The sequence below is a fragment of the Pleurodeles waltl genome, chromosome 4_2 (genome assembly GCF_031143425.1).
Source record: "Pleurodeles waltl isolate 20211129_DDA chromosome 4_2, aPleWal1.hap1.20221129, whole genome shotgun sequence".
NCBI classification, from domain to species: Eukaryota; Metazoa; Chordata; class Amphibia; order Caudata; family Salamandridae; genus Pleurodeles; species Pleurodeles waltl.
Window position 1 is genome coordinate 984597817 of NC_090443.1, and position 144179 is coordinate 984741995.

Genomic DNA, 144179 nt, shown 5'->3' on the forward strand with positions numbered 1-144179 from the left:
GAGTGGGTGTTACCTCCCTCTCCAAAAGGAAATCCCTTGTTCTGCCTTCCTGGGCTTGATCAGATCAAGCAGCAGGAGGGCAGAAACTGGGGGACTGCCTATAAGTAATCTAGTGATGTGTTACTATAATAAAGTACCTTTATTTTTGTAACACTGTGTGGTTCCTTTCATGTGTGATAAGTTACTGTGTGACTATTGTGGTATTGCATAAGCTTTGCATGTCTCCCAGATAAGTCTTGGCTGCTCACCCACAGCTACCTCTAGAAAGCCCTGGCTTCCTAGACACTGTCTTCATTCCGTAATAGGGGTTGCCTGGACCTGGTATAAGGTACCAACACCATAGGTGTCCACCACACACGAGGCCAGCTTCCTACACACCTATGATAGTGGTTGCATACATGCAATTGGTACATGTCATTGCATTCAACATTCAATTGCACACACATCAGTTGCACAACACATTACACATACAGGCCCATATTTATACTTTTTTAGTGCCGCATTTGTGTCATTTTTTTACCCAAAGCCGGTGCAAGCTTACAAAATACAATTGTATTTTGTAAGTTTGCGCCACTTTTGCGTTAAAAAGCGGCACAAATGCGACGCTAAAAAAGTAGAAATATGGGCCACAGATTGTTATTCACCAGTTGCCTCAGGATCCTTGATGCTTTCCACCTCTCCAGTTGTAAATGGTTAAGGTCCACAAAAGATGAAAGATGGCACTGTGAATGTTGCTCTATGAACACTACGTACAAGTATGGCATATCACACATCAGTTGCCATTGCCATTAGTATACCTATGTTGATAAGTACTCAAGAATGGCATCATGCATGTATCAGTGACATACAGTGGATAGGCCAGGCTGACATTTACACATATGTGGTTATTTCTAACATAAGTGTCACTACTACATTGTTAAGTCAGAGTTGATGATTTCAGGATGCCACCTTTTTAAAAAATTGATCATTGTGATGTCAGTCTGCACTTACGTGGCTCACAGAACACACTCAGCAATAACTGCCTTAATTCATGTCTGAATTGTGACATCAAATGTGCAGGACTATGCAACATACAACAGTAGTTAGGCACTAAGGGGCAGATTTATAAGCCCCTAGCAGCACACTGAGCCACCGGAGCATCATTTGTCTTGATACTCCGGTGGCACACTGTGCCAATCCATATTTACAAGGCCACTCAAAATCACCTTGTATAGCTTATCATGGCCTTGTAATTATGGGCCCTTTCACGACTATAACAGCGTGAAAGGGGCATTCCATGTTTGTTGCTGTGGGTGTTGCCCATGGAACACTACGGTATCTCACGCATTCCTAGATTTACAAATCAAGAATGCGTCAGATTTCTATGCTACCTCAGAGGTGGCGTAGAGGTGTTGCAATGGAAACAAATGTGTCTATTTCTCCTATTTTCTTCTTCTTTCCATGTGTATTGCATTCTGAAGCACACATATTAAGAGGCAAATGCCTCTGGTGATTGTTTTTGTGAAGGAAGGTTTCCCTTCCTCCACAACAACAATCATCCCCACAATGCAGCCATACTTGCACCATGAGGCAAGGGTTCTTGCGTGGGTGCTATTCAGCAAATTGACCACCAGCGCAGGAAGAGAGAACAGGTATGCTTCCTTTCTTATAGGAACAGCAAATTCCTGCCCTTCCCCTTTGGCCCAGTGCGGTGCAGCAAGGTACTTTTTGTACCGCACTGCGCCACTTGGGCTTGTAAATGTGGCACTAAGCCTTTTGGCTTTCTAATGGTGCAGTTTTCTCATTGTCACAGTAGCACTTTTTCCACAAACACAATGCTTAAAACCCTGCCCTTTGCCTTCATTTGCTAAAGGAGGATCTATGGCCAAATGACAAGTTTCAGCAATTGTTAAGCAAAAGTCAATCACAAACTTCATTTACTCACCAACTGTTCCTCCGATCTCAAGGTCTAAAACGTCCTGCTCCCTGTTGACATCTGCCCAGTGATGTTTCAACTGACAGTCAGTCAGCTGCACCTCATAGGTATGGGTCATGTGGGAGAGAACCTTCTCCCACTGCAGCTTTCTTGCCTCGGTCCTCTAACCTTGTATGACTCGCCCACCCTTGGCCACCATGTTGGGCAGATAATGGAACACCAGCCATAAAAATCCTCCTAACTCCTCAGCGCTGAGGTGACATGCTGTTTTGTTTCCCGACATATTTCAACACACCATCCGTACACACAACCCAAAACAAAATGTTACCCCAATAAACCCCAAATATCCTAAATAACTATCCTATCCCAGAGACAGACACCCAACAATACAATGACACCACAATATTAAAGTCAAAACGACAGGACAATTACAGAGGTGAAGGACAAAATGAGACACAGCACAAAATTACACCTCAGACAGCACTCTCTCACACAGATCTCCAAAACACCTCCTCTCACAAAGACAGACAAAAAGCATGTGACTGTAAGAGAAATTGGAAGTAATTTTGCATTTGTGACTAGAAGAGAAGGTAAAAGTAGTTGTTAGAAATGGGGTCTCTAGTTGGCAGGGGTATACACCTTTGTCCAAATAGGGATCACAATCCAAATTATCCTGTGCCCACCCTCTGGTAGCTTGGCACTAAGCAGTCAGGCTTAACTTAGAAGGCAATGTTTAAAGTATTTGTGCAATAAGTCATGCCATAACACAGTTGACACCACAAAAATACACCACACAGGTTTAGAAAAATATAAGATATTTATCTGATTAAATTAGGGTCAAAACAATCAAGATCTGATCTACAACAGCTTCCTCACGGAAAATCATGGAACCAGAACCTGTGACCGAACCCCCCCCCCAGAAATCACCCAGACCATCCACAGCTGGTCGACCCTCACCACAGAGGAAACAGTCAACATATTGAACAGCACCCACTCTGGAGCCCCCTCGGATACCTGCCCGCACTGCACATATATCAGAACCAGCGTATCCATCGCCCCCGAGCTCCGGAAAACAATCAACTGCTCCATCAACATGAGCACCTTCCCTTAGGACTGGAAACACGCCGAAATATGGCCGTCTCCTGAAGAAAACTTTGGCCGACCCACCAGAGCTAAAGAACTTCCGGCCCATCTCGCTGCTACCTTACCCCACCAAAATACTTGAGAAAGTAATCAACACAGAACTACGGAATTTAATCGAGGCCAACAACTCCCTAGACAGCTTCCAGTCTGGCTTCCGCAGCAACCACAGAACAGAGGCAGCTCTCCTGGCAGCCACCGACGACATCAGATTACTCCTAGACTGCGGCCACACTGCAGCACACAAACTCCTAGACCTCTCAGTAGCATTCAACACGGTCTCCCACAGCACTTTGCACACCAGACTCCACGACATAGGAATCAGCAGAAGAGCCCTGGAATGGATCCCCTCCTTCCTCTCTGGGAGGATGCAGAGGCTCAGACACCCACCCTACACTTCCATACCCACAGGAGTCAACTGCATAGTCCCCCAAGGATCCTCACTGAGTCCCATACTGTTCAACGTATAAATTATCCCTCTCGCTGCCATTTGCAGAAGCCACAGTATAAACATTGGGTCATATGGCAATAACACACAACTCATAATTTCCCTCACCAAAGACCCGGACACGGCCAAAAGGAACTTGCACTCAGGAATGGATTCCGACGCCACCTGGATGAGAGAAAGCTGCCTCAAGCTCAACTCCGACAAGACAGCATATCATCTTCGGAAATGCCATCTCAGCTTGAGACAACTCCTGGTGGTCTCCATCCCTCAGCCACCCCCCTACACCGACTGAGCACGCCCGCAACTTAGGAATCATCATCGTCTCCTCCCTATCCATGACCCACCAGGTAAACTCTGTTGCCTCCTCCTGCTCAGCAAACTTCAGAAGATCTTCAGATGAATCCCAGGAGACTGTCGCAGGACAGTCACTCATGCCTTAGTCACAAGCAAGCTCGACTACGGCAATGCCCTCTACGCAGGCACCTCAACCAGGAACATAAAAAAACGATAACTCATCCAGAACACTGCTGCCAGACTCATTCCGGCCCTCCCTTGCCAAGAACACATCTCCCAACACCTGAGGACCCTCCACTGGCTGCAGGTCGAAAAGTGAATCACCTTAAAGCTTCTCACCAACACGTACAAGGTAATACACAACGCAGGACCAGCCTACCTGAACCACTGCATCTCCTTCCACAGCCCCGCCAGATCTCTCCGCTCTGCCCAGATGGCCGTGGCCACAGTCCTTCACATCTGCAAAACCACCGCAGGAGGACGATCCTTCACCTACACTGCAGTGAAGAGCTGGAAAGACCTCCTCCTGCACCTCAGACATAGCCCATCGCTCACCATCTTCAGGAAGAACCTCAAAACGTCGCTCTTTGGATAAGGCTTCTCCCTCCCCCCCAGCGCCTTGAGACCCTCATGGGTGAGTAGCTGCGCTTTACAAATACTGATTGATTGATTAATAAGCACAAGTTGAAATATCACTTTTGCAAAGGTAATAAGAGTCTAAAGTTCTTAAAAATCAACAATTGTCTCATGTTTGCACAAAGTTCCTGAAGACGCTGATGATCAGATGCGTGGAAAAAGGAAGGTGTGCGTTGGATTCCGGACCTGACGCAGACAATGCGTTGTTTCTTCCCACACTGCAAGGGGTTTGTGTCGATTTCCAACACGCAGTCTTGGATCCTCACTGCGATGTGGGGTGTTTTGATGCCCAGGGATGATGGGCCATATTTATACTCTGTTTGCGCCTGATTTGCGTAGTTTTTTTTACGCAAATTCGACGCAAAACGAACTCCATATTTATACTCTGGCATTAGACGCGTCTAGCGCCAAAGTTCATGGAGTTTGCATCCTTTTTTAGCGTGGACACCTACCTTGCGTTAATGATATGCAAGGTAGGCGTTCCCGTCTAAAAAATGACTCCCAGGCCTGTACGTCTTATTTACACTCTCGTGCAAAAATGACGCACGGGAGTGGGCGGGTCAAAAAAAATGACGTCTACCCGTGTTAGGGCAGGCGTTAAGGGACCTGTGGGCTCGGAAGGAGCCCACAGGTGCCCTCCCATGCCCCCAGGGACACCCCCTGCCACCCTTGCCCACCCCAGGAGGACGCCCAAGGATGGAGGGGCCCACCCCTGGGACATTAAGGTAAGTGCTGGTAAGTATTTTTTTTTATTTTTTGTGGCATGGGGGGCCTGATTTGGGCCCCCCTACATGCCACTATGCCCAATGACCATGCCCAGGGGACAAAAGTCCCCTGGGCATGGCCATTGGGCAAGGGGGCATGACTCCTGTCTTTGCTAAGACAGGAGTCATGTTAATGGCGTCTGGGCGTAAAAAATAAATGGCGCAAATCGGGTTGAGGCGATAATTTTGCCTCAGCCTGACTTGCCCCGTTTTTTGACGCCCAAGCTCCATTTTCCCCTACGCCGGCGCTGCCTGGTGTGTGTCATTTTTTTTGACGCACACCACTCCGCAGCGCCGGCTAACGCCAGCTAACGCCGGCTAAAGCCAGCTAACGTCATTGAATAAATACGGCGCCCGCATGGCGCTTCAGAATGGCGTTAGCCGGCGTTAAATTTTTTGACGCACAACTGCGTCGAAAAGTATAAATATGGCCCGATGTGTGGAAATCCTGGGCTTGCAGGATGAAGTCACAGGTGCTGCATTGATCCGGTATGGTGATTCGCCTGAGTTTCTGTCGCACAGCAGGCGATGCGTCGATTCTTCGCTCAAGAAGTCGTGCTACGTTGTTCAGGCTCGGCTGTGCGTCGATCCGGTATGGCTGTGAGTCGAAGTTCTGGTCACAACAGAAGCGCTGTGTTGATCTCCACTCAGGGGGCTGGGCTGCATCGTTCCAGTACAGCAATGTGGAGATTCTTTGACCGCTGGGCAGGCTGTGCATCGTTTCCGGCAGGCTGTGCGTCAATGTTTGCTGCACAAGGAGTTTCTTTAAAGAGGAGAAGTATTTTTGGCCCCAAAACTTTAGGACAGGAGGCAAGCTCAATCCAAGCCCTTGGAGAGCACTTCTCAGCAGAGTCAGAGGCCAGCAAGGCAGCAGGGCAACAGCAAAGCAGAAGTCCTTCACAGCAAAGAAGTCCAGGTGAGTCCTTTGGGCAGCCAGGCAGCTCGTCTTGACAGGCTCCAGGATCTGGTTCAGCATGTCTGTCCCAGGAAGTCTAATTTGGAAAGGTCAGGGAGCCAGTCTATATACCCAAAATGCCTTTGAAGTGGGGTAGACTTCAAAGAGTGGTTTTGAACTACGCAAGGTCCCCTTTTCGTACAGGTCTGTCTGCCAGGGTCCCAAAAGGAGGTTTGGCAGTCCATTGTGTGAGGGCAGGCCACTAGTCTTTGAAATGTCAGGCCCTCCACCATTCCAGCCCAGGAAGACCCATTCAGTATGCAGATGAGTGCAGGTGTGACTGAGTATCCTGTGTTTGTGGTTGTCTGGGTGAAATGCACAAGGGAGCTGTCAACCAGCCCAACCCAGACATGGATTGGAGACAGGCTGTAAGGTACATATGGATTTTAAGTGCAGAGATATGCTCACTTTCTAAAAGTGGCATTTCTAAAATAGTAATAGAAAATCCAACCTCACCAATAAGCAGGATTTTCTATTACTATTCTGGCCATACTAAACATGACCTATTTACCCCTTGCTGATCAGAATCTACCACTCAAACAGTATACGAGGGTAGCCCTAATATTAGCCTATGAAAGGAGCAGACCTCACAATAGTGGAAAATACATTTAGGAGTTTTCCACTACCAGGACATATAAAACACACAGGTATATGTCCTGCCTTTTATCTACACAGCACCCTGCCCATGGGTTTCCTAGGGGAAACCTTAGGGGTGACTTATATGTAGAAAAAGAGGGGTTTAAGGCTTGGCAAGTACTTTTAAATGCCAAGTCGAAGTGGCAGTGAAAATACACACACAGGACTTTCAATGGTAGGCCTGAGACATGGCTAAGGGGCTACTTAAGTGGGTGGCACAACCAGTGCTGCAGGCCCACTTGTAGCATTCAATCTACAGGCCCTGGGCACACGTAGTGCACTTTACTAGAGACGTACCAGTATATCAAATATGCCAATTGGCTATGAGCCAATGTTACCATGTTTTAAGGGAGAGAGCATATGCACTTTATTACTGATTAGCAGTGGTAAAGTGTGTAGAGTCCTAAAACCAGCAAAAACAGTGCCAGAAAAGTGGAGGGAGGCAGGCAAAAAGTTGGAGGAGGACGACCCTAAGGCTGTCAGGTCTAACAGCAGTTTTGCAGTTCTTGGTGTGCCTGGTAGAACCATTATCTCACTTTCTGTGATGATGTGTCACGTTTTTGAGAATGCGTTGTTTTTTAAGCAAATCACATCTGCGTGAATCTTGTTTGATGCATGTCAATATGACGTTAGATAGTCTCAACGCATCGCATGGTTTGCGTCTTTTTTGGTAGATCCTATGCAAAAATAATTGACGCATAGTGGATATGTGTGGATTTTTTTGACGGAGCACGTGTAAAATTTGCTAAAATGTAAGGTGTAATAGGAACATAGGCCCTCATTATGACATTGGCGGTAACCACCAAATACACCTGTGGTGACTGCTGCCAAAATACTGCCACGGAGGCGAACATCCATCCACCAGATTATGACACACATACAAAACCGACAGAAAACAGCCACAACCCCAAATCCGCCAGACCCACTGAATGTGATAAACTGTTGCTACTACCACCCGTACCGTTAAGACAACAAAACAATGCCCTCCAAATTATGACCCACGAATCACCACAGCAGACATTCAATGGCGGTAAACCATTGGTAGTGCACATCACCAAGGCGGATATGGCCACCCAAATACAATACAAGACAACATTGGCCAGAACAAAAAACTCATACCTGACACAAATACACACACCCCAGTAACCCACAAGCAGAACTATAAAACACCCCCCACATCACCCACAATCCTTTGCAAACACGAGAAGACCGCTACACTTTGCCGCACCAATCCCAGAGAGAACTGCACACATATTTCACAACTACCCATCCATCACGCACCACACAACACACACCCCACCACTTCACACATCACACTCTGCACAAGACACTCCACACTCCACACAACACCCATGGCCCCACAAAGGCATCCCTGGTTCACCTATGAGGAGTTGCAGGTCATGGTTGAGGAGACATCAGAGTAGAGCCACAGCTGTTTGGAGCACAGGTCCAGCAGCTATCCATTGCCAGGAAGATGGAGCTATGATGGAGGATCGTGGACAGGGTGAATGCTGTGGGACTACATTCACGCACATTGACAACATAAGGAAGAGGTGGAACGACCTATGGGCAAAGGTGTGGTCCATAGCAGCAAGGCACCAGGTCACCATCCAGAGGACTGCCAGTGGACCCCCACCTCCTCCCCCACAGCTGACAGCATGGGAGGAACAAGTCTTGCCAATACTGTATCCTGAGGGACTTACTGGAGTAGCCGGAGGACTGGATACTGGTGAGTCATCATTCACTACCTATCACCCCCCATGCCTGCATGCCATGTCACACCATCACCCTGACCTCCTTCACCCCACTCCATCCCACACAGTGCACCACCCCAATTACCACACCTAAATGTCTATCCCTGCATGCCATACCCACTGCAAGCACATCCCTCCCAGCTCTGCATGCACACCTACCACCAATGCATGGACAGCATGTAGAACTACCATTCCCACAATCCATCACCATACACTACCAAAGGTGGGGGGAAACACCAATATCATTTGGAAAGCTAGAAATGCAGAATATGTGACAGACAATTACCCTAACAAATCACTTATATCCCCACAGGGTCACCAGCCAATGTCAGCGGCAAGGAGGTGCCACTGCAACCCTGTCCCCCGCCAGAAGATGCCCTCAGTGATGACAGCAACTCTGGAAGTCTTGATCTGGATGAAGTTCCTGGCCCATCTGGGACCACTGGTCAGTCGGCTACCACATCCCACAGCCAGTTCACTACAGAGCCTCCACCCTCAGAATCCAACCCTGCAGCAGCCACCCAATGTCCCCAGGCCTCTGTCCCCAGGACACGTCAATCAGTAGTGTGCCCACCTGTACAGGGACCCGAGTCCACACCTCATAGGCAAGAAAATTAGGGTCCTGGGGTCAGTGGGAGTGGGCACACCATTCAGGGGACACAGGCACAGGGGGCCAAGAGCGGTCGGAGGACAGCTGTGCACCAGGGGGAGGACAGGCCCAGGGAACCGACTGCCCAGGAGGCACTCACTAATGTCCTGGGGGCTTACCAACAATCCCAGGACAAGATGGGTCAGGTATTAAACATAATGCAGGAGAACCAGTGCTGCAGGGGGAACACCACCAGGAGATGAAGCAAGAACTGCAGACCTTGACTTCCACAATGGTCTCCATTTCAGGGGTACTGGGTGACATGGCGAACATCATGACGGAGTACACAGCACATCAGCGGGCCCCTTCCACTAGCCAGTCTACTGAGCAGCCCTCCACATCTGCTGCAGCTAGTGGACAGGAGGCCCTGCCACAGGACTCACAGGCCACCAGCACCCCTCCCCCTGCAGATGGTGACCCACCCTGCAAACACGTCCTGCAACCCAAACAGACACCAGAGACAGTTGCCAAGGCCAAAACCACTGCCAGGAAATGAGCCCCTCCTGAATACCCCCCTTGTGTTCCAGTGAGTCGCCTTGTTCACTTTGGACTGTTGTTGCTCCTCTTCCTATGGCCACATGGACACTGGATCTGTGCTACAAACAGACTGGGCCACTACACTGAAGTTTTCCTCAACCATTACCCCACTCGATTGCACTATCCCTTCATTTTTGTCACCCTTGAACACAGCTTGAGTAGTAGTGCTTTATCAGACAGAAATGTGCAATGTATTGAACTGTATTGAACTGCATTATCCTGTGCAAATGTCCTGGAATGTGTGAATCCATCCAACAAATGTGTCTCAGCAGTCTGTAGTCATCACAACAGTACACTGTTGTAACCACACCAACATCTGCAATAAGGGAAGGCATAGGCGACAGTCAAATGGGATGCGAAGGTAGTGACTGGCACAACACAACAACCACACAGCACTTCACTAAAATTGAGACATGTGATGCTCAACAGTCTTACCTGAGTGTCATTGGAAGTACTGCTGTCTCACATGTGTCCTGTTGTCCACATCCTCCTCCTCTTCCTCCTCCTCACTGTCCTCAGTGTCCACTACTGCCACAGCTGCATTGTCACCGCCCTCATCCTGCAGATAGGGCACATGCCGTCTGAGGGCCAAGCTGTGCACCATTCAGCACACAACAATCCTGCAGACCTTCCCAGAGGAGTAGCATAGGTATCCACCTGTCAGATGGAGGCACCTGAACCTGGCCTTCAGGACACCGAAGGTCCTTTCAACAATCCTCCTGGTACGCCCATGAGCATCATTATACCTATTCTCAGCTCCTGTACTCGGATTCCTAACAGGGGTCAGGAGCCAAGATAGGTTTGGCTAGCCTGAATCACCTGCAGGAAGTGAAGGACACACATTACCCTTGCCCAACGGCAGGGGGTATGACTCCTGAAGGAATACACTGACAGACATTGGGTGGGGCTCAGGCTCACCTATAAGTCACACTCTGTGCCTCTGTAGTTGTGCAATTAGCTGTGGGACCGTGCTATTCCTCAGGACAAAGGCATCATGTACTGACCGTGGATACTTGGCAGTGACGTGGGAGATGGACTGGTCAGCAAGGCACACCATCTGGACATTGAGCCCAATCACATGTGGTATGAGTCACATTGCATAGAATCCAGCCTTCACAGTGGGCAATTCATCTACCTGGGGGAATGCTATGTAGCTGCACATGTGTTTGAGCAAGGCTGCCGATACCCTTGCAAGCACAATCGAGAACATTGGCTGTGACATTCCTGCAGCCAAGCCCACTGTCACCTGGAAGTACCTGCACAAGAGGGGGTATAACTGTTGTGCAACGGATAGCAGGTATCAGATCAGGCTCCAATTGTGCACACAGCTCTGTGATTGTGGCCCTGTCTAGACAATAGTTGAGTTTGATGTGCCGGTCCTCCAGTGTAGCCAGGTCCACAAGGGGTCTGTACACAGGTGCTTGCCTCCTCCTCCTATTCCTCCACAGTGCTTGGTACCTAAGGGACCCAAAAGTAAGAAGAGAGTGACAACAAGAACCATTAACACACTACAGCAGTTTACACAGCGCATGTTTGTTTGTGGGACACTGGAATTGTTTAGGTGTGTACTTTCGACTACAATGGCACAATTCTAAATCAGTACATGTGTATTAGCAGTAGAAAATGGCAACCGCCTTTCCTGTATGCAGGGAAAGGTGGAAGTGACTTCACTACACCAGTGTTAGTCATCATGGCGGAAGGCGGTCTGCACCGCCGTGCAACTCCTCATTGGCTAAAATGGGGCTCCATGGAGTACGGGAACCAATGATGATCAACGCAGACAGTGACGGTATTCACTGCCGTGGTTGTGACTGCCATTTTCTTCCTACTACTTCATTAGATTCCTGACTTTCCACGGTGACACATCTCCATCACTCTGTGTGCTGCTCTGACCTTTGTCCTGAACCTGCCTTGGCCTGTGCTACAGGGAAAAGGGGAAAGGGCCCAGTTTTCACGTAAAAGGGGCTTGAAAAGCTGGTGAATTGGGTCCTACCCCTGTATGGGCTGCTGTATGGGCCTCCAGACCAACAGGTGAGTACATCATGGGTACATTGCATGTGAAATGGCTGCATGTAGATGTACCTGTGTGCTGGCAGTGTGTCATGGGGGGGGTATGACTGCAGGCAATCTGAATGCATAGCTACAGGTCATGTGTGTGCCTGATGAGGGGCAAATGCAGTATGTAGGTCATATGCGTGACAGGCAGGATTGTCCGATTCATGGTGTCCCTCTTTCTGTGTTTCCTCTGCAGGTCAATGCCCATCAGAAGGATTTGTGGCGTGCCATCGCCAAGGACGTGCAGAACCCCAGGGTCCATATCTGGCGGAGCACCCACTGCAGGAAACAGTGGGAGGACCTGAGACTCTGGGCCCAGAAGACCACGGAGGCCCAGCTGGGGGCGGCCTCTCAACGAGGGAGGGGTGCCCATCGGAGCCTGACCCCCCTAATGGCCCGCATACTGGTGGTGTCCAATCCTGAGTTGGATGGGCGCTTGAGGGCATCACAGCAATATCATTTGTTGCCTGGCATGGGATTTGGGTGCAGGGTTCCAGTCAGTGGATGTCCCAGTATGCTAGTCTACACATTGCTGCGTGGTCCATCTTATATATCTTGGGTGCAATGCATAACTTTTGATAGCTAGGTAGCTGGCTTAACACGTCAAACAGCGCTTAGTTGGTCCTAGTTGGTGTGCAGATGGCAGTGTTTGGCGCCTGCTATAGTATCTAGCCAATGATATGCCAGTGTGTTGTCCATGGTGCCCATTCTTAGTCTCAGTGAGTGATAGTGATGTGTATGCCATCTGTGCTGTTGGTGCTGTGATTTGCATTGTGCTCCCTTTTTTTCTCCCCCTCTCCTTTTGTCATCCTGTCCATGCGCGCATTAGCATCATCTGGCAAAGGAACAGGGGCACCAGCGAGTGGGGGAGCTGCAGCCCATGGGATCCAGGAGGCAGAGAGCACAGACGCAGAGGGGACCAGTGGGACAGAGGGTGAGGGGAGCACCACTGGGGAGACTGGAGCAACCACTACTGACTCTGATTCCTCCTCCAATGGAAGCTCCATGGTGGTGGTGGAGGACACCTCTGGGACTACCCCAGTAACTACATCGTCCACCACCCCCCTACCAGCACTGCCCTCCCAGTAGCCTCCCACCCAGTTGCCTGTGCCCGCTCACCCTGGAGGGTGGGCATCTCCTTTGTCCCAGGCACCTCAGGCCCTGTCCCAGTTGGCCTTTCTGTCCTCAGTGAGGAGGCTATTGACCTCCTGAGATCCATCTCTGTAGTGCAGTCAACCATAGTGAATGCCATCCAGGGGCTGGCCTCCCAGATGCAGCAATGCAATGCCTTCCTTGAGGGCATTCACGATGGCTTGGCGCCCCTACAGTGATCTTTTCAGATTCTGGCTTTCTCTCTGATGGCAGCCAGTGTCCCTGTTTCTTCCGTCCCCCCTCCAACTACCTGTTCTCAGTCCCAGTCTCCTCTCCCCCACCCCACCCAAGCACACAATCAGACGAGCATGCACCCAAGTCAACACACAAGACACAAGCCCAAGCACCACACATCACACCACAAGCACACACACAGTCAACATACAGATGCACATACAACAGCCACTGCCTCCCCTGTATCCCCCTCCTCCTCCTCTTCCTCCCTCACAGTCACATCACCACTCACATCTGCATGCACTGCATCAACAGTCCCAGATCCTGCCACCTGTACAGCCTTGCCCCCACTCACCACAACAGCAGACCCGCAGACATGCACCCCACACACCAAATGCACAGTCGCCACCACCAGCATCACCACCTCATGCAGCACACCCTCCTCACTTGCAGACACCACCACAACATCCATCCACACGTCCTGTTTGTCCTACCCCAACCTGTCTGCCCCCCTCCAGAGACACACAAACACTCGCACTCAGACCCCCAACAGCCATCCACCTCATACACGCACACTGTCCATGCACCTGCACCCAAGTCCAGCACACCTCCTCCTCCTACAACCTCTACCTCCACTCGCATTCCTCTTCCCACACCCCGCCCCACTGGTCCTAAGAAGCTTTTCCTTTTCATCCTTGACCTCTTTTCTACTCCCCCCCCCATTCTGCCAGTAAAAGAAAGTTCCCTCCCCCTAGCCCAGTACCTCCAGCTCCCAGTCGACCCCAGTTCCTCCCCTTAAGAGTGATACTCCGGTCCCTTGCCCCAAGCCCACTCCTCTGCCCCCTACCCAGAAGGGTACTGACCATCCCCCTCCCAAACCCAAGCCCAAGGACCTCCCTCCCAAGAAGAAGCACCCCAACACCCCACCCCCCTCCCCTCTGAGGTGCCTGCAGATTTCCACCATGATGCCCCTACCCATTGGAGTTACTGGGCCGTCAGGAGACAAGTTGGGGCCTGGACGTTGCCCTGTGGCTTTTGCCTAACATTGAATTGGCCAATGGCCATTTGTATATAGTTGCCTCTTCAGTTGTGGGTGCAGGTCCACCGAATTACAGAGGCTGGACAAAAGGTTTGTGTCCTGGCCTTCTTTACTTCTGGCTTATGTTGGTGTAGGATTTCTCCTCAGATAGTTCTCAATGTGTGGTATGTGTGTATGGTGTGTGTTGTGCGTGTGTCACTCTCCCCTCCCTCCCTTGTGTGCTATGCCGCTGTACTGACCGTTGTCGTCTTCGTAGGCGTTGGTGTTTCAGGACGGCCATGGCATGGTACAGCATCGGGAAGATTTGCAGTTCAGGTTCCATGCCGGCCGCGGACTCCTCTGTGACCCTAGCAGTGAGTGTCTCCTTTTATGTGAATTGTTTCCGCCAGGCTTTTGGTGGTGTTGCTCCCGCCCCGGAAAATCCTGGCAGTGTGCTAAGTCATAATATGGTAGGCGGATTCTTGTCTGCCGCCTGCATGGAGAGTCCTACCGCCATGTTTAGTGTTCGTACCGCACTGCCAGTTGGAGTGGTACATTGGCTGGTCTATGGGAGGGATCACCGCCATGGTAATAATTTGGCGGTCATTACCGCCAGCCTGACAACGGTACTACTGCCACCTTTGCCATGGCGGTCAGGATACCGCCAATGTCATAATGAGGGCCAGAATGTTTATGTCTAAACAGTCATGTGTGGTATTGTGTTACCAGTGGATATGTCAGATCAACACCCTGCTCTCTTTCCATGTGTACAAGGTATGTCTTGTGAGTGTACATGTGTGATGGTACATGCCTTACAAGGAACAGACATTACCTAGTTCTGATTTCACAAGAATCTTGTCAATGTTGGTTGCATGGGGTGGCCTTATGTGGGTCATATTTGAAATATTTGAAAATCTTTGTGCACATTTGTGCCTATGATTTTCATACAATTTAACATACAACTGCCACTAAACAGGACCTCAGCATGCGTCACATATGTTTAAAGTGTCTCTAGGCTCACAGAGTCCCACTTTGTAATACCATTGTGACACATCATACCTGTGCACGGTATGATTTGTACAAGATGGGCATACCTCCACAGGGATGCTAAATAGACATAGCGTTGTTAAACTAGCTGTCTTTGCAACTTCCTTATCCACATTTTGTAGCGAATGGCACAGCAGGCATAAGAATTATGCTACTGCCATTGACTATGGTTTGTCCTCATCTTTCATAGGCTAGTGAAAAGTTTTGGGTGTTAGTACAGCAAAGCGCCACAACTGTGTTTATTGTATTTGTCACATCTGTGCTGAAGAATTCCATGGAGTACTGTATTTGGAATACAATGCTACCATGGCGTGGGGTGTGGTTCGCTGGGCAATCCTGTGACAGTTAGACATCGTAAACAATCCATTCAGTTTACTGACAGTATGGCCCTATGTGTGTTGACCTTAGAACATTGATTACTTCACACCTGGGGTTTGCATGTACTTACCATTAAATGTAGCCCATACAACAATATGTAGGACTGGACACATGTCAGACAAAATGTGCTTGTTCACAATTTACAGACAGCAAGCTGTAATGCAAGGGGTGGTGTTGTATGAATTGCACGTTTGGTGATCAAAATGTCTAGAACTTCAATGACTGGAGCAATACTATTTCACACCTACCTGTCTTCCCATGTCTGCAACATCTTTGATATGACTACACAGATAGGACATTTACACTGATAATGTAGCCACACAGTTTAGGATAGATATCCCATGTCTTCAAAATGCTCAATCACATGATACCCTTCATACATTTTTATCCTGGAATGCAGATGAATTTACCAAGATCGTGGCCACCTAACCCTCCACTAAGAAAGTGCATTGGTGTGTTAATCTAATATGTGTCCAAAGGAGAAGACATCAGCCTGTCGTGCAAAATGGATAACGTACAGTTCACCTTACAGGCAAGTGTGGTGATGCATAGGAGTAACGTGCTATGGATGTCTTAGTCATGGCATGCATGTGCCTGGTTTGTGTCCTTCATGTATGATGTCTTCCGCCTACTACAGTGGTATGTCTGGGATAATAGTGCTACAATCTACCTGATGCATACATGACTCATCAGGCCAAATTTACAAGGCCCTAGTGCCTCCTTGTGTAACATTAGCATCTTTTTTTATGCTAATGTGGCCCAAGGAGACAATTTTCACCGCACCATATTCAGAAAGTGGCACAATGCATGCATTGCACCACTTTGTGACTCCTTACGTCACATTATGTCTGCGTCAGGCATATTGAATGCAAGGGGGCATTCCGGAGTTAGGAGGCCTGCAAAAATAGCATAGTGAAACCTTCCAGATTTCACTGCGCCATTTTTGGTGTCATTTTTAACGGCTGCTCAGGGCAGGAGTTAAAGTGACGCACCTATTGAAATCAGTGTGCCTCCTTGCAGTTTGATACACTAGTGTCAGACATTTTGACTCTGTTGTTCTAATGTCCACCATGGTGCACTGCATTGTGAATACAGCTCACACATGGTGTTGTTAGATGGGGTAAGGGCAATGCAAGAAAAGTGGTGCATCCATACTAATGCACCAATTTCTTGTATGTCTGGCCCATAGTGCTCCTTCTGAACAAAATCTCTGCTCATATGAGTGACTAACTTGTAACACTCTGTAGATACATTGCAATTGTTTGTAAGTGTTTCCCCGCACACCATGAGCTATGATGCGTCGTAGACTTTGCCCATGCTCACAATTGTGGGCCACACAGATTCATGGGCACCTAAGGGGGATAGTTAGGTCACAATTTGTGACAATCTTTTTTCCAGATTCACCTTGAGAGCACATATCCTCACCACATACTTTAACTCAGAATTGCCTTCTAGCAGACACTATTCATGGCAGAGTTGCAGTCAGAGAGGGATAGGTGGCTATACATAAGTGCACAGAAAAATGCAGTTTTCCAATAGTCCATCTACACTCTCCTTCCCTATTATCTACAAGGGTCTTAAAGGATGTAGAGGTCAGGCTTGACAAATTATCTACTAGATTCTTACAGGGTTTTCTGTCATCCATTGCCCTATTATCTACTAGGGAGTCACAGGCGATATCTGTCAGCATTGGAGTCTTCACTACTTGGTATGCCAATTGTCGGTGATTACTGTAGGAAAGTAGCCTCTTTCTAGCATGGTTACCCCCACTTTTGGCCTGTTTGTGAGTGTATGTCAGTGTATTTTTACTGTGTCACTGGGATCCTGCTAGCCAGGACCCCAGTGCTCATAGTTTGTGGCCTAATGTAATGTGTATGCCTGTGTAGTACCTAACTGTGTCACTGGGGCTCTGCTAACCAGAACCTCAGTGCTTATGATCTCTCTGCTTTAAATTAGTCACTGTAGGCTAGTGACTTCATTTACCAATTTCAATTGGTGCACTGGACCCTCCTTATAAGTCCCTAGTATATGGTACCTAGGTACCCAGGGCATTGGGGTTCCAGGAGATCCATATGGGCTGCACCATTTCTTTTGCCACCCATAGGGAGCTCAGACAAAACCTTACACAAGACTGCCATTGCAGCCTGCGTGAAATAGTGCACACACTATTTCACAGCCATTTTTACTGCACTTAAATAATTTATAAGTCACCTATATGTCTAATCTTCACTTGCTGAAGGTTAGGTGCAAAGTTACTAAGTGTGAGGGCACCCTTGCACTAGCAAAGGTGCCCCCACATAGTTCAGGGCCATTTCCATAGACTTTGTGAGTGCGGGGATGCAATTACACGCGTGCACTACATATAGGTCAACACCTATATGTAGCTTCACAATGGTAACTCTGGATATGGCCATGTGACATGTCTAAGATCATGGAATTGTCCCCTCATTCCAAATCTGGTATTGGGGAGCCAATTCCATGCATCCTGGGGGCTCCACCATGGACCCCCAGTACTGCCAAAGTAGCACTCTGAGGCTTACACTGCAGCTAAAGCTGCTGCCAACTCACAGACAGGGTTCTGCCCTCCTGAGGTCTGGGCAGCCCAGTCCCAGGAAGGCAGAACAAAGCATTTCCTCTGAGAGCAGGGTGATACACCCTCTCCCTTTGGAAATAGGTGTTACAGGCTGGGGAGGGTAGTGTTGTATCGCAGTTTTAATTAAATAAGCTATATATATATTGTTCTATATAAATAAGTTTATCCTAATAGGAGTTTAATATTTACACCGATAGAAGTAGTATGTTCCACCTCCCCTTCCCCTTAGAATGGTAGAGTCTGACAGTTATTGGGCTGGAGTTGACAGTAGAACGTTGAGGAGCTAGAAGAGCAGCTGTGTGGAGAACTGTTGCTGAGGCAGTAGAGATGAAAGAATAAAGACTGAAGTAAAAGGAATTTGATTGAAGTGTCTTTATATCACTGGCGACGAGTTACGTGCGGAAGGGGGCACTCTCATCTCTACCCCTTTTGGATAACCCTTCAGCAACTTTAATTATCTTAAGGTACTGTTATTACTTTAAAGAATACTCTACGCTGAACATAAGCGTGCCATTTCTATACTTAGCGCTTCCTGTGCTTTACTTTAACTTTCGGAACCAGGACACTATTACTCCAATTCAATCCATTTTTTTCAAATTTCTCACGTCAGCACACAGACTGCTGTTCTATTTATATCTTCGATCGGTACACTTAGGGCCATATTTATACTCCGTTTGCGCCGAAATTGCGTCGTTTTTTTTGACGCAATTTCGACGCAAAACTAACGCCAACTAACGCCATATTTATACTATGGCGTTAGAGGCGAATAGCGCCAAAGTTCCCGGAATGTGCGTCATTTTTTAGCGTGAACCCCTTCCTTGCGTTAATGATATGCAAGGGAGGCGTTCCCGTCTAAAAAATGACTCCCAGGCCTTTACGTGGTATTTATACTCCCGGGCAAAAGAGACGCCGGGAGTTGGCGTGGCTAAAAACGGCGCATTTGCGCCACTTTTTAACGCCTGCTCAGGGCAGGCGTTAAGGGGCCTGTGGGCTCAAAATGAGCCCACAGGTGCCCTCCCATGCCCCCAGGGACCCCCCCTGCCACCCTTTCCCACCCCAGGAGGACCCCCAAGGATGGAGGGACCCACCCCAGGGACATTCAGGTAAGTTCAGGTAAGTATAATTTTTTATTTTTTATATTTTTTTTTGGTGGCATAGGGGGGCCTTATTTGTGCCCCCCTACATGCCACTATGCCCAATGACCATGCCCAGGGGACAGAAGTCCCCTGGGCATGGCCATTGGGCAAGGGGGCATGACTCCTATCTTTACAATGATAGGAGTCATGTTGATGGGGGATGGGCGTCGAAAATAAATGGCGCAAGTCGGGTTAAGACGATTTTTTCGACGTAACCTGACTTGCCCCATTTTAAGACGCCCATGCGCCATTTTCCCCCTACGCCGGCGCTGTCTGGTCTACGTGGTTTTTTCCCACGCAAACCAGGCAGCGCCGGTCTGATTGCGCCGTCTAACGCCATTCCATAAATACGGCGCCCGCATGGCGCTTCAGAATGGCGTTAGACGGCGCAAAACTTTTTGACGCTAAACTGCGTTAGCGCAGTTTAGCGTCAAAAAGTATAAATATGGGCCTTAACCTTTCTAACAGATACTGGAATTTCACTTTGCGCTGACAGAGAACACTGAAATAACAAAGTGAAAACGTTTTTAGGAAAGAAAACGGAAGCATTGAAATTCAATCCAGCTTTTAACCAGTATTTCATCTAAGCATTGACACAAAACAAGAAAAGTATTCCAGGCTGTAATTTTTTCAAGTGGCATTTCACAGAGGAAAGAAAATATAAAAATAATAAGCACATGCAGTGCGGTAAAGTGCAATGATCGTGTGTCTTCATGTCGGCAGCATTCTGTTCCTGGCAGCACAACAATATAATTAAATTAAAGGCTGTTTTCCTGTTGCCTTAAATATTTTAGAACTGGCATTTAAGACGGAATTAATTACATTACAAGCTGCATTTCGGACCAGAAAGGAAACTGAATACAGACCAATATGGTAATGTGGAAGGCGCGGTAAACTGCGGAACGAGTATCCTCACATTTATGTTGCTGGCGGTGCACCAAAACATTTTAAATAAATCTCGGTTACCTGAAACCCAGAAATCTGAAGTGCATTCAAAGAAAATCTGACTGGAACTTCGTTTTCAAGCGCTCACAATCACTTTCTGGGTACATTCTGGAAACCTGTAATGAAACGCTGACAGGCACAGCTCTCTTCATTTTTGAGGTGCATGGTGGGAAGTGTGTTGCTTGAGCTCTTTACTCTAATTTTGCTACAAAACCTACTCTTTACATTTTGGTTGTTCTCTACTGTTATTTCAATAATTTCTATGTGTATTTAATTATTGATAAGGGGATTTACCTTGGAATTACCCTATTTATCTGTGAATCTGTACTGATGATAACTGCATAACTGTTACTTCAATAATATTTTATAGTGTATTTAGTTAATGTTAAGGTGAATTGCATTTGACTTACCCTATTTACCTGGGAATCTGTACTCATGATGGCTGCTGCAGGTATGTCCCAACCTGTTCCGTTTTTAACTGAGGTTGGAGAACCTAGTTCTCCATGGAAAGAATGGTTCAAAATATTTGAATCATATTTAATTGCCATTGGGGGTGACAGATTTAATCCAGTTAGAAAACAGCATATTTTATTACACAATTTAGGAACACATGGTAGGAAAATTTACGAATCCTTGCCTGAACCTAATATTCCAGAAGATCAGGTGCGGGATGAATATGTCACCACATACATGAAATTAGAAAAACAATTTGGAGACAGAATAAATGTTGTTTTAGAACGTCATAATTTTTTTTCTCGCAATCAAAGTAAGCAAGAAAGTATAACCAACTATATTGCTGCTTTGAGAGGATTAAGGCCCATATTTATACTTTTTGACGCAAAACTGCGCCAACGCAGTTTTGCGTCAAAAAAATTAGCGCCGGCTAACGCCATTCTGAAGCGCCATGCGGGCGCCGTATTTATTCAATGACGTTAGCCGGCGTTAGCCGCCGGTGCTGTCTGGTGTGCGTTAAAAAAAACGACGTACACCAGGCAGCGCCGGCGTAGGGGGAAAATGGCGCATGGGCGTCCAGAAATGGTGCAAGTCAGGCTGAGGCAAAAAAATCGCCACAACCCGATTTGCGCCATTTTTTTACGACGCCCATCCCCCATTGAAATGACTCCTGCCTTAGCAAAGACAGGAGTCATGCCCCCTTGCCCAATGGCCATGCCCAGGGGACTTCTGTCCCCTGGGCATGGTCATTGGGCATAGTGGCATGTAGGGGGGCACAAATCAGGCCCCCCTATGCCACAAAAAAAAAAAATACTTACCTGGACTTACCTTAATGTCCCTGGGGTGGGTCCCTCCATCCTTGGGTGTCCTCCTGGGGTGGGCAAGGGTGGCAGGGGGTGTCCCTGGGGGCAGGGGAGGGCACCTCTGGGCTCATTCTGAGCCCACAGGTCCCTTAACGCCTGCCCTGACCCAGGCGCTAAAATCCGGCGCAAATGCGGGTTTTTTAGTCCCGCCCACTCTCGGGCGTCATTTTTGCCCGGGAGTATAAATACGACGCATATGCATCGCAGTCATTTTTTACGACGGGAACGCCTACCTTGCATATCATTAACGCAAGGAAGGTGTTCACGCAAAAAAATGACGCTAACTCCATGAACTTTGGCGCTAGACGCGTCTAACGCCAAAGTATAAATATGGAGTTAGTTTTGCGTCGAATTTGCGTCGAAAAAAACGACGCAAATTCAGCGCAAACGGAGTATAAATATGCCCCTAAGTACTTTATGCAATTTTGGGGAGCTTAATGATTCACTCATTCGAGATCAATTAGTTCGTTGCACCAGTAATATAAAAATTCAAGAGAAGCTATTACAAAAGCAACCTGACTTACATGAAGCAATTGAAATTGCTAAATCCATTGAGCATACTGCTATATGCTTACAGGAAATTAGATGTCCATCTGCTCCAGATCAGGTCACAGAAATCAAAGGTAACATAGAAGAAGACAACATTCTCAAAATTAGAGGCGTAGATAAAATACCTCAAAAAAACAAGATTGTAAATCCTAATCTAAAATGTTTTCGTTGCGGAAGCAGCAACCATTTAGCGAATTCAACTGGTTGCCAAGCAAGAACAGCCATTTGTAGGAAATGTAACAAAAAAGGGCATTTTGCTAGAGTGTGTAGGGATATGTCAAGACCAGAAAGACTATATGATGGCAAGAATGTAGAAGGAAATCATCAAGAAGTTAAAAAAATTATATTACAGGTGAATGATAAAGAAGTAATTCCTTTTCAGTATCCAGAATGTGAAATTTTCATTGATGGCAACCCGGTTAAGGTCTTTGCTGACTCATGTTCCCCTTTTACGATTATTAATGCTGTGAACCTTGACAAAATTGATGATGGAATTGTGACCAGCTTAACGGAACCAGATATTAACCCCAAAGGTTACAACCAGGACCCTATTCCTCTTAAAGGAATGTTCAGAGCACTTATTTCATTCAAGGGTCGATCCACTGTGGGGAAGGTTTATGTTGTAAAGGAGGGATCGAGTCTTTTGGGCTGGCAGCATCAGAAGGAGTTGGGGATTAAGTTGGATCCAAACAATCCAGAACAAGTTTTGATCATTGACAAACCCAACTCAAAAGAACAAATTTTTCAGGAATTCCCAGAAGTTTTTAGTGGAAAATTGGGTTTACTAGCAGGATTTCAGCACAAAATCAAGTTGAAACCCCAATCAAAGCCTACCGTACACAAAACCAGACCGATACCCCATTTACTGAAACAGGCGCTCAAGGAGGAACTTGACAGAATGCAATCTCAAGGCATAATTCAACCTATTGACAGCTCTGAATGGTTATCCCCCATTGTGATTGCTAGGAAAAGTAATTCAAAAGACATCAGGGTATGTATTGATTTAAGAGACCTGAATAGGAATATTTGGGTAGAAAGACACCCTCTTCCTGTAATCCATGAGATTTTAAGTACCATGGGAGATGCAGTATGTTTCTCGGTGCTGGATCTTTCCAGTGCATATCATCAAGTAGAACTTCACCCAGATTCTAAGTGGCTTACGGTATTTACCACCCCTATGGGTTCCTTTATGTTCAATAGGATGCCGTTCGGGCTGGCGTCGGCTGCTGCAGTGTTTCGGAAAATCATGCAGCATATTTTAGGAGACACTCCTAAAACTTTGTGTTTCCAGGACGACATTTTAATTTATGGGGCGACAGTTGAGGAACACAACACAAACCTAAGGAGGGTTCTGAATATACTGAAAACAGCAGGCTTAACGTTAAAGAAGGAAAAATGCCAGATTGGTGTGAGTTCTGTAGATTATCTAGGGTATACAATATCGAGAGATGGTTTTAAACCTAAAACTTCCCTGGTAGAGGCAGTTAAAAAAGCAAAGGCACCCAAAAATAAGGATGAACTTAAGTCATTTCTGGGTCTCACTGAATATATGGCCAAATATGTCAAAAACTTCTCAGAGACATCATATGATCTCAGAGAGTTACTTAAGAGTCACATACCTTATAAATGGAGGGAATGTCATGATTATGCATTTGAAAAGATTAAACAGGCCATTTTAACAGCACCATAACTTTGTAATTTTAATCATGAAAGGAAAACTATTCTCACCACAGATGCCAGTAAATTGGGTTTGGGGGCTACACTATCACAAGTCATTGATGGCAAAGAGAGGATTGTGGCTTTTGCATCAAGGGCTCTAAGCAAAGCTGAATCCAATTACTCAGTCATTGAAAGAGAGGCTCTGGCATGTTTCTGGGCTGTTAAACATTTTAAATTTTTTCTTTGGGGTACACAATTTACCATACGCACAGACCACAAAGCTTTAGTTTATGTATTCTCCACTAAGGGATTTTACAACAGCACTCCAAGGATTGCGAGGTGGACCTTGGGCCTTGAAAGCTTCTGTTTCAAGGTTGAGTACCTCCCTGGCAATAGAAATTTGGCTGCGGATTTTCTGTCTAGAGTTCCGTTGGATGTAGTAGAAGACTTTGATACTCCAGAATATCTTATATTGGTAGTTTCTACATCTTCTATCAATGAAGATGAATGGAATTCAGCATGTCAAAAAGATGAATCTCTATCCTTGCTAACACTGAGAGCCAAGGAAGGATGGCCTGAATCCAGGAAGGATCTGGATGAAGTTATTAAAAGCTACTGGGAGGTGAGATACGAAATAAATGAAATAGGAAATTGTGTATTTAGGAATGATAACATAATACCTCCTGCAAGTTTAAGACACAAAATCATTAGGCTGGCTCATGAGGGCCATCTGGGCAGAAGCCTAACAAAATCACGTATTAGGGAACGGTACTGGTTCCCTAATATGGACTCCATGACTGAAACAGAAGTCAAAGATTGCACCATATGTGCACGCAGTGATAAAACAAAATTGATTTGCAAAACCCCAATTTCTCCTGTGTCCATACCTGACAAGCCTTGGTCCAAACTGGCATTAGATATCATTAGGCCAATCAACATGACAGGAGTAGTCAAACGCTTTGCCTTAGTATTAATTGACTACCACTCGCATTGGATAAATGCAAAATTAGTTAACCAAATCACAACTGAATCGGTGATAAATTTCCTCAAGGATGTGTTTGCTGTTGAGGGCATACCAGCTACCCTTATTACTGATAATGGGGTTCAGTTGACTTCTTTAGCAATGAAAGACTTCCTTGCATCTCTCAGTATAAATCACCTCACTACAGCTTTGTATTGCCCAAGGGCAAATGGTCTGATTGAGAGAACCAATCGTATGATCAAGGAATGCATACAGTTAGCTAGTGTTAATCATTTGAGTGTGGAAAATGCTATCAGAGACATGTTATGGGCATACCATACAACTCCAAATTTAATCACTAAAGTTTCCCCGTTTTCTGCGCTAAAAGGCAGAAAACCAAGCACAAAATTATTTCCCTCATGGTTAGGTGGAGGAGAGAAGAGTGAACCTGCAACCCCTCATATCAAACTTAAATTATCTCTGCACCAAGATAAATACAGAAGAATGTATGATAAGAAACATGGGGTCATATTTATACTTTTTGACGCAAAACTGCGCTAACGCAGTTTTGCGTCAAAAAATTTAGCGCCGTCTAACGCCATTCTGAAGCGCCATGCGGGCGCCGTATTTATTGAATGGCGTAAACCGGCGCTAGCAGACAGGCGCTGCCTGGTGTGCGTGGAAAAAACCACGTACACCAGGCAGCGCCGGCGTTGGGGGAAAATGGCGTTAGGGCGTCTTAAAATGGGGCAAGTCAGGTTGAGGCAAAAAAATCGTCTTAACCCGATTTGCGCCATTTTTAACGACGCCCAGACGCCATTTACATGACTCCTGTCTTAGTAAAGACAGGAGTCATGCCCCCTTGCCCAATGGCCATGCCCAGGGGACTTATGTCCCCTGGGCATGGTCATTGGGCATTGTGGCATGTAGGGGGGCACAAATCAGGCCCCCCTATGCCAAAAAATATATAAAAATAAATAAATTATACTTACCTGAACTTACCTGAATGTCCCTGGGATGGGTCCCTCCATCCTTGGGTGTCCTCCTGGGGTGGGCAAGGGTGGCAGGGGGGGTCCCTGGGGGCATGGGAGGGCAGCTGTGGGCTCATTTTGAGCCCAGAGGTCCCTTAACGCCTGCCCTGACCCAGGTGTTAAAAAGAGGCGCAAATGCGGGGTTTTTTGCCCCGCCCACTCCCGGGCGTGACTTTTGCCCGGGAGTATAAATACGACGCATTTGCGTCGCAGTCATTTTTCTAGACGGGAACGCCTACCTTGCATCTCATTAACGCAAGGAAGGCGTTCACGCAAAAAAATGACGCTCATTCCTCATACTTTGGCGCTAGACGCGTCTAACGCCAAAGTATAAATATGGCGTTAGTTTTGCGCCGAATTTGCGTCGAAAAAAACGACGCAAATTCGGCGCAAACGGAGTATAAATATGCCCCATGGTACGAAACAACAACAGTGGGTGGTAGGGGACAGAGTGTATGTTAAAAATCCATTGAAGGGAATGAGGTCAAATGTGAGAGACACCAAGTTTATGGGCCCATTCAATATTGCCAAAGTAAAAAGAAATGTAGTTGTATTGGAGAATGGACAGTGTTGGAGCATGGATAGGATCGTCAAACAGCCACCGGGTGTAGAAAAAACTGGAAGCAATCCTGAGGAAGCGGGAGGAAGTCAGGAAGTTCCACAGAATCGCAATGAAGGAGGTTATGAGAAAAGAACATATAGCCGACGAATTAAACCTCCTGTTTGGCATAAAGATTACGAGATTACTACTTGAGTATAATGAACTGTAATTAATGATAGCAGATGACTGTACTATTTCTAGTTTTGTTAGAAGGGAAGATGTGTTGTATCGCAGTTTTAATTAAATAAGCTATATATATATTGTTCTATATAAATAAGTTTATCCTAATAGGAGTTTATTATTTACACCGATAGAAGTAGTATGTTCCACCTCCCCTTCCCCTTAGAATGGTAGAGTCTGACAGTTATTGGGCTGGAGTTGACAGTAGAACGTTGAGGAGCTAGAAGAGCAGCTGTGTGGAGAACTGATGCTGAGGCAGTAGAGATGAAAGAATAAAGACTGAAGTAAAAGGAATTTGATTGAAGTGTCTTTATATCAGGTAGCCTCCCCCAGCCTCTGGGAATGCTTTGAAGGACCCTCCTTGCATAAAACAGTCTACACCGGTTACGGGACCCCTTGCCCCCTGCTCTGGCGGGAAACTGGACAAAGGAAAGGGGAGTGACCACTCCCCTGTCCATCACCACCCCAGGGGTGGTGCCCAGAGCTCCTCCAGTGTGTCCCAGACTTCAGCCATCTTGCTTTGCAAGGTGTGGGGGCACTCTGGAGGGCTCTGAGTGGCCAGTGCCAGCAGGTGACGTCAGAGACCCCTCCTGATAGGTCCATACCTGATAAGGTAGCCAATCAATCAATCAATCAGAAATTTGTAGAGTGCGCTACTCTCCCACTAGGGTCTCAAGGCGCTGAGGCGGGGGAGCTACTGCTCAAATAGCCAGGTCTTGAGGCATTTCCTGGCTGTCAGCAGGTCCTGGGTCTGTCCCAGGTGGACGGGGAGGGAGTTCCAGGTCTTTGCGGCGAGGTGAGAGAACGATCTGCCGCCAGCTGTAGTTCTACGGATGTGAGGAACGGTGGCGAGGGCAAGGTTGGCAGAGTGGAGTTGGCGGTTGGGAGCGTAGAAGGTGAGACGCTCGTTGAGGTAAGCAGGGCTGGCATTGTGGAGCGCTTTGTGAGCATGTGTGAGGAGCTTGAAGGTGATCCTCTTGTTGATGGGGAGCCAGTGTAGATCTCTCAGGTGGGCTGAGATGTGGTTACAGCGTGGGATGTGGAGGATGAGGCGTGCGGAGGCGTTCTGTATACGTTGTAGTTTTTTCAGTAGCTTGGCTGTTGTTCCCACATAGAGAGCGTTGCCGTAGTCCAGTCTGCTGCTAACGAGGTCCCTGGTGACCGTCCTTCTGGTTTAGGTGGGGATCCACCTAAAGATCTTGCTGAGTATGTGGAGGGTGTTCAAGCAGGAAGATGAGACAGTGTTGACTTGCTGGGTCATGGTGAGCGATGAGTCCAGGATGAAACCTAGGTTGTGTGCATGGTTGGTGGGTGCTGGTGCGGTTCTTGGGGTGGCCGGCCACCAGGAGTCATCCCAAGAGGATGGGTTGGAGCCGAGGATGAGGATCTCCGTCTTATCTGAGTCCAGTCTCAGGCGGCTGTTCTCCATCCAGTTGGCGATGGCCTTTATTCCGTCTTGGAGGCTGATTTTGGCGGTGGCGGGGTCCTTGGTGAGTGAGAGGATTAGCTGGGTGTCGTCAGCATAGGAGATGATGTTGCGGTTGTGTGACCGGACGATGGTGGCGAGTGGTGCCATGTAGATGTTAAAGAGGGTCGGGCTGAGAGAGAATCCTTGGGGAATGCCGCAGATGGTATCGGTGGCTCCAGAGAGGAAAGGAGGGAGGCGGACTTTCTGGGTTCTGCCGGAGGGGAAGGAGGTGATCCAGTCCAGGGCTTTGTGGCAGATTCCTGCCTCATGGAGGCGTGTGCGAAGGGTATGGTGGCACACGTTGTCGAAGGCAGCCGAGAGGTCTAGGAGGATGAGGGTCGCGGTTTTGCCTTTGTCGAGCATGGTCCTGATGTCGTCGGTAGCAGCGATCAGGGTGGTCTCGGTGCTGTGTTTGGTACGGAAGCCGGATTGAGAAGTGTCCAGCATGTTGTTGTCTTCAAGGAAGCAGGTCAGTTGGCCATTGACAATCTTCTCGATGACCTTCGCCGGCAAGGGGAGGAGGGAGATGGGCCGGTAGTTCTTGAGATCTCTTGGGTCTGCTTTGGGTTTCTATAGCAGGGCGTTGACTTCAGCGTGCTTCCAGCTTTCTGGGAAGGTGGCGATCTTGAGGGAGCTGTTGATGTTTATTCGGAGTTGGGGGCAATGATGGAGCTTGCTCTGTTGAAGACATGGTGGTGGCAGGGGTCGGAGGGTGAACCGGAGTGGATGGTGCTCATGGTTTTGATGGTATCCTCGTCATTGATATGGGTCCAGGAGAGCAGTAGGTTGGTGTGCCTGGGGCCCGGTGAGTCGGAGTTTGAGGTGACAGCGGTTGTTGTGGGGGTCGATGTGTTGAAGTTGTCATAGATGTCCTTGATCTTGCGGTGAAAGAAGGAGGAGAGGGAATCACAGAGGTCTTGCGAAGGAGGGGTGTCGTTGAAGCAGGACCTGGGGTTGGCGAGTTTCTTAACGATGTTGAAGAGCTCTTTGTTGTTGTGAGCGTTGTTGTCGATGGGTTCCTTGTAGAATGATCTCTTGGTGGTCCAGATGGGCTGGTGGTGCTTTTGGATGGCGTTCTTGAGGGCGGTGTGGTAGCTCTCTGTTTGTTTGTGGCGCCACTTCTTCTCGAGCCTTCGGCACTCCCGCTTGGAGGCCTGGAGGTCTGTGGTGAACCAGATGGCCATAGTGCTGGAGTGGTTGTTGGAGGGTTTCTTGATCAGGGCGAGGGTGTTGGCACAGTCAATCCCCCTCTCAGGGCTATTTAGGGTCTCTCCTGTGGGTTCTCTTCAGATTTTGCTTGCAAGTTTCCTTCAGGAATCCTCTGCAACAACTTCAGACTCTTCTGACCTCAGATCAACCGCAGCCTGCTCCAAGAAACGCTGTAACTGCAACAAAGTGTCTACAAGAGACATTTTTCTTCAGCAACCTCAGCTCTAAGTCAGCAACTGCCACAGTTTCCATGATATGCACGCTCTGGGGACTCCCTGTCTTCATCCTGCACCAGAAGGGCCGAAGAAATCGCCAGTGGAGTGACGGAGTCACTCCCCTGCTCCAAGCAGGCACCTTCCAAGATAACGACTGGTACCCTGGGACTCCTCTCACAGTGGCGAGCGTGCTCCTAAGGACACACAGGGTGGACATCATTGACCTAGACTGTCCTGAGGTCCTGCTTACGCAATTTGGTGGAGGTAAGACCTTGCCTTCCCTGAGAACGATGGTACCCCTGTGTACTGTGTCTTCTTCACCTCCTAAGGACTCTGTGCACTCTTTTCAAAATTCCTTCATGCACAGCCTGGCCCAGGTCCCCAGCACTCTGTCCTGCGATGCTCAACTCGCTGAGTTGTTCTCCGGCGGCGTGGGACCTTCTTTTGTTGTGCTGCATCAACTGCATTTTGCACCTCCTTTGAACTTGGATCCTGCAGCTTCTAGGGAAATGGATGGCATCCTGAGGTCTCTCTGAAGTGCTGAGAGCCCCCTCTTCCTCCTCGCACAGAGTTGAGGCCCCAAGGTCCCTACTGGGTCCATCCAGCTCCATTTTGATGAAAAACTCACTTTTGTCGTAGCCAAGGCTTGTTGAGGCCTTCCAACACGAAATCTCATCTGCAACGATCTTCACGCCGTGGGACATCTTTTGCATCATGTAGGAACTCTCAGGCATCTTCCTAATTCTGCAGTCTTCGACTAACCGTGGACTCTTCTTTTGCACCCTCTTTTGGGTTGGCAGGGGCTCCTGTCCTTCCTGGAACTTCCTTTGAATGCTGGCCCGGTCCCCTTCCTTTGCAGGTCCTCAGGTCCAATAATCCAGCAGTTGTTGTTTGCAGACTTGGTTGGCTGCTACAAAATCCCCAAAACGAGGTGTAGTGTGTCCTAAGGAAACTTGCAGTATTTTACTCCTGCTTTTCTGGGCTTTGGGGTTGGGTAATTTACTTACCTTTACAGTATTGTTACTCTCGCAGCGATTCTGCACACACTACACTTGTATGGGGGGGAATTCATGATTCACATTCCACTTTCTTAATGTATGGTTTGTGTTGCCCCTAGACCTATTTTCTCCCATTGGATTCTACAGGATTTCCTACTGTTTGCATTGTTCTATGACTATTTACTTGTCTAATTTTGGTGTCTAGTGTATATACTGTGTATAATACTTACCTCCAGAAGGAGTATTGTCTCTAAGATATTATTGGTACTGTGTCACCCAAATAAATACCTTTATCTTTGGTAACACTGAGTATTGTCTTTACTTGTGTATAAGTATTGCGTAACTATAAGTGGTATTGCAGGAGCTTTGCATGTCTCTTAGTTCAGCCTAAGCTGCTCTTCTGTAGCTACCTCTATCAGCCTAAGCTGCTAGAACATTACTATATCCACTAACAAGGGATAACTGGACCTGGTATAAGGTGTAAGTACCCAAGGTACCCACTACAAATCAGGCCAGCCTCCTACAATTACCTAATCTATGTTATCCTGCTTTATTTTGGCAGTCCAGTGGTATATATTTGAAATGGGACATGTGAGTACACACAGTGTACATATCTTTTTAGTTTCAACATGTGTCACTCACACTTGTTTCTGCTGTGCAAACACACAGGTGGACTTGCAGACAGTGTGACTGGAATATCAAGTAACCTACACAATATGGGTAGTTATGTTTATGATCTCATATATGTATTACGTTGTAGTGTTCAATGATACATTGGTATTGTGTAGCCCCTCCCACCGTTGTAGCCTGATAGCGTCTTTTAGGCCTCAATTGCCAAATAGCAGGCAGTGTTTTGACAAGGCACTCATCTTCCTCAATCTCACTGCCCAGTCCTTAATGTATGTCACTGTATGTTTTCCATCTGATATTTGGCAGTGACACTAGAGTTTGCTACATTAGAAGTAAGGTTACCTATTGATGATCCAATGTATGCAGTATGGCAGACTGACTTCCACACATCTCTGGACTCCAGCCACAGTACTATGGGACATATTTATACTCTTTTTTGCGCTGAATTTGCGCCATTTTTTTTTTACACAAATTTGTTGCAAACTTTTTTAAAGTTTTGTAAGTTTGCACCACTTTTGCATAAAAAAATTATGCGAATGCGGTGCTAAAAAAGTATAAATATGGGCTCAAGGGCTATATTTTTGGTACATTGTGCATTTCTATCTGTTTTAATGCGGACCCCTTGCCCCTCCAAACAACACCAGGGTTGTGCAGTGTTAACTAACTGGCACTACATGAATGTAATTGCCAAACACAGAGTCAATTTCTTTGACACAGTTATGGTGCTTCAGTTAGACTTGTGGTAAATTTTATTTCTATGCTAGTGCAGGTAAGGTCAGAGGGACCCAAAGATTTTAGTTGGGACTTTACTTTTACACCTGCACTGTGCAGGCATTTGTACCAAGGGTAAACAATACCATAGTGAGATTAAGTGAGTTTTCCTCTGTCAATTTATTCCGTCATCCCTGCATGGGAAAGCCACCCTTGCATTTATTATGCCGGACACATGCAAGATATGGCACAATAATTTGCTAAGTGGCACAATGCATGCATATTGCATCTTTGTTATAAGACACAGGTGTATGGTCACCTTACCAGCACCTTGGCATCATAGGCATGATACTAAGGTGGTAGTAAGACAGCACCAGGGTATAACAACATGCACCTCAGTATTGTGTGTGAAGGTGTGGAATTTACAGGAGAGTGTTAAGCCAAAACAATATGGCTGAAGCCGCTTCCTGCTGGAGTTGTTGGGTATTGGGAAAGAGGATGTTGTTGGGAGTTAGGCAGATGATGATATCCAGTACAGTTGGCAGGAAGTGTGAAAAGGAGAACTGGCATATGCCACCCACTCGTGCTTCAGTTGTTTGGAAGGACCGAGAGGCCAGCATGTGTAGCACAGCCAGGAGCTTTGTGAGGGCTGGAATGCTGGTTTGCCTTCCTGTTGTTGACATAATGGCGGGTGCAGTTTCTTGGAGCAGCTGGATGATTGACTCTCGCTTCAACTGGTAATAACTTAGGTTTTTTTTCTCTGACCCCAATAATTGTTGCCCTTTGTTGATATATGTGCTTTCTCCACCCGCGCTGGTTTTCTGATTCCTGTGGTGGTGATGATAAGTGACGCAGTGGTATTGGTGGTACCTGGCATCGTCGCTGGTGTCGTCTGTTGGTTCCAAGTTGGAGTAGCAGCAATGGTGTCCTGTGGGGTGACGGAGTGTTTCCTGAGTGTTCTCCTCATATACCTGTGACTGTGTCTCATTTTAACGCCTGGTCTGACCACGGGTTAAAATTTTGATGCCAATGGGAGTTAGCGTCATTTTTCCTTAGTGCGCGTCTTTTTTTGTGAGGCTTAGAGGGAACGCCTACCTTGCATATCATTATCGGTAAATGACGCAAGGTGAGGCAGCTCTCTTACAAAATGATGCAAGCCTTGTAAATGTGGAGCTAAACATGTCTTGCGCCACTTCCCTGCATTTGCGTCAAAACTGTTGTGATGCATTGGCACAAATGGCAATACATTTAACTGCCACTATAAGCACCTAGTAAATGGTACTTAGATACCCAGCGCATGAGGTACTAATGGTAGGCCCCCGAGGCCAGGCACTCAGATGCACGCAGTCATAACATTGTAGGCTGAGTACTCTGGTACAAGCCAAAAACATGGCACACTGTCTAAGTGCCCTGTCCACAGTACACTGCATGCTCTATGGGTAGGACAACCCTCTGGCAGGCCTTCAGCCCTAAGGCAGAGTGCACTATACTGTATGTGAGGGCATAGTTGCATGAGCAATATACCCCCAGTGTGTTCTTGCCAGACCTGGGGCATATTGAGTGAACAGAGCAGCCATTTTAATACATGTGCTGGACACTGGTCAACACAAGCTTCACAGCTATGTGATGTCCACTCTGAACCCTGGGTTGTTTAGTATCAACCAAGTCAGACTGATAAATCAAAACTGGTACCAGTGTTTGGTTTATTATAAAAAGTACCCAGGGGTCACCTTACAGGTGCCCCCGCAAAAGCTAACCACCATGGCATAGTTACTGACTGGTCCTAATCAGCCTGCCACTTCCAGACACAAGTCTGTACCCCTGGGGTGAGGGATTCAGCCCTCTGGGATACAAAACAAAGCCCTTTCTGGGTGGAGGTGCTAACACCCCCTCCCTTAAGAATGTGCACTGTCCTGGTGGCGAGCTTCCAAGAGCTTACCGTCTTTGAAATAGAAGCAGAGGGCCGCCCTGTTTCAAACCCCTAATTTTGACAGGACCAACAGCTGGAAATTCAAACCTGGGACAGGGGGAGTGGCCCTACCTAGCATGCACCACCCCTGAGGTGTTGCATGTAAGATGGACACACCATTTCATTTTCCTCCATCTTGAATGGAAGGAAAATAGCCATTCAGATGTAGGGATGTGACCTCTGCCCACCGGAAGTGGTCACATACTGGATGTAGCCACCCTAAGGTAGATGACCCATTGGTCACTACCAGGTTCCCCCTAAAATGTCCACTAAATACAGTATTTAGTGGGCGGCCCTAGAACAGAGATTCAGATTCATCCAACAAAAAGAAGACCGGCAACAAGAACATCCAAAGGCATGAGAACTGTGGATCTGCTGCACAAAGAAAAGGCGCCAAACCCTGCCTGTTGCACCCAAGACCTGACAATAGCCACTGAGGAGCTGCTGGACAACTAGACAACTCTAAAGAAAGTCTCGGGGACCTCCAGGCTTCGCAAATTGCCAGAGAATTCCCTTCAGAGTAGAGGTACCACTCTAACACCACAAGAAACCATCAAGCCAGTGAGGGTCACTTCACTGACTAGCCACTCACTCCCGAACCAGGTGCCACAGCTGGACCAAAATACAAGCCAACGACAGCGAGGACGAGCCCTGCCAGTGTGCAAAGTTTGGTGACACTATCACCTCCAGCGGACAAACTGTGCCGATACCATGGGTATTGGTCAGCCCACATCAGGCATCAAGAAGGACAGCCCGCCCGGGGCTGAAAAGGGACAGGAGGAAGCCTTAGTCGGGGACTTTAGAAACAACCTGGACCTCCCACCAGAGTGCCCCCGTTGTCCTGCAAACGACCCTAGACCCAGCCTACCTCCTGCTTCTGAGGCCACTTTTGAGCACAGCTCTTGGCTCACCAATTCGCTCTGCACCCATCCGCCCTGTGCCCTGCGACACTACAAGGGGACCCCCACGAATCACCTTTAAACTTACCCTTACTGTGCTTTTCCAAGTGGTCCCTCGCAGTGGTCCTGCACCAGCTCCAGAGACCTTTTCCCGCTGCTCCCGCCGGAACCAGGAGCTGCCCGAACTTTGGCTGCTGGCACAGCATGCCCACCGACAACTTCAACCAACCTGTAAAAGAAGAACTTGCTATACCAACTGTGTGATTTTCTATGTGTTTTTAAACATTATCTTCGATTGATTCCTATGGTACTTAGGGCCAGATGTAGGTACAAAAAAATTAGCGACTCGCAATTTGTAAGCATGTGCGACTCGCAAATTGCGTGTCGCTAATAGGAATGCAGGTACAATTTCTGGGGACAAATTGCGACTCGCACCCGGAGTCGCAACGCAGATTGCGAGTCCGCTGTCTGCGAGGTCGCTGTTTGCGACCATGCAAAAAACGGACTTGCAATTTGCGAGTGGGTGTCGCAAATTGCGAGTACCATGTAAATTGATTGCAGGTGCTGCAGAACACTCCAGAAGCCACTCCAAGGAACACTCTGGAAACACTTCCTGGCACATGATGATGACATCACAGCCAGGAAGTTTACTAATACACCTGGGAGGAGGGAGGACCACACCCATTTTAAACTGCTGAACAGCCAACAGGAGGAACAGCAGCTACAATGGCAGAAACACCCAGAAAGAGGAAATTAAAATTCTCTGAGAAGGAGCTGAAGGTGCTGACAGAAGAATGCTGTCAGCACTATGATGATCTTTTTGGGAAGGCAGCCCTCAATGTGCCTGACTCAACAAAAAAACAACTCTGGCTGGAAATCGAGGAAAAAGTGAACTCCCTGGGGGTCAGCCACAGGAGTGTGGATGAGATCAAGAAGAGGTGGTATGACCTCCGCTCCCGGACCAAGGAGAGGGTGTCAGAAAGGCTCCGGGAGATGAGAGGCACAGGAGGGGGGCCATCATCCGTACCACCACCCACACCCCTGGAGGAAAGGGTGGAGGAGACCCTGGAGCAGGAGGCAGTTACAGGATTTGGAGATCTGGACACCTGAGCCCACAACATCAACCGGTGAGTACCATGTGATATGCCTGTACCCCTATCAATGCCATACCCCCACCCACCATGTACACAGGGGCATGCACAACCAAGATAGCTCCATTTCAGAGTAGCAAACACCAGAATGATGCATTATGGGCAATGTAGTCAAGTAGGCAGTCAATAGGCAAATGTTTATTAGGAAGTGTGCAACAGATAGTAGACACTGACAGTCTGTTCCCCATGTCCCACAGGTCTCCCACAAGACACCACCACAAGCCACAGCAGCCAGGTGCCAACAGTCAGCCAGCCCCATGAGGAAAGCACAGGAGCTGCCACCACTCCCACCTGCACCACCAACACCATCCCCTTGATGATTACACCTGCTGCAACAGTGGTTCCGGAGGCTACGCCAGCAACAGCCAGGAGTGCCACGGTACAGCTCACAGGGCATCCACCGCTGCGCAGGCGACGCAGGTTGAGGAGAGCATGGCTGCAGGCTGAGTCCGGGCGTCCATCGACCACCATGACCGAGGCACAACTGCTCCGTGGTCAGCGCCTGCAGAACCAAATGATAGGGAGAATTAGTGGGGTTCTGCACCGCTTTGTAAGGAGCAATGAGACCAGCATGCAGCAGCTCCATGCACAATTGGACATCATAGGCACAAACACTGGGGACCTAGCCCTGTCCATGCGGGAACTGGTGGCTGGACTACTGTCACAGAGCGAGGGTGGGCGGCGCAGGGACCGCCAGCTGCTCCAGAGGCTGGACAGGATGGCCTCATCAATTGGCAGACTGGCAGTCAACACCACTGGCCTGTCAAGAAGGACAGTCGGCCTCCAAGTGGAAATAGGCCACTTTGCAGGGGATGTGGCAAGAGGCCTGGGCCGGATCACCCATGTGATCGATCTCATGGAGGCACAGCATTTGTCCAGGGGTACAGGGGACACCCCCCAGGACAGCGAAGAGGGCTCCACTGTGAGCAGTGTCTCTGCTGGTGACACTAAGGTGCTCCGGAGTGGGAGTACCAGGCAGAGCACTGCAGAACAACCTGGGAGCAGCCAGGCTGGCAGAGACCGCCATAGGTCATAGACAAAACCCTGTCCCTGATGATTGGGCACATGACGGCAATGTGCCCCATGCATGGTTGGCTTTTTGAAGTCCCTGCACAGTTTGTCATTGTAAATAGTTCAATTTCTGCACATATTACATTTTTTTTTTTGTTCCACTTAACAAATGGAGTTTTTGGTCAATAGGTGAGTATGGTTGAAGTTGACACGTACCTTCCAAAGTATTGGGTTGCGATGTGTTGCCGTCTCAGTCTGCCTTGATTTGCGATGCTCCGATCCCCATGATGCGATGTGGTTGCTCCTGCTCTTCATCCTCAGAATCTGGGTCTGCAGGGGTGAGAGGTAGCCCACGTCGGGTGGCAATATTGTGCAGGATGGCGCATGCGACAACAATTTTGAATGCTGTAATGGGGGTATACTGGAGGGCACCTCCACTGCGGTGGAGGCATCTGAACCTTGCTTTCAGCAATCCGAAGGTGCGTTCAATCAGGTTCCTGGTCCTCTTATGTGCACTGTTGTATCGCCTCTCGCATTCATTGCTGGTTGTTAAGAACGGAGTCATTATCCATGGCCGTAGTGCATATGCACTGTCACCTGTTGGGCACAAACAGTACACTGTTAGAAAGTCCTGGTTGGTGTGCACATTGATCTGTGTGTATGTCTACGAGGTGAATGCAGCTCTACCTAGGAGGTATCCGTCTCCAAACTCCCCACGTTCCAGGTGTTGGTGTATCCCACTGTGCCTAAAAATTTAGGAGTCATGAGTACTGCCTGGAAGTTTTGCAACAATGTCAGTGATGACATAATGGGCATCACAAACAACCTGAATATTGAGTGAGTGGGTACACTTTCTGTTGTGGAAAAGATATTCCAGGTTTGCAGGGGGGCATATTTGAATATGTGTCCCATCTACAAACCCTATGACATGGGAAATGTTTGCAATCCGGTAAAAGTCCAGCTTGGTGCTGTTAATTTCTGCCTCATTCCTGGGTAGGTATATGAAGTGAGACATGTGTGTGAGTATGGCATCTAGGAATGCCCTGAGGAATCTTGATAGTGGGCCTTGAGATACCCCACCTGCCACAGCAATGACCCCCTGATAGCTCCCCGAGGCCAAGAGGTGCAGTGAACATAGCACTTGCATATGTGTAGGGATGGCGCAGCCGCGCAGAGTCTGGCGTTCTAGCTGTGGTTTGAGTAATTCAATTAATTCTAGTATAGCTGCGCTGCTAAGTCGGTATTTGTCATATATCTCTTCCTCAGTTTGCTGAAAAAGAGTCTGCCTTGTTCTGTAAATTTTCTCCTGTCTCTGGCTCCTCCTCCTCCTCTGCTGGGCTGCGTGGACTCTCCTCCTCACTGCTATCAGGTATATCTCCGCCATCTTGAGTAACCCAGATGCCTTCTGGGTCTCCTTTTATACTTTGGTAATGATTACCACCTGCTCTGAGTTAGTGGTAAATGGGACATGCAAACTGGGCTTTTTGCGACTAGTCGCAATTTGCAATTGCAATTGCATATGGTTTGCGACTCGCAAATTGCGACTTGCTATTTGCGGGTCGCAAAATGGGGTCGCACATTTTGCGAGTCGGTAACGGCTCGCATCACTTTTTGCGAGTCAGAAATGGGATTTTTGCATCCCATTTCCGATTTTGCGCAGTCGCAAATAGCGATTCGGGCCATTTGCGACTCGCAAACCTTTGCTACATCTGGCCCTTAGTTACGCGCATAAAGACTAATAAGGCCAATATTTATAGAAAATGATGCACAACTGTGCTAACGCAGGTGTGTGTCATTTTTTTAGTGGGCGCTAACGCCATTCCATAGCGCCATCCATGCGCCATATTTAACAAATGATGCAGGATGGGGCTAAGGATTGGCTAGCGTAAAAAAAATGACACTAGCCGGGCTGGAATGGCGTTAGGGGAAATGGTGCTAGTGGGTCAGAAATTACATTAGGCTGGTTAGCTGCATAATTCAGCCTAGCGTCATTTTTTACGCATAAGCAGCCAAAAAATGACTCCTGTGTAAGTATAGACAGGAGTCTTCCCCACCAACCCAATGTCCACCACAGTGGATCAGTGTCCCCTGGGCAAGCCCAATATACCCAGTGCCAGGCAGGGAGGGCCATGTAAGGGCCCCCAGGTGCACACCATAGACATTTAAAAATACTTACCTTTAACATACCTGGGATGAGCTCCTCCTCCTGTAGTGTCCCTGTGGTGTGGGTGCTAACCACAATATTTTGATGCTAGACGGGTCTAGCGTCAAAATATAAATATGAAGTTAAGTTTGCGCTGTTTTAGCGTTTAAAAAAATTACGCTAACGCAGCACAAACCAACCATAAATATTGGCCTAACTTTATTAAACTTCAAAAATTCATATCTCAAAAAGTAGTTAACCAATTCTGATGATCTTGGTTTTAAAATGTATATAAAAACTTGAAGTTTTTTTATAAGTTGGGCTCGAGTTATTCCTTTGAGCGTGTGAGTTGTAAGATTGATGCTATGAGTATTGCAAATGCTTTGCACTTCCCCAGGATTGGCCTAACTGCTCGGCCAAGCTACCATAAAAATTAGAGCATTAGGTGGTCTAGTTTTACCCCTGTAAACCAACGCGTGATTGCCTAGACTCCCTGCACAGCGTTCCTAACTTTGTACACTACATAGAGAGCCAGCCTCCTACACAGGAAGGGACACCTTCCTGCACAAAAACAACCTTCTATGGCAATATGCTCTTTAGAGCAAAAAACGAGGAGAAATGAAAACATTTCTCTCATTGCGCCACTCTAACTCCACTACTGGGGTGGCGTTAAATTGCACGCTTGCAGATACCTTTGACTGCGAGCAAACTTCTTTTTCCTTTTGTGTTTCTCTTTCATGCTCATGTCAGCAGTGGCACTTTGAATCGGCTTGCTTATGTCCACTGTTTTACTTTTAATTTTCAAATTATGTGGCATGAAAAGTACAGTTAGGAATTTAAAATGCTACTTTCTCTGACTCAAGCAAACGCAAGACCCATTACATTGCAAATTCTTGTTACTTTTTTTGTTGTTTTTGTATTGTTTCTCGGTCTTTGGACACATGCAAGACCAGTGATTGTAGTGTCCACTCCAACCGGAATATAAACCATTGACTATGCCACACACGGAACTTAGGGCCAGATTTACGAGATCCTATTGCCAGGTGACTCTCCGAAGGCACAATGCCCTGCCTCATATTTACAAGGTGGCGTTAATCCCCTTTTTGTGGCTTTACGTAACCTTGTAAATATGGCCCCTTCCTACATAGCACTTTGCGTGGAAGGGGCATGCAGTGAGTGTTGCCACCGGACACCCATTGCATATTGACACTGCACCAGATTTTGAGGCAGCGCCAAAATTATCCATGTAACAGGGTTAATGGCCAAGGGGTAGCAAAACCGCCCCAAGGAGGGACAAATGGAAAGCATTTACCAACGATAACAAATGATTTTTGAATGACAAGTCCATGAACGAATGATAGTGGGTGGGCGTGGTTAGAAGCCCACAGAGAGATTACAGCAGATTTGCGCGTCGACCTGAAAAACAGACACAGAACATCTGATTTATGTATAATGTAGATTTTCCTATTATGTTATGACGGAAAGTCTTAATTTTATTAAAGACACGGAGGCGAGTATTATGCTTCTCTAACTTGCTTTAATTTGATTAGCAGCAGTCAAGAACTACAACTCCCAGCAAGCTTGAAACACAAGAAGCCAATGGGAGAAAATAACGTAATCAATAAAACACCAATCGAAATAGCAGAAGGTATGTAATCACAAAGCTTGACTGAGACCAGCCCTCTTTCTTGATGCGAGAAGGCTAGTGAGTACGAGAAAATAACGGAAGAATAGTTACAATTATCGCAACTGCTAAAGTCAATGAACAAATGTCCTGAATCAGGTCCAGACAGAAACGAGACATCCGGGGGGAAGCAGAGAAACTGCTGCGGGAAGAATACGGTATTCCAGTGGAGACATATGTGTCCGACAGAACCATCCTTCGATTAGGTAGAAGATTGAGTTGGAGTGGAGGTTGCTGCAAGGGAGGGAAAAAAACAAGACAAAATCAGCAATATTACCTTGTTGAGGTGGGATGATACTCGCCTCTGTGTCTTTAATAAAATTAAGACTTTCCGTCATAACATACTAGTTTGGCTCTTGTTTGTTTGTCCAGGGGTAGCCTTAACCTGGAAGCAATATACTGACCCATGTGCGTTGCAGGGGTCCATTCCGTGGAATTAGGGTGGTGGAGGAACGAAGGATCAAACATGGCGTTACCCTCTGAGTCCAAAACCACCTTTGCTGAAAAGGGATCAGTAACCTCCAACTTAGGCTTTTTCGGGGGGGGGAGCTTGAGACAGCGAACCCCAGAAGTCAGAATCATCATCCAAATCATCTATGTCTCCGACATCATAATCAGTATCTGATATGTGCGATATCACAACTTGTGTTGGCGCTGAAATAATATTTTTAGTCTTAGACTTACGTTTCCCATAATTGCTCTTAGAGTTCCCCTCCTGGGAATTTCATCCTCAGTCATGGGTGAAGAAACTTCACTAGCCAGAAAAGCGCCATCTGATGGTTTTTGAATAGACAAATCCTTGTGTTTTCTTTTTCTGCTATCCCCTGAAGATTGGGCCATAAAGGATTTGTACACCATATTTTTCACAGAATTCTCAATGTTTTTAGACATCTTACTCATTGTGGCTGAAACAGCCTTGGTCACAGCCTCATTACTAAAGGCTCCAATTTCTTTTTTTTCTGAGTAATTCACAAAAGAATCTTGCCTCTCCATGTTAATAACCTGCAGGATTCCAATAAAAACAAGCATGAAAAAATATAGAGAGACAAACCCCAGCTGAAAGGGTTAATTCCAAAGGCAGGGATTGCCCGACCTACAAACACGCTCCCAGAGGCGTGGACGAGTGTCTGAGCAATCTTAGACACTAAGGATATGAAATACCCATAACCTGAAGCGGTTTAAGTTGAAGTGCGATGACAGAGGAGCACACGGAGGTAAGAAACGCTAATCCAAAGCGTTGACCAACTCCGAATGACAGGGCAGTAAAAACCTAAGCAGCTCGAGCCGAGCGCGACCGTAAGAATCTCTCTGAGGCGCGCGAGCGCGGCGCACAGACGGGGCATGAAATAAGCCCAGAATAAAAGGCACAGAAACGCTGGGTGTCTTGAAAGAACCAAATAGGAATGACAAATAATGGTTGAATAAGCAAGCGCCACACTAGTATCGCACAACAAAGCAAATACACAATTCAATAACATATTAAGGAGGAATGAAATAAGGACTCACTTATCTTGACTGCGAGCAAGAAAGAGGGCTGGTCGCAGTCAAGTTAGTGATTGCATACCTCCTGCTATTTTGATTGGTGTTTTATTGATTACGTTCTTTTCTCCCATTGACTTCTTGTGTTTCAAGCCTGCTGGGAGTTGTAGTTCTTGACTGCTGCTATTCAAATTAAAGCAAGTTAGAGAAGCATAATAGGAGCCTCCGAGCTTGACATAAAATTGGCTTTACTACCTGATCGGTGTTCTACTAGCACTAGCGGTATTTTGATTTCATGGCTGGTACAAAGGTATGCACATTCACCCAAAGCTGGTATTTTTAGCGCTTATCAGTTGATACTTCACACAATATTTTTAAAACGTAATCTAGAGCAGCAGACGTGATTCATAACTAACAACTAAACAACGACCGAAAAGCCAATTTACAGATTTTGTTAAAACTCTTATTTAGTATGACGACCAGTGCTTTAAATGGGCAGGTACTCACCGGTACGGAGTCCCAGCACTTTTTTATTTTCTCCCCTTGAGAACCAGAACTTTTCCTCTGAGAAGGAGAGTACCGGTACTCACGGGGGTCCTGGAATTTACCCAAGTGGTGCTGCTCATGAATTCCTGCCTCGGCAGCAGTTTCAGTTTCAAATGCCTCTCGGAGAGTGGAAGCCGGGGCTGAGCTGCTGTAAGAGCGCCGGAGCAGCGTCTCTTGTTTGTAGGCCTCGGTGAGCTATCTGAGCTGCTGTGGAAGTAACGGGGGGGGGGGGGCTGCAGGGCGCCATCTTCAGCTTAAAAGGTGATTGTGAAACCTAATGGGCAGGGGTGTGGTAAGCATTGTTCAGGGCAGTGCATCTTGATTAGTAAGCCCGTTGTTTAAAATGCCTGCACATTTTCACCCATCAACGTTTTTAAAGTGAAGGAGTTTGCGTGAAAGAAAATCCCTGCCCTCTCCACCATCTTTCCTGATTAACCTCAAAGAAAAACTACATTAGAGGCAAAATAAATGATTTTTTTTAGCGTTCTGCAAGTGGCAACCTCTTGCTTTAGGTGGAAAACCAGATCCAAACCAATTGTTACATGGAAGATGTTCCATGGAAGATGTGACATTTTCATACATTTTTGAATTTTAGAGTCCAAACCTGTGCATTCTGGGAATTGTAGTTCTTTTTTTCACTCTACGCAAGAGATTAAAAAAATCTCAGCAATAAAGCATGTATTGTAAAAATCAGGGATGGATTTAAAATTTTACATAGGAGGCCACTTGGGACTACCAGCCCCTGCTCACATATTTTGTGGGAGTCCACACACATGCATAGAACAAAGATCAACAATGACCATTTTTTGGTATTTTTTTATGGTGAATACTGAATCCTTCAGGGCACTGCTTCTGGTGCAGGATATACAACATTTTTGAGAGCTGCCACTGTCCGGCAGTGTATGTGTAAAAAGACAACATGTGAGCAGTGCTTAATTTGAGCCGCTGGTTTCATCTCCGGTGCGGGGCACCAGCATTTATTTTTGGGGGCCGCGACTTATTTTTCTGCCTCAAGAATTTACTGCGAGGAAAAGAGACATATGGGAAAGGCAGAGGAAGAAAAAAACGAAAATGCTTCACAATGGGAGAAAGCAGAAAGCATGTGAGAGATGGAAATTAAAAGCCAAAATGTGCAAGTTTGCAAGCACAGTTATGCCTGTGAGAATGACATGTGGAACTTGTGTTTGTGTGAAACTGAAGGTGATTCAGAGTATGAAATGGATGTGTAAGTCAGGGACATCTTGAGATTTTGTGGCCCTTAACCAAACGTATTTAGGGTGCCCCTGTTTGGAACAGCTTTGAATTTATGATCCAGTTTCAGCTCTTTTGCGCCCTCTTTGGCCAGGACACTGTCGGTGCACAGACACACTCGGCGAAATTCTAAATGTGTTTACATCTAATATTCTGGGAAAGTGACCTGATTTTAAGTTTGTAACACATCTTCAGCTCACTATTACTATAAATAATCTCTCTGACACCCTCCCTTTCCTCATGTGTGAGGTACTGTTTTGAAATACAATAAACTTTTTTTATGGAGGTTGCATTAAACATAAACACAACATTTACCTGTAAAATGCAAACACCACCTACATTGAAAATATATTAAAGGAAAACACTATTTAAAACAGTCTGTTTAAGATTTAGTCAAGGTCATCAGGGCGAGACTCTCTCCAGAACAGAGCTGTCTCTATCAGAGGCTCCCCTGGAAGGCTGGATCAACGTGTCTGCCATAATGCTGTCTGCCATAATGCGCAGAATGAAACATGCAAATCACAGATTTGTTAATGTAGGTAGCTCAGTTGGTTATTGTTTTTGCTGCAGAGATCCTTGTGTTACCTGTTGTTAAAATCCTTGGGATATAGCTTAATGATTCATGAACCTGCATCAAGGAAATACATGAAAACAGCAAGGCATACATTGAGAATGTTGCTGTTTTTAACTCAATACATTGTTATTCTAAGATTGCTAAAGAAGGATTACTTTGGTTAATAATCACCACTTCTTATATAAGTACTATATAAATGGCCATTAGTGTAATAACTCATGGACAGATACATCTTTCATTCTTATAGTGCATGCAGATTTCTGGCATACAAAGCTTAGAATGCCCCAAAACCTAGCCCCGCCCTTATGCCCATCCCAAAATCCACCCCAGTCCACCACTCTTTTTGGTGAGTACCTGCACTTATTTTTTTACCATTTAAAGCACTGATGACGACCAGGCCTTTTCAGATGCTTAGAGCAGAAACAAAAAGCGGGTACTTTCCTCCTGGAAATTGGGGGCATTTTTATACTCCGTTTGCACCGAATTTGCGTCGTTTTTTTAGACGCAAATTCGACGCAAAACTAACTCCATATTTATACTTTGGCGTTAGACGCGTCTAGCGCCAAAGTTCATGGAGTTAGCGTCATTTTTTTGCGTGAACACCTTCCTTGCGTTAATGATATGCAAGGTAGGCGTTCCCGTCTTAAAAAATGACTCCGATGCATATGCGTCGTATTTATACTCCCGGGCAAAAATGACGCCCGGGAGTGGGCGGGTCTAAAAAACCCGCATTAGCGCCGGATTTTAGCGCCTGGGTCAGGGCAGGCGTTAAGGGACCTGTGGGCTCAGAATGAGCCTAGAGGTGCCCTCCCCTGCCCCCAGGGACACCCCTGCCACCCTTGCCCACCCCAGGAGGACACCCAAGGATGGAGGGACCCACCCCAGGGACATTAAGGTAAGTTCAGGTAAGTATTTTTTTTTTAAAAAAATTGTGGCATAGGGGGGCCTGATTTGTGCCCCCCTACATGCCACTATGCCCAATGACCATGCCCAGGGGACATAAGTCCATTGGGCAAGGGGGCATGACTCCTGTCTTTGCTAAGACAGGAGTCATTTCAATGGGGGTTGGGAGTCGTAAAAAAATGGCGCAAATCGGGTTGAGGCGATTTTTTTGCCTCAGCCTGACTTGCACCATTTGTGGACGCCCATACTCCATTTTCCCCCTACGCCGGCGCTGCCTGGTGTACGTCGTTTTTTTTAACGCACCCCATACAGCGCCGGCGGCTAACGCCGGCTAACGTCATTCAATAAATACGGCGCCCGCATGGTGCTTTAGAATGGCGTTAGCCGTCGCTAATTTTTTTGGCGCAAAACTGCCTTGGCGCAGTTTTGCGTCAAAAAGTATAAATATGGCCCTTGAAACCTCAGTAAAACGGAGAACGGTACCTCAGTTTTGCATGTTAAAGCGTCTGCTTAGTTTAAATAAAAAAGAAAAAAATATTCGGCGAGTAGGTCACAGTAGATTGTTGTAAATGCCAAACACGGGACCGAGACCTGAAACTGAAGCAGCAGTGTTGGGTGCGCACAGGATTGTGACCTCAAAGCTCTCCTCCTTCAAAGACACTTCCAAAGTTAATTCAAGCCCTCTGTTTTCAGAAGGAAGTCCTTCCATTATAGGATATTCTGTTCTCCATGCCTATAGAAGTGCCTTCCCAGGGTGTTTTTGTGTTTTGAGTGTCTGCCATTTAGTGCAGTATTTTACCTCTACCTGTATCTTGTACTCCTTTGTAACCGTATCATTTGCTACCTCTTATATCTTGTTTGCTTTTGATACATGCACAACGGCCACCACTGCCTCATGTAACGTAACTATTGTTTTAGTGTTTTGAGTGTCTACCATTGATTGCAACTTTTTTTTACCTCTATTCGTACTTTGGCCCATATTTATACTTTTTGACGCTAAACTGCGCTAACGCAGTTTAGCGTCAAAAAGTTTTGCGCCGTCTAACGCCATTCTGAAGCGCCAAGCGGGCGCCGTATTTATGGAATGGCGTTAGACGGCGCAATCAGACCGGCGCTGCCTGGTTTGCGTGGGAAAAAACCACGTAGACCAGACAGCGCCGGCGTAGGGGGAAAATGGCGCATGGGCGTCTTAAAATGGGGCAAGTCAGGTTACGTCGAAAAAATCGTCTTAACCCGACTTGCGCCATTTTTTAACGACGCCCATCCCCCATCAACATGACTCCTATCATTGTAAAGATAGGAGTCATGCCCCCTTGCCCAATGGCCATGCCCAGGGGACTTCTGTCCCCTGGGCATGGTCATTGGGCATAGTGGCATGTAGGGGGGCACAAATAAGGCCCCCCTATGCCACCAAAAAAAAATATAAAAAATAAAAAATTATACTTACCTGAACTTACCTGAATGTCCCTGGGGTGGGTCCCTCCATCCTTGGGGGTCCTCCTGGGGTGGGCAAGGGTGGCAGGGGGGGTCCCTGGGGGCATGGGAGGGCACCTGTGGACTCATTTTGAGCCCACAGGCCCCTTAACGCCTGCCCTGAGCAGGCGTTAAAAAGTGGCGCAAATGCGCCGTTTTTAGCCACGCCAACTCCCGGGCGTCTCTTTTGCCCGGGAGTATAAATACCACGTAAAGGCCTGGGAGTCATTTTTTAGACGGGAACGCCTCCCTTACATATCATTAACGCAAGGAAGGGGTTCACGCTAAAAAATGACGCACATTCCGGGAACTTTGGCGCTATTCGCCTCTAACGCCATAGTATAAATATGGCGTTAGTTGGCGTTAGTTTTGCGTCGAAATTGCGTCAAAAAAAACGACGCAATTTCGGCGCAAACGGAGTATAAATATGGCCCTTTATTTGCTCTTGTAACCTGCACACGTCACTTTTTCCTCTCATAACGTATTGTTTGCTACCTCGTTTATTTTTTGCTCTTGATACGTGCACAATTATCACGATTGCCTCTTGTAATGTAACGCTTGTCGCGCTATATAAAAACGCATTAAATAAAATAAAAAATATGCAGATTGTCGGTGACGCACTATTTGTTTGCCCTGGAGATGCCTGACCTCTAGCGACAGGAAGGAGCCCTGCACTTCCCACTCCGGCCTCGTCATTACTTAACCATAGCGCCTCGCACTGCTTTGCAACTGCGTCACCTGATCAACAGCATTTGTGTTATGGGATAATCACATAGCTTTTTAATGAGAATAAGCTTAAAACGCATTTTACCCTGAATGCATACTCTACAATCCTTTTTTCATACCATCGTTTTAATGAATTAATAATTAAGTACAATATACTCTTCTTTTACGTTATTTAGTAGGGTCATATAAGAATACTAACCCACCAAAAATTTATGAGGATCCCGTATATCACTGCCACACACAGTGCGAGTGAACAACTGGAAGCCCCTATGAAATAGTCTTTGGATAAACAATGTTACCGTCTGCCTCATGATACCACGATTAAATAACTTACGAATATTAGGGCAGCTGTAAACTGTCAACTTTTAAATCAATAGTGTGAATACAAATGTATACATAAACACAGTTACTCCTCAAAGCGCTAGATATATGTCTGTTTTAGAAGTGACAAAGAAACATGCGTGTTTATTGCAGTGGTTTCTGGGTATGAAGATATTTTCGGCAGCCACACTGCCCTCTAGTAACCAGAAAGCGCACTGCGCTGTAGTATGAGGTGCTGAGGCAGCCGGAAAATGAAAAATATATATTGGGTTCAGCCCTGAAAGGATGCGTATGTCACCAAAGGTAATAAATCTGAGCAGCAGCTGAAACAAGCATTTGCAATGCAATAAGTCTCTCATTGGCAAGAGTGCAAGCTATTGGTGTTGTAAATGACAGTGTCTTTTATTTATGTGTTTTGATTTGGAGTGTAGGGGATGTATGTGGTGTGGAGTCAAAATTTGTGGTTTGTATTTGAATTGTTACTTGTGGAATTGTGCAGTGTGAAATTCTGTGGTACGGAGTGTATTTGTGTAGTGCAATTATGTGGCACGGTTAAAATATATGGGTGAGAGCTGCATAGAATACATAGAAAATAAGATAGAGAGGGATAGGAAGTTTATATCTTAACTGAGAAGGTACAATGCAAGCTTCCCTCATATAGAAGGTACTATGCAAGCTTCCCTCACAGAATTTACCATGCATGCTTCTCTCACACACAGCAGATATTGCACAGGCAGCAGTCTAAGCTTCCTTCATACAAAGCAGATACAGTACAGGCAGCAACAGTGCATGGTTCCCTCACACACAGCAGATACAGCACAGCAGGAGTGCAAGCTTCCCTCACACACTGCACCAGATTTTGAGGCAGCGCCAAAATTATCCATGTAACAGAGTTAATGGCCAAGGGGTAGCAAAACCGCCCTAAGGAGGGACAAATGGAAATCATTTACCAACAATAACAAATGATTTTTGAATGACAAGTCCATGAATGAATGATAGTGATGGGCGTGCGATCGGCATGGTTAGAAGCCCACAGAGAGATCACAGCAGGTTTGCGCGTCGACCTGTAAAACAGACACAGAACATCTGATTTATGTATAATGTAGATTTTCCAAGTAATTTATGATGGAAGGTCTTAATTTCATTAAAGACACAGAGGCGAGTATTATGCTTTCTTTTCCTGCTTTATTTTAACAGCAGCCAAGAAAAACACCAATCCCAAAAATTTTGCATAACAAGCAACCAATGGGAGAACAAAGAATAATCTGATCAATCACAACACTATACACATTAAGATATACCAATCCTGACTGCAAGCAGCCCTCTTTTCAACTGCGAGATAGTCAAGGGAAAGATTTAAATAAAGGTAAAATACAACAAATTAAACATATGGCTAGAATAAATGCAAGCAAGTCTTGAATTCTGTCCAGAGTAGGCGAGGAGTAACACTTGATAGGATGGTTAACAGAGGAATCCAGTTTCGGTGCTGATTGGAATGAATGAAGACTTTGAGTAGAAACGGCATCTGATGATTTAGCCCGAGTAGACGCTGGAACGTTGGTAGCAACTAAGAGGGTGGGAAAAAATAGAACAACATTAGTACAGTAAGCGGTGGGATAATACTCGCCTCCATGTCTTTAATAAAATTAAGACTTTCCATCCAAAATTTGCTTGGAAAATCTACATTTTATGACAAGACCGGAGGCTCCTATTATGCTTGTTTAAAGTATGTTAATTTCTAAAGAAGTTGCCGCATTAACGGGTTTACAATAAAATGTACGAAAAATAAAATCATTGGACCAATTTGCCGATCTTAGGATATCTTCCAAACGGGATCCAGCCCACAAAGCTTTTGATGCCATAGTTCCTCTAGCAGAATGGGATCCAAATTTTGAGGTGTCGATGCCACCTAGTGACATTACCCATTTAACCCAACGAGCCAAAGTAGAAGAAGAGACCGGTTTATAGGGTTTCCTGAAGGAAATTAAAAGTTGGGAGGCTGAAGATGTTCTAAGATTGGCGGTCTTTTGTTCATAAACCTTTAAACAGTTTCCTACACATAGTTTCGGATAATTAGGTAAGAACGGATAGAAAACAGAAGTAATATTGTGTTTAGTACGACGAGACACATTGAACAGTACACCTGTAGGAGTAAAGTGACGAGCCGAGATATCCAAGGCTTTGACATCGGACAAACGTTTGATGGATACTAAACAAAGTAACATTGTTAGTTTAGCGGAAAGCATTTTCAAAGACAATAAGTTATTATCCTGCCAGGATAAAAACATTTGTAAAACTAGATTGACATCCTATGGAGCGGTATATTTGGGAAGAGGAGGGTTGGAGAATGTTTCTCCTTTCAAAAGGCGACAGATGATAGGATGTTCCCCTACGGGTTTCCCATTCATAAAAGAATGATGGAGGGAGATGGCTGACCTATATAAGTTGATGGTCCTGTAAGATTTGCCTGCACTATCCTCAGAGGCAAGGAAATTTGCTATCAGACTAAGACCTGCTGAAAAGGGATCACACGCTTTTCCCCAGACACCAACTAGACCAGATGGACCAAGCTGATTTGTCAGCCTTGGATGTGCCTGGAGCCCAGGAATTGTTGATGTAGGTTGAAGTCTTGAGTGAAATTCTTGTATAAGATGAGGAAGACCTGAAACTTTCCAAGCATATAGGAGAAGGGATTTGTTGAGTATAGGATCGTGAGGGAGACCATGTGGATTGAGAAGGAGAGAAGGGAAGGAGGGCAGAAGTATCGGGAAGTCGATTGATAATTCGAGAAGGGGGGATACCACACTTGAGATTGCCAGAACGGAACTACTAGAACTAGTATGGCTTTTTGACATCGAAGATGAGCGAGTACTCTGTTTATCATGATGAAAGGAGGAAAGGCATAGCTTATTGAATGGGGCCACTGTTGAAGAAATGGATTGGTCGCTAAAGCTTGAGGATCTGGTCTCCAGCTGAAGAATTGAGGAAGTTGAGTGTTTAGATGGGATGCGAAGAGGTCTATATGAAAAGGACCCCATTTGCGATGAAGAGAGTTGAAGACTGAAGAGTGAAGTTTCCAGTCGCTGGAGTCGGATAGATGATGCGAGTACCAATCTGCCACTGAATTGAGCGAACCTGGCAAGTATTCTGCTCAAACTGAAATTTTTTGATGGAGGCAGAATTCCCAGAAATTTTTGCCTAGTTCGGCTAGAGGTTTGGATTTGGTACCGCCGAGATGATTGATGTATTTGACTGCTGTGAGGTTGTCCATACGTAGCAGTACTGAACAGTGGACTCTGTTTTTGGTGAAGCTTCTGATCGCAAAGGAGCCTGCAAGCATCTCTAAACAGTCGATGTGCAATGAAGACTCCCGAAGAGGCCATGTGCCTCCAGTCGATATTTGACTACACCTTGCGCCCCAACCTGTTAGGCTTGCATCGGATTCTAAGACAAGATCTGGGGCTGATGTAAAGATAGCTCTGCCATTCCAGGCTTCTAGATGGTCTAGCCACCATTGAAGTTCTGTACGGGATTCGAGATCGAGGGGGATGGAGTCTGAATAAGCAAGACCTTTGCGCAGATGACAAATCTTTAATCACTGAAGAGCCCGATAGTGGAGAGGACCTGGAAAGATTACTTGAATCGAGGAAGAAAGAAGACCTACAATCCTTGCAAGAGACCTTAGGGAGAGAAAAGTCTCTGTAAAGATAGGGTTATCTCTGCTTTGATGCATTTTATTTTTGAATCCGGGAGTTGTAGGAGGCCTTGAGAGGAGTTGACTAGAAAACCTAGGAACTCCATGGTCTGTGACGGAACAAATATCGATTTCTCGTTGTTGATTCTGAAACATAGATCTGAAAGGAGGGATATAGTGTAGGACAGTTGAGACCGAAGAATAGCGATGTCTTGATGCATGAGTAGGATAGCGTCTAGATAGATTATCATTCTGAAACCTTGAGATCAGAGAGGAGCTACAATAGGTTTCATTAACTTGGTGAAACACCAAGGGGCCGATGAAAGTCCGAAGGGCAGGCAAGTGAATTGATAGGTTTGATGTTGCCATTGAAACTGCAGAAACATTCTGTGAGAGTAATGAACGGGCACTGTTAAGTAGGCATCCTGAAGGTCCAGACGGACCATCCAGTCATTCAGAAGAAGCGAGTCCCTGAGATGAAGAATTGTTTCCATCTTGAAATGTCGATAAACGACGAATTGATTGAATTGTCTGAGATTGATGACTGGTCTGATTTTTTTGTTTTTCCTGATTACTAAAAACAGGGGGCTTATAAAACTGGATGGAAGAGGACGAGCTAGTTGAATAGCTCGTTTTCGAAGGAGATCTTGAATCTCGGCAGAGATGAGATTTGACATCTCTTCTGAAAAGATGAAAGGTGGAAGGGGAGATGTTTGGTAGGGTGTATCGTAAAACTCTATTAAGTAGCCTTTGACGGTGTTGAGAACCGAAGGATCTGAGGTAATCTCTTTCCATTTGTGAAGAAAAAACTTTAGACAACCCCCTACAGAAAGATGGCCAGAAAATTGGCTTACCTGAGTTGTTGTAAGACTTGCATTGGTTTCTGCCTCTGAACCCTCTGGAACGCTGGGGGTAGAATTGCGGCCGCAATTCTTGTTGTTGGTAGTTGTAAGAGCCTCTGAAGCCTTGATTTTTGAAGGACCGGCCGGTAGAGCGGCCTCTTCCTCTACCGGCCCTGGCAAAAACCTGTGCGTTGAAAACCTTTTTAAGGGACTGCTGCGCTTTGTCCAGTGAGGCAAGGGTGATAACATATTTACTTAACTCTTTGATAAAAGAGTCCCCAAAGAGTAAGCTGTCAGCTGTTGATCCTGGATCCATAGCTGCCAGATTCGCTAGCTTAGGATCTAATTTAAGTAAAAGGCCTCTGCGACGTTTATGCTTCATAGCCGAGTTTGCATTGCCAAGCAAACAGAAAGCTCTCTGAATCCAGAGAGACAATTCCTCAGGATCTATAGTATCATCATTGATTCTCAGGGATTCCGCTAAATCAAAAATGCGGGCTAAGGGACCAACCATATCAAGAACCTTATCCTGGCAGAGGGCCCAGGCTCTGTCTACCCCTTTGCGGGGATCTTTCCCGAATTTAGAGAAAAAAGTTATTAATTACGGGTTTATAGAGGGAGTGGCAGTAATGTGTAGGGGAAGGGAGGGCCTGGGACACTCAGAACGTAATTTGGCACGTACTTGCTTATCTAGGGGAAGACGTAATTTGGCTAAAATATAATTAGAAACGTGCTCAGAAGGTAGCATTCAGTAGAATTGGGGTGATGAATCAAACCAGAATCAAACATGGGATTGCCATCGGAGACCAGCAGTGGGGAATGTGCTTGATCAGCTGATGCTGATTTTGTCTTTCTGGGAGGAGGCCCAATCCAAAAATCAGAGGTGTTAGTATCCTCATTGTCCGTATTGGAATCAATGTCATCCCCATCGTCATCTCTGTTTTTAATGTCCTCAATCACAATCTTATGGGTCTTGGATATGTTTTTTGTCTTAGATTAACTTTTTGTACCCATAGACTTATTCCCCTCCGTAATAGGAGGCCTGTGAGGTGCTTCGCCCTCTATCCTGAGTGAGTTTGACTCACTGTCCGTCAGCGCAGAAGAATCATTTGCATGATTAGATATAGAAGCGGCTTTGCGCTTTCTGCTTTCCCCCTCAGAATGGGCCAAATGTGATAGGGAGAGACAGGAAGACACAGTGTTCTGAATTTGCTTAGAAGTTTTAACCATAGAAGCAGAAACTGCTTTTTTGACTGAAGACTGGATACAATTATTTAAGTTGGTAGAAAAAGCCTCTTCAGAGTCATCATTTGTGGAGAAAAAAACGGACAAATCCATTTTACTGTAGGGAAGAGAGCAAAAACTGGTGAATAAAGGGTTAAAAGTCTGAGGGGAAGGGCTTTGTAGAAAAGGAACTGTGACTCACCGAAAATCTGCCAACCGAGAGGCAGAAACGCTAAAGCCACGCCTAAGAAGGAAATGGCTGAGACAGCAGGTGAAGTCTGTCGGAGCAGAAGGCGTCCGAAGTGAGGCTTCCGATTACAGTCGGACACGGAAGGGAGACGTGAGATTAACCGGGCCGGAGAGCGCTTGAAAAGAGCATGCGTTCTGAAGCGGAGCGACGTAAAGAGACTTCGGGAATAAAAGCAACTCGCGTCAGCCGGCGTTCACAATAGAACGTTAATGCGGCTACGCGAGCAAAAGAAATGTTTGACAGAACGCTTAGCACTCCGCGCGTGAATAAAAGAGTGTAAAGAACACTTAGGGCCATATTTATACTTTTTGAAGCAAAACTGCACCGCGCAGTTTTGCGTCAAAAATATTACCGCCGGCTAACACCATTTTGGTGCGCCGTACGGGCCTCAAATTTATACTTTGACGCACGGCGGTGCAAACCACAGGTGGGAGTCATTTTTTTGACGCACACCGCAGCGTCAAGTCGTAAAGCAAAACAACGCTAACGCGGCGGAAATGACTGTGGGTCGATTTATGACCCCGCAAACTGGATATGCGCAGTTTTTTGACACAATAGCGTAAAAAAAAAAACGCGAACACTGACATTTCACCAGAGGAGAGCCAAAATGGATCCCAGATGCCACTACAGACCCCAAGAAGATGACAACAGACCAGGAACCAGACAGGAGGACCCACACAAGAACCAGGACACTTATAAGAAGAAAAGAAAGTGTTGCGTCAGTGCAGAGGAGCAGGAAATTCTGGTTAAAGAGGTGACGGAACACCAGCACCAACTGTTTGTCACCTCCAAGTTGCCAATCAGTAGGAGAGAGGCTATATGGCAACAAATTGTTGACAAGATTAACAGTGTGGCTGAAGTACTCAGAACAGTCATCAAGTGCAAGAAACGCTAGCATGACTACAAGCGCAGGACCAAGGAAAAGATTGCCAGGAACAGGAAGGCAGCACTGCAGACAGGAGGTGGGAGTCCAGCACACCAGGAGGCCCTGGACCACATGGAGGAGATGGTCGCAGCCATCATCCCTGAGGAGATCGTCACAGGGATTCAAGGACAGGACAGCGCAGACTACCAGGAGACAACGCACATGCAGGGTAAGTCGCATGGGGAATTAAAATGCACTAATGTTAACCGTAAGCAGGGGGGGGATACCGACCACAAAATGCATGGAAGTCATCATATACATGGAGTGGCATGGGTAAAGGGGCATGGCATGGGGGCATGGCCTGCACAGACAGAAGCTGGGGCACACCATAACACAACACCAACAACAGTTCCATGTGGGTATGCTGCCATGCCAACGATGGAGCAAAGGGAAATCCACCCCAGGAGGGAAGGCCACAACGTCAAACTGACATCCCGGCACACGTCAACCACCATACCCCCCACATTAACTAGGGCCCTCTTAACAACCTTTAGCCATACCGACAACTGGAATGTAACTGCGACAACAGTTGCCACTACCACTTCCGCTCTGTGTGCAGCTCAAGTAGCCAATGGCACTAACCTCCCCATGGATCATACACACCTAAATTAGGGGGTTGAAGATGACAACTTCAACAATCGCCGGAAAAAGGCAAAGGCCCCAGTACTGTCAAATGTCAATGCCCATAGTTGTTGCAAACATCAGCCAATTTCAACAACAATAGGAGCTACACAGCACTAAGCAGGCATGTCACATCACTAATGCCACAACACAGACACACTAATTGTACCCCGTTTCATTGCAGAGGAAGATGGATCTCCTGCAGATATGCCTGTCCCAGATTACCCTGATGACATGGATGACGAGCTGATAAACATTCCCCAGGAGACCATCCAAAAGGTCCTTGAAACCCTCCAGACCCCACCTTCAGTCACAAGGAGGAGCACAGAATAAGCAGCCATCGCAGAGGATCCACCCACCACCCCAATTGTAAGACCTGCCAGCTCCAATACAGCTGAGGACTCAGACGACACAGGCACCAGCTTTGAGAGAACTGTAGTTCGGGTACAGCGGGAGCTGGCCAAGGAGGTGCGGGTGGGGATGAAAACTATGGCAGCCAGCCTAGAGGGGGTGCGTTCGCGCATGAAGTCATCTGCAGATCAGGCAGCAGCTATGCAAGGCCTAACATCTATCTTGCACGAACAGCAAAAAACCCAGAAGGAAATCAGCACAGCTGTAATACAGGTGACCCAACACCTACAACAGCAATCCTGTCAACACGTGCACAAATGCAACATTGAACCCCCCAGGGCCGTCCTGGCTGCCTACCATCGTGATGTGGCTGCTCTTCTTAAGAATCAGCAGATCCTCCTTGCTGCAGTACTGCCCTTAAGACCTTCACATGTAGCAGCGACCGGGATGTCTGACTCCACGTCTTCTCAACACTGAGGTGTGTGTTGCCCCTTCACAACCACCACCAACAAGAACAGAGGAGGCAACACATACATCAGAAGGAGAAGACATGGAACAGATCACCTTCACACGGAAAAGTACCCGGAAGCACTAGTCCCTGCCACATGGCCAACAATTACCAAGGTCCTGCGCCTTGTAACATGCCAGTCTTACAACAATTCTACTTAATGACTGTTCTGCTTACCACTGTATATCTTGTCAGCCTGCCCAGTGATTGTCTCTCTTACTCATTGGCAAATCCTGTCCCTCTGCACTGTCTGAAACATCCCCCCAGCATGCCAAAAGCATTTCCGTAACCCCTGGTGTAGGATCACAATGTAAGATGTCACTCTAATGGACTCACAATTATGGACAATGTACAGATAGCACTACAGCACTTTTCAATAAATAGCACTTACACAACAAATCTGTCTCTGGGTAATATGACATATCAACTGTGCAGTAGATAACTGAAATGTACCTACTGTCAAATTACGTAGCTTGTCAGTACAACTGTCCTGATATTATGTAGTCAGATAAATCTGCACAGTGCCCATGATTGCATCATACTCTGCCCATCCTGAGGGGCATATCTGATGAAGTGAGAAACCATCCACCATCATGCTGCGTTGGACCTTGATTTCAACATGTATGTGTGAAATAGGTGTGGTCCTCTGCTATTGGCCTTCAAAGGAGAAATGTACATGATATATGTCATTTACAGTGTGTGTGTATGTGACCGTTGTATGTTACGCATCACATTAGCTCTGGGATTTTCATTGTCCTAATCGGTATATCAGCAATGCTCCATGAGGCAACACTCTTATTCTGTTAGTTAGAGATGAAGGTGTGCAAAAATGAATAGCCAAACGATGATATGTTGATTATTATAGGTGTTTATTTAAATTAGTTCATAAAGTGGTGATGGTGATTATATTTCCCCCTCATGTTGCAGGCTACCATCCTCCTCTTCCTCCTCTTCAGGCATTTGTGGGTCGGGTTCTAGGAGGGGAATGTTCCTTTTGATGCAAATGTTGTGCAAAATAGCACATGTTAGGATGATCTTACAGACCATCTCCGGAGAATATAGAAGGCTACCACAAGTGATGTTGAGGCACCAGAACCTTGACTTGAGGATGCTGAAGGTCCTCTCGACTATGGTGCGTGTCCTCCTATGTGCGTCATTGTAGGCACGCTCTGCTGCAGTACTCGGGTTGCCAATAGGTGTCATTATCCATGGCTGGATGCCATATCCCTAATCAGCTGCACGAGAAAATGAAGGGGATCATGTTGATGTAGCTAGCCCCATTTAAATCACCTTTCATGGCAGTAGTTGTCTTGTGTTGTCTGTGACTCTTTTGTGTTATTATGTTGCATCCTAGGCTTGTAGGATGTACCATCTGCATCGTGTTGTTTCCTTGGCTGAACGAGTGTTTGGCTGCTGATCGTTTGTCAGCAGTATGTTTTGGGATTTGCAGTACAGTGTGCCCTCCCTAGCATTGTCACTTGTGATACAGGTGTCCGTGTGTCTTCACTGGGGCTGAGATGATGGTTCCATACACAGATTCATTTTGACAGTGTTGTTAACACGTTCATATCAATGTACCCTGGACTTACCATACCTTTAGACTTATGCAATGGATTAATGTAAACATCATTGGGACACTTACAATTTGCAAGGTGACATTTAGGCAAACCACTCCACACGTTGTCATCTTTCACGTCTTAACATTAGACTGTACACTAATTTCCGATGTGTGACAGGTTCAATGGTGACCTAAGAAACATGCCTAGCAGTGTCACGACCTCAGTGTGTTCCTGTCGACATGTTGCTGTTGTGGAGAATGTGGTGTGTGTCCTAGAGGGTTGCTGTGCAGTGTGTATATAATTAGTTTTGTGTACTTACCAACAAGTAGTCCATTGCCATACCGTCCATCCTGGAAGTATTGATTGATGGTGCAGTGACGGAAGATGAATGAGTCATGGACACTCTCAGGATATTTAGCCACGATGTTGGTGATCAATCCTTGGTGATCGACAATGGCCTGCACATTGATAGAGTGTGTGTGCTTCCTGTTGCGGTAGAGGTGTTCAGTTGCAGCAGGTGGCACAAGGCGTACATGTGTGCAGTCGATTGCACCAAGGACATGTGGGAAGGCACTAATGAGGTAGAACCCCTGTTTTATTTCCTGTGCTTCTGCAGTGTGTTAGGGAAGCAGATGTGGCGGGTGTAAGTCCAATGATGGCATCCAGTACTTTGGGCAAAAAGGCAGAGAATGATGGTTGTGATATTCCGGCAACCAGGGCACCAGTTGTTTGAAAAGAGCCACTTGCCAGCATGTGAAGTACGGCAAACAGCTTGGTTTCTGTTGGGATGGTGCGGGGTGTCAGCAAAGTGGATGCCAACTGCGGTTCAATGTTTCGCAGCAGCTGCTGAATGGCCTGCCAGTTCAACCTGTACCTCTGGATGATGTTGTGTTCCCTGAGGCCATGAAAGGTTGTTCTGGGGCGGAATAGCCTCTCCTGCCTTCTGCGCTGCCTTTGGGGTCCCTGCTGGTGTTGTTCTAGCTGCTGTTGCAGCTGCTGGGCTCTGCGTGCACGCTGGATAAGAATCACCTCCATGTCTCCCTTTTGCTGCTCTGCTGTTGCTTCTGCGTGTTCTGATTAAATACAGGTGTGTTTGCCCCATTTTAACGCCTGCCCTGACCCAGGCGTTAAATTTTGATGCAAATCGAGCTGTGCGTCATTTTATGGCTCCGCCTCCCGGCCGTGCGCCATTTTTGCCCGAAAGCATAAATACTGCCGTTTAAGTCATTTTTTGGACAGGAACGCCTACCTTGCATATCATTAACGCAAGGCGGGTTGCCGCATCCAAAAAATTACGCACACGGTGGAATTTTGTCATCCGCGGTCTCGGGCGTCAAAGTTTAAATACGGGGCAACGTTTGCGCTGAATGTGCGTCAATTTTTTTCCGACGCAGACGGAGTATAAATATGCCCCTTAATCTTGAGAGAATGAAAGCGCAAACACGCGCTTTAAGATGCACACAAGCTAAACATTTAAACCTAAAGTTAAAACACACAGTATATAATAAACAAATACTATGAATTATAAACAGCACCAAAAGATATACTTATCTTGACTGCGAGCAGCAAGAAAACAGAGCTGCTTTCAGTCAGGATTGGTATATCTTAATGTGTATAGTGTTGTGATTGGTTAGATTATTCTTTGTTCTCCCATTGGTTGCTTGTTATGCAAACCTTTTGGGATTGGTGTTTTTCTTGGCTGCTGCTAAAATAAAGCAGGAACAGAAATCATAATAGGAGCCTCCGGTCTTGTCATAAAATTGCCTTTACTACCTGATCAGTGCAGTGTTGCCAGATTGGGCTATTTCCCGCACAAATGGGCGACATTTTTCCCATTTGTGCGAGAAAATAGTCATCTGGCGGGTGGCTATGTTTTTGGGCTTGTGTTTCGATGTTGTGCGGATTTTTTTTACCGCAGGCGGCGCCTCCTCCTCACATCGCAGGTTATACCGCTACCACAGTCAGTTTTCTTTACACTATCACAAAGATTACAGATTTGTCTTTGATTCTTATGCATTAGTCAGGTGAGCTCAGCCCGTTCATGATACAGTCGTGTCCAAGGCATTTTTGTGCATATCACAGTATCCGGGAGTTTGATGACCACTGTTAAGCAAACTTATAACAGTAAATCATGTCATCCAGCCTTCATTTTTTGATTGCACTATGTGCTCACTTTCCCCTTACGATGCTACTTAAGTTTTCTTCGTGTTTGGTGTGTCTCATTATTCAAATATGTATTCGGAGTCTGTGACTATCCTGATGCACCATTTACATCAGGGGAACTGGGTCTCAGCATCCTTTGTCCTCCCACTGAGTGTCTAGTAGGTGTGCCCAATCCTCTGCTTGCTTGTACTTGCACAATCCCCTGGTCGCCCTCCACTTCCTGTGTGGGGTCCCTCGTGTGATTTTCAGTTCCCCATTGTTACACTGTTGGCTATGACGAGCCCAGGTCTATGAAACTAGTATCAGCTTTTAGGTTCCTGGGCTTACGGCCCAAGCCCAACATGCACCAGGGTAATTCTCCTATGTGTGTGAGTCCTGTTATGCATTTTAAGTTTGTGTGGGGGAAGGTATGCAGTGTGGAGGTAGTTAAGTTGTGGGTATTTGAGTCAGATGTACTGTAATGCATTGCTCCATTCTTTGTCTATCAGGTGTTTCTCTAAGGCATGGGTACTTGCAAATATTTTCCCAGGGGCCGAAAGGTTTGGCCTTTGTTGTGACCAAGGGCCGCATTGATGCCAGCACAGAACAGCTAGTGACTGAACTCCATAGTGTGAAACCAGAAAACCTGGATCAAACCTGCCTTCCCCCCTTCTCCAAATTGTGTGATGCTAGGCAGTTGTTTTATTTCGCTCTCTCTCCTTTTTAGGTTGAGTTGTTGTAAGTATCGTGGGCTTTTAACCACACCCACCTCACTCCCATCACTTTCATTCGTTCGTGGGCTTGCCTTTCAAAAATCACTTGACATCTTTGGTAAATGCTCTACATTTGTCCCCGCTTGGGGCGGTTTTGTTACTGCCTTGCAGACTGACCCTGTTAAATGGATTATTGCACGATTGCCGATACAGTTGTCTGCGCTCCATGGCTGCCATGGCACTAACAGCACTCAGAGCGCAAACTTGATCAGCAGTGTTGGAGCGCTGGTCACAATGCTTACACTATTACCTAATAAGAATCAATTCATTTTTGCTTTTGGCTTTTATTTGTGTGATCTGCAGATTACCAGATTACCTTCTTAGATAATACATGGTAAATGTTTATGTATTTGTTTTTTATTAGCGCTAGCGCTTCCAGGCACATCAGAAAGCATTTTCTTTCCAGGTCCTGAGGTGTGTTGAGAGCACCATCGCCCGTCATGCCCGGACAAGCTGTAGGTGGATGTCACTGTGTCCAGTGTGGGAAATCAGGTGGAGTCAGAAGCTGAAGGTGGGGAGCATGGACAAAACAAAGGGTCACCAGGACACAAAGCAGATACCTCGAGTCACTTCATAGTCGAGATTTGACCCGAAGACGGAAATACAAAACTGTTCTCTCTCCAGAAAGAACATTAATCGCCAGAATTATTTTGACATTTTTACGTTATATGCACTTTGTGATCTGCCTAGTACGCTTTCTTTGCAGAAGGCACATTAACCCTCTGCAGTATCTTAAAATGACTCCAAGCTTCCTCTAGACAAAAGTACATTCTCTCTCCAGAAGGAACATTGATCACCAGAATTGTTTTGACATTTTTACATTACATGCACGTTTAACCTGCCTAGTACACGTTCTTTGCCGCAGGCACATTAACCCTGTATGCTACCTTATCATGAGTCCAAGCTTCCACTAGACAAAAGTCTGACTCGTCACTCACTGTCAGTGCAAGTTCATGCCATCATGGTCCATGATGCATGAACTTGCACTTTAGTGAGGACGACTCCTTCACTACTCTGAGTCTGTGACAACACAGACTCAGTGCGCCTGCGCAGCGCGCTGCCGCCTGCCGCCACGCTGATGATGACTGACACTGAGCCTGCCTGTGTGGCAGCGCGGCACAGACAGTGGCGGCCTGTCAGCCAGGTAGCGCAGTGAAGTTGTTGGGGTGGGTTGTGTCACAACGACTCACGTCACGAGCGTCACTCTCCGATGAGAGTTGAGTCGGTGATGGTGAGTCGTCGTGTGGTGGAAATTGTTGTTGGGGCAGAGGGCCGTCAATCTTCGAGCGCGAAAGCGCAACCAATTGACGGCCCTGCCAAAAATTATTGGCCTGCCCCCGCAGCATTATTTAAAATGCTGGCTGCGTGGGCTCGTGCAAGTGTGCACTGTCACTGACTGGCTGCGCACGTGGTGGTGTCTGGTGTGTGTGGGTGGGCCCTCCTCACTCACTCTTCTCTTGGGCCCCGCCGAGAACCTCAGCCTGCACACATGTGGTGGTGGGCGCCCCCTGGAAAAGTCTCTTCTGTTGTGCGCTTGGACCCTGAATTAACGCCAGCCCCAGAGTGAGAGATTGGGGCCCGGGAGAGGAGAGACACCCCCCTGGCCCTCTCCTGTTGTGTAGGTGCTACCTACGGCCCCTCCCTACACTGATGTGCGGCCGGTTGGTGCGCCGCTGCGGAAGAAAAGGTAAGTGTGCTTCAATTTGTGCCTTTGTGAGTAGATGTATACTTATTTTTAATATTCAGTGGCTAATTGTGGATTGAGAGTGCATTGGATCTAAAGCATGGTAGGACTGAGTGAGTGGCATCCAGGGTGGCATAGCCAGTGCTTAATTTGTAAATAAAAACGTGCCGGTGTCCAAAGCTCTCCTCTTAAACATGCGGCTGCTGCAATTAAATGTGCAAACACAGAATACTAGAGCAGCGTAATCCTGAAGCCATTTTGGGCCTCTTTAGTCCATTTTAAGCCAGTCCCTGCCATTTCACCTCATTCCTGAAGCTTTCTGCTTCTCCCTTTCTGACACTTTTTTTTCATTTTTGCCTTCCTCCATCTTTCCCATATGTGTCTTTTGCTCGCAGTAAATGCTTGAGGCAGAAAAAAAGAGTGCCGTCCCTCGAAAATAAGTGCCGGTGCTCTGCACCGGAAACAACAAGCACAAATTAAGCACTGGATGGAATCACATGAAGGTGATAAAAAAAAGTTATTGTTTTCGACTCGTAATGCAAGGGGGTTACCAGCTGAGTTGTGCAGTGCGTGCTTTGCACGGCAGTTAAATAAAAATAAATCATTCAGTTTGGGTATTACTCAAACCATTTTATCTGAAACCTTTTTGCACGTTTGGTAGCAGTCTATCTTATACTGCCTGTAATGCAAGTTTAACCTAATGACTTACATTTGCACAACACACAATTCTCCATTGCACCAACGAAGATTTCATTCTGTGGCTTTTTGGTTACACGTAGACCTTTCAGTGAATTAACTAATAGAGGTTTCATTATGTACAGTGATTAACTTAACTTTTTTATTTTTTCGTTTAAGGCATGAGTTATTATGTATGTAGCTACCTGAAAGAGAATATTTTGTTTTTTTTAGCCACACGTTTAACCCTGCCCTATTGCATGCAGCATCACTGTTCCCATACTTATTTTGAATGCACTTTGAGCTGTGTGCTCAGCTGATTTATTCATTTATTTCACTCCAGTTGCAGGCAGTGTAAGCACAAATGTGGTCTCATTGGCTGAGCTAAGCGAAATGAGGGTATATGGTCAGTGCTCAGCCTCACTGCATGGGTCTGTTCGTGATCTTAGTGCCTAAATTATTTACATCACTTGTTGTCATGGGCTGCTCAGCGTAGCCATTGCCACAAAACACTATCCTTTACCAATAATTTAAGTTCACGGAGTTTGGGTCACTGTATTCTGGCCTCTGGTAGGAATTTGCAGAAGGGTGTCTATCGCCTCACACAAACAGCCTTTTTCACCTCACACAGGGATGTATTTTTCTGCAGGGCCCTGTTGACGTCCAGCGTAGAGGTAGCCCGCTATTACAAGTGTAGGGGTAGTGCCTGAGTACGTCTGAAGGAGGCAGGAAATGAGTGGAATGCATTTAATGAAAAGTCCAGAAAGTAGAACAGACTACTGATACACACTGGGAATGCTAGATGGCCACTGGTATTTCACCTTTATCTACTGTGTGCATCTGAAAGGCAGTGAAAAAAACACAGGTTGTGCTTTGAATCCATTTGGTGGGGCTGTTGATTATCATAGGTTAATGATGGCGCTAATGTAGCAATGTTATCTTTGCAAGTTGGGACTGACATTATATTGGGATTAACAGGACTTGAACTATAAAAAGAGTCAACCCTCTACCCTGAAACAAATTACTTGCCCCAGCGCAGAGTCACCACCACTTTGTATGTCCATTGAAGTCACTGATGTTGTACCCCAAAATAAGTACAACACCCTTAGACACTTAAAGTAGAGGTCTCCTAAAATAACCACTGGCAATTCTAGATAGTATTTTGTTATTGCTTTGCACATGATTATCAGTGAACTAGGAACAATGATTGCAATTTATTTTGCAGCTTCACATATTTGCTTACAATAGAAATTTGATTTATGCTTTCAAATGTTTGCTTCAGCCTACGATTGCATTATTTCAGTATTAAAAGTTTGGGCTACTTTTTGGGCTGGGACTGGTTCATTTGGGTTTACTTTGGGCTGGTCGTTGGTCGTTCAACAGCTTTGGGCTTTAGAAGGCTTTCAAAATCTGGCAACACTGGATGGGTGTTCTGGGCAGACATGAGTCATAACTAACACTAACAACAACAAAAAAGCCAATTTACAAATTTTGTTAAAACTCTTAATTAGTATGAAGACCAGGCTGGTACTTTCATCCTGGAAATTGAAAACTCAGTGGAACAATGAACGAGTTATTTAGTGGGATCACATATATGAATACTGTCCAACCAAAGACACGGGAGGTATGCCTCCTGATACTACGACAAATAACTTACTAATGTTAGGGCAGCATTAAACTGTCGACTTTTAAATCAATAGTGTCAATACAAATGTATACATAAACACAGTTACTCCTTTCAGTGCTAGATATAGGTCTGTTTTACCAGTGACAAAGAAACATGCGTGTTTATTTTGCAGTGGTTTCTGGGTATGAAGATATTTTCGGCAGCCACACTGCCCTCTAGTAACCAGAAAGCGCACTGCGCTGTAGTAAGAGGTCCGGAGGCAGCCGGAAAATGAAAAATATATATTGGGTTCAGCCATGAAAGGATGCATACATCACCAAAGCTAATAAATCTGAGCACCAGCTGAAACAAGCATTTGCAATGCAATAAGTCTCTCATTGGCAAGAGTGCAAGCTATTGGTGTTGTAAATGACAGTGTCTTTTATTTATGTGTTTTGATTTGGAGTGTAGGGGATGTATGTGGTGTGGAGTCGAAATTTGTGGTTTGTACTTGAATTGTTACTTGTGGAATTGTGCAGTGTGAAATTGTGTGGTACGGAGTGTATTTGTGTAGTGCAATTATGTGGCACGGTTAAAATATATGGGTGAGAGCTGCATAGAATACATAGAAAATAAGATAGAGAGGGATAGGAAGTTTATATCTTAATTGAGAAGCTACAATGCAAGCTTCCCTCATATAGAAGGTACTATGCAAGCTTCCCTCACAGAATTTACCATGCAAGCTTCTCTCACACACAGCAGATATTGCACAGGCAGCAGTCTAAGCTTCCTTCATACAAAGCAGATACAGTACAGGCAGCAACGGTGCATGGTTCCCTCACACACAGCAGATACAGCACAGCAGCAGTGCAAGCTTCCCTCACACACTGCACCAGATTTTGAGGCAGCGCCAAAATTATCCATGTAACAGGGTTAATGGCCAAGGGGTAGCAAAACCGCCCTAAGGAGGGACAAATGGAAATCATTTACCAACAATAACAAATGATTTTTGAATGACAAGTCCATGAACGAATGATAGTGATGGGCGTGCGGTGGGTGTGGTTAGAAGCCCACAGAGAGATCGCAGCAGGTTTGCGCGTCGACCTGTAAAACAGACACAGAACATCTGATTTATGTATAATTGGCTTTACTACCTGATCGCTGTTCTACTGGCACTAGCGGCATTTTGATTTCATGGCAGGTACCCAGGTATGCACATTCACCACGTGATTCATAACTAACAACTACAGAAAAGCCAATTTACAGATTTTGTTAAAACTCTTATTTAGTATGACGACCAGGCCTTTTCAGATACTTAAAGCAACAACAAAAAGCGGGTACTTTCCTGCTGGAAATTGAAACCTCAGTGGAACGGAGAACGGTACCTCAGTTTTGCATGTTAAAGCGTCTGCTTAGTTTAAAGAAACAAGAAAAACTTATTCGGCGAGTAGGTCACAGTAGATTGTTGTAAATGCCAAACACGGGACCGAGACCTGAAACTGAAGCAGCAGTGTTGGGTGCGCACAGGATTGTGGGTATGCAGATTGTCGTGACGCGCTATTTGTTTGTCCTGGAGGAGCCTGACCTCTAGCGACAGGAAGGGGCCCTGCACTTCCCACTCCGGCTCGTCATTACTTAACCATAGCGCCTCGCTCTGCTTTGCGACTGCGTTACGTCATCAGCAGTATCTGTACAATGGGAGAACCACATATCGTTTTAGGATTTTACCCCGAACACCACACTCCACTATCCTTCTATAATAACACAATTTTATTAAATAATATCGAACTTAAATACACATTTCTTTTACGCTATTTAATGGGGTCACATATTAATACTGACCCTCCAAAAATTTAGTCAAATTCTATATATCACTGCCACACAGAGTGCGAGTGAACTACAGAAAGATTACCCATTGTAAGAAAGCATATTACCGTCTGCCCCGTAATACTACGACAAATATCTTACCAATATTATGGCAGCTTAATACTGTCAACTTTTAAATCAATAATGTCAATACAAATGTATACATAAAAACAGTTACTCCTTTCAGTGCTGGTCTGTTTTACCAGTGACGAAGAAACATGCGTGTTTATTGCAGTGGTTTCTGGGTATGCAGATATTTTCGGCAGCCACACTGCCCTCTAGTAACCAGAAAGCGCACTGCGCTATAGTAAGAGGTCCGAGGCACCCGGAAAATGAACAAGCTTCTGCAATGCAGTAGGTCCCCCATTTACTTGAGTTGGAGCTATTTGCATTGTAAATGCATAACTGGACTGTTTTTGCCACATTAATTGGTCAACCCTGCCACATATGTTGGTCCTTTCTGCCACATCATTCCAATGGCCCGGCATATAACTAAAGGGCTAGTAGGCCTACTGTAATATTTATTTTTAAGTAAGGCCCTTAAAAGACAAACTATTACCAGGTGCAAAACATATTTTCATGGCAGTTGGTACAGGCAACATTGCCTGCGGGACAATGAATAAATAATTACACTCTAAGAATGCGTGCTTACTGAATCACTGTCCATTTACTGCAGTCTGGGAAGTCGCACAAAACGCCCATGATTTTTCACACGCTTGAGGAGAGCCATCTCACATGATATTAATTATCCTCGGATGGTCTTGAACTGAAATATTAGTTATAAAATATTGATCACTGTACAGCATAATCAACTGTAAGCTCTCCTTGAGGTTAGTTTTATAAATACACATACACACAAAACAAACGTGTGTAGTTCATTTAGTCAGGTTTCTGCTTTGTATTTGCAGCTTGTATTACGTTATAAAAATAAAACTACAAGTCCCAGAATGCAAAGCAGAAACATAAACTAAAAGTGTGAATCACAAATTGAACTAGGGACCTGGACAATTCTACGAATACTACTCCAAGTGCTGGTTTCCAGCTTCTATCACATTATAAAAATAAAACTACGAGCCCCAGAATGCAAAGCAGAAATATAAACTAAATGAGAGAATCACACATCGAACAAGGGAGCTGGACAACTCTACGAATACCACTCCAAGGGCTGGTTTCCATCTTGTTAAAGCACTAAGGGGCATATTTATACTCTGCTTGCTCCGAATGTGAGTCAAAAATTTTGACGCACATTCGGCATAAACCCTGCCTCATATTTATACTTTGCCGCCCGACCCCGCGGACGTCAAAATCCCACCATGTGCGTCATTTTTTGGAAGGGGGAACCTGCCTTGCGTCAATTATATGCAAAGTAGGCGTTCCCTTCCAAAAAATGACTTTTAGGCCTGTGTGCCTTATTTCTACTCTGGCGTCATTTTGACGCACAGGAGGGGGCGGGCCTTAAAAAACGGCGCCCAGCCTGATGGCCGCCGTTTTTTAACGCCTCGGTCATGGCAGGCGTTAAGGGACCTGTGGGCTCAGAAGGAGCCCAGAGGTGCCCTCCTATGCCCCCAGGGACACCCCCTGCCACCCTTGCCCACCCCAGGAGGACACCCAAGGATGGAGGGACCCATCCCAGGGAAGGAAAGGTAAGTTCTGGTAAGTATATATATATATTTTTTTAAAGTGGCATAGGGGGACCTGATTTGGGCCCCCCTTCATGCCACTATGCCCAATGACCATGCCCAGGGGACAGAAGTCCCCTGGGCATGACCATTGGGCAAGGGGGCATGACTCCTGTCTTTGCCATGACAGGAGTCATGTCAATGGAGGTCGGGCATCAAAAAAAATGTCACAAGTCCGGTGAGAGGCTTGATTTTTGCCTCAGACCTGACTTGCACCATTTTTTGACACACAACCCTCATTTTATGTCAAGAACGGAGGCTCCTATTATGCTTCTCTTACTTGCTTTAATTTAAACAGCAGCAGTCAAGAAACTACAACTCCCAGAAGGCTCATAACACAGAGGCCAATGGGAGAACAAAACGTAATGATTCCTACACCAATCAGAGATCCTAACTGGTATGAGTAACCAAGCTTGACTGCGACCAGCCCTCTTTCTTGCTGCTCGCAGTCAAGATAAGTCACGGTCTTCCTTTCCTTACATTGCTATTTCTATTGGGGTGCCTGTTTATTATAACTGTTTAATATTTCGTTTCAGTTTATGCTCTTGTTATCGCCTTTTCGTGTGCCCGGCGACGCACTGCTCTTTTTTCCGAGTTTTCGTTCCCGGTTACAGTTTTTTGCTTTAGCGCGCGCTTGCACAGTTTGTCTTGTGAACGTTCTAACGGACGCGTTCCTCTCAAGACGCGTCCGTTGAACGAGTAGTGCTTCGCAGTCTTACCGGCTCACTTTGGATGTTGTTTTCTGCTCTTTCGGCCGTCGGCTTTAATCCTTCGTTGGCCTCGCATTACGAGGCAGAAACTCTTCGGTCTCCCGACATCGCTTTCCGAGGCAGAAACGCTCCGGTCTGCAGACGTCGATAGGACACGACTTTCCTGGGCGTGTTCTTTCCTTTCCTCAGCCTTCTTCATATTTTAACCCCTTCCTGTCAGGTTTTTTTCTCGAGTTCATTGTTTCTCTGTTATCTGGACATGGAGGAGCAGGTTCCTTTTTCAGACTTACCTAATTCTAAGGAAATTGGAGCCTTTATTAATGAGGCTGTATCTAAGGCTATGTCAGTCACTATGAGCAAAATGTCTAAGAACATTGAAAATTCAGTTCAAGATATGGTTTTTAAATCCTTTTTGGCCCATTCTGCGGGGGATAGCAGAAAAAGAAAAAACAAGGATTTAATAATGCAAAAAGAAGGTGCTTTGACTGGTGAATGTTCTTCACCCTTGATTGAGGATGTTTTTCCTCCCAGGCCTCCTGTTCAGGAGGGGAATAAGAATAAGAATAATAATAACAATGATAATGATAATGGTAACGTTTCTGGTAAAAGAAAGTCCAAATTGAAGAATTCTCTTTCAGCACCTAAACAAATTATAATTACACATGTTTCTGATACTGATGATGATTTTGGTGATTTGGACGAGGACGATGATGAGTCCGATACAGGGGGTTCGTTCTCTCAAGCCTCTCCTTTCCAAAAGCCGAAATTGGAGAAACCTACCCCTTTTTCCGCTAAGCTCATTCTAGATGCGGAAGGTAATCCTATGTTCGACCCTTCTTATCTACATCATCCCAACTCTACAGAGTGGACGCCTGCGGATCATGTGGGACAATATATTGCGGCCAGGTTACGGCTGCCCTTAGACAAACAAACAAGAGCCAAGCTACGTTCTGAGTGTCCCAGACCCTCTTTACCTGCCAGCATCACTTCTACACCTATAATTGACGAATCTCTATTGACTTTCTTTTCTAAATTTGGCAAGGACCCCCGGAAAGGGGTTGATAAGGCCTGGTCTAATTGCCAGGACAAGCTTCTCGATCTGGTGGGTCCTCTAGCTCGTATTTTCGATCTGGCGGAATCAGCTAAATCAGATAACACGGACATTGATCCTTCAGAACTATCCCTTTGGATTCAGAGAGCATTCTGTTTACTAGGCAATGCTAATGCTGCCATTATCCATGAAAGAAGGAAGGGACTATTGCTCAAATTAGACCCCAAATTATCTAATCTAGCATCCAGGGATCCTGGTATGAAAGCTGAAGGTCAGCTATTTGGAAATTCATTTATTAAAGATTTGGGAAAGTTTGTGGCAACTTTCTCTTCGATCGACAAAGCTCAACAAAATATTAAAAAAGTCTTTGATCAACGGGTTTTTGGCAGGGCCGGTGCAGGCAGGAGCCGCTCCACCGGCCGCTTCTCTCATCCCCAAGGATTCCGAGGCTCCTCATATTCGTATTCCAACTACGGGTATCAGTCCTACAGACCCCAGTTCTACCCTCAAAGAGGCAGGGGATACAGGGGTCGTGGACAACGTGGATTCAGACACATCAAAACCCAAGGTAAGCCTTACCTCTGGCCCTCTTCCTATAGGGGGCAGATTGAGATTTTTTATTCAAAAATGGCACTCTCTAACTACCGATCCATGGGTTCTGAATACGGTTCAGGGGTATCAAATAGAATTCTATTCTCAACCCCTCCAAGTCCGTTTACCCCCTCCACCCGCTTTCTCAGCGGATATGTGTCTCCTCATTTCAGAAGAAGTAAAGTCCCTTCTGTCCAAGGACGCTATTCAAATTTCTCCTCCAGATCCCTCCGGTTTCCTCAGTTCATTATTTCTTGTCCAAAAGAAAAACAAAAAATTCAGACCAGTCATAAATCTCAAATACTTCAACCAGTTTGTCGTTTACCGACATTTCAAAATGGAAACTATTCTCCATTTAGGAGACATTCTCCTCCCACTAGATTTTATGGTACGTCTAGATCTTCAGGATGCATACCTTTCCGTTCCCATTCACCAGGATCATCGCAAGTTCCTTCAATTTCAGTGGCGTGGTCTGACGTACCAGTTTTCTTCCCTTCCATTCGGTCTCTCGTCCGCGCCATGGTGCTTCACAAAATTAATGAAACCCATTGTGGCACATCTCCGGTCTGTAGGCATCAGACTTTTGATCTATCTAGACGATATCCTTCTTTTACACCAGAATCGCGACATTCTACTTTCCCATCTACAACTGACTTGTTCTCTCCTCTCCCAATTGGGGTTCCAAGTCAACGAAGAAAAATCATGTATGGTTCCTTCTCAAAGAATCCAGTTCCTGGGGTTCGAAATAGATTCCTCGTCTGCCTCCCTTTATCTTCCCCTTCAAAAAGTGAACTCCATCAAATCGGAGATTCGGAGAACACTTCAAAAATCTCAGATCTCTCTAAGATCTCTAGCCAGGATTGTAGGCCTCTTATCCTCTTCGATTCAGGCCATATTCCCCGGTCCTTTACATTATCGGGCTCTTCAGAGATTAAAAATACGCCACCTCAAAAATGGGCTAGCCTACTCAGATGTGATCTTTCTAGATCAGGAATCCCGTTTAGAGCTTCAATGATGGATAGACCATTTAGATGCCTGGAATGGCAGAACTATCTTTCCGTCAGCCCCAGATCTTGTGTTAGAGTCCGATGCAAGTCTGACGGGTTGGGGCGCCCGGTGTGGACCAATCTCGACTGGCGGTACATGGTCGTTAAGGGAGTCCAGATTGCACATCAATTATTTAGAGATGCTTGCAGGCTCCTTTGCAATAAGGAGTCTAGCAAAAGGCAGAGTTCAGTGTTCCATCCTCCTCCGTATGGACAATGTTTCGGCTGTCCGATACATAAACCATCTCGGAGGCACCAGGTCAAAACCATTAGCAGACCTCGCAAAAAGTTTATGGGAATATTGTCTGAACAACGAAATATCGCTCACAGCAGAATATCTTCCCGGTTCCTTAAACCAGACGGCGGATTGGCACTCTCGTTTTCTCAGGGACTTCAGCGATTGGAGACTTCATCCATTAATGTTCCAATCTATCCTTCACAAATGGGGCCCTTTCAGTATAGACCTCTTTGCCTCACGCCTCAACACCCAACTTCCTCGTTTCTTCAGCTGGCGCCCAGACCCCTCTGCGATAGATTCCGATGCATTCCTTCAGGATTGGTCCCTAGCAGTCAATTACGCTTTTCCTCCTTTTCTCATGATCACCAGAGTGTTGGCCCAAGTCAGACGCCAGAGAGCGACCCTTGTTCTAGTGGTACCTTTTTGGCAATCTCAAATTTGGTTTCCTCCTCTTCTAGAACTGGCAATCGACTTTCCCATCCTCCTCCCCTCTTTTCCTTCCCTTTTGTTGGATCCCTTTGGGAATCCTCACCCGTTGGTTCTCAACAACACTCTCACCCTTTCCGGGTGGAAGGTCTCAGGGATTCCCCACCTTCCATCCCAATTTCGGATGAAGCTTCCGACTTCATCAATAAGGCCTGGGCTCCCGGCACCAGGAAAGCATACTCTTCCGCCTGGTCTCTTTGGGCTAGCTGGTGTATGGGAAGGGACCTCAATCCCATTTCAGCAGATTTAAATTATGTAATAAACTTTCTTGCGGCGCAAGCCAGTACAGGTAAGTCTTACAGGACAATTAATCTATATAGATCTGCTATCTCCATGTATCACGCCCAGGTCAACGGAAAACCGATTGGTGAACACCCTTTACTTTGTCGACTGTTGAAGGGAGTACGTTTTTCATCTCCTCCTCTACCTAAATACTCTAAATTATGGGATGTTAACTTGGTGCTGAATTTATTGTTGTCTTGGCAAGACAATGTCGACTTGTCCTTGAAAATGCTTTCTGCAAAACTTACCATGTTACTCTGTTTAGTCTCTATTAAACGTCTGTCTGATGTTAGAGCACTTGAGGTTACTTCCCGTCAGTTTGCCCCCACCGGGGTCTTGTTTTCTATTAATAAGCGTACCAAAACCAATTTACGTACAGTTTTTTATCCATATTTTCCAGATCAACCTAAGCTTTGTGTTGGTCAATGTCTTAAATGTTATGAGGAACGAACAGCTGATCTCAGAAGGTCCTCGGTTTCCCAACTTTTGATTTCTTTTCAGAAACCTCATAATCCCGTGTCTGCAGCAACACTCGCCAGATGGGTTCGTTGGGTTATGTCCCTCGCAGGCATTGATACCTCTACTTTTGGAGCTCACTCAGTTAGAGGTGCAATGGCCTCCAAGGCCTTTTGGGTTGGTTCCAGGTTAGAGGACATTCTGAGATCTGCTGATTGGTCCAATGATAATGTGTTCAGAACATTCTATTGTAAACCAGTTCATACGGCTACATCAATTGTGATTAATATGCTTTAAAATAGCATAATAGGAGCCTCCGTTCTTGACATAAAATGTAGATTTTCCTAGTAATTTATGACGGAAAGTCTTAATTTTATTAAAGACACGGAGGCGAGTATTATCCCGCCTCAACAAGGGGATATCTCTGATTTTTTCTTGTTTTCCCTCCCTTGCAGTTACCTCCACTCCAGCTCAACCTTCGACATGATCGGAAGATGTTTGGGTCAAACTCCAACTTCGTTGCTGGTCGAGCGGACTCCCCTAGAAGTTTTTCCTTGATTTCCACCAGGACGCCTACTTCGCTACAGTTTTGTCTCTCTTTGATTCAGGACTTCTGTTCTCTGACTTTGGCAATTGCTATAATCTTTGCAATTTTCCTCTGTTTTCTCGTAACTCCTAGCCTTCTCGCATCAAGAAAGAGGGCTGGTCGCAGTCAAGCTTGGTTACTCATACCAGTTAGGATCTCTGATTGGTGTAGGAATCATTACGTTTTGTTCTCCCATTGGCCTCTGTGTTATGAGCCTTCTGGCAGTTGTAGTTTCTTGACTGCTGCTGTTTAAATTAAAGCAAGTAAGAGAAGCATAATACTCGCCTCCGTGTCTTTAATAAAATTAAGACTTTCCGTCATAAATTACTAGGAAAATCTACATTTTCCCATATGACAGCGCTGCCTGGTGTGAGTCATTTTTTTTTACGCTTACCAGTCCGCAGCGCCAGCTAACGTCATTCTATAAATAAGGCGCCCGCATGGCGTGTTGGAATGGCGTTAGCCGGCGGTAAAATTTTTGACGCACAACTGCATTGGCGCAGTTGTGCGTCAAAAAGTATAAATATGGCCCTAAGGGACATATTTATACTCTACTTGCGCAGAATGTGCGTCAAAAATTCTGACGCACATTCGTCGCAAACCCTGCCCCATATTTATACTTTGACGCCCGACCCCCCGGATGTCAAAATCCCACTATGTGAGTCATTTTTTGGAAGGGGGAACCTGCCTTGCGTTAATTATATGCAAGGTAGGCGTTCCCTTCCAAAAAATGACTTTGAGGCCTGTGCGCCTTATTTATACTCTGGCGTCATTTTGACACACAGGAGGGGGCGAGCCTTAAAAAACGGCACCCAGCCTGATGGGCGCCGTTTTTATAACGCCTGGGTCAGGGCAGGCGTTAAGGGACCTGTGGGCTCAGAAGGAGCCCAGAGGTACCCTCCCATGCCCCCAGGGACACCCCCTGCTACCCTTGCCCACCCCAGGAGGACACCCAAGGAGCCATCCCAGGGAAGGAAAGGTTAGTTCTGGTAAGTATATATTTTAATTTTTTTTAAGTGGTATGGGGGGGCTGATTTGGGCCCCCCTACATGCCACTATGCCCAATGACCATGCCCAGGGGACAGAAGTCCCCTGGGCATGGCCATTGGGCAAGGGGGCATGACTCCTGTCTTTGCTATGACAGGAGTCATGTCAATGGAAGTTGGGCGTCAAAAACAATGTCGCAAGTCTGGTGTGAGGCCTGATTTTTGCCTCAGACCTCAGTTGCACCATTTTTGGACGCACAACCCCCATTTTCCCATACGCCAGCGCTGCCTGGTGTGAGTAATTGTTTGTACGCGTATCAGTCCGCAGCGCCGCCTAACGTCATTCCATAAATAAGCCGCCCGCATGGCGCATTGGAATGGCGTTAACCGGCGGTAACATTTTTGACGCGCAACTGCGTTGGTGCAGTTGTGCATCAAAAAGTATAAATATGGCCCTAAATTCTGAGGAGAAGTAATGTTAAAGCAATATTGGGCCAATATATTCCATGTCCAGCCACTCCCGGCCCCTTCAGCTCACTGTTACAGCTGTTCTTTTCCCCATTTGTGACATTTTTGTTTAGAGTGCATCGAAAGTAAAAATTTCAAAATAACTCTGGCGATTAATGTTCTTTCTGGAGAGAGAACGTACCTTTGTCTAGTGAAAGCTTGGATTTATTATAAGGTTGCACAGAGGGTTAATGTATCTGCTGCAAAGAACGTGTAATAGACAAATTACAAAGTGCATATAATCTAAAAATGTCAAAATAACTCTGCCAATTAATGTTCTTTCTGGACAGAGAACATACTTTTGTCTAGAGGAAGGTTGAGCTCATAATAAGGTAGTGCTGCGAAGAATGTGTACTAGGCAGATCACAGAGTGCATATAATGTAAAAATGTTAAAATAAATATTTTGATTAATGTTGTTTCTGGAGAAAGAACGTAGCTTTAACATAGTTTTATCTAGTGGAAGCTCAGACTCATTATAAGGTAGCGCGGAGGGTTAATATGCCTGCTGCACAAAACATCAAGGAGTGCATGTAATGTAAAAATATCAAAATACCTCTGGAGATTAATGTTCTTTCTGGAGAGAGAACGTACTTTTGTCTAGTGGAAGCTTGGACTCATATTAAGGCAGCGCAGAGGGTTAATATGCCAGCTCGTGCGCTGCTACGCCTGACCTAAAACGTAACTCTAAAACTGATGTGGCATCGGAACAAGAGGGGAACTTCAGTGCCTGATCCAGTGTTTAGTGTATGTGTCAGTCCTCTAGGAATGACTTACACTGCTGGTGAAAGCAGCTCTGCCCTAGGAGAATCTATTTCTGTTCTCCTTACCGCTGCTCCATATTTGTCATAAATAAACTGCAGTAATAGTTACCAGTTTAGCCAACAAGGGCACATTTGTCGAAAAGCCTTCAGGGCCGTATTTATACTCTGGTTGCGCCGAATTTGCGTCGTTTTTTTCGACGCAAATTCGACGCTAAACTAACGCCAACTAACGCCATATTTATACTATGGCGTTAGACGCTTCGGGCGCCAAAGTGCCCGGAGTGTGCGTCATTTTTTAGCGTGAACCCCTTCCTTGCGTTAATGATATGCAAGGGAGGCGTTCCCGTCTTAAAAAATGACTCCCAGGCCTTTACGTGGTATTTATACTCCCGGGCAAAAATGACGCCCGGGAGTGGGCGTGGCCAAAAACGGCGCATTTGCGCCGCTTTTTAACGCCTGGGTCAGGCATGGCGTTAAGGGACAAGTGGGCTCAAAATGAGCCCAGAGTGCCCTCCCCTGCCCCCAGGGACCCCCCCTGCCACCCTTGCCCACCCCAGGAGGACACCCAAGGACGGAGGGACCCATCCCATGGACATTAAGGTAAGTTCAGGTAAGTATTTTTTTTTTTTTTTTTGTGGCATAGGGGGGCCTGATTTGTGCCCCCCTACATGCCACTATGCCCAATGACCATGCCCAGGGGACAGAAGTCCCCTGGGCATGGCCATTGGGCAAGGGGGCATGACTCCTATCTTTACAATGATAGGAGTCATGTTGATGGGGGATGGGCGTCGTTAAAAAATGGTGCAAGTCGGGTTAAGACGATTTTTTCGACGCAACCTGACTTGCCCCATTTTAAGACGCCCATACGCCATTTTCCCCCTATGCCGGCGCTGTCTGGTGTACTTGGTTTTTTTCCACGCACACCAGGCAGCGCCGGTCTGGTAGCGCCGGCTAACGCCATTCAATAAATACGGCGCCCGCATGGCGCTTCAGAATGGCGTTAGACGGCGCTAAATTTTTTGACGCTAAACTGCGTTAGCGCAGTTTTGCGTCAAAAAGTATAAATATGGCCCTCAATGTTTTAATCTTTTCGCCACCTTCCCCCATTTACCCCTAATTGGTATGTTCCTCTATGTTCTCAACTTCTTGTAATGTTTTTGTTTTAGAGTAACAATGCCTTGAAAATGTTTTTTTTTGTGCCTGCCCTGCTTGGTTAGGTCTGAGTCTTGACAGGTACTTTCTCCAAAAGGAAATGACCCACTGTGTCTTTATTGGGGAAACCTGTCCCAAACTCGTTCCTTCTGAGCTGTTCACGTGAAGACACGGCCCATCGGTCCCTGGCTGCGTGGTGAGGGTGCTAAAGACCCGTGGCGGATGGCAAACTTCATTTCGGGGTCATCAGTGCCAGCAGCTGCAGTGCCTACATCTTCCTTCGCGCACCCCAGGCGCCCGAGTGGCTCAGCCTTTAGATGAGCTGGCATGAGGAGCTTTGATGTAAGCTCTGGGAGAGGAGTGCCCAGTTGTTAGGCAGAGCATCTGCACCACCAGAACTTTACAAAAGAATATGTAAGCATTTAAATTCTAATGCAAGTTAGGTGTTTATTGTTATTTTAACTCTGGCCGGATCTAGTGGCGGTGAGGTCTCCGTGGGCAGCCCTCGGTTGGCACGTTCAGAGCTTCTTACAGAAGGTGATGATAGCCAGTTTCTGTGTCTACCAATAAAATTAAATGAATTATTAAATATTTAGCCAGGAGAGACGAAACCCTTATTAATCATGGATATGAGCTTGATGACGCAGAAATGAAGGTTTTACATTTATTAGCGCATAAACGTAGTGCTGCAATAATCAAGTGTGACTTTAACCGAACTAATAAAGATTGTACGGGGACAAATGTACCCTCAGAGTAGTTCGCCAACATTTATAAGCGTGCTTTATATAACGTGATGTATTAGAATTGTACTAATCTGACATAACCGTAAACGTGTGCCATGATTTGCTTGTTTGAAATGTTTTAACTTAGCATAACTTTAGTGGAGGCTTCGGCCTAGTTGCCTTGTCTCACGGTTTAGATGCTCGTGTTTTTCCAATGTGCTAATAAAACGTGTATTCTTGCTTGAAGCTGTACTTTTCCAGTGAGATCGGTTCACATGCTTATCTTTAAGGTTTCGTGCCAGCCTGGCATCTTCTTCTTTGCTCCAAGGTCAATCTGCAGGTGCAGACAATGGAAGCTCTGAAAGTGAGTTAATTGGTAAAATATGTTGCAACTTACGTTCCCGACTCCAAGGATAATGTATGCTTAGGTAGAAGCTTGTGAATTGTTGTTTTTGATTGGACAATTTGAAGCCAACCTATGAACCCTCCAATGGAAGACCCTACTGGATTTGAACAGTTGTTTATTTAAACCTGGTGCACAAGAAGAAAGCAGCCATTACTCAAAGCGGCCATTACCCGGACATTACCCATCGGCCATTAGCCATTACTAGCCATTACCCGCCATTGGCCATTACCCATTGAGGACATCGAACATTATTGCCCATTAGACATTATGGCCCATCTTGCCGACCTCGTCATTTTGCCATCTTCTACGATGCCAATTGATGTTCGACGCCATTTTGAATGAGACTTTGATGCTTTCTCTAATCGAGAGAAAGAGACTTTAAGAAATTCTCGCCCTAGAGATTTTAACTTTGATTTGCCCCTTTGCATGAAGTAGTAGTTTTGTCCTTTTATCTTGCCGCTGTGAGGCAATTGCCCCGTCCACCCTGCCCCCTTTGCCCCCGTCCCATGCTGATCGAAACCGGTACCTGTGAGACGAAGACTTCCTTGAATGCTCATTGAATTTGGTAAATATGAAAGGAAAATGTACAATTGCATTGTGTTTCTTTTTAGGTAACCAACTGCTGAATTTTGATAAGAGCCCTAGTTAGGAGTTTTCCAAATTAATGTTGCTAAATTGTTTTTGCATGAAATCCCACATGCAGATGCTAATTTGAGGTTAGATGAGGATTCATTTGTTGCACGATGCAATTTGAGACCTTGTTATGCTGACTAATGTATGCAATTAGCCCATTACAGATTATAGTTTTAGTGGTTTGTGTTGCTATTATCGAATGCATTGTTATTCAAATGCTGCATAGATTGCATCTTTTTCGCCGTTATGGACAGCTATTAATGTTCATTTACATATACCATTTGGTGTTGAGACACATTTATATCGTGATAGCTTTGTTAATATAGGGAAATAAATTCATTAACTTTGAATGAACTGGTGTGGTTATTCATGGCCGAAAGGTCATGGTTCGCCAAAATGTTTTCTGGATTAATTGTGAAGTGTTATGTTGATCAGGGCATTGCTTATGTTCGTTATTGATTATTGATTTGATTAAATTGATTACTCTCGGGTGAAGAGAGCCCCACTTGGTCAAAAGATTCATCGACCCAAGAGCGTCCGGATACAAGTAATTTATTAGGAAGGAACGCTCTATCAGTAGATGGTAGCAGAGGATGGTTTCGCCCTTTGGGACCCCACTCGAGAGGTAACGGTTTCGCCCTCTGGGACCCCACTCGAGAAGTATATGGTGTTGAATTAGATTTTTCTTGGGTAAAACAGATTGAGAGAATGAGGATGCCCTAAGTCCCCCGCGACTTTCCCGGGATCTCGGAGCTTGCGAATGGAGAGAATGGAGGTGTGAAATCGGCGTTGGCGGTACTAGTGACGGTATGAGTGAAGTTAGGATTTTGCGCTTGCACAGCTTATTGCCGCAGATTGTTTGAAAAGGTTGCGAGGATTTTAGAGAATAGCGGAGGTGCGACTCCGAGTGTGAGAGTAGGGAAGTCGTCGAACTTCATGTGCATGTGGCGCTTTGTGCAGAAAAAGGTCCACGTGGTTGTTGTTGTTGAGACGGGCCCTGCGAGGTCAAGAGACTCCGGAGTATGTTGAAAAGTGTATGAGACACTTGTTTTATGTTGTGGTCTGGTCGGTTTAATAGGTTGACCGGGCGTGGTCAACGAGTCGGTACGTGTGTTAAGGGAGTGAAAGAAAACTTCGACTTCGGGCTTTGACAAATTCTAAGTGCACTAGAATAGATCACTGACAAGTTGAGAGCAGAGTCTGCGGGTCAGAATTTGCTTGCGAAAGTGGGGACCGAGAAAGATGGAATAACTGCCGAGGCTAGTGAAAAATCCCTAAGGTCCTGAAGCGATTGTGTTACCCTTCCTGTAGTAAACCGACAGATCTGTTTTATTATTATTTGGTTGCTCGCAATACATGCTAGAAGTTGTTACGAGAGGAGCTGAGTGAAGGAGGACAAGCCGCGAGGCTTTGTCAGCCGCAGTGTGTGTGAGTGTGACGTCACTAGGAGCCGCGCTGGGATAGGTTGGTTGCAGAGAAGGGTCGCGCACGGATTGGACGCAGTCCGTGGGGCTCGATTGGAAGGGGAAAGGCAAGCGAAGAGTATTCCAGGAATTAAAGTCACTTATTGATTACAAACTTTGTGAAATAAAAGACGAGAAAATGAAATTTTTTAAAGCATTAAAGAGTGCGATGAAGGGGGAGTCTTACATTAAAGCGAGCGTAGGAGAGGAGATGCCACCCGAAGGTATACCAGCTTACATTGTAATGGAGGAAAGGGGGGTAGCTCCGTGCCTTTGGCTAAAGCAATGGCACAAGCTGACAGAGAGACATGGGAGCATAGCGTTCCCGATCCATGGGACATTCAATATAAGGATCCTAGAGAATTTGAGATTGGCGATGTACGACATGAAGGTACCTCCAAGGCCAGCACAGTTTGAGGCTCTAGCGATTTGGGAACTAATGGCTAGACAGCAACAGCAAAAGAAGTTCGAGGCCAGGATAAGAAAGGTAGAAAAGACACTAGCGGACGCTAGGTGGGATAATGCACAGAAGGTGTGGAGGTCAGATATATTGCAGGGGATAAAATTGTTTCCCGCAATTGCTAAGGAAGAAGAGGCGACAGGCAAGAAAGCTACCTGTAAGACAAACAGGAGGTGTTCCAAAGATAGAGAGGACGAGGAAAAGTTAAGGAGAGAAGAAGAGTCAGAGGATGAGGAGTTCATCAAGCAATTGCTGAACGACCGTCCACCACCTTATGTAGAGAGTGAACAAGGTCCAAGTACCAGTTCTGCCCCTCCGGCACCAGTACAGAATAATGAAACTCCGAATTCAGAAACGCCATCGGGATCTAAGGACCCGAGTTTACTGTTCACCCCGCAGATACCGCAGGTTAGGAGAATATATCCAGATGTGACTATATTGAAAACAGCAGAAAATTATCAGCCGCAGGTCCCAAGGTACTACAGCAGTGACAACAGTACGGGAATGATTCTAGATCCAACCGTAATGGGAGTACAGAATGGTCACAACCCAACATTGGCACAAGCTGAATCAATCCAGCTTTCGATGCCTCAAAAGCAGATGCAGGGGGAACCGCACATGCTCAGATGACGGGGAGTCAGACGGGCATGCCGGCAATGATGACCCATAGTGTGGGAATGAACATGCCTCAGAACCTGGGGAATGGACAGAACCCAGATGCGATATCCCTACCCATTACTGTAGGTCCACCGGTACCTTTGTACATTCAGCCTAACTCAGGTATGAGCGGTCAAGGATCAATGGTGCAGAGTGGGACGGAAAGGAGGTGCATAGAAAACACTCCAGAGACAACTCCGATAGCGGCTCCGCCAACTGGATCTGGGTCCTTGATGGAGTTTAGTCCCATATGTGCTCAGTCAACAGTGGTGAGGTCGAGTCCCCCACTGATGATACCGCTATCATCGAACACTGAAAAGTTGCCGCAACCATCAATGGCAGTCGATGTGAATGCTACACTGATGGGGTTGAATGCGCAATAGCTGACACAGTGGTTCAACAGTCTGAATTCCACACAAAGCTCAGCCAGTGGGAAGGGAGAAGACTATCTGAATAAGGTCAGGTTGAACATGGAAGCAGAAGAATTGGTGGAAGGGACTATGGGTTTGAATAGGTTAGAGTCTTACTCGGAAGAAGAGTTGAGGTATCTATGTCCCAGGATTACGAGAGAAGTGAACAAGGTACATAGAAGGTTGCAAGAAATAGCTGACAAAAACGGGGTTGAGATAGACAAGACAAAACACTTGAGCAGGAGCTATAGATTGGATTTCGGGACCACAGACTTTGAACACATGAGGTCAGCAGGCATGAAAACGCACCTTAGAGAATTGCTGCAGAGTGCACAAGTGTGGAGGTGCTTAGACAAATGGGAAAGCAGATGGGCAAAGAAAAAGGAAAAGAGGAAAGACAGTGTCCCAGAGCACAACGAGAAAAGATCACAGAGTAGTGATGCAATAACCATGTTACCAATGAGGGAGACAGCAGGGGGAAAATTAATACATGTACCGTGGCACAGAAGCGACATTCAGTCTTTTACGGATGATTTTCCCAAACTGAGAGAGAAACCGATTGAATTGTATCAACAGACTGATAGGTTTGTGAAGCTTGCAAAATGTCTTTGGGAAGACCTGAACACCCTCTTTGAGATTGTGGTTCCGGCAGATTTGTGGGAAGACTGCAAAAGGGCTGTAGGTTGGCCGACAAGTGAACCAGAGAGAGACAGGGATACGGGTGCACCATCACCTATGGTAATGAGCTTGTACTATAAGGTGATTGAGCATTTGAAGACGAAGGTTGCCGCGAAAAATGTGGATTGGCAGAAGATTGATCGAACTGCCCAAGAGGCTAAAGAGTCGATTCATGGTTACTATGAGAGGTTGTTGAAGGCGTTCAAGAACTACAGTGGCACGGAAACAATAGAGGCGAAGGACATGCTTCATTTTGTGTTTAGATTTGTGGAAGGGCTGAGACCAGAGATAAGTCAGATGATAAAGACGCATTTGATTTGTTGGCAGTCGAAACCTATTGATGAGGTGTTGAATTATGCGAAATACTGTAGCGACGAAATTGAAGTGAAACAGAAAAGGTTGAAAGAGAAAGTGATGATGATGCAACTTAAAGCAGCTCAGACAGGTTTGCAAGGGTTGCAAGGGTTCCAACAACAGATACCGCAGCCGCAGCCGCAGCCGCAGGGAAATATGGTGTTTCAGCCACAGGTGAGAGGCAGAGGCAGAGGAGGCTTTGGGAGTAATGGTCCGGATTTGAACACTGTTGCGATTCCGAATGGTGTGCAGGCAATGAAAAGGGTGATGCCGTGTCACGTGTGCGGAATCGTCGGACATTGGAAACGCGAGTGCCCGATGGTGGTGCAGGAAGGTGCAGGTGTTGGTCAGCAAAACAATGATGTCAATGCATTCCAGACAATGAGGGGACCGAAAATGAGAGGTCCAAACCCAAATTTTCAGACCATAAATCAGCTGCAGGGATTACAGCCCATGCAGCCGCAGCAGATGCAGATGCCCCGTATGCAGATGACGCAAATGCAGCCAATGCAACAGCAGTTTCCCATGGTACCTAATCAGCAAATGCAAATACCTTTGGCACCAATGAGTCAGCAGCAAGTGATGGTTCCTCCACAGGTCTCGGGTCAGGTGATGAATACAAATGGTACAGTACAACAGTTCCCATTACACAGTGAGAATGGAATAAACAATGTATGGGAGAGTGAAAGTTCAGAAGAGGAGGGAAATTGTGTGCTTGCAGCATCCTTGGAAGTTGATCAAAAGGGTCCATATGTGGAGGGAAGAGTTATGGGTCATCGTGTTTCATTCTTGGTTGACACAGGAGCCACACATTCAACTGTTAGGAGCATTGAAGTACCAAATTTGCCACTCTCAGGGAGAACAGTTCAAGTAGTGGGAGTAGCAAACAGGTACCTGACGAACCCAATCACAGATCCAGTACAAGTCAGAATTGGTAACTATCAAGGGCACATAAATGTGTGGTATGTGACTCAAGCCCGATAGCACTGTTAGGGAGAGACCTATTGTGCAAATTGGGATGTTCGATTATGTGTTCGAACGATGGAATTAGAATTCAGACGAGCAGTGATGGGGAAGAAGAGGACAGTGTAGAAGGGGATGAGATGGAAACTGTCGATGAAGAATATCCTCTGATTAACCTTTTTCCGATGATAACTGAAGAAGATATTCCAGCTGAATTACGGGAAACAGTCGGATAGGAAGTGTGGGATATGACAGGAAAAGAGGTGGGATTGGTGAAAGGAGTGGAACCAGTGAAAGTGACCGTAAAACCCAATGTAACCTTTCCCCAGACCCCACAATACCACATGGCACAAGACACCCTCATGAAAGTCGCCCAACTCATTGACGAGTTTGTAAAACAGGGAGTACTGAAAGAAGTGTTAAGCAGTCCATGTAATTCACCAATCATGGGACTAATAAAGCCGAGTGGAAAGGTCCGAATCGTGCAGGACTTGAGGAAAATAAATGACATCATAATTAAATGCTGCCCTGTAGTACCGAATCCAGCTGTGATAATGTTTCAAGTCCCTTGCGATGCCGAGTGGTTCTCAGTCATCGACTTGTCACAAGCATTCTTTTCGGTGCCTCTTCATGAGGACAGCCAATTTCTCTTTTGTTTCAAATTCTTAGACAGAGTTTACAGTTGGTGTCGAATTCCTCAAGGGTTTTCTGAGTCACCGTCAATTTTCAATCAGATTCTAAAGAAAGACTTGGAAGCGTTAGAATTGCCATTCGAGTCAACCCTAGTACAGTACATTGATGACTTACTGATTGCATCTAAGACAGAAAGTGGCTGCACAGCCGACACCATTGCTCTACTGAACCATTTGGGAAGGAATGGACACAAGGTGTCTCCTTCAAAGTTGCAGTTCTGTCAGAAGAAAGTGAAATACTTGGGTCATCAAATAGAGAAAGGGTCACGGAGAATAATGAAGGAAAGAATAACAAGTGTACTTCAAATGAGTCCACCAAAGACAAGGAGGGAGGTGAGGAAGTTTTTGGGGATGGTGAGCTACTGTCGCCAGTGGATTCCCAACTTCTCAACTCTAGCAAAGCCTTTACTGAAACTGACCCAGAAGGATGCCTTGGATGAAATTGAGCTGAAAGGAGATGAGATGGATGCTTTTATTGAATTGAAAGAATGCATGTGCAGGGCTCCAGCTTTAGGTATGCCTGATTACACAAAGCCTTTCACATTGTTTTGTCATGAACGTGATGCATGTTCTTTGTCTGTCTTGACCCAAGCCCATGGTGGCATAAACAGACCAGTAGCGTATTTTTCAGCTACTTTGGATCCGGTCGCAGCAGCACTGCCAGGGTGTTTGCGCGCCGTAGCAGCAGTTGGTATCAGCCTCACTCAGAGTGAAGGAATAGTGATGGGACACCCATTAACAGTCATGGTCCCTCACTCAGTTGAGATACTTTTGACCCGCTCCCGAACACAACACATGACTGGAGCAAGACTCACAAGGTATGAAACAATAATTCTGGGCTCACCGAATGTGCAGCTGAAAAGGTGCACTACGTTGAATCCAGCAACTTTGCTTCCCAGTGGAGATGCTGAAATTGAGAACGCTGAAGACGTCGAGCATGACTGCCTTCAGGTGACTGAATTTTGCACAAAACCCCGACCTGACATTAAGGATACTAAACTTGATGAAAATGACCAAATTGTTTTTGTTGATGGGTCATGTTTAAGAGATGCATTGGGAATATTGAAAGCAGGATATGCTGTATGTACTGTAACAGGTGTCTTGGAAGCGTCCTGGCTTCAAGGAGTCTATTCCGCACAAGTAGCAGAGCTTGTAGCCCTTACAAGAGCATGCCAACTGTCTACATTGATGAAGGTTACCATTTATACTGACAGTCAGTACGGGTTTGGAATTGTGCACGACTTTGGGCAACTATGGTCACAGAGAGGTTTCCTGACCTCTTCAGGGTCCCCAGTGAAAAACGGGGAGAGAATAAGGGAATTGTTACACGCCATTCAGATGCCAGCCGAAATTGCAGTGGTAAAGTGTAGTGCTCATACAAAAGGACAGGACTATGTTTCCCTGGGAAATGCATATGCGGATCAAGTCGCAAGAGTTTGTGCCTTGAACTGTATATTGCTCAGGGATGAATGGAATTTGATAAGTGAGCCAGAACTCGAACCAGCTGAAGCATTTGCCTTAAAGGTCGTGGATACAATGGACGAACTAAAAGCATTCAAGAATAGCGTCAGGGAGGATGAAAGAGCTTCCTGGATTAAGTCACAATGTACAAGGAGACCAGATGAGTTATGGGTTTCAAATGAAGGAAAATTTGTTTTACCAAATAGGCCCTCATTCTGACCTTGGCGGTCGGCGGAGAGGCGGCGGTCGGACCGCGAACAGACCGGCGGTATTAAAAATGGCATTCTGACCGCGGCGGTCACCGCCGCGACCGACCGCCACTTCCCCACTCCGACAGCCACGGCGGTCATGACCGACGGGCTGGAGTCTGCGCACTCCGGTCCGGCGGTCGACCCAAGACCGCCAACGGTATCATGACCCTGCTTACCGCCGCGGTTTCTGGCGTTCGGGAACCGCCATGCGAACCATGGCGGTAGGCACTATCGGGGCCAGGGAATTCCTTCCCTGGCACTGATAGGGGTCTCCCCCACCCCCCACTGCCCCCCCGAGTCCTCCCCCCACACCCTCCACCCCCCTGCCAGCCCCCAGAGGTGGTACGAACCCCCTCCCCACCCCCACCCCGACATGCACATACACGCACCCCGACATGCACACACCCCCAACATGCACATATACACACCCCCTACACACACACATACACAACGGGGACACATACCCGCACACATACATGCCGACATGCGCACCCGCCGAACTACACACATTGCCCATAGGCACAGCAGCACTCCCCGCCCGCATGCACGCACTCACACACCCCCTCTACACACTCACAAGCACACCCCCATGCACGCACACATCACACAACACCCCCCCACCCCCTCCCCTCACGGACGATCAACTTACCTTGTGCGTTGGTCCTCCGGGAGGCGACGGGAGGCATAGGGACGTGACCGCCAACAGAAGACCGCCAACAGAAGACCGCCACACAGAAATGTGGGTCGTAATTCTGGGGGCGGTGTTCTGCTGGCGTGGCGGTGGAGGTTGACCAGTCTCCACTTTCCCGCCGACCGCCAGTGTGGCTGCTGGCGGTATTCCGGCGGAACGCTCCCATCGGTCGGAATACGCGCAGCGGCATACCGCCGCGGTCGGCGGTCTTTACCGCGGCGGTAACTCGGCGGTCTTGCGAAAAGACCGCCAAGGTCAGAATGAGGGCCATAGTCTCTTATCGCAACTAGCGCGGTTCTATCATGGGCAGGCTCACCTAGGGAGAGATGCCATGATAAGATTGTTCAAAACTGATTGGTTTAACCCCAGATTCCGTCAAGTTGCAGAAGCAGTTTGTCATCGTTGTGTCATTTGTCAGCAGATGAACCCAGGAAAGGGAACGGTTGTGAACATGAGCCACATTGGCAGGGCGAGTGGCCCGTTCAGCAGAATGCAAATGGACTTTATTGAGATGCCTGTGCATGGAGGTCTGAAGTATGTGTTGGTGATTGTGTGCATTTTTAGTCACTGGATTGAAGCATACCCCACACGTAGAAATGACAGCCTTACAGTTGCAAAACTATTGTTGAGGGAGTTGATACCACGTTTCGGATTCCCGATCTCTTTAGAATCAGATAGAGGAAGTCACTTCAATAACGAGGTGATAAAGTTACTTTGCGCAGCGCTGAACATTGAGCAAAAACTGCATTGTAGCTATCGCCCTGAAGCCTCAGGACTGGTGGAACAGATGAATGGTACACTGAAATCAAGAATGGCGAAAATATGTGCATCGACAAATTTGAAATGGCCTGACGCATTGCCTTTGGTGTTAATGTCAATGAGAAACACCCCTGACAGAAAGACTGGATTGTCCCCGCACGAAATTCTCATGGGCAGGGCCATGAGACTTCCTGCAGTTCCCGCAAACGCGCTTTTGAATATTACAGATGATATGGTGTTAGACTACTGCAAAGGTCTGGCTGACGTGGTTCGCTCTTTCTCTCACCAGGTGGAAGCAACCACCTTGCCACCGATCCAAGGTCCAGGACACACACTGAAAGCAGGTGACTGGGTCGTGATAAAGAAGCACGTGAGGAAGTCGTGTCTGGAACCCCGTTGGAAAGGCCCTTTCCAAGTGATCCTGACGACCACTACCGCTGTGAAGTGTGCGGGAGTTCCCAACTGGATTCACGCCAGTCATACAAAGAAAGTGTTGTGTCCCACAGATGAGGAAGTTGAAGCGCTGAAACTGCCAGTACCTGATAACAAAGTGCCGAGCGCTGAGACAGAGCAAAACAGAACTAGAAGCGAACAGGCAGAAATAGAGGAGAGAGAAATATTCTCTGAGGACGAAACAACCGATTCACTTGGGGAAGACCAAGGAGAAACCTCAGACAGCGACGAAGCAGCTGAAGGTAACAAAGAGCCTGAAGCAGCTGAAAGTTACAAAGAGCCTGAAGAAAGTAACGGTGACAAAGGGCTCGAAAGAGGTGAAGAAGCAGGAGAGCCTGATCAGAGGAGGGCTTTCCCAGAAGCAGACGGTACAGAAAAAGAAAAGGAAAACCTGATTGACTCCCCAGAAGGAGGGGACAAGGCAGAACAGAACGAAACTGTTCAAACTTCCTCAGAAGAGATCGCAGGTCCATCAAGTGGACACAGTGCAAAGAGAAGACAAAGTATATCACCAGTAAAACTAAGAACTAGAGAAACGTTGAATGACAGTGAAGGGCCAAGAGTGAAAGAGAAAAGAAAGGAAGTGTCTGTCGTGGTACCAACGTCAAGTGAAGAAAAAGACTTGGCCAAAGAGGAAAGTACCAGTGAGGCAGAATCAAAGAGAGATGCAAAATTGAAAAGGAAAAGGATACCAAACAGGAGATATTCCGGTCCAGAATGGGCATATGTAGTCAATGACGATTGGACCGACGAATTTGTATCTCTTAGCCTCGAGAACGAAGAAGAAGAGATACCAATAGAAAAGAAAAGTTTTATGGACACTATTGATTGAAAAAAAAAAACTGATAAATGACATTGCTTGCTATAATCTAACGTGATACAACCAGCTGAGACATTGCTAAACCGGATGAGACATTTGCTAACTTGATAAGACTTTGATAACCTGATTGACTCTTAAACCCGATTTGAGACAACGTTGCTAACTGATAAAAGACTGAGTTATTGCCGAATTGAGACGAATGCTGCTAACCGATAAGTGACTGGGCTCCTGAAGAAAACTGTGTGAACATTGCGCTCGTTCAGCTTTGTAACTAATTGCTAAATCGTTTCTTTATAAGTGCTTCTAGCTCTCTGATTCTATACAGATCATGACTAAGTACGCTACACAAAACAGTAGAGTGAAATATTGTAAATATGCGTGTATAGGCTTGATAACTGCATGTGTACTAATAATAATGGCAATAGTGCTTGCAACGCGTGGTAAGGGTGAGAATGAGAAAATTGATGCTTCTACTTCTGCTCCTGTTACTGTCACTGAACTAACCGCATTGAAAAGACTAGAATTAGATGAGAGACACTTGCATGATAAGAAGGAACTTTCGTATAATGTTTTCTATCGCCTACTAACAGAATATGTTGAGACTATGGATGCGAAAGATTGTTATGTGTGTACACAGATACCGACATCGGTAACGGAAGGGGTGACTTATCACCACATGCCTCTTACATATGGGATTACATGTAGTTTAGTAACTTCTAGATTTTATGGTCAAACTAACATACAGTATTTTTATTCAAATTATGATGTTACCTTTGCATATGTTCCTATAATAACGCAACTAAGCCAGATTGCTAAAGATTGGGATGCTAAAATAATGAGGGAATTTTTCGAGCCAATGCAACCTTTTGAAACAGCTCACGCTCATAGGGAAAACCTTACCTGCTCTCTACAGTAGAAATAAGCTTTTTAGATCGCACAGATGATAGAAGGGCACAAATGAATGCGAAATTAGAAAAAGAGCTAAGTAAGAGGACTTCAGTAGATAATTATGCTTTTGCTGCAATAAAAACACAAGGAAAAATAGCTTTAGACGCTTGGCATGTAGGGAAATTTTGTATATATCGTGGTGAATCTTATTATGATAACATTTTCGTGGGAGCGAGTGAATGTAAACATACGTTTATCTTTAAGGCCAAATGGACATTCATGCTGAACGGACTTGACCCTGTCATACCTGATGTATATTACATTTGTGGGCATAATGCCTATTATCGTCTTCCAAAGGGATGGTGGGGGAGATGTTATTTGGGTATAGTGTTCCCAAAGGTTTATCAACTGGATGACCTATCAGTGATTCCAAAGACGCCTGGATCTCATCGTATCCAGAAAAGAGAGACCGCAGCTGCTGTGGTAGGAGATATATTTGGAGCCATGATTCCTTCATTGGGAGTTGTGTTGAATTCCATCAAAATAAGAAAGTTGTCTACTATAGTGGATAACATGTTGACAAAGTTTTCAGGTGCTATAATCCTGATGGATGCTGAACTTGCAGCAGAAAGAGCTATGACTCTTCAAAACAGGCTTGCCCTAGACATTCTTTTAGCAAAGGATGGCGGCGTTTGCAAAATGCTTGGTGCGCGTCACTGTTGCACGTATATACCAGACAACAGTGTGAAGATTAAAACAATGCTTGCAAATCTAACAAAAGAGAGTGCAGACTTGAAGGAATTGAAAGAACCAGGAGTTTGGGAGAAGGTTGGAAAGGGAGTTGCTTCAGTGGGAAATTGGCTTGGTGGCATTTGGAATGGAATATTACTAAAAATAATACAGGGAATACTAATAGTACTAATTTGCATCTTTGGGATTTGGGGAATAAAGAAGGGAATACTAATGATCATGGCAAGAATTAAGAGGAGGAAGGAAGAGAAAATGATGAAAAGAATGGCAGAAGAATACAAGGCAAGAACAAGGGGAACTAAAAGGCAAAGAGAACTGACAGAATTTTAATGGAATAAAATTTGTGGGAATAGTTTTGTGTGATGACAAATAGTCATCAGAGGAGGGATTGATGACGCAGAAATGAAGGTTTTACATTTATTAGCGCATAAACGTAGTGCCGCAATAATCAAGTGTGACTTTAACCGAACTAATAAAGATTGTACGGGGACAAATGTGCCCTCAGAGTAGTTCGCCAACATTTATAAGCGTGCTTTATATAACGTGATGTATTAGAATTGTACTAATCTGACATAACCGTAAACGTGGGCCATGATTTGCTTGTTTGAAATGTTTTAACTTAGCATAACTTTAGTGGAGGCTTCGGCCTAGTTGCCTTGTCTCACGGTTTAGATGCTCGTGTTTTTCCAATGTGCTAATAAAACGTGTATTCTTGCTTGAAGCTGTACTTTTCCAGTGAGATCGGTTCACATGCTTATCTTTAAGGTTTCGTGCCAGCCTGGCATCTTCTTCTTTGCTCCAAGGTCAATCTGCAGGTGCAGACAATGGAAGCTCTGAAAGTGAGTTAATTGGTAAAATATGTTGCAACTTACGTTCCCGACTCCAAGGATAATGTATGCCTAGGTAGAAGCTTGTGAATTGTTGTTTTTGATTGGACAATTTGAAGCCAACCTATGAACCCTCCAATGGAAGACCCTACTGGATTTGAACTGTTGTTTATTTAAACCTGGTGCACAAGAAGAAAGCAGCCATTACTCAAAGCGGCCATTACCCGGACATTACCCATCGGCCATTAGCCATTACTAGCCATTACCCGCCATTGGCCATTACCCATTGAGGACATCGAACATTATTGCCCATTAGACATTATGGCCCATCTTGCCGACCTCGTCATTTTGCCATCTTCTACGATGCCAATTGATGTTCGACGCCATTTTGAATGAGACTTTGATGCTTTCTCTAATCGAGAGGAAGAGACTTTAAGAAATTCTCGCCCTAGAGACTTTAACTTTGATTTGCCCCTTTGCATGAAGTAGTAGTTTTGTCCTTTTATCTTGCCGCTGTGAGGCAATTGCCCCGTCCACCCTGCCCCCTTTGCCCCCGTCCCATGCTGATCAAAACCGGTACCTGTGAGACGAAGACTTCCTTGAATGCTGATTGAATTTGGTAAATATGAAAGGAAAATGTACAATTGCATTGTGTTTCTTTTTAGGTAACCAACTGCTGAATTTTGATAAGAGCCCTAGTTAGGAGTTTTCCAAATTAATGTTGCTAAATTGTTTTTGCATGAAATCCCACATGCAGATGCTAATTTGAGGTTAGATGAGGATTCATTTGTTGCACGATGCAATTTGAGACCTTGGTATGCTGACTAATGTATGCAATTAGCCCATTACAGATTATAGTTTTAGTGGTTTGTGTTGCTATTATCGAATGCATTGTTATTCAAATGCTGCATAGATTGCATCTTTTTCGCCGTTATGGACAGCTATTAATGTTCATTTACATATACCATTTGGTGTTGAGACACATTTATATCGTGATAGCTTTGTTAATATAGGGAAATAAATTCATTAACTTTGAATGAACTGGTGTGGTTATTCATGGCCGAAAGGTCATGGTTCGCCGAAATGTTTTCTGGATTAATTGTGAAGTGTTATGTTGATCAGGGCATTGCTTATGTTCGTTATTGATTATTGATTTGATTAAATTGATTACTCTCGGGTGAAGAGAGCCCCACTTGGTCAAAAGATTCATCGACCCAAGAGCGTCAGGATACAAGTAATTTATTAGGAAGGAACGCTCTATCAAGCTGTTGCCTTATTAGGAGTGCCGTAAATCACCAGGGCAGTGACTGTGTTCGCAGGCGATGTTAGTCCTGTCCTTTTGGAGGGTAAATCGTTATGGAAGCAGCCGAGATGCACTGCGCCCTTCTGGTGAGACTAGACTGAAATCACATTTACAGCTGGTGTTGTGCTTACAAATGCCTGCTCCAGTAAGGAGGGAGAGATAGACTGCTGCTTTCCCGGGATGCTCTTTCAAGCCCACTCCAATATCCTGACATGCCTCTGCATGGATGGTGCTGCAGCGTCCCCTACTGTGGATGCGGTCGCAACCCTGGAGGCCCTGGAGCAACGCTCTACGGCCTGCTCACCTCCGCCACAGGAACCCCGCCATGATGTGGGATGAGGGTGACCATTCTAGTGGCAGACTCCCGACATCCCTGATGCCACTCTGAGAAAGCCCACGAGAGACAATATGAATGTGCGAATGAATTAATGTATTCTTGTGTCACGCAACCGGTGCCCGTGCCAAGTGATCCAATACATTTGGATGGAGTTGGCACTACATAAAACTGTAAAACAATATATTAATAGCATATTGTCCAAAGCTAAGTCAGACTCCTGTCAGAGAAGGAAATCTCTGACCCATTTGAGACATTAACCACAGATGACCAAAAGTACTGCAGTGCCCGAATGTTCACAATACCAAAGTTATTACCATTAATGTAATGAGAAACATGTACTCATTTAAAATGTGTTTATATTTTAGCTGATTGTTCCTTCAGCAAGGGGCCCCTGGAGGGAGAGACTCTGGATGGGAGGCTCTGCAATGCAAGTTTCAACTGAACTGAGGCGCCGAGGGAAACAAAAGGGAGGAAGGGGTTAAGGGTGGCAGGGAAACTGACGGAAATGTTGACAAATCCTCCTGAAAAAGTAGACTTGCGTTGGAGTTTGATGTGGCATAACATGCAGAGCTGTGGACTTCCGACCTGGGGTTCATGGTTCGAGTCTCAGTGTTGGCTTTCCGTAGTTGTAGAAAGACGTGCCATAAATTTAAATGGTAAAGCACATTTCGAATAAAAGTAGTCATATATGCATGTCACAAATGCAGGATGCCGTGATTGGTATAAATTAGACACCCATCAATGTGCCAAGTCAGGGCCCTGTGAAGAATTTGAGACATTAGGAAGTGTGTGCTGATTGGCTAAAGTTTACGGCCATAGCACTTGAAAAGAAACGCTCAATGAATAAGAAAGGCAATGACAGTTGGGCTGTGAGGCAGCCTTGTCATGACATAAATAACGTCATTGCGCATGACATGCGGTGGTCATTTTGAATTGGGGGAATATACTTTTAATATTGTAACAGTATCGATTTTCTCTACGCATCGTCAGTGCATAAGAAAATCTATTGTCCTTGCACCGAGGAGGCAGGGGTCAGAAATAGGCGCCCTCATAAAACAGCAACTAACATTTGACCTCAGTCTTTAAATGCACAGCACATGTAACCAGAGAAGAACATGATTTAGAGCCCTGTTAACAAAAACAGCCTGGAGCCACTGGAAACATCCAGCGCTCTGGTCAAATGATATTAGCTTCCGAAAAAAGTAGTCCCCAAGCACATGCTACATTGGCACAAGTGGAAGGGTACAAGTACTAGGGCCATGCTCCAGGGGAGTGTACAACTGTGCAAAAGGTGGGACAAAGAGCAAGGATTAACCACTAGGAAGCAAGGATTTTTTGAGGACACTGAAACAAACCAATGAAAAAGCAGAGAGCCCTCAAAGAAGTATATAAGTATATACTAAAGTATATACAAGAGGTCTCAAATGCTCGACCTAAAAATATATATTGGGTGCAGCCCTGAAAAGGATGCGTACATCACCAAAGCTAATGGATCTGGGCGGCAGCTGAAAAAAGCATTTGCAATGCAATTAGTCTCTCATTGGCAAGAGTGAAAGATATTGGTGTTGTAAATGACAGTGTCTTTTATTTATGTGTTTTGATTTGGAGTGTAGGGGATGTATGCGGTGTGGAGTCGAAATTTGTGGTTTGTATTTGAATTGTTACTTGTGGAATTGTGCAGTGTGAAATTGTGTGGTACGGAGTGTATTTGTGCAATGCAATTATGTGGCACGGTTCAAATATATGGGTGAGAGCTGCATAGAATACATAAAAGATAAGATAGAGAGGGATAGGTAGTTTATATCTTAACTGAAAAGGTACAATGCAAGCTTTCCTCACATAGAAGGTACTATGCAAGCTTCCCTCACAGAATTTACCATGCATGCTTCTCTCACACACAGCAGATATTGCACAGGCAGCAGTCTAAGCTTCCTTCATACAAAGCAGATACAGTACAGGCACCAACGGTGCACGGTTCCCTCACACACAGCAGATACAGCACAGCAGGAGTGCAAGCTTCCCTCACCCACAGAGCCGATACAGCATAGCCAGCATCAGTGCAAGTTTGCCTCACACACAGCAGGAGTGCAAGCTTCCCTCACATTCAGAGCAGACACAGCACAGGCAGCAGCAGTGCAAGCTTCCCTCATACACAGCAGATACAGCACAGAAGCTGTGCAAGCTTCCCTCACACACAGCACAGATAGAACACAGCAGCTGTGCAAGCTTCCCTCGCACACAGCAGATACAGCACAGCAGCAGTGCAAGCTTCCCTCACACACTGAACAGATACAGCACATCAGCAGTGCAAGCTTCCCTCACACACAACATATACACACAGGCAGCAGCAGTGCAAGCTACCCTCACACACAGCAGATACAGCACAGCAGCAATACAAGTTTGCCTTACACACACCAGATCCGCAGAGGCAGCAGCAGTGCAAACTTCCCTCACACACAGTGCAGATACAGCATAGCAGCAGTGCAGGCTACCCTCACACACAGCAGATACAGCACAGCAGCAGTGCAAGCTTCCCTCACACATAAGAGCACAGACAACAACAGTGAACGCTTACCTCACACACAGCAGATACAGCACATGCAGCAGTGCACGCTTCATTCACACACAAAGCAGATACAGCACAGGCAGCAGCAGTGCAAGGTTCACTCACACAACCAGCAGATACAGCATAGGCAACATGAGTGCAAGCTTCCGTCACACACAGTAGATACAGCACAGCAGCAGGGAAAACTTCCCTCGCACATAAGAGCACAGGCAGCAGCAGTGAAAGCTTCCCTCACACACAGCAGATACAGCACTAGCAGCAGCAGTGCAAGCTTCCCTCACACATAGAGCAAATACAGCATAGGCAGCATCAGTGCAAGCTTCCCTCACACACAACAGATACAACACAACAGGAGTGCAAGCTTCCCTCACATACAGAGCAGATACAGCACAGGCAGCAGCAGTGCAAGCTTCCCTCATACACAGCAGATACAGCACAGCAGCAGTGCAAGCTTCCCTCACACACAGCACAGATAGAACACAGCAGCAGTGCCGGCTTCACTCGCATACAACAGGTACAGCAGCAATGCAAGCTTCCCTCACACATCGAGCTGATACAGCACAGCAGCAAAGCAAGCTTCCCTTACACACCCCAGTTACGCATAGGCAGCAGCATTGCAAGCTTCCCTCACACACAGTGCAGATACAGCAGCAGTGCAAGCTTCCCTCACACATAAGAGCACAGACAGCAGCAGTGAAAGCTTCCCTCACACACAGCACATACAGCACAGCAGCAGTGCAAGCTTCCCTCACACACAGCAGATGCAGTACAGCAGCAATGCAAGTTTCGCTTACACACACCAGTTCCGCAGAAGCAGCAGCAGTGCAAGCTTCCCTCACATAAGGGAGATACAGCACAGCAGCAGTGCACGCTTCCCTCATACATAAGAGCACAGATAGCAGCAGTGAAAGCTTACCTCACACACAGCAGATACAGCACAGGCAGCGGTGCACGCTTCACTCAGACACAAAGCAGATACAGCACAGGCAGCAGCAGTGAAAGCTTACCTCACACACAGAGCAGATACAGCATAGGCACCATCAGTACAAGCTTCCCTCACACACAGCAAATACAGCACAGCAGCAGTGCAAGCTTCCCTCACACATAACAGCACAGGCAGCAGCAGCAGTGAAAGCTTCCCTCAGACACAGCAGATACACCACAGGCAGCAGCAGTGCAAGCTTCCCTCATACACAGCAGATACAGCACAGCAGCAGTGCGAGCTTCCCTCACATATAACAGCATAGGCAGCAGCATTGCAATCTCCCCTCACACAGACAGCAGATACAGCACAGGCAGCATCAGTGCAAACTTTCCTCACACACAGCAGATACAGCACAGCAGCAGTGCAAGCTTTCCTCACACACAGCAAATACAGCACAGCAGTAGTACAAGCTTCCTTCACCAACATCACTGATACAGCACAGCAGCAGTGCAAGCTTCCCTCACACATAGAAGCTACAGCACAGGCAGCAGCAGTGCAACCTTCCCTCACACACAGCACAGATACAGCACAGCACCAGTGCAAGCTTCTTTCACACACAGCACAGGCAGCAGTGCAGGCTTCCCTCACACATAGCGCAGGTACAGCACAACTGCAGTGCAAGCTTCCTTTACACACAGCAGATTCAGTACAGCAGCAGTGCAACATTCCCTCACACACAGCACAGATACAGCACAGCAGCAGTGCAAGTTTCTCTCACACCAAGCAGATACATCACAGGCAGCAGAAGTGCAAGCTTCCCTCACACACAGTGCAGATACAGCACAGGTAGCAGTGCAAGTGTCCATCACACACAGCACACATATAGTACAGGCAGCAGTGCAAGCTTCCCTCATACACAGCGCAGATACAGCACAGCAGCAGTGCACGAAGCATTGGCATTGCCTTTAGGTCTTGGCTTTGGGACCTTATAAGTGTTTAGCCAGAGCTATTGGCTTTGCCAATGTCTTGAATCTATATTGTAGAGCGCTATGTCTGCTGTTAAAACACTACGAAATGTACAAAGGCAGATTGATTTAATTTGTTTCCTTCCTTTGTTTTATGATGCACCATACAAGTGAGCAGGCAGCCAAATCATTGCACTTTTCCAAAGCACTGAGAAGACAGATGTCAGTCCCACTGAGCACTATTCTGTGCACAAGGGTTTGCCTCTGTCACCTGCAGGTTTGAACAAGACTGGGGAGCGGGATTCAAGTTTTAGCATGCTCTTCCTGCGATAACAAAAGAAACTAGGAACACATTTAAATACTCATGCCTTTTCTGGCGGCACTGCCTATGGGTGAGCCTTTGGCTTTGGCGATCGAGTGGGGGCGGCGAACAGGAGATCGGGTGGGGGCAATGAATGGGAGGGTGAGTGGGGGTGGTGAATGGGAGGGCAGGTTGGGTGTTTAATTGGTGGTGAACAGGAGGTCAGATGTGGGTGGTGAATGTGGGGTCATGTTGTTGGTGAATGGTAGGGCTTTTGAATGATGGGTAAGGACTGGCGAAAAAGTGTTCACCAAAAAACGGGCAATTACTTAAAAAATAACAGATTCTGAGCAGATAGCTGGTGTACATCAAATCAGAGAACGAGAAAAAACATTTAATGAATAGTCAGCCTGGGTTGCACAAAAAGCAACCTGTATTGCCATTTTTGAAATGGCGAAGAATAGTGTTTGATCTTCCAGACTGGAACAAGTTTTCCAATGATGGGGGGGGGGGTACTTTTATCTATTTGCTGATGGATTATTATAGGACAAATCAAGCAATGGAAATGCCAGGTACAAATAAACTTGTTAAATATAAGTCACATGGTTCAGATGAACATTAAAAGAACTACATTTGAAATACGATGGTAAGGTTTGCTTTCTTCACATGTAAAATTGTATATAGAGCTTCTTTGGCACACTGAAACAGCTTGTTCTTCACAAGGAAGATCTGGTGTCCAGTGTGCATGAAAAACACAACATGCATTGTGAATGGCTTCTTTGGAGTACTCACCCATAAACCGTGGACTTTAATGTGCCCCATCAAGAAAAGGAAAGCTTATTTCCTAGTGTAAACGTCAAAGCCTGCCCCTTGAATTAATGAAAAGTATACATGTGCTTGGTGGAACATCCCAGAAACAATATATTTACATTGCAGACATGAGCCCAAGAGAGTGCGGCGTAATGGCCAGAGCTGCTGACTTTGGAGCTGAGGAAGCCAGTTCAATCTCAGCATCATCTCAATATCCTGTGATTCTGGGCAGATCGGTTAATCTCCCTGTACCTGCCAATGAATGAATGTGTCCTTGTGTAAGGTAACTGGTGCTCATGTAAATCGCTCCAGTACTTCAATTTCGCGCGGTAAGGGTGCTGGTAAACAAGAACTGCAAAGCTTGTTTTTGTGAGCAAACACAGACTGCACTTCTGAGGCCTGCTCTGCATTCCAGGTATTCATTCTTCTGGGAGCTGCGAGGGGCTGCAAATAAACAAGCAATTCTCCATAGAAACTGCAAAAAGAAATATGTGAAACGCTTTATCTAAAGAAAGACCTTTTGAGTGTTCAGCTTTAGTATTTTCCTCATTGTTAATAATTCCTTTTTCTCTCCCGGAGTGTGATTAAAAGTGTTATTGGAAACACAGGTATGGTTTGTCAAAGGATGCGTGTGCACATTTGAATTTTTAACGGCATATAGTTGATGTGGTTTACATGGGCACCAGTTAGACAGAGACAATTATTTTCAGTCTTGGAGAGATTAAACAACTTGCCCAAAATCACAGGATGTTGAGCCTTCCACCAAGACTTAAACACTGTCTCAGCCTCATAGTTTAAAGTTGAAGCAGCACATCCTCTCGCCCTTGCGTAAAACTTTTAAAATGTGACAGAGGTGTACTCCACCTGTGAATATATATTTTGAAAATGAAATTCCAGTTATAAAGCCGGTGAAATGTACTTTGAAATGTAGCTATGAGCAGCACTTTAAATGGGCCAGTGCTGTCTGGGACTGAGTACCAGCACTTTTTTCATTTGGAGAGGGAGGGAACCTGCACTTCTCACGAAAAACTGAACACTTTTAATTGGAGAGTACCGGCACATCCCAGAAACAAGCAGGCACTCTGCACTTCTATTTTTCCATTTCAAGCACTGCCTACGAGCAGCTCATATATAAACAAGCATTTACAATGCAACGGGTCTCGTGTTTGCTCATGTTAGAGCTGATCGCGTTGTAAACTCCTAACCCGACTTTTCACCTAACGGGCAAAAGTGCATTTATGTACATAACCCGAAAAAGTGAAATTAACTATGTAAAGTGCTCGACTTCTGCCAAGCGAGATCGCACTCGTAAATTAGAGAAAAAGAAGTCCACGAGCCCGATGGAAAACAGCGAGCCTCGCATGTTTTCTGTACTTGGTCGCTGCGCTCGAGGAGGGCTAGCCACCGGAAAAGGCATGACATATGCGTGCCTTCGACTAATGAAAGCAAGCAGATTTTATTATGCAAGCCCACGAACCAATAAAAAACACTGACGTGAAGTTGACAGGGCTCCGAGCCGTTTTCTAAATACAATTAGAACATTGGAATGTTGGTAGCTCCATTGAAAACAATGGAGTGCTGCAGGCTTTTACAGGCCAGTAAAAGCCTGCAGCGCCAACATTCCAATGTTCGCTTTGTTCACAGCAACAGCAAAGCCTCAAGAAGCCCGCCCTTGGGCTCCGTGGACATTTTTTTTTTTAATAGAACATTCTGCCCTGAGTGGCAGAATGTTCTAATAGCCTTAGAACCCGCCGTAGCGGGCTCTACCGGCTATTAAAGTCCCTCTCCCTTGTTAAATGCCCTCGCCTTCGGCTCGGGCATTTAACGCGGGGAGCGGGCCTTTTTTAATAGCCGGTAGAGCCCGCTACGGCGGGTTCTAAGGCTATAAAGCGTCTCGCTGCGATACGCATGCGCGAGCGCATGCAACGCAGGCTCGACCCTAAAATGTAAAGACCTGGGCCACGAAGGCCAGTTATCGGCACTGGAGATGTAAATACCAGCCCTCTCTCTTTTTTTCTGACCGGGTGCCTATTCAAGAGTGCTGTTTATAGGTTAAAACAGAGCTATTAGTTTTACTGTACGGCCTTCTAATAATGCTTTATTTTAGCGGCTCACATGATTTATGTCACAAATGTTGTGTCCGTTTTTAGCACTATTTAATGAGTAGATGGTTCACTTAAAAAAGCACAGTAAACCGGTCGGTTCTTTTACAGTAATATAATCACTGCTGTGAAATATAGATATAAAAGATGACGTTTTACTTAATGCCTTACAGACGGACGCATTAACTGTTTGCTGCTCCCACCGAGACTCGAACATGGTTCCCCCCTGCAAAGGAAGGCGCTGCGGCTGTCATGCCACACCCTCCCTCTGTCGCGTCAAAGCCGTAAAATGTGACGGATGTGTAGTCCATATGTAAATAATTAAAGTTAGGGTACGAAGGACCAGTGATGACAATGTGAAAGGGATTAAAAGCAACACACACCGCCTAGCAGATAGGAAAGAAACACCTGTAAAAATTGGACACGTGCTGCCTCTATAAACACAAAAACGAAACATAAGTCAATCTAAAGGCAAGTTGTTATAAAGCTTTAGAAAAGGCGACACATGGGGACAAAATGAAATAAAAATGCTCCATCACATTACACATTTGAAACAGTCCATTTGAAGTTGGCAGGGGTAAAAGGGGGGGGGGAGGAGGTTGTGGAAGAGCACCATGGTGCGGCTTCAAGCATTTAGGGGCATATTTATACTCGGTTTGCGCCGAATGTGTGTCAAAAATTTTGCACACATTCGGCGCAAACCGTGCGCCATACTTAAACTTTGACGCCCGAGCCCGTGGATGTCAAAATTCCTCCGTGTGAGTCATTTTTTGGATGCGGGAAACTGCCTTGCGTTAATGACATGCAAGGTAGGCGTTCCCGCCCAAAAAATGACTTTAAGGCCTGTGCGCCTTATTTATAGTCCTGCGTCATTTTGACGCACAGCGGAGGGCGGGCCTTAAAAAACGGCGCACAGCTGTTTTTTAACTCCTGGGTCAGGGAAGGCGTTAAGGGACCTGTGGGCTCACTTCCATGGTCTCTGACCATGGAAGGAGTCCAGAGGTGCCCTTCTCTGCCCCCAGGGACACCCCCTGCCACCCTCGTCCACCCCTGGAGGACACCCATGGATGGGGGGACCCATCCTAGGTAAGTACAGGTAAGTTGAGGTAAATATTTTTTTAATTTTTTTAAAGTGGCATAGGGGGGCCTAATTTGGGCAAGGGGTCATGACTCCTGTCTTTGCTAAGACGGGAGTCATTTCAATGGGGGTGTGCGTCAAAAAATGGCGCAAGTCCGGTTTGAGGCATGATTTTTGCCTCAAACCTGACTTGCACCATTTTTTGACGCACAACCCCCAATTTCCCCTACGCCGGCGCTGCCTGGTTTGAGTAATTTTTTTTTTTACTCAGACCAGTCCGCAGGGCCGGCTAACGTCATTCCTTAATTAAGGCGCCCGCATGGTGCGTAGGAATGGCGTTGGCCGGCGGTAGAATTTTTGACGCAAACCAGCGCCAGCGCTGCTTTGCGTCAAAAAGTATAAATATGGGCCTTAGTGTACCTTTAGCACCTTGTCAGTCTTTAAAGTGCTCACACCTCTTTGTTGAAGGGCTTGGGCACAACAGGATGGAGTCAGGCCTGCTGGGAGCGGGCTGAGTACAGAGATTGCTTCCCTGCATCAAAGAGTACATTAGCTTAGCAGCTGTAAAGAGAGACATCGCTGTTGTTGCCAACTGCATGTTTTGTTTATCAGTCTGTTTTAGTTGCTGCAGTTGTTGCTGTTACGCCTTACCCACACTTTTTCACTTAGTATTTTTATAGTCTGAAGGCGATGATGTTTGCAGCCTTGCAGACAGAATGACATGAGCACCATAGTTACTGTGAAATTAAGTGACTTGCTCTAAATCACAGGGTGTTGAGCCTTCTGTCGGGATTTAAACAATGTCCCAGCTTCAAAGTCGTCCTCTGTGGCTGTTATGGCACATCCTCTTTATTTTGCATTACATTTGTAAAACGTGAAGGAGGTGAAGTTCACATGTAATTGTATTTAGAGAAGGAAGCTCCAGTGATAACAGAGTGAAGTGCACGTAGGTGAAGCACATCTATAATACCAATCAACCCGGAGTCAATAAGATTTTCTCTGTTAGTAAATCCTGTCACTTGGGGAGAGCGCGTGCTTTAATGGCCAGCGCTGCTGACCTTCGACCCGGAGAATCAGGTTCGGTCTCAAGATCCTGTGACCCTGCAAATCACGTAATCTCCCTGTGTCAACAAAAATAGGAATGCATTTTTGTGTAATGTAACCTGCGCTCCTAAAATAAAGCTGTAGCTTCCTGTTGTGAGACTTTGAACACTGATGTGCTAAAGGAAAGAGGTAAAACATTCCTGGTGCTTCAGACTTGGGGTGGGGGGTATAAAGGGTGGTGGGAAGATGCAGTAAAGGGAGAGGCGGGAATTGCAAGGGAAAGGGAAACTGTGGACTCCGCTATATCAAAAATGAATTATTTTAAAAGTTTACATCTGGTGAGCACTTCCTGACAGAAATGCAAAATTAGATGCAGCCCACTTCGGAGCTATTAGCAAGGAGTGACCTGTACATAGTGTTACAATTTATACCTTAAAACCGTGTTTGTGATAGAAGTTCATCCAAATGCAAATGGGACATTTAATTAATGAAAGCAAAACCTTCACCTAAAGATTCGTAGCAGTTGCGCCCACTAAAAAGATGCGTGGTTCTTGTAGTTCATTTACCTGTATTTCCATGTGTTTTTTTTAAGTGATGCATGAATCAAAAATTTGAAAACACAAAGGCTGCAGTTCACAGGGAATGAGTGACACGTTGTAACAATGAGTATTTGTTTGCTAGGGTGAAAGACCCGGAATAGCTTTTAGTATTTTCCTCAATGGCAATAAATACTTTTCTGTCTCGGAGTTCCATTAAAAGTGGTGTCCCTGCGAATTTGAATTTCTAACTGCATGTAGTTGATGCGCTTTTAAAATAAGCAACTAGACACAACAAACAGAATCATGTTTAAAGAAGAGGAAGAGAGCGAGAGGAGCTGACCCTGGAAAAGCCCCGACTGCTGTTGATTTATGTTTGCAGAGGGAGCTGGTGGAGAGGAGGGGGTGATTATACACCCACAGTGTAAGACAAACAGGCCAATACTGAAAGAAAAAGTCCCCTACAGAAGAGACAAACAGGACATAGCGTAATTATACAGTAGTTTGTGCTGCTCCCAAAGAGAACAAGCATTTGCAATGCAAGGGGTCTCGCAATATTCTCGAGTTAGAGCTATTAACGTTGTAAACTCCTAACCGGACTTTTCTTGCCACATAACTTGAAAATCAAAAGTTAAACAGTTTCACATATGCGGGCCGATTTACAGCGCCAAGGCCACCATGAGCATCAGCCATAAGGAGAGACACAAAAGGAAAAAGAAGTTCGCTCGGAGTCAAACTTATTGGCAAAAGTGCTATTAGCCATGTAGCAGAGGAGATGGCTAAGGCGGTAACAAAATCTCCCCAAGGAGGGACAAACCTAAACCATGTACCAATGTCATCAAAGGATTTTTGAAGGCCAAGCCCACAAAACCGAGTGATAGTGATGGGCGTGACGTGGGTGTGGTTAAAAGCCTAGATACATACCAAGATGTCGAAAAAGCAGCGCACGCGCCCTGCTGTGCTCGACCTAAAAAGGATAGATGTTCCAAGTGGCAACAGCAGTTAACTAACTACAGATCGTCCCTAGAGGTTTCATTTGCTGGCTGATGACTTTTTGGCTACCTACTGTGGCATGATGCCAAAAATGCTAGCTTATTTGTTATTAGTGGCTACTGTGGAGAGTTGGCAATTTTGTTTTAACCCATGTTTATATGCTAACTTTACGTAGTCCAGTGCCCAAAAACTTTTGCTCAGAAAACTGACCCATTTTAAAAACTAATTTTTTTTTTGACCGGTGCACTGCAATACTTGCCAGAGTAATGGTTTTGGATGTGAAATATGGTGTTTGAAAGTGTTGATTGCTGAAGTTAAGATTGGAGTTCAGATGAAAGTTAAAATATGACTTTGTATGGATATAAGGCCCATATTTATACTTTTTTAGTGCCGCGTTTGCGCTGTTTTTTGACGCAAAAACGGAGCAAACCTACGAAATACAATTGTATTTTGCAAGTTTGCGCCGTTTTTGCGTCAAAAAAAGACGCAAATGCAGCGCTAAAAAAGTATAAATATGGCCCTAAATGTGTCAGTAAAGTTTACACTTGAATAATAATGTTTTAGATGTATATGCTTACTTTTCTCTTCCCCATTTCCCTATTTCCGTGGCTCAGCTGTCTGAGAACTCCATCACCCCATGCAGTGACAACTAGGCCTGACATCACCTAAAGCTACAATGGAAACAGCTAGCACATCAGGGTCGATAAAAGAAAGTGATGACACAGGTAAATAATAAAACACAAAACAGGCATAATGAGCAGCGCTGGCTCAGGAGGCCCCTAGTCTGGCCTGCCAACCCTCAGCTGAAATACTCTGTTAATGAGAAAAAAACAGGCACAAATTACTGTAAACCCAGTCTGATCCCAGCTTCTCTGGCTCTCTGGATCAGCTGCTTTCAGTGGATTTTCCTCTGCTCTGTGTCTCTCAATCTGGGGTTTAGGGTCTGTGCGGCACCTTTGTACTCTTTATTGTCTGGTGATAAATAAAATTCCACCTTGTTAAGCTGCATGCAGCTGTCAGCTCAGGTGGGTTAATGACGTGCAATATAAAATAGGGGAAAAACAAACACTGACACAACAGAGAGAGTGAAATTGAGAAATAAAATCAAGCAGTCAGGCAGAAAGAAAGCGATGTAGGTGCACTACCAACACACAGAGATGCTACACTACTGTATCACACCCATTTCTCATAGCACTTACGAATAATTTAACATACACATACAGTAACCTGCATTTCACAGACACATTCAAATCACACACAGTCACACTGCACTAACCGCACACTATACATATATATACACACACACAAACATGTGCACACACAAACATATAAATATGTATACATTCACAAATCCACAGGAAGCACTCATACTCACCTACAAACGGTAAACGAGTGCTTACGCATACAACTACATACACAAACTTAAACATGCATATACAATCGCCACAGTGCACTCACACAACGCATATATTACAGCCAGGCTCTCATATATACTAGTGTTCAGAAACTACAACACCCATACACACAAATATACACTCACAGACCCTGCTACACACTTCATATAAACACAAAACCCTACAGTACATAAACTCTCAAACATATTCTTGAGCGAACACATATGTATCACTCACATACATACTTTCCCGACACTCGGCACGCAATTGCAGAGAACAACACACAAGCATGTGAGCCATAATTTGTGGGCTTACACGCGCACACGCGCCTGGCAGCATGCAACGTTTGACAGTAAAAAAAGCATTTTCCTAACTTTTCCGACACTCGCCACACAATTGCAGAGAACATCACACAAGCATGTGTGCCATAATTTGTGGGCTTACACACGCACAAGCACACGCGCCTGGCAGCATGCAACGTTTGACAATAAAAAAAGCATTTTCCTAACTGGACTTTTCTTGCTACATAGACCATGGTGATGCTGTCCCGATGTGAGGCACTAAGCATGATAATCATGGTTGGCGCTTAGTCTCTACATAAATGCAGATTTATATATAAGCTGAAAGAAAAAAACAGCACAATCGCGCTGCTACAGTTCACTCGTAATGAAACCTATCGGCATAAGTGCAATTATGTACGTAACTGGAAAAAGTGCAATTAACTGTGTAACAGGGGCCTATTATGCAAAGCGCTTGACTTCTGGCAAGCGAGATCGCGCTGCGAAAGTAGAGAAAAAGTAGTCCACGAACCGGACGGAAAACAGCGAGCTTCGTATGTTTTCTGTACTTGGTCGATGCTCTCGAGGAGGGCTAACCACCGGAAAAGGCATGACGTATGCGTGCCTTCCACTAATGAAATGAAGCAGCTTCTAACAGGCAAGCCCATGAACCAATGAAAGACATTGACGTGACATGGACAGGGCTCCGAGCCCTTTTTAATTCCTAAAGCCTTGCGCTTAGCGAAACGCATGCTCAACCCTAAAAAGGCAGGACTAAGAGGCAGAGCTGACCACTAGCAAGCAAGGATTTTTAAATGACACTGGAACCAACAAATGAAATCGCTGGAACCCACAGTATGAGTATACTTATTAAGTATACAACACGTTAAACGCTACGCTCAACCTAAAAACGGGAAAGATGAGTATTGAGTCTGGAAGCAAATAGATCTACATGGAAAGGACTCCATTTTCGAGAAAAAATTGACGACTGAGGGATGAATTCTCCAATCGCTCAAATCTAATAAGTGACAGAAGTGCCAATCTGCTATGGAGTTGAGATGTCCTGGCAAGTATTCTGCTCGTACTGAGATTTTGTTGCGAGGACAATACTCCCAAAAACTCTTTGCTAGTTCTTCTAGAGGTTTGGATTTGGTGCCTCCTAGGTGATTGATGTATTGGACTGCTGAAACATTGTCCATGCACAGAAGAATGGAACATTGTACTCAATCCTTTGCCAGGCTTTTTATTGCAAAGGAGCCCGCAAGTTCCTCTGAGGACCATGTACCTCCAGTCAAGATTGAACCACATCTTGTGCACCATCCCGTCAGGCTTGCTTCTGATTCTAATACAAGATCTGGGGCTGATGTGAAGATAGTCCTGCCATTCCAGGCATCTAAATGGTCTATCCACCATAGGAGTTCTGTCCGAGCTTCTGTGTGTAAATAAATTACGCCAGAATAGGCTAACCCTTTGCGTAAATGAACATTTTTTAATCTTTGCAGAGCTTGATAGTGTAGAGGGCCTAGAAAGATTGCTTGTATTGTAGATGATAGAAGACCAACTATTCTTGCGAGAGATCTCAGGTAAATGCAAGAACTTTGAAGAGTTTGAGAAATATCTGACTTGATGGCTTTGACCTTTATTGATGTAAGGTGAAGAGTTGCACTTAAAGAGCTGATTAGGAAATCTAGAAATTCTATCTGATTGGATGGAGTAAGAATTGAGTTTTCTTTGTTGATAAGAAATCCCAAATCTGAGAAAAGGGAACAAGTGGTCTGCAGATGTTTTTGAAGGGAAAGAATGTTTTGACCCGTGATAAGAATGCCGTCTAGATAAATGATAAGACATATTCCTCTAGACCTCAGGAACAAAACTACTGGTTTCATGATCTTTGTAAAGTATAGAGGTGCTGAAGAGAGGTCGAACAGAAGGGAGGAAAAATGATAAGTTAGACCTGACCATTGAAACTGAAGGAATTTTCTCAATTTGTAATGTATGGGAATTGTAAAGTATGCATCTTGGAGATCTAGTCTAACCACCCAATCGTTTTGTTGAAGAGAATCTCTGAGCTGGAGTACTGTTTCCATTTTGAAGTGGTGGTATACTACAAATTGGTTGAATAACCGAAGGTTGATGACTGGTCTCATCTTTTTGTTCTTCTTTTGTACTAGGAAAATGGAACTGAAGAAACCTGATGGTTCTGGAAGACAATGTTTGATGGCACTTTTTTGAAGCAATGATTGAATTTCTTGAGTTATTAGAGTGGACATTTCTAAAGAAAACTTTGGAGGCTGAGAAAACATTGTTTGAAAAGGCTTTTTGTAAACTCTGTAGCGTAACCTTGAACTGTACTTAATACCCAGAGATCTGATGTTATATGTTGCCATTTTTTTAGAAAATGTAACAGGTGACCCCCCCACCACCTACTGGGAGAATTGAAAATTGTAGGCTTACCTAGTTGGGAGGCGACTCTTGAGTTTTTGTTCCCTCTGCCTCAGGAACCTCTAGCTCTCTGTGGAAAAAAATTTGGTTTGAAGTCTTGGTAATAGTTGTTCTTGTTGTAGTTAAAGGAAACTCTGTAGCCTTTGTTTTGGTAATTACGGTTGGTAGAGTGATTCCTGCCTCTACCGGCCCTTCAAAAAACCAGTTGGGTGAAGACGTTCTTTATTGATTGATGAGCTTTATCAATTGATGTAAAACTGGTTATGTATTAGCTCAGTTCCTTAATAAAGGAAACCCCAAAGAGTAAATCTTCAGTTTTGGAACCTGGTACAAGGAACCAAGGCTTGCAAGTTTCAGATCTAGTTTTAAAAGGAGTCCGTTACTGCGTTCATGGGTTATTGCAGAGTTTACATTTCCTAGTAGACAAAATGCTCTTTGAACTCAATAACATCAGTAATATACTGATCATCGTCTGTATCATTATTGCTCAAATCGTCATCCGTGTCCTAGATATGGGCTATCACTAATTTAGAGGGTACACCATTAGTGTGTATAAGTTTTGATTTACACTTGGAAGGTGACTTGCTAGACCCCTTCTTAATAGAATGCCTTTGAGGAACCACGTTCTCATCCTTGTCTGAGGGAACCTCACTGTTCTCAAATGCATTCTTTTTTGTAGGGATAGCCTACACCTTCTTACATATTTTTGATAATGACTGTAATTTTCTTTTTCTGCTCCCCCCGCAGAAAGGGCCATAATTGTTTTGGACATCAAATGTACCACAGAATTCTCAATATTTTTCGTCATTTTATTAATGGAAGCTGATACTGCTTGCTCCACTAATGACTGAATAACATCGTTTAAGTCATTCTTGAAAGATTCCCCTTCTTCATTATTATTTTGGGAAATTGTAGAGCTATCAATCTCCATTGTAATTAAAAGTATTTACATTGTCTTAGTAAAAAGGGAAAACAAGGGAAAAACTAAGCAGGCATGTATAGTTTACAAAAGGCCCTCTCTGGGTGCATGTAACAGAGCTAAAAGTTATCCTGAGGAAACAAAGCAGCAGCAGAAGGCCGTGCCCCTGGGGAGTGGTCTCAATAAAGAAAATGATACCGGAGCAAGAAGGCACATGAAGCCGAAGAGCATGGCAGTTCAATAAGTGGTTCTATTGGCAGTGAACCGCTCCAATGAAAAGTGATGACTAAACTTCTGAGGCATGCAGGAATGAAGGCAGGGAGAAATGAACGTGCAAGCCGATAACGGCCTAAAAACGCCGCTACAGATGCGCTGCATGCGTGCAAGCTACAGAACATGGTAAACTCTTCTAAAGAGAGATAACATCAACAAATATGCCTAAAATAGCATACATTATAACACATTTAGATATATACGGTGAGTAATTATATAATAATGGTAAATTGTACTTATCTTGACTGCAAGCAGCAAGAAAAAAGGAGCTGTTCACAGTCAAGGGACATCATATAATGGATACTGCTACGTTATTGGTTGTCATGTTGTTCTGTTTACTCAATTTGGCTGATTGGTTTTGGCCTTCTGGGAGTTGTGGTTTTTTGCTTTCCTGACTGCTGCTATAATAAAATTGGCAAGACTAGAGAAGCATAATATGAGCCTCTGGTTTTGCATAAAATGATGAGTGATATTTCAATAGGTTGACCAGATCTTGAGCACCACATACTGGGACAGTTTGCAAAAACAGAAGAAGGACTACATTTTCACATCAACAGATAGTTGCAGTATGTCAGCTCTCATCAACATTGGAACGCTTAAGAGGCACTAGTAAAAAAATGAAATGTAATTTTTTTTAAACCAGCATCATACATGTTAATGAAATTGCTTACTCAATGTAACTGCAAACTAGCCTTGCTTGGGTACACCTAAAAAAGTACCTCTCTCTATTTTTAGTTGACTCCCCCTGTAAAAACAGGGTTACAAGCCAAATTTGCTGAAATCTGCAGAGACAGCTGGTGAAAAACCGTGACTGTCCATTCAAATATGAATCGGGACACTCCATATTTTCTCCGGGCCACGGGGGTGCAATAAAGTAGAGTACTATTAACTGCAGCGAAGCTACCCTGGCCAGGCCATGGCCACTTAGCTCAGCTGAGCTGGCCGCACAGAGACGAGTGTCAGCCACGCCGGTGATAGGTTGTAGGATATATTTACAAATTCATATTTATTTCCCGCTGCAACTGATCATCCGACCGGCAGTTCTAACCGCCATATGCCATCAGGGCACGCTGCGGCAGTGAGCGAGGGGGTCGGAGGAGGATATCAGCTTACCTCTGCATGGCGGGTGCTGCATAAACTTCCTGTGCTTGCCGCCAAAAATCAGATTTATGCCACAAGGGCAATAACAGTCTGGCCATTGGACGATCACAGTGATGTCAGTTTTGTAATGTGCATGTTTCGGCCAAGACACCGGGTGGGGAGTGGGGTCACTGTCTCTGTCCACAGAAGTTCAATTAGTTACATTGTCACAGTACAGAGAGTGTACTCGTCGGCAAGTGCAACAGAGCCAGCAGCCCCTTAGCCTGCCCGTAGCATGGAGCGCGCTGTGCCCTGCAGCTCATGAGTTGATCTATGCATTATAGCGTGCTCCCCTTAACAGCTGAGGTGGCACTATCAATCAAGATTTTCGGTTTCAGTGCGGTGATGCGGACCACCACACTGAAATGCGTTAGACTCACGCCAGATGCGTGATACTTGGAAGGGCTGTATATATTAACATATGGTACTATCCTACTCTCTTCCTTGCGCTGACACAAAATTAGTCTGCCAGCGCCACACACATACATTTGCTCCATAGTACATATAGGTCTGCATCTTGTCTAACAAAGATTTTATTCACGAAAGTTACCTTTCAGTACAAAATACTATGCTTAGACAAACTTTAAAACTGTCGGATATGTGCTGTACAGTGTAGCACACATGCAAAGTAGGAAAGGTTTGCACAAATAAAAGTATTTCTCCTTTTTAATGCCTGCTTTCAAGTGGCATTATTTTTTGGTGTATTACTCTGTCTACTATTGTAAGTAAATATGGTTTTGGATCAAAAAATTGTGGGGCATGTTTCCTAAAAGTTAATGCAATGCAGCAATCGAAGTTGCTGAGCTCCGTTGCCTTGAATGGGACAAAGCTGAACAGTGCGATATCTACTAAGATATTATCCTCTTCAGCTCACTACCTGTGCTGGGGCAAGGATGCATGCGTTACGGGGAGGATTGTTTTTGTGCAGAAAGGCATGATTATTTTTGTGCACCAAGGCATGTCTTCCTGCACAAAAACAATCCTAAGAGACAGTTTCCTCTTTAGATGTGTGATACAGAAAGCATCACACATAGAAGGAGGAAGTGGGGGTAGAAATAAACATATTTCTCCTCTTTATGCCAGGGTTGGAATGTGAAACATTTTGGCACAATCCTAGGTTTACTGATTTCAATAACTCTGGCATTGTGTCACATTTCATGGGTGTCGGCATAGGAATGCTCATAGACTACCCCTGAATGCCTACTACTACAAAATGTAATGCAATGCAGCTCAAGACGCTGTGTTACATTTCTTTTCAAAGCCATGAAAGGCGGCGCAAACTGTCATTTGCAAATCTTACTTATGCCTCGCATGACATGATGACAACAAAAAGGCTTGGTAAATCATGGGTGGTTTGAAGGGTGCACTCATGGAAAGCCTCCTTGACACAGAGTAATGCAAAGCAGATCTTTGCACTGTTTTTCGTTACTTTCAAGCAACCTTCTTGCCCTGGGAAGTAAATAAAAAAAAAACACAATGTGCAGGTTTGTGTTACTTTTTCGACACAAACCCAGTGCAATGTGTTTGTAAATCTGTCCCAAAGATTATTCCCATGACCAGAGAGAAGGACAATCAAGTCAGTCATACATAGAATTTAGAACCTAGGGGCAAATTTACTAAGATTACATGCAACACAGCAAGGGAAGTTCTTGCGTTGCTTGCATGAAAGTGAGAGAGCACAACTTTGCCATATTTATAAAAATATGGTGCATTTCTGCTCTCTCGTAGCACTGGCACACTTTAGGCACTTTGGGACAGATTTACAATAAAGTGACTAATCAGCTGTGATGCACCACTTTTCTTGTGCCCCCCCCCACACTACTGGCACTTAAGGACACCATGGTAGTGCCGTGCATGTTAGGACATTTTATGGCTCTATTGTGGTACTTTGCAGGATTAGCACCAAAAATTATGGCGCAAATCCTGCAAAGTACAGGGAGGCCCATTGAAAGTAATGGGGTCATCACTTTATCGCCTGCTCTGAGCAGGTGTTAAAAATTATGATAAAAATGGCGTAGTGATATCTTATAGATTTCACTGCGCCAGTTTTAAGTGCCTCAAATCGCCGTAACGCCCCCCCTTGAATACATTATGCCTGTTGCAGGCATAAAGTGGCGCAAGGGGTAAGAAAGTGGCGCAATGCAAGCCTTGCGTCACTTTGTAAACATAGCGAGGTAGGATGGCCTCTTTAACGCCACATTAGCATAAATAAAAAAATGACGCTAATGTGGCGCTAAGAGGCACTAGGGCCTTGTAAATCTGGCTCTTTGAGTGCCATGGCACAAGGTCGCCTGCTTTGTTGGCTGGATAGTTTTGTGCAGAAAGGGATAACTTCCTGCAGATAAAATATCCTTTGAAGCTTATTCCTTTTAGAAAGTGTGCTGCAACATGCAGCACATACACAAAAAGGAAGCAACAAGGACAAATAAAGACATTTGTCCTCATTACGCCAGTCTGGTGTAGGCACTCCATTTTGGTGAAAACCCATATTTACGAGGGTTTGTAAATATGGATGTGCATCATAGTACATCGTGGATGCATGGGAATGTCCATTGGCCATCTATGTAATACCTACCTGACGCAAGGTAAAGCAAGGCAGCGTTATGCACTTTTTTCCAGTCATACAAAGATGTGCAAATCAGGCTAAGCCTGGCTTTGTAAATACCAAAATCGATTTTGCATCAGGGGTGCACGAAAAAAAGTGAGACAACCCCAACACAAAGATTAAAAATCTGAGTCACTGGTAGTAGCCAGAAAAATAAAATACCCCCTTTTTCTAATCACATACCAAATGGCAAAACTGTACCTTTCATTCCCCTACAATGAATACATCTTATCACCATCCATGCATCCATCCATCCATCACACAATCATTAGTCACATCTTACCTTATTCAGTTTTTAATATACCAAACATATATTACATTTGTTTGCATATTTGTGGAATTTGTGTTCAGTCATTCACTTTGTTGGGAACAAACTTGACAACATCTGTACAAACTATCTCTTTAACTTTTTTCCTTTTAATGTAAAAGGTTACATATCATTGCCACACCAAGTTTTGTACGATTCAAAACCTTAATTAAGTGCTTAAATGATTGTGATACATAGGTTTCATGAGTGGAACCCCTCCATTTAAGAAGATCATTCCTCTTTAACAATGTCTCAATTTCACTTGTACAATGTAGATTTGCAAAGGGAAAGACTACAAGTAACTCTGTTATGCAGGGTTGAATATACTGGGTTTGTTATGGGGTTGATCCAGCATTTTGTACCCTCACGAGCAATAATACCCTACAGGAGGTGGACAACATTTTTACCCATCTGGAGTTAAGAGACAGCTAGCAACTTTTCACTGGACAACAAATAACATCTCCCAATACAGTAAGACCAAAATGGCCACACAAGTAAATCAATGGGAAAATGCAGAAATGCACTGTATCCACAAGATACTGAGCATTTCTGTCCCTTGCGTTGGCACACAAATTGCTGCCTAGCGCCAAAACAGACACCCTTGCACCATGGTGCAAGAATGCCTGCGCTGAGGGTATGATTGTTTTTGTGCAGGAAGGGACACCTTTCTGCACAAAAGCAATCATAAGAGGAAAGAACAGGGAGAAATAAAGATATTTTCTCCCAATGCGTCATTTATATGCCACCCCTGAGGTGGAATAGGAATCTGACGCATTCCCAGAGTTGTAAATCTGGGAATGTGTCAGATTCCTTCAGGTTCTGTGGGTGTTGCTTGGGAACATTCCAAGCAACACCCATGGAACGCCCCTTTCACACAGTGTTATGCGTGAAAGGGATCCATATTTGCAAGGCCATGAAAAACCATGCAAGGTGGCTTTCATGGTCTTGTAAATATGGGCTGGCAAACTAAGCCACAGGAGCGTAAAAAAAAATGATGTTCCAGTGGCGCAATGTGCCGCTAGGCCACAAATCTGAAATAAAAATTCAAAGGGCTTTATTTCAAACTAATGCACAAGTTAATGTAAACAATCCTCATAAACAGGCTATAAGTGTACAGGACCACCATAGGGTGACCTAAACACTGAAAGAATCTAAGGCCCATATTTATACTTTTTTAGCGCCGCAATTGTATTTTGTAATTTTGCACCATTTTTGCATCAAAAAGCGGCACAAATGCGGCGCTAAAAAATATGGGCCTAAGTTTAATTAACATTAGATAAACAAGGCATTCAAGAGAGAGTGTTGTAGCAGGAAGAGGAGATGGCATTGACCTGCTGAGTCATGCTGGGTGTTGAGTCCAAGATGAAGCCTAGGTTGCGTGCGTGGGTGGTAGGTGAGGGCGCGGTTCCTAGGGAGGTGGGCCACCAGGAGTCATTCCAAGTTGGGGGGTTGGTGCCAAAGATGACTTGTCAGTGTTTAACTTGAGGTGGCTTGATTCCATCCAACTGGCGATGGCGTGAAGTCCGTTGTGGTGGTTGTTCTTTGCAGTTGTAGGGTCTTTCGTGAGGGAGAGGATGAGCTGAGTGTCGTCTGCGTAGGAAACTATGTTGCTGTGGTGGGTTTGTGCGATGTTGGCGAGGGGGGCCATGTAAACGTTGAAGAGTGTGGGGCTGAGCGAAGATCCTTGGGGAACGCCACAGATGATTCTGGAGGCTTCCGACAGGAACGGTGGGAGGCCGACTCTCTGGGTTCTGCCTGAGAGAAATGACGAAATCCAGTCGAGTGCCTTGTCGCGGATTCCAGCGTTGAGGAGGCGTGTGCGGAGAGTGTGATGACATACCGTGTCAAAAGCTGCAGAGAGGTCCAGGAGGATGAGTGCTGCTGTTTGTCCTTCATCGAGCATGGTCCTAATGTCGTCTGTGGCAGCAATGAGTGTAGTCTCGGTGTTGTGGTTTCTGCGGAATCCGGATTGGGAGGTGTTGAGTACCTTGCTGTCTTCCAGGAACCGGGATAGTTGGCTGTTTACGATTTTTTCGATTACCTTGGCTGGGAAGGGGAGGAGGGAGATCGTCCGGTAATTCTTGGGGTCGTCTCGGTCTGCCTTTGGTTTCTTCAGCAGGGCGTTGATTTCTGCGTGCTTCCATCTTTCTGGGAAGGTGGCTGACTCGAAGGAGCTGTTGATGGTTTTGCAGAGGTGGGGGGCGATGATGATGTTTGCCTTATTGAAGATATGGTGTGGGCAGGGGTCCGATGGTGAACCAGAGTGGATGGAGGCGATGGAAGTGGGTTGCCAGTGAGTTGCAGAACTCCTGTGATGGCGGGGGTCCGTTGGAGCAGGTCCTGGGGGCGGAGAGCTCATTGATGATGCCGAAGAGCTCTTTACTGTTGTGAGCGTTGGCGTCAATGCGGTTTTTGAAGTGGGTCCTTTTGGTGGTGCGGATCAGTTGGTGATGTTTGCTAAATAAGCATGCACCGCCACTCAACATGGTAACAGATTAAATAGATCAAGGTAGTTACAAGATTGGGAAATCCCTACAAGGATGTCACTAATTGACATATACTGGGCAAGTCAAATTTGGGGACAAAAGTAAAAAACAAAAATAGGGCAAAAAATAATTTGGAAGAATGATATCTGGAACTAACTAGAACTGGTAAAAGATAAGTAAAAATAGACTGTGTCAACATTTGATGTACTTTTAAAGAGTCTTCTCACACGGTCAGAAAAATCCTATGTCTATCTTTCAGATGAGGATGGTTTAAAATGAAGAAGATAACATTCAAATTTATACCTACATAAATCCAGAGGGCCGTTTAGTCCATGCAGTGATCACCAGAAGTAGTGACCAAAAAGGGCAGAGAAATTCAGCAAATTCTTTGGTCATCAGAAACAGGGAAAAATGGCAAAGTGTCCATGGGCAGGGGCAATGCTTGAGGATTTAAACAGGCAAAAAGAAAAGGTGTTCTTCTCTCAAGCACGTCCATGCGAAGAGTGCCGAAACTTCATCAGAGCACGAAAAATTCACAAATTGTTATGATTCATTGAAAGTTCCCAATTTTAGGATCAAACAATTCCTTTATCCAATTAAAAGACATCACATGGTGGTCATCTGATACTTTCCAAAAGATTCCCATCACTGTCAAGGGAATGACCATTCCTCTTTAGCAATGTTTCATTTTCAAAGGGAAAGACTTCAAGTAACTTTTTATGCAGGGCTGAATACACTGGGTTTGTTTAGGGTAATTTAAGGAGTTCAGTGGGAAGGGGTGCTTTTACTATTCTCCTCACTCTCATTGCTGTCCATGGCTACATAGTCTGTCAGCAGAATGCGTACAATCCTGTGGCACGCTTCTATGCTCACCACCTCCTAGTTCGTCACCAGGCTTGTTCTGGCATACAGGAGGATGCCCTTTACACGGCACAGTAAGATCTGGATAATCTTCACTGTGTGTGCTTGCGGAAAAAGCCCATACAGCACTGACTGATGTGTTATGTTCTTGACAGGCATGTGGGCTTCCATTTCCTGTCTCAAGGTTGGCTGCTGGTTCTGCAGAAAAGGGCAGGCCCAGAATAGATGGTAAGTGGTTTCATCAACAGGGCACCCCCTTGGACAGTTCCTATGTGGACATCGACCCCTGCTGACCTTACTGGCAGTCCCCGTTTCATGGTCATCTCTCCTATTTGCTTGTGCTTGTTCATCAGTGTTGGGAAGGATATGTTTTCCAACCCATGTGTGGCCATTGTGGGTGGCAAGTTGCTCACTGGTTCCATTGTGTCCTTGGCTCTGATAGGTTTGTAGACTGTCTTGGCCTTCTAAAGGCTTGTTGTGACACCCAAAATTCAGCCCAAAGTTCCCCGCAAGGTTTTCGACCTCCTTGTAGTAACAGGAAAGTCCCGGCTGGACATTTCTGCATTCTGCCACTTAACCCCTCCACAAGGAAAAAAGAAAGAAACAGAAGACCTAGTAGAATGAGTAGTGCTTGTTCTAATTTGTTAGTTATTTGGATGCAGCCAAAGTACAAAGGGACTAATTTACAAGAAAGTTGTGCAGCGCCAAGATTGGCAGCGAAATACTGTGCACCCCTGTGTTTTCTCTAGGCCTGGCGCTATATTTAGCTGCCTATTGCCACCGCAGGCACCCTTGCACCATAGTACAAGGGTGCCTGCATTGCAGGTATTGTAGGGAATGATTGTTTATGTGTTGGAAGGTGCACATAAACAATCAATAATGGCGATTTGGCATATTCTATGTGTGCTACATTCTGCAGAACAGATAGAAGTGGCAAATCATCATTATTTAAGGATTGTTTATGTGCAGTAAGGAACACCTTCCTGCACCTAAACAAAAAATCATGGTGTTTTGCTCTTTCTATGTATGCTGCAGGAAAAGCAAAAGTGAGGAGAAATAAAAGTATTTCTTCCCGTTTCACCATGCCAACGCCACTGCTGGGATGGCATTAGGTTTTGGCGCTGCCTCAGGTTTACGATTTCTTGTAAATCTGGGGGAGCGTCAAAAGCAATGGGTAGTGCGGTGGAACTCCCACAAAAACACTAATTGCACGACCCTCTGCCACAGAAAACTGCATCAGAGGTGCCCATATTTTCAAAGCAGCGTTAAGCCATGAAAAGTGGCCTACTGCCACCTTGTAAATATGGCAATGAGCACAGAGCTACCAGAGCGTCACTGAAAGTGACTCTCCTGTGGCACTAGGAAGTCGTTAATGAGCCCCAGAGAAATCAATCAATCAATCAATCAATCAAGGATTTATAGAGCGCACTAATCACCCGTTAGGGTCTCAAGGCGCAGGGGCTACTGTTCGTAGAGCCATTTCTTGAGGCGTTTCCTGAATGTCAAGGGGTCTTGGGTCTGGCGAAGGTGGAGCGGTAGGGAGTTCAGGTCTTGGCGGCTAGGTGAGAGAAGGATCTTCCTCCGGCGGTGGTGTGGCGGATGGAGGCGAGGGTGAGGCTGGCGGAGCGAAGATTGTGGGTGGGGGTGTGGAAGGTGAGTCTGTTGTTGAGGTAGGCTGGGCTAGTGTCGTGGAGGGCCTTGTGTGCGTGGATGAGGAGTTTGAAGGTGATCCTCTTTAATACTGGTAGCCAGTGAAGGTCTCTGAGGTGGGGGAAATATGGTCGCAGTGTGGGATGTCCAGAATGAGGCAGGCGGATGCATTCTGGATTCTATGCAGCTTTTTTAGGAGTTTGGTTGTTATTCCTGCATATAGGGCATTTCTGTAGTCCAATCGGCTGCTGATCAGGGCGTGGGTGACAGTTTTCCTGGTTTTGACAGGAATCCACTTGAAGATTTTGCAGAGCATGCGGAGAGTGTTGTAGCAGGAAGAGGAGATGGCATTGACCTGCTGAGTCATGCTGAGTGTGGAGTCCAAGATGAAGCCTAGGTTACGTGCGTGGGTGGTGGGTGAGGGCGCGGTTACTAGGGAGGTGGGCCACCAGGAGTCATTCCAAGTTGAGGGGTTGGTGCCAAAGATGAGGATTTCTGTCTTGTCTGTGTTTAACTTGAGGTGGCTTGATTCCATCCAGCTGGCGATGGCGTGAAGTCCGTTGTAGAGGTTGTTCTTTGCAGTTGTAGGGTCTTTCGTAAGGGAGAGGATGAGCTGAGTGTCGTCTGCGTAGGAAACTATGTTGCTGTGGTGGGTTCGTGCGATGTTGGTGAGGGGGGGCCATGTAAACGTTGAAGAGTGTGGGGCTGAGCGAAGATCCTTGGGGAACGCCACAGATGTTTCTGGAGGCTTCTGACAGGAATGGTGGGAGGCCGACTCTCTGGGTTCTGCCTGAGAGAAATGACGAAATCCAGTCGAGTGCCTTGTCGCGGATTCCATCGTTGAGGAGGCGTGTGCGGAGAGTGTGATGATATACTGTGTCGAAAGCTGTGGAGAGGTCCAGGAGGATGAGTGCTGCTGTTTCTCCTTCATCGAGCATGGTCCTAATGTCGTCTGTGGCAGCAATGAGTACAGTCTCTGTGTTGTGGTTTCTGCGGAATCCGGATTGGGAGGTGTCGAGTACCTTGCTGTCTTCCAGGAACCGGCATAGTTGGCTGTTTACAATTTTTTCGATGACTTTGGCTGGGAAGGGGAGGAGGGAGATCGTCCGGTAGTTCTTGGGGTCGTCTGGGTCTGCCTTTGGTTTCTTCAGCAGGGGTTGATTTCTGCGTGCTTCCATCTTTCTGGGAAGGTGGCTGACTCAAAGGAGCTGTTGATGGTTTTGCAGAGGTGGGGGGCGATGATGATGTTTGCCTTATTGAAGATATGGTGTGAGCAGGGGTCCGATGGTGATCCAGAGTGGATAGAGGCCATGGTGGTGGCGGTGTCCTCTATGTTGACGGGGGTCCAGGTGTGGAGGAAGTGGGTGTTGCTTGGAGCGTTGGGTTCTTGGGTGTTCGTAGTCAGCTGGTAGGTCTGGGGTTTGAAGCTATTGTGTATTTCTTCTGTCTTTCGATGGAAGTGACTGCCAGTGAGTTGCAGAACTCCTGTGATGGCGGAGGTTAGTTGGAGCAGGTCCTGGGTGTGGAGAGCTCATTGATGATGCTGAATCGCTCTTTACTGTTGTGAGCGTTGGCGTCAATGCGGTTTTTGAAGTGGATCCTTTTGGTGGTGCGGATCAGTTGGTGATGTTTGCGTAGGGCATCCTTGAAAGCGATGTGGTTGGAGTTGGTAGGGTCAAGGTGCCAGGTTTTTTCCATTCTGCGACATAGCCGTTTGGATTCCTGTATTTCTGGGGTGAACCAGCTGGCCTTGATTCTGTGGGAGGTGTTTTTTTTTTTTTTGAGCAGTGCGAGGGTGTTGGCGCAATCTTCTATCCAGCGATGCAGGTTAGTGGTCGCTGTGTTAGGGTCTGGGGTCCCAGGGGGTGGGGCCCGGGCGAGAGTGGAGATCAGTTGATCCGTTGATATTTTGCTGCAGTTGCGTCGGGGGTTGTGTGCGGTGGTGGTGAGGGACTGGTTTCTGGTAGGAGAAGTGGATGCAGCAGTAGTCTGTCCAGCTGAGTTCGGTGGTGTGGCTGAAAGAGACGTGGTAGCTGGCTGAGAAGATGGGGTCGAGTGTTTGGCCTGCGGAGTGGGTGAGTGAAGTGATGAGTTGCTTGAGGCCGAAGTTGGCGAGGATGTCGATTAGGTTGGTGGTGTCGATATCGTTGTTATTTTCTAGGTGGAAGTTTAGGTCACTGAGGAGGATGTAGTCTGTTGAGGTGAGGGCTTGGGAGCTGATGGCATCGGCGATGTTGTCACAGAACTGCGGTCTGGGTCCAGGGGGTCTGTAGACCAGTGTTCCTCTGAGTGTGTTGTTGGCGTTGATGTGGATTTTGAAGTGGAGGTGCTCGGTGGAGTTGATGGTGTTGTGGGAGTTGGTGGAGACTCTTATGGTGTTTTTGTGGACTATGGCAACTCCTCCTCCTGGTCTGTTGATTCGGTCTCTTCTGGTGATCTTGTAGTTTTCTGGTATGGCTATGGCTACGCCTGGTTCCGAGGCCAAATTCATCCAGGTTTCGTGAGGAATGCGACGTCGGGCGAGTATGTGGTCAGGAGGTCCCAGAGTTCAATTGCATGTTTGTGGACAGAGCGGGTGTTAAGTAGGATGCATCTTAGGCGGTTGCCTGTTTTGATTTGGAGTTTGGAGGTTGGGTTGCAGGTGAAATTGCAGGCTTTGCAGGAGAAGGGTCCTTTGGTGCGCGTCGGTGTGGACTGGAAGCAGATGGAGGAGCGTCCTGGATTCAGGGCGTGGAGTTCGTTGGCAGTGTAAAGGTGTTCGGTGGTGCTGGAGGAGTGTTGGCCAGGGGGTCTGGCGCTGGGCGCGGTCCTGGCGCGGACGGGCGCAGACGGGCTTGCCTTTGGCGTGCCAGTGGCGCATCCGGGCAACAGGCTGGCATAAGAGGGGAGGTGGGAGGGAGTGGCAGCTGGGAGGAGGGACGGAAACCTCCAATGGGAGTGCGGGGGCAGCAGGAGTCAGGAGCGAGAAGAGCTCTGAGGAGGAGGGAGGGGGGTGGGGCCGCGGTGAAGCAGCGGTGCGAACCTTCCGGGAGAGGAGAAGCCAAGAAGCCCAAACAAGCCCAAACAAGCCCAGACAAGCCCAAAACAATCCAGGGGATTGTTGAGATGTCTGAGACTGCTTTCCCTCCCTTGCAGTGCTGCTTGCACATGACTTACCTCTTAACCCTATCCATCTTAGAATTCCAAACAAAATGCTGCTGACTGCCTGTTAGAAACGTGGTCTTTGGTTGACAGTCAGGTTACCCTGCAAGGACCCTCATTCTAGTCAGGGAAAGTCACACACAATCCAAATTATCGTGTGCCCACCCTCTGGTAGCTTGGCACGGAGCAGTCAGGCTTAACTCAATAGGCAATGTATAAAGTATTTGTGCAATAAATCATGCAATAACACAGTGAGTACACAACAAAAAGGCACCACACAGATTTAGAAAATTATAATAAATGTATCTAATTAAATGCAGGTCAAAACGATCAAGATTTGATAAGTACACGTTTGAAATGCTAAATAGAGTCTTAAGTTCTTAAAAGCAACAATTGTCTCTTGCATGCACAAAGTACATGGTTTGCATCAAAATTACCGGCACGAAGACCCAGAGGAGGAGATGTGTGGAAAAAGGGCAGGTGTGCGTTGGTTTCTCTGGGCGCACACAGACGATGCGTTGATTCTTTTCCAAGTGGCAAGGGCTTTGCGTTGGATTCCGATGTGCAGGCTTGGATCCTCTTCGGGTTGCGGGGTCCTTGGACGGCCAGGGATGATGGAGGGAAATCCTTGGCGTGAAAGACAAAGTCACAGGCGTTTCGTCGATCCGGTGTGGCGATGCGTTGGTTTTTCTGTCGTACGGCAGGCGCTGCATCAGGTTCCACTCGGGGAATCAGGCTGCGTCATTCCGGTTCGGCTGTGTGTCTATCCGGTAGGGCTGTGCGGTGAATCTTCTGTTGCAAGGCAGGCGCTGCGTCGAATCTTCACTTGGGAAGTTGGGCTGCGTCATTCCGGTTTGGCTGTGCGCCGATTTCTCAGTTGCAAAATGGCTGTGCTTCGCTTCCGGCAGGGTGTGCATCTATTTTCAGCACACAAGGTGTTCCTTGAAGAGATGAAGGGGGTGATTCTGACCCCGGCGGTACAAGACCGCCGGGGCCAGGGTCGGCGGTGCCCCGCAGGGCATTCTGACCGCGGCGGTTCAGCTGCGGCCAGAAAGGGTAAACCGGCGGTCTCCCGCCGGTTTACCGCTGCCCTTAGAATCCCCCATGGCGGCGCAGCTTGCTGCGCCGCCATGGGGGATTCTGACACCCCCTACCGCCATCCTGTTCCTGGCGGTTCGCCCGCCAGGAACAGGATGGCGGTAGGGGGTGCCGCGGGGCCCCTGGGGGCCCCACAAAGTATTTCAGTGTCTGCCTAGCAGACACTGAAATACGCGACGGGTGCAACTGCACCCGTCGCACCTTCCCACTCCGCCGGCTCAATTCTGAGCCGGCATCCTAGTGGGAAGGTTGATTTGCCCTGGGCTGGCGGGCGGCTTTTTGGCGGCCGCCCGCCAGCCCAGGGCAAATGTCAGAATCACCGCAGCGGTCTTTCGACCGCGGTGCGGTGTTCTGACGGCGGTACCTTGGCGGACGGCCTCCGCCGTCCGCCAAGGTTAGAATTAGGGCCGAAGTCTTTTTGGCCCTGAGACTTCAGAAAACTCAATCCAAGCCCTTGGAGAGAACTTCTCAGCAAAATCAGAGGGCAGCAGAGCAAAAGGGCAGCAGGACAGCCGGGCAACAGCAGGGCAGCAGTCCTTCATAGCAAAGCAGTCCAGATGAGTCCTTTGGGCAGCCAGGCATTTCCTCTTGACAGGTTGCAGGCTCAGGTGCAGAAGTGTCTGAGTTGGTAGGGTCAGGGACCCAGTTTATATACCCAAAAGTGCCTTTGAAGTGGGGGAGACTTCAAAGAGTGGTTTTGAAGTGCACAAGGTCCCCTTTCAGTACAATCCTGTCTGCCAGGGTCCCAGTAGGGGGTTTGGCAGTCCTTTGTGTGAGGGCAGGACACTGTCCTTTGAAATGTAAGTGTCAGGCTCTCCACCCTTCCAGCCCAGGAAGACCCATTCAGTATGCAGATGTGTGCAGGTGTGACTGAGCATCCTGTGTTTCTCTGGGTGAAATGCACAAGGGAGCTGTCGACCAGCCCAACCCAGTCGTGGATTGGAGACAGGCTGTAAGGCACAGAAGGATTTGAGTGCAGAGAAATGCTCACTTTCTAAAAGTAGCATTTCTAAAATAGTAATATAAAATCCAACTTCGCCAATAATCAGGAGTTTGTATTACCATTCTAGCCATACTAAATATGACCTGCTTACCCCTTTCTGATCAGAATCTACCACTCAAACAGTATATGAGGGCAGCCCTAATGCTATCCTATGAATGTAGACCTCACAGCAGTGGAAAACGAATTTAGGAGTTTTCCACTACCAGGATATATACACCACACATGTAAAGGCCCTGTCTTTTACCTCCATAGCCCCTTGCCATATGGGTTGCCAGGGCCTACCTTAGGGGTGACATAGAAGTAGAAAAAGGGGAGTTTAAGGCTTGGCAAGTACTTGTAAATGCCAAGTTGATGTGGCAGTGAAACTGCACACACAGGCCTTTTAATGGCAGGCCTGCAACAAGGTTAAGGGGCTACTTATGTGGGTGGCACAATCAGTGCTGCAGGTCCACTAGTATAATTTAAGTTACATGCCCTGGGCACAGGTATTGCACTTTACTAGGGACTTACAAGTAGATTAAATATGCCAATTGGGTATGAGCCAATGTTACCATGTTTAAGGGAGAGAGCATATGCACTTTAGCACTGGTTAGCAGTGGTAAAATGTGCAGAGTCCTAAAGCCACCATAAATTAGGTGAGAAAAAGAGAAGGAGGAAGGCAAAAAGTTTGGGAGTGACCCTGCAGAGAGGCCATTTCCAACACTGCCCGTACTACATTACCTACGAATGGCCAGGCCAGTGTCATGCAGTGAAATTAATTTAATAATGAAGAAGCTTTGTATCTTAGAGTTATTGATGGATTCTTGTCAGGTTCATTCAGATGACGAATAAGGCTTACGCCGTCATTGAGTCACTTTTAGACGCAACGGTTGTGTAAACCTTTCAACCATATCTATGAGGCCACACAAAGCCACTTTGGGCAAGGCAGCGAAAATCTCTGTGTTGTCGTCCTCTGAGTTCCATGGGCGTTGCGTAGGTGTTACTACGCAACACCCATGGATTTTGATGCACCCCCAGATTTACAAAAGCTTATAAACCTGGGGATGTACCAAAATCTTATGCCTTCCCAGGTTAGGCACAAGGAAAAGAAATATTTGTATTTCTTCTTGTTTTTTCCTCCTTCTAGACCAAAAAGCACCAAGGATTGCTTTTCTGCAGGAAGGTGCCCCTTCCTGCACAAAAACAATGCTGCCTAGTATGCAGATAGAGTGTCTGAATTGGCACCTGGCAGCCAAAATGGCGCCAGAGCAAGAATGTGCCATATCACATAGATATGGCACATTCCTGCTCTTTCTCTTTGATGCAGGGCAGTGCAGCAAGGTGATTTGCTGCGCTGTCCTATGTCAAAAGCCCATAAATATGGGCCTTATTCTGGAGCCAGTGTTGATGGCTGCCAGAGCTGAAGAGCAGGCTGAAACACAAGCTGCTGACATGGAGGCCGGATGTGCTGTCAAAAGTGCAAAACATAAGCCAAAGCAAAAAACAGAAGAACACAAAGTGATGTCTACACATATAAAAAAGTTATGTTTTAGATCTGGATTTTCGTTTCCACGCGAACATAAATGTCCCGCCATTGGACAGATATGTAAAGGCTGAGGAAAAGAAAACAATGTTTTGTTGGTTTGCAAAGTGAAGAATAAAGTATGTGCGCCACAGCGCAAAGACAAAATGCACACCAGAACCTTCCAGAGGCAACACCCACAAGGGCAAGCAGCGACATCATTTGAGGCAAATCAACACAAACAAAGTTGATTGTCATCTCAATCATCGTCAAACTGTTCATTAGCCTCAATATCAAGCACAATTGAAGAAGATGGTTCCGCAATGTTCATATTTACCTCAGAGAAAAGTGTCGGACTGGCAGCAAGTAAGGAAAAATGTCGGTCGAAGAAAAGTTGGCATGCCAAAGCACAAAACCCATACAAATGTTGACAAAAGATTATATTAAAGATAAATGGATGTTCTATACCTTTTATTATCAACGGTGCTGCTTCAGTAAACATAATGTAATTGACTGTTTCGTCACCGCGACTGACGCCATCAAAAACAAAAGTGTATACATGGGCTGTATCAACGCCCATAAATAGTCAAGGTTTGTTTGTCGCAACAGTGAAACACCATAAAACTAAGGTGGATGCACCCGTCCATGTGCTTCAAGGTACAGCATCAAGTGACTGTCTACATAGTTTAAGCACAATCCAAGATCTGTAAAGGACGGCAAATCACCCGTGAGGGTCTCAAGGTTCTGAATTGTAGGCACGGGGACATTGAGGGGCAGATTTATGGAAAGTGGCACTGCATCGAGTGCAGCGCACTTTTGCTGCGCCCCTTAGCACTCCACTACGGCCACCATGTGTGCGCCCTAATTAAAATACGGCGCACCATGGCACAGGGTAGGGGCAATAGCGTTGTTATTCATGACGCTATTGATGTACTCTGCAGGAGAAGCGCCAAAATACTGGTGCTACTCCTGCAGAGTACATAGGGCCCCATTCTAAAGAATGGAAGGCCCCTTTTAACATCTACTCTTGAGAAGGTGTTAAAAGTGCTGTAAAAACTCTGGCTCTCTAACAGGGGAACACCCCCTTTGCATGCATTATGTCTGGCGCAGGCATAATGTAGCACAAAGGGTTACAGGGTGGCGCAATGCATGCATTGCGCCACCCTGTAAATAAGGCGTTGGGATTTCGACCTTGTTGGGCCACATTAACGTAAAAAACAATGACATTAATGTGGTGCAAGGTGGCGCTAGGGCACTATAAATATGCCCCTAAGTGATTCACCCAGAATCACAGTATGTTGAGTCAATACAGAGACTTCAATTTGGTTCCTCCAGCTCTGAAGAAGGTAACCAAGGCTGTTACGCCACACCCTCTCCTAATTCCCTTTGTTGTTGCATGGTTTAGAAAAGGTTAAGACTATGAAAGTGAAATAGCTTATTAATGAAGAAGTCAGTCCTATTGATCTGAGACACAGAAAAATTTCTTTCCACTTGCAAGTATCTGTTGAAAAAAAACTTGTATTGTTACTTAAGTATAATATTATTGACGGTCTACTTCTGACTTCGGGAGAGCAATGACAACCAAGTGACCACAATAGACCAACTGACTAGAGAATTATGAAAGCACTATTCGCATGAAGGGCTCTGTTCACAAACAGAGAATGAAAACCTATGCCGACAAGAGACGAAAAGACAAGAATCATTTGTTCGGAAGAAGAGATCTGATAATCGCCCGGCAGGTGCGAAGAAGGGAGTCTGAAGCACCCTAAGATACTGAATCTTTCCATGTGATATCCACCAAGAGACATATGGTGACTGCCCAGCGTCCTGGGAAGTCTGTCACCAGAGACTCTTCTCACTTTAGGCAAATAACTCATAGGTCTTCTGGTAGATATGGTGAAAGAAAGCCTGAATCTGATCAATCAGTGACTGTTACTGTATCTTCAGCATCTTCGAAGATCTCTGACTCTGAAGATAAGAACTCCCAGCTTCCAGTGATCAGATCAGATCAGGTCGTATGGTTAAAGCCGAAAAAGATTAATAAAAGAGATATACATGTGTGCATGTGCATGCTGATGTATAAAAAAATTTGATTTTATTTATTTAACAGAGAGGAGGATGTAGGGCCATATTTATGGCCTGGTTTGTGTCGCTCTTCCACCACGCAAACCTTAAGTGAGATTCATAAAGCCACGCAAGGCCACCTTGCATTGCCGTGCATTGCTTCATAAATCTTGAGTAATGTAACGCACCACAAATCACTGCATTACATTACTCAGCACAATGGAGGTGTTTCCATGGGTGATGCATAGGTGTTCCCAATCAACAACCATGGATTTTGAAGCATTCCTAGATTTGCAAGAACTTGTAAACTTGTTAATACACCAAAAAGATATGCCTTCCCAAGCAAGGCGTAATGAAGAGAAATATGATTATTTCTCATTGTTTTTTCCCCTTTCTATGCATGCTACATTCTGCAGCACACATAGAGGAAAAAGCCTCTCAGGATTGTTTTTGTGTAGGAAACAACGTTGCATGTAGCGAAGGCAACCTTGCACCATGGGTAAGGGTGCCTGCGTTGTTGCTAGGCTGCCAAAAGGACGCCAGTGTGTGGGAAAAGACAGAAATGCACCATGTTGACTAAAAACAGCACAGTCCTGCCCTTTTCCCTGTGATGCAGGGCAGCGCAGCAAGGTAACTTTGCCATTGAGGAGGGAAATCCAAGTAGGCTCTTTTTGAGATTTGTTTATTTTGGAATTTAGGGGTTGAGGAAGCTCCAGAGTTGTGCTGAAAATGTATGGTATGAGTTTTGAGTAAGGTTTGTATTTGCAGTGCTTTGGCAATAATTTTGCAGTGAAGTCAGTTTTTTAAAGCCACTTCAGGGAGCTGCCTTCTTCCTCATGTATGCTTACTGTATAGATAGAGTCCATTCTTTGTACAGGAGTTTAAAAAATGTTTTCACATTTATGTTTTGTTGTACTCAAAGTGAGTTTTAGCGTTTTGTGCTAAAAAACTTGCCCTTGTGGTTGTTGATGTTGTCGTACTCAAAGTGAGTGTTGCGCTTTGTGCTCAAAAACGTGCCCATGTGGTTGTTGATGTTGGGCCCTGCGAGGCTTAAGACTCTGGAGTATTGTACAAGTGTATGAGATATTTGATTGTGTTGTATTGACTGCAGTGGGAGGTTGGTCAATTGGGTGCCGTTGACAATGCCAGTAGTTATCCTGTGTACATGTGTGTGTATTTTTTAGCATGTATTAGGTGACCTATACAATCTTAGGAAGGACAGGGATCTTGAATGGTCCAGTGTACAGCCTCCCTAGTAATGATAGAAACACACAAATGAACACTTCCAAAAAAACGGTCAGAAATCCACTAGGTACTTCTATATATAGAAGCAAATGCCCTCACACATCCATTGGATGTCATGCTTCATCATAGGGCTTGCTCCTCGTCAGACCAGCGTTGCAATGTCTGACGGGCCCCGCAGAGGGGCTCTTTGCTGGAGATATTAACTGGTAATCCGTGCCGTTGTTCAAAGAAAGTAGGAATACATGTAAACCTACAGATCAGGAGAGAGCAGGAGAGAAAAAAGGGTAACATTGGCTCAAGACCCTCCAAAAACCTACAATATATTGATCAAGGAAGGGTCCCGGTCAAGATTAAAACTATACACTCAGGAGTGGAAAAGAGATAATGCTCATCCACTCTACCAATAAACAAAGAGATGGTTGAAGGAACTGCCTTCGACCCCTACAAAAGGTCAACATGTTTCACACCTAAAAAGTCCATACAGATCAAGTGATGCAAGAAGTAAAACTGTATCCCCCAATTACTCAGGAGAGTGAGGAAAGTGTCAAACTTAAAGCGAAGAAAAACACTACAGATGAATCAGAACAGAAATCGGATGATCGCAAAAAAACAGCAAATAATGATAGTGCTTCAAATGATGAGTTCGTAGCACGTTTTAGAGATTGTCCACCACTGTATTGTGCAGTTTAAACCAGTACATCAAAGGGTTGCTCCAAGTGCCCCTACAGTCTCAGTTACACAAAGTCACGTTCAGGTGACTACAAATGTACCAGCTATTACTGTGGCACAAACACCTATGATTCAGCCTGTAGCACAGCCTGTAGTTTCATCTGTGGTTCCACCTGTAGCTCAGTTTGGGACGCCATCCATTGTTCAGCTCACGAGATACGCTACAGTTTCAACTGTCAGCTCTGCACAAAACATTACAGTCCCTTATATGCCGCAGATTGGTTCAAACTTCATAGATGGCTAAAATGGAGTACACGCCTAATCCTGTGACTCTAATGCAAATTGTGAATCAGAGACAAACCATCCCCATGTATACCCCAAAGTCCAAACCACAGAATAACATCACAAGCCAGCTGCATCAGCTTTGCACCTCAGTATTGGCAGGTCAAAGTGCAGGATTAATATATCCGTCAGATCAGACAAACGTGTCCGGACCAGATGCATTAACAGTCCCCGTAACCATTGGTCCAGTTGTTTCATTGTATGTCCAAGGAAATAATGGGAGTGTTTCTCAGACTCCAAATCCGGTATCAGCAGCTCATTTGTCTTTTGCTGTAAATGCCAAAATGGTGAGATCTAATGCTACTGCAGGAGTCATATCTGCAAGAAATCCTTCCAGTATTAATCAGATGTATGACAAATTAGGTCTCTTAATTGATGTACAATATCCTCCAGTTTCCCCCAGTTCAGCCATAATGACTCCTGAACAAATTATGAGACCGCCGTGTAATACCCCGCAGTTTGTATCCAAAGGAAACAATAATAATGTCAGCCTGCAGGGACTGACAACACAGCAATTAACTCACTGGCTGGATAGCCTGAGTGGGGCAGCAGACATGGGAAATATTGCAGAGGGAGAGAAAGCATTGAAGTTGGCCAGAGTAAAATTAGAATTAAATTAAATGATTGATGGGGTGCTTTAATTGTACTGAATAGACTGTTACAATGAGAATGAATTGTGCTTCATGTGGAAGGATGTCACAAATAGACCAGGACAAACCCATCGGAAACTAGCAGATTTAGCTGAAAAATACAAAGTGGATCTGGAAAAATCAAACCCACTGAAAAGAAATTACAGATTAGAATTCATTTCTAAAGACATTGTAAACATGAGGTCACCTGGCACGAAAATCCACATTAGGGAATTGATTCAAAGCATTCAAACATGGGGAGCCTTAGTTAAATGGGAAGACAGATTGTCAAAGAAAAGAGATCAGAAGAAGCAACAGCCTGCTACATCTACTGATGCACAGCAAGCTGAGAGTTCTGTTAAAATGATGCCAGTGAGAGAGATACATGGAGGGAATTATGTGCATGTCCCTTGGAGCAGAAGTGACATTTTGTCATTTCCAAATGACTACCTGAGGTTGATAGAGAAACCAGTGGAATGTTACCAGCAGACAGACACATTTGTGAAACTTGCAAAGTGTTTGTGGAAAGATTTGAATACACTTTTAGACACTGTTGTTCCAGCAGACTTATGGATTGAATGAAAGCCGAGTGTTAATTGGCCAACTAAAGAGCCGCCAAAAGACCTAAATACAGGTGTGCCATCTGAAGAGGTGATGAAATATTAATACAAGGTGATAGAATTTTTGACGTAGAGAGTTTCTCCCAAAGACATTGATTGGCAAAGGATTGACAGGGCAGCTCAGGAACCAGAGGTATATATTCACGCACATCATGAGAGATTGTTACATGCATTTAAATATTACAGTGGTACTGATACTATTGAGCCTAAAGATATGATTCATTTTGTGTTCAGATTCGTTTAGGGTTTGAGGCCTGAGGTCAGCGATATGATTAGGAACCATGTGATTTGCTGGCAAGCAAAACCAATTGATGAGGTATTACAATTTGCCAAATACTGCAGTGATGAGATAGAAATGAGACAAAAGAGGCTGAAGGAGAAAGAAATGGTGATGCAGATCAAGCAAGCTCAAGTGGCAGAAATGCAGGGAGTGCAACAACTGGGAAATGGTCAGTCACAGCATAGAAGCAGAGGACGCGGAGGTTGCATAGATCCAAATGCTATTGCAGGTGATGTGCAGTCAATGAAGAAAATGCTTCCTTGTCATGCTTGCAGCAACATCAGACACTGGAGACCGAAGTGTCCCTATAATAAAGTAAATAGTTTGGCACAAGGTGGTGTTGTGTAAAAGCAAATTCCCCAGCAACAAGTTGAGGTTCCCCAACAGCATTTTCAAGACCCCCAACAAATGCAAATTCCACAAGCTCCGATGGCACAGCAGTAGGTAATGATTCCTCAGCAAAGTGCGGATCACAGGTCAAGTCAAAACACACCATTGATAGCACAATACCCGTTGATTGGCTACAGTGATGAATAATTGAGTGAAGGATATTGAACTGAGAGTTAGATGAGGAAGAATGTGTGTTGGCTGCCTCTTTGGATGTAGAACAGAGTGGTACCTGTGTAAATGCCACTGTCATGGGTCATGATGTTTAATTCCTGGTTGACATAGGACAACTTTCTCTACTGCCAGAACAGCAGATGTTCCCGTTACTGGAAGAACAGTTCAGGTAGTGGGAGTGGCAAATCAGCACCTGACAAAGCCCATTACAGAATTAGTCCCTGTTAAGAGAATGCACAGATTCATGGTTTGTGACTCAAGCCCAGTGTGCTTGTTAGGCACAGACTTGCTATGTCAACTGAGATGCTCTATGACTTGCTTAAACGGAGGGATAGCCATTCAAAATAACAGTGATGATGAGGAATCCTGTAGTCCCATTAGTTGTGGTCCAGTTAATGAAATGTACCCTTTGATCTCATTATTCCCCGCAATCACAATCAGAGACTTGCCTGGTGAATTACAAGACACCGTGGTATTAGGAGTGTGGGATCCTTCTTGGAAAGACATTGTACTCATCCAAGGTATTGAGGCAGTTAAAGTCATCATTAAAACAAATGCAGTTTCTCCCAAACCACCTCAGTATAACATAGCCCCTGAAGTGTTTGAAGGAATCACTCCAATATTTGCAGATTTTGTGGAACAGGGAGTCCTGAAAGAAGTGATGAGCAGCCTTTGTAATTCCCTATTATGAGAGTGTGTAAGCCCAATGGAAAATACTGACTAGTACAAGACCTGAGAAAAGTGATTGAAATTTTGGTGTCATGTTGCCGGGTGGTGCCCAACCAGCAGTGATTTTATTTCCGATCCCATGTGATGCAGAATAGTTCAGAGTCATTGATTTGTCTCAAGCCTTTTTCTCAGTGCCTTTACATGGAGAAAGTCAATTCCTTTTTTCCTTTAAATACTGTAACTATGTGTATACATGGGGTAGAACTCCACAGGGGGTTTCAGAATCCCCATCTATTTTCAATCAAATCCTGAAGAAGTTAGAGTCTTTGAGAATGCCTTTTCAGTCCACCTTGGTACAATATATTGATGACTTAATGGTCCCATCAGAAACATGTGAGGCTTGTAGATAAGACATCATAGCCACAAGGACACAAGGTTTCCCCAACCAAATTACAGTATTGTCAGAAAGAAGTGAAATATTTGGGTCACCAAATAAAAAAGAGTGCAAGGAAAGTGTCCAGAGAACGAGTTTCAGCCATAATGTAAATGAATCCCTCAGTCACACAAAAGGTGTCAGGATGTCCTTATGGATGGTGAGCTACTGCTGCCAATGTATTCCAAACATTTCAGCAAATTCTGTACCTCTATTAACACACAAAGATGCTCCTGATCCAGTCCCTTTTGAAGTAACATGCATGAAAGCTTTGACTGAGTTAAGAGAGAGTCTGTGCATAGCACCGGCTCTGGGAATGGCTGAGTTTCACTGTTTTGTCATGATCGTGAAGGTTGTGCTCTTTCTATTTTGACACAGTTACATGGCAATGTGCATCATCCGGTGGCATAGTTTTCTCCTACACTGGACCTGTTGCTGCAGCATTACCCAGTTGTTAAAAAAAAAACGTGGCTGCAGTTGGTGTGGTTATCAGCCAAAGTGAAGGCATTGTGAAGAGACTGTTTTTGTACCTCACTCTGTCGAAGTCCTTTCGATCCGAACCAAAACCCAATATTGGGCCAATGCTCATCTTACCGGTTATGAGATATTAATTCTTGGATCCCCACATGTCACTCTAAAGAGGTGTAGCACACTGAATCTTACTACACTGTTACCTGTAAACGTTAATGATTCTAATGAAGTAATAGAAGTGGAACATGACTGCCTTGATGTCATTAAACTGTGCACCAAACCCAGACCTGATATTCAGGACACTCCTTCAAAGGAGAATAATCAAGTCGTATTTGTTGATGGCTCCTGCTTGAGAGACAGTGCCGGAACCCTGAGAGCTGGACATGCTGTGTGCACCATCTCAGGAGTAGTTGAAGCTTCCTGGCTTCAAGGAGTTTTCTCCACACAAGTGGCTGAATTAATTGCTCTTACACAAGCATGCTGTTTCACCACGGCTTAAAATCACCATATTTAGTGACAGCCAATATGGATTTGGTGTTGTCTATGACTTTGGGGAATTGTGGTCCCAACAAGGTTTTATTACCTCTTCATGTTCACCAATTCGAATTGGAGAACAAATTCAAAGTTTGTTGAAAGTTTTACAAATGCCTGAGAAGATAGCTGTAGTCAAGTGTGCAGCGCACAAGAAGTTGAATGATTATGTCTCGTTAGGCAATGCATATGCTGACCAAATTGCCAGATACTGTGTCCTCCATTGTGTCACCTTCAATGAAGAGTGGGGTGGTGAAAGTGGCACTGATGAGACAACTCAAAACTACCTACTTTCAGTGGTTGACACCTGGGAACAGATTAAAAGATTACAAGATGAAGCCCCAGAGAAGGAGTGCAGAAGTTGGGCTAAAGTAGGTTGTGCCCCGAGGGAAGCTGATGAAACCCGAATTTCAAATGAAGGACAAGATATTTTGCCAAACTGTCTACTGATGCCAATGACAAGATATTACCATGGTCAGACTCATCTTGGCAGAGATGCAATGGTTCGAACTTTCAAACAGTCATGGTTCAATCCTCAATTTAGACAAAGTCACAGATGTGTAAAATGCCAACAGATGAATGTGGGAAAAAGAACTGTGGTTAACTTGAGCCACATAGGACATTTAGGAGGTCTATTTAACCAAATGCAGCTTGATTTCATTGAGATGCCTGCATGTAATGGTTTGAAGTATGTGCTTGTTGTGGTGTATATCTTTTATCACTGGATCGAGGCTTACACTACACACAGAAAGGATAGCCTTACCATAATCAAGCTGCTGCTCAGAAGGCTGATCCCGTTCTTTGGATTCCCAACCTCTTTGGAATCAGATAAAGTCTCCCACTTTAATAATTAGATCATAAAAATGTTGTGTGCAGCCTTAAATATTGAGCAAAAATTGCCCTGCAGTTACAGACCAGAAGCATCTGGACTGGTGGAGCAAATGAATGGTTCCCTGAAAGCTCGATTGGCAGAAGTGTGTGCGTCAACCAGATTGAAATGGACTGATGAGCATGCGTAGTACCCTTAACAGAAATACAGATCTGTTTTCACATGAGATTTTAAAGGGAAGAGCAATGAGACTGCCAGTTGCACCAGCAACCACACTTGTGAGCACACAGATGACTGGGACTATTGCAAAGGACTAGCTGATGTGGTTCCCTCTTTGTCTCGTCATGTTGAAGCTGCAACCTTGCCACCCACCCATGACACCCAAGATCAGTGTCATAGCCGGAGGGCTAGCAACTGGGTGGTGGTGAAGAAACACGTGAGGATGTCTTGCCTTGAGCTAAAGTGGAAAGGACCATACCAGGTGATCCTGGTAACAACTACAGCTGTGAAGTGTGGTAGTCTTCTGAACTTGATCCATGCAAGCCATACACACAAAGGGATTTGTTCTCTTGATCATGAAGAGCCTTTCCCCAACTGAGAGCGTGGGGCTTCAAGAAACCCGAGCTGAGATGACAGGACAAGTGGCTGCAACAGAAGTCGTTCAAACTAGTGAAGATCCAGGTACTCTGGTAACTGCTGTGATTGCAGGAGAGTTGAGCGAAGATCAACTAGCTCTCCTTGAGGCAATCGAATGTGAAAGTCAAAGTCAACTGACCCTTACTAAAGCTGCTGAAAGTGGAGGTGAGTCGAGTCAAAGCCTGTTGACTCCTCCTGAAGTGGTTGAAAACACAGGTGAACCAAGTGTAGGAAAGTACCATCTTGCCTGGCATGTTACCCCCATATTTCACTGTATATATGTTGTTTTAGTCTATGTGTCACTGGGACCCTGCCAGACAGAGCCCCAGTGCTCATAAGTATGTGCCCTGTATGTGTTCCCTGTGTGATGCCTAACTGTCTCACTGAGGCTCTGCTAACCAGAACCTCAGTGGTTATGCTTTCTCTGCTTTCCAAATTTGTCACTAACAGGCTAGTGACAAAATTTACCAATTAACATTGGCATACTGGTAGACACATATAATTCCCTTGTATATGGCACTGAGGTACCCAGGGTATTGGGGTTCCAGGAGATCCCTATGGGCTGCAGCATTTCTTTTGCCACCCATAGGGAGCTCTGACAATTCTTACACAGGCCTGCCACTGCAGCCTGCGTGAAATAACGTCCACGTTATTTCACTGCCATTTACCACTGCACATAAGTAACTTATAAGTCACCTACATGTCTAACATTCACCTGGTGAAGGTTGGGTGCAAAGTTACTTAGTGTGTGGGCACCCTGGCACTAGCCAAGGTGCCCCCACATCATTCAGGGCAAATTCCCCGGACTTTGTGAGTGCGGGGACACCATTACACGCATGCACTATACATAGGTCACTACCTATGTATAGCGTCACAATGGTAACTCCGAACATGGCCATGTAACATGTCTAAGATCATGGAATTGTCACCCCAAGACCATTCATGTATTGTGGTGACAATTCCATGATCCCCCGGGTCTCTAGCACAGAACCCGGGTACTGCCAAACTGCCTTTCCGGGGTCTCCACTGCAGCTGCTGCTCCTGCCAACCCCTCAGGCAGGTTTCTGCCCTCCTGGGGTCCAGGCAGCCCAGGCCCAGGAAGACAGAACAAAGGATTTCCTCTGAGAGAGGGTGTTACACCCTCTCCCTTTGGAAATATGTGTGAAGGACTGGGGAGGAGTAGCCTCCCCCAGCCTCTGGAAATGCTTTGATGGGCACAGATGGTGCCCATCTCTGCATAAGCCAGTCTACATTGGTTCAGGGATCCCCCAGCCCTGCTCTGGCGCGAAACTGGACAAAGGAAAGGGGAGTGACGACTCACCTGACCAGTACCTCCCAAGGGAGGTGCCCAGAGCTCCTCCAGTGTGTCCCAGACCTCTGCCATCTTGGAAACAGAGGTGTTGGGGGCACACTGGACTGCTCTGAGTGGCCAGTGCCAGCAGGTGACATCAGAGGCTCCTTCTGATAGGCTCTTACCTCTCTTGGTAGCCAATCCTCCTTCATTGGTAGCCAAACCTCCTTTTCTGGCTATTTAGGGTCTCTGCTTTGGGGAGTTCTTTAGATAACGAATGCAAGAGCTCACCAGAGTTCCTCTGCATCTCCCTCTTCACCTTCTACCAAAGGATCGACCGTTGACTGCTCCAGGATGCCTGCAAAACCGCAACAAAGTAGCAAGACGACTACCAGCAACATTGTAGCGCCTAATCCTGCCAGCTTTCTCGACTGTTTCCAGGTGGTGCATGCTCTGGGGGTAGCCTGCCTTCACCCTGCACCAGAAGCTCCGAAGAAATCTCCCGTGGGTCGACTGAATCTTCCCCCTGCTAACGCAGGCACCAAAAGACTGCAAACACTGGTCCTTTGGGTCCCCTCTCATCCTGACGAGCATGGTCCCTGGAACACAGCAACTCTGTCCAAGTGACTCCCACAGGTCCAGTGACTCTTCAGTCCAAGTTTGGTGGAGGTAATTCTTTGCCTTCCCACGCTAGACTGCAAAGCTGTGTACTCGTGATTTGCAGCTGCTCCGGCTCCTGTGCACTCTTCCATGATTTCCTTTGTGCACAGCCAAGCCTGGGTCCCCAGCACTCCGTTCTGCAGTGCACAACCTTCTGAGTTGTCCTCCAGCATCGTGGGACTCCCTTTTGTGACTTCACGTGGACTCTGGTTCACTTTACTTCCAAGTGCCTGTTGGGTACTTCTGCGGGTGCTGCCTGCTTCTGTGAGGGCTTGCTACATTGCTGAGCGCCCCCTCTGTCTACTCCTCCAAAAGGCGACATCCTGGTCCCTCCTGGGCCCCTGCAGCACCCAAAAACCTCTACCACGACCCTTGCTGCTAGCAAGGCTTGTTTGTGGTCTTTCTGCGTGGGAACACCTCTGCAAGCTTCATCGCTGTGTGGGACATCCGTCTTCCAAAGGAGAAGTTCCTAGTCCTCTTCTTTCTTGCAGAACTCAAAGCTTCTTCCAACCAGTGGCAGCTTCCTAGCACCTTCAGCTGGCATTTCCTGGGCTCCTGCCCCCTCTCGACACTGTTGCGACTATTGGACTTGATCCCCTTGTCTTACAGGTACTAAGGTTCAGAAATCTGTTGTCAGTGCACTGCTGGTGTGTGTTCTTCCTGCAGGATCCCCCTATCACGGCTTCTGTGCTCTCTGGGGATAGTAGGTGCACTTTCCTCCTACTTTTCAGGGTCTTGGGGTGGGGTATTTTTCTAACCCTCACTGTTTTCTTACAGTCCCAGCAACCCTCTACAAGCTCACATAAGTCTGGGGTCCATTTGTGATTTGCATTCCACTTTTGGAGTATATGGTTTGTGTTGCCCCTATACCTATGTGCTCCTATTGCAACCTATTGGGATTCTACACTGTTTGCATTACTTTTATTGCTATTACTTACCTAATTTTGGTTTGTGTACATATAACTTGTATATATATATACAGTATTTCCTTCTTACTGAGGGTACTCACTGAGATACTTTTGGCATATTGTCATAAACATAAAGTACCTTTATTTTTAGTAACTCTGGCCCGTATTTATACTTTTTTAGCGCCGCATTTGCGTCGTTTTTTGACGCAAAAACGGCGCAAACTTGCAAAATGCCATTGTATTTTGTAGGTTTGCGCCGTTTTGCGTCAAAAAGCGGCGCAAATGCGGCGCTAAAAAAAGTATAAATACGGGCCTCTGTGTATTGTGTTTTCTTATGATATTGTGCATAAGATATAAGTGGTATAGTAGGAGCTTTACATGTCTCCTAGTTCAGCCTAAGCTGCTTTGCCATAGCTACCTTCTATCAGTCTAGGCTGCTAGAAACACCTCTTCTACACTAATAAGGGATAACTGGACCTGGCACAAGGTGAAAGTACCTCTGGAACCCACTACAAGCCAGGCCAGCCTCCTACACCAAGTCAAAGCCAACTGACCCCTGCCAGTTCAGTGCTGGTCGAAAATCAAAGAGGAACAGAGTGGCAACCTGCAGATACTCATTGCCTGAATGGACTTACCTTGCTGCAGATGAATGGGAGAATGACTTTATGGCCTTTGTTTTGACCGTGAGAATACAATAAAACATCTTGGAACTTGACATTGCATTTGAACTGAGTTTTGAAATCACTTTGCCAATTGACCAAGAAATACATTATACACTGGAAGTGTTAAACAGCGATCACCAGACTGTGATCTATATCTATAAAGAGACAATCCTTTGAACTACTTTTGACAAAGCTGCTAAATTGAACTTCGTGACAGTTTTAGAGGCCGAAAGCTGCTGTATATAAATGCAAATAACTTTTTTAAAGACTATTTTTGTTTTTGCTCCTGGCTGCTTTGCTTGATCTCACCATTTTTTTCCTTTTTCTTTTTCTTTGTGATTCCGTAGGCCATGAATCCAGAGCAAGGTAAACATACTAAATGTAAGTATGTGTGCATTGGCTTAGCCATTGTGTGTGTGATTGTGAGTATATTGTTGATTGCAGGTTTGAGTGTTTCAGTGAAAACAAATGTTGTAACTACAGCTGTTCAAATACAGGCAGCCACACCTTCTGTGTTAGACAAATTTTATAAGGATGAGAGACAGCTACACTTGTCTTCCAACATGTATTGTAGCTTGCTATATGAGTATGTGCAAACAATGGATGCGAGAGGATGTTATGTAAGCACTTAGATTCCTTCATCAGTACAAAAAGGGATTACCTATCACTGCTTACCTTTAACTTATGAAGTTAGTCACAGTCTTTTATTAACACATCTTTAAAATCAGGAGGACATCCAATACTTCTACTCCAATTTTTGATTTGTTTTTCTTTTTTGTCCCTATTACCCAGCATTTGAGCAGCATTGCTAAGGCTAAGAATATAGACATTGTCGGAGGATTTTTTGAACCTACACTAACATTGGGAACTGCTTATGTACATAAACATAATCTTACATACAGACTTACACAGGTGGAGAAGAATTTTCTCAAAAAGCAATCATAGAAAAGATAGACAAGGATTTAGTTGCACATGATCTCAAAAATAATTACACACATAGCACACTGATACACAGGGATGCTTAGGGGCAGATTTAGGAGCCCCCAGCGCCTCCTTGCACCACATTAGTGTCATTTTTGTATGCTAACAAGGCCAAAATCACACGAGTGAGTGCAGACGTGTGTTCTTGTTTAGGAGTATGTGGGATTTTATGGTAAATAGGCAAGACCGTGCAGCGCCTGGTGTTTAGAATATCTGTGGTAAGAAGACCTATTGCAGATTGTTGAAAGGCTGGTATGGTACATGCTACTTAGGAGTTGTTTTTCCTAAGATTTATCAAGTGAACAACCTTAACAATCCTGAAGGGAAAGGAGAGGTGGAGACCAAAAATGGGAGCAAGTGCTGCTCAAATTACAGGGCATATTTTTGGAGCAATCATTCCATCAGTGAATGGGGAAATCTTGAATGACTTTAAAATAAGAAATTTGTCAATATAGTGGATAAAATGTCAATGGAGTTTGCAGGTGCAATGCTCCTAATGGATTCGGAAATGGTAGTGGTGAGAACTATGGTTCTTCAGAACGGTCTTGCTTTAGACATTTTTCTTGCAAAAGAGGGCAGTCTATCAAGTCCTGAAAGTGCAGCATTGTTGCACCTACTTTCTTGATAACAGTAAGGAGAGAAGAAAACACATCTCTAATCTGAGAAGTCTTAAAACTGACCTAAATAACCGGAAACAGACAAATGATTGGGAAACTAGAGGAGAAGGATTCTCAAAAGTGGAAAATCGGTTTGGAGACCTTGGACAATGGTTTGTGAGAATGATTCTGAGACCAGTACTGATTGTGGCAATGTGCATCATATGTGCACTTGGATTTTACACAGCACACACATTTTGGAGAGTCCAAAGAGAAAAAGGAAGACAGAGGAGGGAGGCAATAAGAATGGAAACCATGAGAAGCATAGATAGAGACTTAAGGAGATTTCAAGATTTCGGTAGACCTAGACCAATGCATTATCAAACAACAAGGCTTTGACCTGTCTCATCATAAATGAGAAGTGTTCTTTTGTGACGGCATATATAGCCGTCAGAGGAGGGATTGATAGAAATCAAATTTTGTTAATCAATTAGAGGCATAGATGAGGACATATGCTATCATTAAGATTGACACATTAAAAAGCCTAACCAAGAAACTTGGATAAACATGTAAGATGTGCGCGTTTAAATAGTGGTGGACATTGTAGCCACCTCCTTGAACACTACGTGTAGTAATATTAAGTGTCATGCACTTATATTAAAAAGACTAATTATGAAATTATTAACTGGAATAATTAATAACAATGTTGGAAGTATATTAGACATAATTAAAATGATTATTGACTTAGATGAGGATGCTAATGTCTAATGAAATAAAGTGCAAATGTTTAAAATGTATAGCTGCATCAAACCTATAGCATTTAGTGGTAACGTTTATTAATAAATGAATTGCTTATGCATATTTGAAATGCATTGTAAGGTGTATAGTAGGGCTAGAGATGTACTAACTTGTAATGTAAGGTATTATGTCAGCTTAAGTAAGTTAGGCCTCTAGTTCATTTTACAGTGCTACAGGCAAAACGCTGTATCATCATACTCCCTTTGGCCTAAATTCTTTCCTAAGTCTGTTCAAGAGTTAGTGAATCTTCCATTATATTAGTGGTCGGAGTGAAGACCAACTGTCCTTGAAATGTTTTATATTTTGTTCCTAATGCTGTAATAACAAAGATCATTCACTGTGGAGTGGAAACTGTTCAAATGATCTTGTTCTTCCAGAGAAAGTTGTTTTACGTTTCAGTTATGTGTAATCTGTTTATTATCAAAGGAACCAAGAAGTTTATTATGTCGTCTTTACGTCAGCCATGGGAAAAGTTGGAGAAGCTGCAACCTGATGGAAATGACTTGCTGTGATTGGCTATTGATCATCTCACTCTGCATGAGCCCATATACTCTGACCTTTAGAGAGGAGATAAAAACTTTTGGAACTTTAGTTAATCAGTCCCCAAGAAGCAGAGACTCCATTCTCATTCACCCATCTTTTCTTGAGACATTGCTTTTGATCATTCTGAGACTCAGTTTGAGTTTATACTCTTAAATCCTTCCCTGTTCTTGCCTGTCCAAATTATGTTCAAAGGAGCTTGTTATTCCTAACCATCCTCTATGCTGAAATCTTGTCACTAATATAGATTCCACAATGCTATTTCGGTTCAGTAATTCTATGTCCGGCTTACACTGAACCGTTGTCTGTGTCCATGTGCATTCCCTGTTCTGCATAGTCCCGAAGCTGCCTGCAGATGTCGCACTCTGTTGGAGAAATCTTGCCACCTGCTGTCACTTAAGGAGAGGTCTAATCTATGATGTGTTGTTTTGTGTTTTCTCTTACAGGTAAATACTTCACACCTAACCGCATTTTTAGATAGCTCCTTAGCTAAATGTTTTTCCAAATTATATTTATCCTTCTATGTCTTTTACTTTTTGTTGCATGTGTCAGCCCGTCCACACACATGCCAGTCCAAATTCGTGATAGCAGTAATGTTGACACAACCCACAAATTGATAGCTTTTGTGTAAGTGTGATTATGTCAAACTCTTCTGCTAACACCTTGAAATCTGTTTCTATTGCTCAAAAAATGTTGTTGTTATTGTGCATTATTCTGTTAGAATGTTTGATAGTTATAGTTTTAACTAGATTGAGATTCTTTAGATGCTTTGGTCAGCCTTTGATCTTTATCTATCTGTATAACTTGGTTCTGTGCATGAATATAGGACAGGACAACAAATGCTGGAACCACGCATGCCTCAACAACGCAGTCGAAACAACGACTGCATTGTTACCACTAATGCCTTTACCATGAATGCCTTAACAATGATGGTTCCAGCATGTAACTCCCCTAACCCCCTGACCCTAAAACAATCCTATCTCTACCCCCACCCCTAAAACAATACTACCCCACCCCTACCCCTGCCCCTAAAAACAATCCTACCCCAACCCCCCACCCCACCCATAAAAACAATCCTACCCCGACCCCCCACCAGCCCCTAAAAACTAAAACTACCCTGCCTCCACCCCTGCCCCTAAAACCTAGAACTACCCCAACCCCACCTCTGCCCCTGAAACTACCCTGACACCCCCATCCCGTCCCTTAATCTAACACTACCCTGTCCCCCCACCCCACCCCAGCCCCTAAAAACTAAAATTACCCTGACAGTCCATCACCGCCGCTAAAAGTACCGCGACCCTGCCCTGAAAACTTAAACTACCCTGACTCCCCACCCCACCCCTAAAATTTAAACTACCCTGACCCCGCACCTAAAAACTAAAATTATACCGACCCCCACCCCACCCCACCCCTAAAACCTAAAACTACCCCAACTCCCGCCCCTAAAAACAAAAATCATCGCGACTCCCCACCCCGCCTCAAAAACTTTAACTACCCCGAACCCGCACCCCTGCCCCTAAAAACTGAAATTCCCGACCCGAAAAAGCATTTTCGGGTCCGGCTGACTCTCTCGGTCTCATATATATATTGACTCCTTGGTTCCGTTAACGGAGACGTCCGTGGTGCTGAGGATTTCTGCCACCACGAGATAGGTACATCCTATTGCTTAGTGGTCGGTTGTTCAAGCTTGAACTTTGAAAGGAAAACCCAGATATCGGTGTGCCTTCTCTGACCTAGTGCTGTTTTTAAAATGGCGAATCCTAATGTTGTGAATATAGCGCTTAATATGAGCCAACCACTCACAGGACATCTGATAGCACATGGTCTGACGAACCAGGGGGGTCCGGTCACGTTTGTGGTGGACGCCCATGCAGCTTATAGAACAGAGCTTTTTTATTCTTGGGTCGTATTTCCAGCAGTTGATGGGGGTACAAATACTTTTCATGAATACACTATTGCGAATGTCCCTGGACAATACAGGGCATATGCATACTTAAAGATACCTTTATCTTATCAAGAACACAATAATTGGCTTGATGGCGCCCTCCCACACACAGATGCACAAGTTAGGTTAGGTCCACTGAGCAATGATGGTCCTACCTGGCCTTTATTGGCTACATACACACCATATCCTGCGGTTGCTAATTTGACGGTGGCTGAAGTTCGTCGTTTATATATAGACTTAGCTACTACATATAGAAGACTGGTTCAATTTGTAATGCAGACTTTAAA